Source organism: Pelophylax lessonae, assembly GCF_965119305.1.
Source record: "Pelophylax lessonae genome assembly, chromosome: 5".
NCBI classification, from domain to species: domain Eukaryota; kingdom Metazoa; phylum Chordata; class Amphibia; order Anura; family Ranidae; genus Pelophylax; species Pelophylax lessonae.
In genome coordinates, this window is record NC_138772.1 from 15,726,953 (window position 1) to 15,871,131 (window position 144,179).

Consider the following 144,179-nt stretch of genomic DNA (forward strand, 5'->3'; position numbering starts at 1 on the left):
TAGAAATAGAAAAGGGGGGAAAAAATGGGATTTACAAAACATACGGGGAGCTGAAGTGTAAAAGTAAGAAAGTGCACTGCGCTATGGATAAATTATATAAATATAAATAAAATAAAATAGTGTGCTGAAGACCAAAATGCCGCTGTTCAAGAAATTGGTAAAATTCTTAAATATGAGATTACTAGTACACAGCGCAGAAAGGTCGTGATAAAGTAATAAACATATAATGTGTAACACACAAGTGAAAGTGCAACAAAGTTGCAATGAAATAGTGTTTGTGAAAAATACAGTCATCAATCATATACAATAAACACTTACCCATCATAAATAATTCCATGTGAGAGTGCACAAATTATATATAAATAAATATAAAGTGCATTCAGCAAGTGGCCAGTGAAAACAGTCCGAGTGTTAAGGTGCCAAAAGGTATGTGCAAAACCATGCCAGCAATCCAGTGCAGTGTAGATGCAGATCCACCCCCTTTAGATGTTCCACTTACCGGACTAAATTGACCCCTATACCATATAGCATAGAAAGTCAGAAAAGCTTGTGTCCTAGTAAGGAACCAGATGAATATCCCTGGAGGTATAGAGGATATCCTGGGAGCAGTGTTGCCAACCGCCCGCAGATTTACGGGCAGCCCTTAAATTTTAGCCCATTTTCGGGCTGCCCGTAAATGCCCGTTACGGGCAGCGGCGCTCGTAAAAGAGATGGGAGAATGGCCGCCATGCAACTGCGCATGCGCCGTTCCGAAGCCTGTCGGGCTCGGAAAAGCTTGCCTATTTCCGGCTGGGCTGGCGCCATTTTTAAAAGACAGTGACACTGTCTTGCTGGCGCTGCAGCTAGAGAAGAAGAGGAGACTCGTGTGAGAACTGGGGACAGAGAAGGACAGTGCTCAGTGCTGTGGGGGCTAAAGGCAGGGGGCAGAGAAGGACAGTGCTGTGGGGGCAGAAAAGGACAGTACTGTGGGGGCAGAGAAGGACACTGTGCTGTGGGGGGCTAAAGGCAGGGGGCAGAGAAGGACAGTGCTAAGGGGGGCTAAAGGCAGGGGGCGGAGGACGACAGTGCTGTGGGGGGCTAAAGGCAGGGGGCAGAGAAGGACAGTGCTGTGGGGGGCTAAAGGCAGGGGGCGGAGGACGACAGTGCTGTGGGGGGCTAAAGGCAGGGGCAGAGAAGGACAGTGCTGTGGGGGGCTAAAGGCAGGGGGCGGAGGACGACAGTGCTGTGAGGGGCTAAAGGCAGGGGGCAGAGAAGGACAGTGCTGTGGGGGGCTAAAGGCAGGGGGCAGAGAAGGACAGTGCTGTGGGGGGCTAAAGGCAGGGGGCGGAGGATGACAGTGCTGTGGGGGGCTAAAGGCAGGGGGCAGAGAAGGACAGTGCTGTGGGGGGCTAAAGGCAGGGGGCAGAGGACGACAGTGCTGTGGGGGGCTAAAGGCAGGGGGCAGAGAAGGACAGTGCTGTGGGGGGCTAAAGGCAGGGGGCAGAGAAGGACAGTCCTGTGGGGGGCTAAAGGCAGGGGGGCGGAGGATGACAGTGCTGTGGGGGGCTAAAGGCAGGAGGCAGAGAAGGGCAGTGCTGTGGGGGCAGAAATGGACAGTGCTGTGGGGGCAGAGAAGGACACTGTGCTATGGGGGGCTAAAAGCAGGGGGCAGAGAAGGACAGAGCTGTGGGGGCTGAAGTGGGGCAGAGAAGGACACTGTGCTGTGGGGGCTAAAGGCAGGGGGCAGAGAAGGACAGTGCTGTGGGGGCTGAAGTGGGGGCAGAGAAGGACAGTGCTGTAGAGGGTATATGAAGGTGGGCAGAGGAGGACTCTGCTGTGGGAGGGTGATGTAAAGGGTGGCAGAGGTGGACACTGATGTGGAGGGTGAAGGGGGGCAGATTAGTACACTACTGTTGGGGGGGGGGGAATGGGATTGTGTCTGCAGCCTCTGAATACCTCCTGTACCATGTCCGCGCATCCTCTGACCACCTCCTGTACCATGTCCGCATCCTCTGACCACCTCTGGTATCATGTCCACAACCTCTAACCACCTCCTGTATGATGTCCGCAGCCTCTGACCACCCTCAGGTAAGTGACAGCGCCGCCAGGCTAGTCTAATGGGGGGTCACTGATGTAAGGGCTGGGTGAATATAATAATGTAAGGGGGAACTAATATAAAGGTTTCCCCCTTATAGCAGGGAATCCCTCCCCCCTTACCTTAGTGTAATTAATCTGCGGAAGGTGGTCTCTAGTCACCAGATTCCCCCTCCCCCCCACATCAGAGTTCCTGATATTCTTTTCTACAGTCTGCAGGATTCTCCCCTTACAGTGCAAGGGGGGACTCTGTGGACCCTGATGTAAAAGGGAGCTCTGATGTAAAGGGCAATGCTGCAGACTCTGATGTAAGTGGGAACTCTGATGTAAAGGAGAATGCAGTGGACTCTGATATAAGGTGGTTTCTGTTCACCAGAGCACCCGATTACATCAGAGTCCCTCTTAAATCAAGATCTGCAGCATTCCTCTTTACGTCAGAGTTACACTGAAAGGGGGAATCCTGCACACTCTGATATATGGGGGAACTCTGTGCTGGCTGGGTTATATTAATCTGACCTTCATGTAAATGGACAAATATGGTTTATGACTTTTGTTTAACTTAAACACATTGCTAATAGCACTGTCTGCATGTTTATAGTTTAATTATTCATATTTGCACGGTTTAGCACATTTTTGCAGTGCCAGTAAAAAATTGGTGCCGTCCGTAAATTTTAGCGTTCTGCCAGTAAATTTCACTCTGGGGGGTTGGCAACACTGCCTGGGAGCATTATCCACTATACCTCCAGGGATATTCATCTGGTTCCTTACTAGGACACAAGCTTTTCTGACTTTCTATGCTATATGGTATAGGGGTCAATTTAGTCCGGTAAGTGGAACATCTAAAGGGGGTGGATCTGCATCTACACTGCACTGGATTGCTGCCATGGTTTTGCACATACCTTTTGGCACCTTAACACTCTGACTGTTTTCACTGGCCACTTGCTGAATGCACTTTATATTTATTTATATATAATTTTTGGACTCTCACTGGAATTATTTATGATTAAGTGTTTATTGTATATGATTGATGATTGTATTTTTCACAAACACTATTTCATTGCAACTTTCTTGCATGTTGCAATGCCATGCGGTGTGAGCGTGTGCCGTCATGCAATGCCATGCGGTGTGAGCGTGTGCCGTCATGCAATGCCATGCGGTGTGAGCGTGTGCCGTCATGCAATGCCATGCGGTGTGAGCGTGTGCCGTCATGCAATGCCATGCGGTGTGAGCGTGTGCAGTGCCATCTTAAGAGCATTATAGGGCCCCGGGCAATTCAGTGCACTGGAGCCCTGCCTACACAATCACCCATGAGAATAAAAATGCAATTTATTGATAAGGAGATATTTATTGGTACAGCAGTGCCAGGCTAATGACAGCTTCCAAGTTTGACGGCTGGGTCCGGTGAACACACACACGGATGGGAGTCAGACTCGACTGTCCTGTGTGCGCCTGTTCCCGTGGAGGCAGACAGGCATTCTGGCAGTTGTGGGCTCCCCCTCCATGGCCCAAGTGGCCTGACAGCAGCGCAGGGTCGACAGGCAGCGGGATGCACACGGGAATCAGGAACAGTGCTTGGCTGGGTCGCTGGACAGGTGGGACCCCCTGGGCAAGTGGGGCCCCCGGGCAACTGCCCAGCATGCCCATTCGGTAAGATGGCCCTGAGCGTGTGCCGTCATGCAATGCCATGCGGTGTGAGCGTGTGCCGTCATGCAATGCCATGCGGTGGTTGGATTTTTCTTTCTCAAATTTTTTATTGGTGTAGAATGAGAAGCATGCATTCAAACATTAGCTTCTGTAACTGTACTAACATAACATGTACTAACAAAGCTTTATCAGTGTACAGCATAACACTTTGTTACAGGTCATCAACAGAACACAAAATCAATGAATAGAGAATATTATTATACATGGGTGTGTGTGGGGAAGAGAGGTCTGTGTTGTCCAAAATAATTAGAGAACACAACTGTGAGCAGAAAACTGCATCAACACATCTCATGGACTTTAACCACTTCTGGACCGTAAGGATTTACCCCCTTAATATCCAGGCCATTTTTTGCAATTCTGCACTGTGTTACTTTAATGGAAATTTGAGCGGTCGTGCTGTACCCTAATAAAATTGATGTCCTTTTTTCCCACAAATAGAGCTTTCTTTTGGTGGTATTTAATTGCCTATGCGATTTTTATTTTTTGCATTATAAACAAAAAAAGAGCGACAATTCGAAAAAAAAAAAAAAAAAAAAAATATATATATATTATACATTCTGCTATATAACATTCCCCCCCCCCCCCAAAAAAAAATTTAAAATCTAATTTTTTCATCATTTTAGGCCAATTTGTTTTTTGCTACATGTTTGGTAAAACAAAAATGCAATAAGCGTATTTTGATTGGTATGTGCCAAAGTTATCACATCTACAAACTAGGGGAAAGATTAATGTCATTTTTTTTTTTTACTAGTAATGGCGGCGATCTGCGATTTTTAGCGGGACTGCGACATTGTGGCGGACAGATCGGACCCCTAACTGACATTTTTGACACTTTTGGGGGGTACCAGTGACATTACTACAGTAGTCAGTGCTATAAATATGCAATGTTACTGTAATAATGACACTGGCAGGGAAGGGGATAACACCAGGGGGGGAACAAAGGGTTAAATGTGTCCCTAGGGGGGGCTTTCTAACTGCGTGTCAAAAATGTCAGTTAGGGGTCCGATCTGTCCGCCGCAATGTTGCAGTCCTGCTAAAAATCGCAGATCGCCGCCATTACTAGTAAAAAAATAAATAAAAATGACATAAATCTTTCCCCTAGATTGTAGATGCGATAACATTTGCGCAAACCAATCAGAATACGCTTTTTGGGATTTTTGTTTACCAAAAATATGTAGCAGAATACAAATTGGCCTAAAAAGGATAAAAAAAATTTGATTTATAAACATTTTTTATTGAGAATGTTATATAACAGAATGTAAAAAAATATTGTTACTTGTGGGGAAAAAAAGGAAACCAGCTTGGAGCGCGGACGCTCCTCCTATGACGCACCGGTGGCATGATGATGCGGGACGTTGCTCCGCCCCCCAGGGGCAGGCCCCGCATGCCGAGGGACCCTTGTTGGATGTGGCTTGTTGCCAGGAACGCAGGAACCTCCACCACACTAGCGGCCAGCTGTGCTGCATTACTGATTTGCTCAGGTAATGCCTTTCTCCTGTAGGTAAGGTCTATAATCCCCACTCCTGAGAGTCAGCCCCGACTACGTGGAGATAATGGCGGCTGTGGTTGTTTGAACAAACATTGATATTATACAAGAGACAGGTATGATCCTATTATGCCAATGCTCACTTCTTCCCTCCGTCAATACAGAGTTTGTGGAATCTGGATAAAGGGGGAATTTATTTTTATACTTGTAGCACCCTCCTAGGTAGGTGCTAGTGAGGACATGGCTCCATTTGGTGTGGGGGGGGGTGATTGTAGCACCCTCCTAGGTAGGTGCTAGTGAGGACATGGCTCCATTTGGTGGGGGGTGATTGTTACACAATGAGCAGATCTCACCAACAGGTCCTGCTCTCTGATAGGCAGAGAACAATATAGATTTACATGCAGCCCCTCTGATAGGCAGGCAGAGCTCAAAACTATACTCTCTCCCTAGCACCTACCTAGGAGGGTACACCTGGATAGGAGGGGCGGCGGGGGCAGCATGTAGAGAAATCACTGTCCTCCTTTTTCCTCCTGTAGCTGCAGGAGGAAATGGAGGAGATTGGTTCCTCTGTATGCTGCCCCTGCCCCTCCTCCCCGAATCCAGTTCACTTGTGTTCTGCTGTCTCTGGGCCCCTGTGTGCTCCCCTGGCCCCCCCCCCACTGTGCTTCCGGCTTCCTCCCTCCCCTCTCCTGCCGGCTGCTGCAGGGGGTGTGTCACAATAAAGAATCAGGAAGGTGTCGGTAAATATGTAATTTACCAGCTCCTTCCTTTTCTGAATGGACAGAGTCATAGTCAGTGACATTGTAAAAAAATAAAATACCGTAGTAAAAAACAATTCAATTAAAATACCAAAAAATAAAAACTACTGACAACAGTGGGTGAACTTCCAGGATCGCAAAGGTCACACTTGCAACCGGGCCCTGGCATTCCACCACTGTGGGGAGGTCTTAAGATTGCAGGAAGGGGGCCCACTGCAGAACTTGTGAAAGGATCCTGCTGCAGGACTGTAATAAAGGGTCCCACAATGAGAGTAAAGGGCCCCAGGATCAGTGGGAAGAGCCCCAGGCTTGAAGGGAAGGACCCCGGCCACGGGTCCGGAAGGCCTTTCATGGTTTCTTGCACCGGGGCCCTGGAGGTTATAATTACACCTCTGCCTGGGACTGCAGTATCGTGAGTACAGGGACTTGTGTCAAGGGGCCTGACCTGAGGGGGGCCACTCCTGCTTGTAGGATAGTCAGTGGACAAGTGTCAGCAGAGTAAGAGAGAGGATACTAGGGAGAGTGTCCTGAAGATAACTAATTGTTCACTGAGTCATCTTAAAGATAAGAGACTTAAAGCGGAGTTCCGGCCTCAAAATCGAGAAAATAGATTTTGGGCCATCCGCTTGCTGAGTGCAACCTGAAAAAGAAATGGATACTGCCGATTTTTTTTTTTGGTCACTTACCTTATTATAGAAGAAAATATACTCACCTTCCTTCCACTTCCTCCCTCTGCGGCCGCGGCCCGCGACGTTTCTTCCGGTTTGCGATGACTCCTGGGAGCTGAACGCCATCGCTCCCAGGAATCAATGTGCCTGCAGCGGCCCCGCTCGTCACTTCCGGTGCAGGCGTGGCATTCCCTGCTAAACAGCTTCCGGGCATGCCGCGCCCAGAAACTGTGCAGGGATGCCGCGCCTGCACCGGAAGTGACGAGCCGGGTCGGTGCAGTGCATTGTGGGTCTCCAACGTCACCGAAGAGGACACGGAGAGGGACGCTGCGATTTCAGCTGCCCACACCTGAGATGGCAGCGCTGGAGAAGAACTTTTCAAGGTAAGTATTTCTTCTTACAGGTGCGACCCGGGACAGTTCAGAGGCTATCCATTATGGAATGTACTAGCCCTGACTGTCCCGGGGGTATTTTTAGCTAAAATTGACCCCCGAGGCCGGAACTCCGCTTTAAGCATCATGGGAAATGCAGTTCCAAGCAAAAACAAGGAAGAAAGCCGCTCAGGTGCAAGTTCAGCACTCGGTGCAGGTCAGATCCGCCATCCAAGCATGTAGACATCCAAAAGAGAGAGACCGCACTCAAAGATGTTAAATAAAAATCCTTAGGACTCCTTTATTCTCCATAAATCCAACAGACAGCAGACAGACAGTGCAATACACGGACAGACGTGTCGGGTTGACGCGTTTCACGATAAAAATCGCTTATTCATAACCACATGAATTGAATGAACATTATGAATAAGCGATTTTTATCGTGAAACGCGTCAACCCGACACGTCTGTCCGTGTATTGCACTGTCTGTCTGCTGTCTGTTGGATTTATGGAGAATAAAGGAGTCCTAAGGATTTTTATTTAACATCTTTGAGTGCGGTCTCTCTCTTTTGGATGTCTAAATGCAGTTCCAAAACAGCCGGGGTGCCAAGGTTCACTATCACTGCCCTAGGCTCACATTTAACCCATCGATTGCCCCTGGGTTAACCCCTTCCCTGCCAGTGTCATTATTACAGTAACAGTGCATATGTATAGCACTGATTACTGTAGTAATGTCACTGGTCCCCCCAAAAGTGTCAAAAATGTAAGTTAGGGATCCGATCTGTCCGCCGCAATGTCCCAGTCCTGCTAAAAATCGCCGCCATTACTAGTAAAAAATAAATAAATAAATAAAAATGAAATGACTTTCCCCTAGTTTGTAGACACGCAAACCAATCAATATACGCTTATTGGGATTTTTTTTTTTTTTTTTTTTACCAAAAATATGTAGCAGAATACAAATTGGCCTAAAATTATGAAAAAAATTAGATTTAGAATTTTTTTTTTTGGTAATGTTATATAGCAGAATGTGAAAAATATTGTTTTTTTTTTTTTTCAGAATTTTTGTATTTTTTTTTGTTTATAGCGCAAAAAATAAAAATCGCACAGGTGATCAAATACCACCAAAAGAAAGCTCTGTTTGTGGGGAAAAAAGGACATCAATTGTATTTGGGTAGAGCGCCGCACAATCGCGCAATTGTCAGTTAACCTCCCTGGCGGTATGATTCTTTCGGATTTTAGGTGCTGAAAGCGGTACCATTATTTTGCATGTAATTCTTAAGAATGAGCAGCCCAAACCAACTATTTACATATGATTTTTTTTTTTACTGTGCTTTCTTCTTTATAACATCTCAGGTATGATAAATTATGAAACAAAAAATCATAAATTATAATATAATAAAAAACTATAAATAAGTTAAAGTATGTATGTATACATATATATATATATATATATATATATATATATATATATATATACTGTATATATATGTATAGTGTATATATATATATATATATATATATATATATATATACATATATATATATATATATATATATATATATGTGTGTGTGTGTGTGTGTGTGTGTGTGTGTGTATATATATATATATATATATATATATATATATATATATATATATATATATATATGTACGTATATATAAATACCGTATATATATATATATATATATATATATATATATACACACACACACACACATATATACATATATATATATATATATATATATATATATATATATATACATACACACATATATATATATATATATATAAAGTACAGTAAAACTGCAGGAAAGGGCACTGGGGGGCAATCTAATGTGACTATATTTTATTTTGTAATGTAATCAGTGTGTTTGGTGTGTTTTACATTTGAATTTGCCGCTGGTTCCACCCCCCTGCGAACGTCACGTCACAGGAGACGGAAGCCGGGGCACAGAGAGGATACATCACTGGATCCCGGGGACAAGGTAAGTAACCCCTCTACCAGGATCCAGCGATCTTCCTAGTGGTACCCCGAGTATGGCTCAGGGTTACCACTTTTGGCACTGAAATATAACCCCGAGCCACGCTCGGGAATACCGCTAGGAAGGTTAAAGTAACGCAGTGCTGAATCGCAAAAAAATGGCCTGGTCATTAAGGGGGCGAAACCTTCCAGTCCAGAAGTGGTTAACTTATATCTTTATTGCACATAAACACTTTATTGATTGATTTATGTTTGATTGGTATTGTTGCATCCTATATTAGACTGTGAGGGCAAGCGCTGTTAATATCACATTCCATTTACTTTTATCCGCGTCCTACATGGTGAACAGCAGCTGCACATTTCGTTATTTTTGGTATCATCTTATGTATTTTAGCGCGGGTTATTATTTAAATATTTGTATCTTATTTTAGTCCCAATGATGTCATCACTGGGTCTCTGTACCTCTCTACATAATGTAGGCAGATCATGGCTGGTGAGGGGCCTGTACATGGCTTCCTGAAAACATCACAGCACCCGGCCTCAGTACTCCTCTCAAGATCTCTCAGTCCTGATGTCAGCAGTGGGCTGGCTCTTGGGAGGAGTTTTGCAAATATCAAAATGCCGGAGTGGGCAGGCTGTATTTGCATGCAGACCATCTTTATTATTAATTGGACCCTGGGCAAATATTTTCTTGTGCCCTCCTGAATCCACTTATCAACTATTTGCAGGCAGTGCAGTCTCAAGGGGAAGCTGCCTTAGGCCCCACAACAATGACAGGGCCCGGGGCAGCTGCCCCTTTTGCCCTGTGTTAAAGACGGCCCTGATGCAGACCCAAATCCACAATTGAAATCCAATGACTAAAAAGGGGCAGGCCAGGGATAGTTAGACAGAGGAGGAAAGAGGCTTGATGATGCTGGATGTCCTTCAGCCAGGAAATGAGGCGGGGCTCTATCTGACTTGCTGCAGCTTCTAATGCACACAGAGAGAAGCTCGCAGTGTGCGGTGAAATCAGAGGAGGCCGTTTCAGTCCAGGAGAGGATCCGCTACAACTGTACAAGACTGAAGGGGAGGCCGGAGGTCATTCTTAGAAAAGCGTGTTTGTTGTTTTCATTCGTCTTTTCTCAGCATTTGTTGTGTTGTAGATCCCCGGGCTGATATTTCTGGAAGAACCGGTATTTTATTGGGGAAATATCACACCTTGTGATTAATCTGCTGCCCCCTCCCCAAATTCCTCTCCAGAGCCGTCTCCTTTTGTCTGTATGGATAGTATGTGTCATGGAAGGTTTCCTCTCCGCATCATCACCAGTCACAGCTCCTCATTTCAAGGGGCTGTCCCTCCTAGGAGTCCCGTCTGTCTGTCTGTCCTCATCAGTTGTCCCTCTTTTTGGTCTGATGTATTAACCACTTATATAGGCGGCGGCTGGTCGGCAGGATCCCGCGAATCGCTGTACCTGTACGGCGATTCGCGGGAGTGATTTTCCGGCAGCGCGCGAGCCCACTCTCCAGAGGGGAAGCCGATCCACGGGGCCGGCATCAGCATACCAAGACATTTTAGACAATTTCATGCTCCCAACTTTGTGGGAACAGTTTGCGGATGGCCCCTTCCTGTTCCAACATGACTGCACAAAGCAAGGTCCATAAAGACATGGATGGGGGAGTTTGGGGTGGAGGAACTTGACTGGCCTGCACAGAGTCCTGACCTCAACCCCATAGAACCCCTTTGGGATGAATTAGAGCGGAAACTGGGAGCTAGGAACCAAGTTCCTTCACCCCAAACTCCCTCATCCATGTCTTTATGGACCTTGCTTTGTGCACTGGTCCAAATCATTTGGCGGAGGGGGGATTATGGTGTGGGGTTGTTTTTCAGGGGTTGGACTTGGCCCCTTAGTTCCAGTGAAGGGAACTATTAAGGCGTCAGCATACCAAGACATTTTGGACAATTTCATGCTCCCAACTTTGTGGGAACAGTTTGGGGATGGCCCCTTCCTGTTCCAACATGACTGCGCACCAGTGCACAAAGCAAGGTCCATAAAGACATGGATGAGCAAGTTTGAGGTGGAGGAACTTGACAGGCCTGCACAGAGTCCTGACCTCAACCCGATAGAACCCCTTTGGGATGAATTAGAGCGGAGACTACGAGCCAGGCCTTCTCGTCCAACATCAGTGTCTGACCTCACAAATGCGTTTCTGGAAGAGTGGTCAAACATTCCCATAGACACACTCCTAAACCTTGTGGACAGCCTTCCCAGAAGAGTTGAAGCTGTTATAGGTGCAAAGGGTGGGCCAACTCAATATTGAACCCTACGGACTAAGACTGGGATGCCATTAAAGTTCATGTGCCTGTAAAGCATGGGTGTCCAACCTTTTGGCTTCTCTGGGCCACACTGAGTATAGAGAAATTCTCTCGGTCATCATATAATATATACTATAGTTAAGGTTAATAAGTAATAAAACATTACCGCGCCCCCAACTCCCTGCACTAATTTAACACAATTAGAGGATGATCAAATGAAATGCAATCAGTATACAGAGGTTTACTTCTCCTGAGAGATATTTAAAGAACACTCTAACCACCATGACCACTTCAGTGATTTGAGTCAGAAACACTGTACATGCTGGGATATTTACAGTTATGTGCTGGGGGTTAGTTGCACCCCTAGCACATATGACTTAGGCAGCCAGAAAATGTCATGTCCTTATTCATACATGTATGAACAAGGACATGACATATTATGACAAAACACGTTGCAACAATTTACACATGCTAATGCACATACCTTTTCTACTTATTTTGCAGACTGCTGGTGGTTACTGCTGGCGGTTACTACTGGCGGGTACTGCTGGTGCAGCTACTGCTGGTGGTTAATGCTGGCGGGTAATGCTGATGGTTCCTGCTGGCTAGTGCTGGCGGTTACTGCTGGCGGTTACTGCTGGCAGGTAATGCTGGTGGTTACTGCTGTCTGGTGCTGGTGGGTACTGCTGGCGGATACTGCTGGCTGGTACTGGTGGTTACTACTGGCAGGTACTGCTGGCTGGTACTGGCAGATACTGCTGGTGGGTACTGCTGGCTGGTACTGGAGGGTACTGCTGGCTGGTACTAGCAGATACTGCTGGCTGGTACTGGTGGGTACTGCTGGATGTTACTGGTGGGTACTGCTGGCTGGTACTGTTGGTGGGTATTCCTGACTGGTGCTGGCAGGTACTGTTAGTGGGTATTGCTGGCTGGTGCTTGCAGGTACTGTTGGCGAGTATTGCTGGCTGGTGCTGGTGGGTATTGCTGGCTGGTGCTGGCGGGTACTGTTGGCGGGTATTGCTGGCTGGTGCTGGCGGGTACTGCTGGCGGGTACTGCTGGTGCGGTTACTGCTGGTGCGTTTACTGCTGGCGGTTACTGCTTGTGGGTAATGCTGGTGGTTACTGCTGTCTGGTGCTGGTGGGTACTGCTGGCCATTACTGCTGGCGGGTACTGCTGGTGCGGTTACTGCTGGCGGTTACTGCTGTCTGGTGCTGGTGGGTACTGCTGGCGGGTAATGCTGGCGGATACTGCTGGCTGGTACTGGTGGATACTACTGGCAGGTACTGCTGGCTGGTACTGGCGGATACAGCTGGTGGGTACTGCTGGCTGGTACTGGCGAGTACTGCTGGCTGGTACTAGCGGGTACTGCTGGCTGGTACTGGTGGGTACTGCTGGCTGATACTGGTAGGTACTGCTGGCTGTTATTGTTGGTTGGTTATTTCTGGCTGGTGCCTGCGGGTTCTGTTAGTGGGTATTGCTGTCTGGTGCTGGCAGGTACTGTTGGTGGGTATTGCTGGCTGGTACTGGCGGGTACTGTTGGTGGGTATTGCTGGCTGGTGCTGGCAGGTACTGTTGGCGGGTATTGCTGGCTGGTGCTGGCAGGTACTGTTGGCGGGTATTGCTGGCGGGTACTGCTGGTGCGGTTACTGCTGGTGGGTAATGCTGGTGGTTACTGCTGTCTGGTGCTGGTGGGTACTGCTGGCTGGTACTGGTGGGTACTACTGGCAGGTACTGCTGGCTGGTACTGGTGGATACTGCTGGTGGGTACTGATGGCTGGTACTGGCAGGTACTGCTGGCTGGTACTAGCCGGTACTGCTGGCTGGTACTGGTGGGTACTGCTGGCTGGTACTGTTGGTGGGTATTCCAGGCTAGTGCTGGCTGGTACTGTTGGTGGGTATTGCTGGCTAGTGCTGGCAGGTACTGTTTGCAGGTATTGCTGGCTGGTGCTGGCGGGTAGTGTTGGCAAGTATTGCTGGCTGGTGCTGGCAGGTACTGTTAGCAGGTATTGCTGGCTGGTGCTGGCTGGTAATGCTGGTGGGTACTGTTGGCGGGTATTGCTGGCTGGTGCTGGCGGGTACTGTTGGTGGATATTGCTGGCTGGTGCTGGTGGGTACTTGTAATGGAACCGCCGACCCACACTGTGTTTGTGGTCTTCCGTCAGTATACAGCTTCCCTCCCCGGTGTCATGTGACTCGTTAGTGTTACAAGGTCTTAGGTGTGAATGGGGAGCAGGTGTGTTAAATTTGGTGTTATCGCTCTCACTCTCTCATACTGGTCACTGGTAGTTCCACATGGCACCTCATGACAAAGAACTCTCTGAGGATCTGAAAAAAAAGAATTGTTGCTCTACATAAAGATGGGCTATAAGAAGATTGCAAAGACCCTGAAACTGAGCTGCAGCACCGTGGCCAAGACCATACAGCTGTTTAACAGGACAGGTTCCACTCAGAACAGGCCTCATCATGGTTGACCAAAGAAGTTGAGTGCACGTGCTCAGCGTCATATCCAGAGGTTGTCTTTGGGAAATTATCACGTACCTGGTGAAGACTGGAATGTTGTGGAGGCCTCTCTTGCTCCTCCTGTCTGACACTCCTGAAGGTGGGAACAGAGAGTGTAAGGCAAGGAGTGGCACGAGTGCCGTAGCGGCTAGCTGGTGGTGTTCACTCCGTAGGTGGGTACAGCTGGTAGTTGCAGTCCTTGGAACAGGGCGCAGTGGCAGCTTGGCACCAAAGCGTGGGAGCAGTAGCCAGCAGAAACCTGGCAGTGAGGTACAGAATCAGCAAGCAAGCAAGTCCAGAAGATAAGCCAAGGTCGATAACAGCCGGGCAGCGCGGTACAAGGTAAGCAGGCAGATCAGATCCGTTTAAGCAAGCCAAGGTCAGGATAGTAAGCAACAGAGCAGGAGCACGGGCAGAGGCAAAGTCCAAAGGCAGGCCGGGTCATACACAGGTGAGAAGTAACAACAGATCAGGTCTCAGAACCACGGGAACAAGCTGAAGACCATTCAGCAACTGCTCACAGTATTAGAGCAGTTTAAAAAGGCCACTGGGAGCCAAATGCTAATTGGTGAGTGCAGGTGTGCAATGTGCACGGGTGTGAGCGAAAGTCCGTACTGGCCTTCTGGTGGAGGAAATCCGGTTTACCTTACATTGCCCCCCCCTAATGGGCAGCCTCCGGATGCCCATCTGAGACATCTTCGCAGGATGAGCTTGGAAAAAGTTTTTCACCAGTCTTGGGGCATGAACATTAGCTTCAGGCTCCCACAAGTTTTCCTCAGGACCATAACCTTTCCACTTGATTAAATATTGGGTACCTCCTCTCCCTCTCCTACAATCCACAATGGCCTCAATTTCATACTCCTCTTCATCGTCAATCATGATTGGTGCTGGAGGGTCCGGATTACGGGCAGGAAAGGGATCTGGTACAGCAGGCTTTAGCAGGGACACATGAAAAACTGGGTGAATCTTGTACTTCTCAGGTAGAAAAAGTTCATAAGCTGTCGGATTTATCATTCTTTTTACAGCAAATGGACCGATGTACTTGGGGGCCAATTTCTTGGAAGGACAGGCCATCTTCAAATTAGTGGTTGATAACCAAACCCTGTCCCCTGGCTTGAGATCCAGATCACCCCTTCTCTTTTTATCAAAGTATTTCTTGTTGTCTTGTTGAGCCTTGGCAATAGCTTCCTGCAGAAGTTTATTGTTGCTTTGTAGAAACCTCAGTCGCTCCTGAACCGCTGGAACAGGTGAATCAAAGACAGCATCAGGTAAAAAAGAAGGATTGAATCCGAAGTTCGCAAAGAATGGAGTTTGACCAGTAGCCGAGTGGACAGAATCATTGTAAGCGAACTCTGCTAGAGGAAGGAGCGAAGCCCAATCATCCTGTGAGAAAGAAGAAAAACACCGAAGGTATTGCTCTAGGGTCTGGTTGGTTCGTTCCGTCTGACCATTCGTCTGGGGATGATATGCTGAAGAAAACCATGTCTCAATCTTAAGTGCCTTACAAAGTTCTTTCCAGAATTTGGACGTAAACTGGACTCCTCGGTCAGACGTTATGCTCCGAGGAACCCCATGCAACCGCACTATTTCTTTGACAAATGCTTTTGCAGTCTCTGGAGCAGATGGTGTTCCAATCATTGGTACAAAGTGTGCCATCTTTGATAGCCTATCAATGATCACAAAAATAGAAGTAAAGTTTTCAGATACTGGGAGCTCGACAATAAAGTCCATATTAATCATTTCCAAGGGCTTGGTAGGAATGGGCAAAGGCCTTAATAGGCCCCAAGCTTTAGTCTTGTCTCCTTTGCTTCGGATACAGGTTTCACAAGTCTTCACATAATCCTGGCAATCTGCCCTCAGGCTAGGCCACCAAAAGGACCGTTGTAAAAGTTCCAGAGTCTTGCGCATCCCAAAATGCCCTGCCAAAGGGTGGTCATGGCACAAATTTAAGACTGACTGGCGAAGACTTGAAGGTACAAAAACTTGTTGCTCATGGATGAACAATCCATCCCGTTCTTGCAATTGTGAATCACATGGTGGACCTTCCTCCTCTGATGCTTGTTTGAGCTGTGACACAAAATCTCCTTGCAGTAACAGAAAATTTTGCGAGGATAGGATGGTGTCAGGTTGAGTAGCTTCCTTTTCTTCCAGAAACATACGTGACAGGGCGTCAGGTTTTCCATTCTTAGAACCAGGTCTGTAGGTTATGTGAAATGAGAATCTTGAAAAAAATAAGGCCCACCTGGCCTGACGGGGTCTTAGACGCTTAGCTGTACGGAGATACTCTAAATTTTTGTGATCCGTGAAAATCAGGATTGGATGACTTGCTCCCTCAAGCAGATAACGCCATTCCTCCAGAGCGGACTTGATGGCGAGTAACTCACGGTCTCCCACATCATAATTTCTCTCTGATGGACTGAGTTTTCTTGAGAAGAAAGCCACGGGATGTAGAAGAGACTTAGCGCCTTGTCGCTGAGATACGATAGCACCAACTGCATTTTCCGAGGCATCGACTTCCAGGACATAAGGTAATGCAGGATCAGGATGTTGCAGAATTGGTGCTGATGTAAATAGAGCTTTTAATTTATCAAAGGCAAGTTGCGCTGCTGGAGTCCACTGAAATCGGGTGTTTTGTTTAGTAAGCTGTGTGATGGGGCTGATGATAGCTGAGAAGTTCTTGATAAATTTACGATAAAAGTTAGCAAATCCAACAAATCTCTGGACTCCTTTTCGATCTGCTGGCACTGGCCACTCAAGAATGGCACTAACTTTTTTGGGTCCATTGCAATGCCTGATGTTGCGATAATAAGCCCCAGAAACTGGATTGTTTCTTTCTCAAATTCACACTTCTCAGCCTTTGCGTATAACCGATGTTCCCGGAGACGGTTGAGGACCTTTTTAACGTGCAGCCGGTGTTCTTCAATGGAAGGGGAGAATATGAGTATGTCATCAAGGTACACAATCATAAAAAGGTCAAGGAAGTCCCTAAAGATATCATTGACGAAATGCTGGAACGTTGCTGGGGCATTACACAGTCCAAAGGGCATGACTAAATACTCAAAATGCCCAAAGCGGGACCGGAAAGCTGTTTTCCATTCATCCCCCTTCCGGATCCTTACTAGGTTATATGCACCTCGAAGGTCAAGCTTTGTGAACACTTTCGCTGTTCTGAACCGCTGGAAAAGTTCTGGAACAAGAGGAAGAGGATATCTGTTTTTAATTGTTATTTTGTTTAGCTCTCTATAGTCCACACAGGGTCTCAGGGTGTGATCCTTCTTTTCAACAAAAAATATTCCAGCCCCTGCAGGGGATGTGGATGGACGGATGAATCCCCTTTCTAGGTTCTCATTAATGTATAGGCGCAATGTCTCAAGCTCAAGTTCTGATAGGGGAAAAATACGTCCAAATGGAATCTCGGCCCCGGGTAACAGTTCAATTGGGCAATCGTACGCCCGATGGGGCGGTAAGGTCTCAGCATTCTTCCTATCAAAAACATCTAAGAAATCATGGTAAGTTAATGGAACATATTGTGAAACTGAAGTCTCTGGTTGCAGTTCCATAAGGGGGGCCGAGGTGGTGACCGTATTAGGAAAACAGTGTTGCTGGCAGTAGGTGGTAGGGAATGAAACAGCTCCAGACTCCCAGTTTATTTGGGGATTGTGTGCCTGCAACCACGGAATGCCCAGGATGATGGGGAACAAAGGTGATGGGATAATGTCCAGGGTTAGGTATTCTGAATGATTAGAGGAGGTTACTGCCAGTAGCGGACACGTTTCTTGTGTGATAGGACCTGACTTGAGATTCGAGCCATCCGCCAAATTAATCTTCAGATGCTGCATTTTAGCTTGCAGTGGAACCTTGTATTGTTCAGCAAATGAATAGTCCATAAAACAACTGCAGGCCCCGGAGTCAATAATGGCTTGAGTTTGGATGCTCCCTCCAGGTAGCTGCAGGGAGAGAGTCAGCGAAAGGTGAGAGGAGATGCTCTTCAGAGGATATCTGGGAGTATCAGAAACAAGGACAGTCTTACGTGGTCTTATCAGGCAGTCACGCAGAAAGTGATTAATGCCCCCACAGTAAAGGCATAAATTGTTCTGCTTGCGTCTAAGTCTTTCCTTGGCTGACAGAGGTGGACGAGAAAGTCCCAACTGAACAGACTCAACCTTGAAAGAGGATGGTGGCGGAGCTGGGGATACAGGTGCTGCTGGTGTCCATGTAGGTGGAATGTTGCCAGATTTTTCTGCCCTCCTCTCTCGGATTCTGCGATCAAGCTGAATAGCAAGCTGGATCAAGTTTGAGAGCGTAGTTGGTGGATCTAGTCTGGCAAGTTCATCTTTAAGAGCCTCTGAAAGACCCAAACGAAACTGGTACTGCAAGGCTGCATCATTCCAGGCAGTGTCAGAACTCCATTTGCGGAACTTAACAACATAGTCCTCCACAGGCTGAAGCCCTTGCTGGAGTTTATGTAGAATAGCTTCTGCTGTGGAGGTCCGTTGGGGATCATCATAGATCTGGGCCATGGCTTCAAAGAAGGAAGAGACTGATGCAAGAACTGGGCTGGCCTTTTCCAGAAGCTGATGAGCCCATGACTGTGGTTCCTCACGCAAGAGAGAAATGACAAAGCCCACCTTAGTAAATTCAAGGGAGAAAGTTCGTGGTTGTAACTCGAAATACAACTGGCAGGCATGGCGGAAGGCCCGAAACTTATAGCGATTTCCTGAAAAGCGTTCTGGGGTAGGTACCCGAGGCTCTGGAGGAGGAACCATTACTGTAGATGCAGTAGCTGGAGCAGGAACAGTAGCTGAAGTGCCAGGTACAGAAGCTTGAGATACAACGGGCAGGGAGCGTAAATGACCTTCAATCCGGAAGTAATTCTCCTGGAGTCCGGTCACCACTTGGATTAAGGCCGTGATTTGTTGGCACACCGCTTCAAGCAGAGAGGAGCCTCCTCCAGTCTCAGTCATGGCTGAATGGTACTATCACGTACCTGGTGAAGACTGGAATGTTGTGGAGGCCTCTCTTGCTCCTCCTGTCTGACACTCCTGAAGGTGGGAACAGAGAGTGTAAGGCAAGGAGTGGCACGAGTGCCGTAGCGGCTAGCTGGTGGTGTTCACTCCGTAGGTGGGTACAGCTGGTAGTTGCAGTCCTTGGAACAGGGCGCAGTGGCAGCTTGGCACCAAAGCGTGGGAGCAGTAGCCAGCAGAAACCTGGCAGTGAGGTACAGAATCAGCAAGCAAGCAAGTCCAGAAGATAAGCCAAGGTCGATAACAGCCGGGCAGCGCGGTACAAGGTAAGCAGGCAGATCAGATCCGTTTAAGCAAGCCAAGGTCAGGATAGTAAGCAACAGAGCAGGAGCACGGGCAGAGGCAAAGTCCAAAGGCAGGCCGGGTCATACACAGGTGAGAAGTAACAACAGATCAGGTCTCAGAACCACGGGAACAAGCTGAAGACCATTCAGCAACTGCTCACAGTATTAGAGCAGTTTAAAAAGGCCACTGGGAGCCAAATGCTAATTGGTGAGTGCAGGTGTGCAATGTGCACGGGTGTGAGCGAAAGTCCGTACTGGCCTTCTGGTGGAGGAAATCCGGTTTACCTTACAGAAATAGACGTATGAGTGCTGCCAGCATTGCTGCAGAGGTTGAAGGGGTGGGGGGTCAGCCTGTCAGTGCTCAGACCATACGCCGCACACTGCATCAAATTGGTCTGCATGGCTGTCATCCCAGAAGGAAGACTCTTCTAAAGATGATGCACAAGAAAGCCCGCAAACAGTTTGCTGAAGACAAGCAGACTAAGGACATGGATTACTGGAACCATCTCCTGTGGTCTGATGAGACCAAGATAAACTTATTTGGTTCAGATGGTGTCAAGCGTGTGTGGCAGCAACCAGGTGAGGAGTACAAAGACAAGTGTGTCTTGCCTACAGTCAAGCATGGTGGTGAGAGTGTCATGGTCTGGGGCTGCATTAGGGGGAGCTACAGTTCATTGAGGGAACCATGAATGCCAACATGTACTGTGATATACTGAAGCAGAGCATGATCCCCTCCCTTCAGAGACTGGGCCGCAGGGCAGTATTCCAACATGATAATGACCCCAAACACACCTCCAAGACAACCACTGCCTTGCTAAAGAAGCTGAGGGTAAAGGTGATGGACTGGCAAAGCATGTCTCCAGACCTAAACCCTATTGAGCATCTGTGGGGAATCCTCAAATGGAAGGTGGAGGAGCGCAAGGTCTCTAACATCCACCAGCTCTGTGATGTCATCATGGAGGAGTGGAAGAGGACTCCAGTGGCAACCTGTGAAGCTCTGGTGAACTCCATGCCCAAGAGGGTTAAGGCAGTGCTGGAAAATAATGGTGGCCACACAAAATATTGACACTTTGGGCCCAATTTGGACATTTTCACTTAGGGGTGTACTCACTTTTGTTGCCAGTTGTTTAGACATTAATGGCTGTGTGTGTTGAATTATTTTGAGGGGACAGTAAATTTACACTGTTATACAAGCTGTACACTCACTACTTTACATTGTAGCAAAGTGTAATTTCTTCAGTGTTGTCACATGAAAAGATAGAATAAAATATTTACAAAATGTGACGGGTGTACTTACTTTTGTGAGATACTGTATATACAGTATATGCCCAGTGTAGAAAAACTAGACATATGCTGGACATTAGAGGAGACCCCTCTGTGGGGGGAGATGGAAGCAGAGAAGGTCCTGGGAAAGAATCTGTATTTCCTGATGCTTCTGTAGATAACAATCCGGATTTCGGTGTCCCCTCTCTTAGAGATGATTGGTGAGCTTTTCAGACCCCGAGGGGACACATCTGCTGCTTCTAACTGGATAGGACGAGAGAAGAACAAAGTGTAGTCACTACGTGTCCAACATTACCGACATCCAACTAACCGGGAGCACCAACCCTACCGAGAGTGAGAAACTAAGAGGAGGAGAGGAGAGGTCAGTGTGTCGGATATCTGTGTATTAGGAGGAGAGGTCGGTTATCTGGTATTGGCGTTATATCAGTACAGATGTTGGATCTGTACGTTTTATTTGGTTGGATCTGTACATTGTATTTGGTTGGATCTGTACGTTGTATTTGGTTGGATCTGTACGTTGTATTTGGTTGGATCTGTACGTTGTATTTGGTTGGATCTGTACGTTGTATTTGGTTGGATCTGTACGTTGTATTTGGTTGGATCTGTACGTTGTATTTGGTTGGATCTGTACGTTGTATTTAGTGGGAGGTATCTGAGCCCCTCCAGCTCTCCCCTCACATTTTTTCCCTTTCTTCTATAATTACATCCTGCTGTGTTCTGCTCTCCCGGGATGGTTGGGAGGGGGGGGGGGGGGGTGTCGAGTCTCAGAGGGGTCGGAAAAGGGAGAGGAAGTTGTACTGTACTTGGTTCTGTGGCCCTTCTGGAATTGGGCCCTCCACTGATGTGACCTCACCTTTCCAGGTCGGTGATATATCATTGGTTAGATCTATTTCTATCACTTTCTGCTCCCATCTTTCCTTCTTGATGCCCCTTGTGCTAACCCCGTCCCCACCCTCATCTCATCTATTTTATATTATAGAGCAGAGATGGGTTTCTATATGTGTAAGATTTTGTGACCCAGTCATTTTGTGACCAACAATTGTCCCTGCTCTCCAGTGATTGGCTGCAGCTTAGTTAAAGCCAGGGTTTTTGTTTCAGCGGGAATTCGGGGGAAGTAACGGCACCTCCAGCAATGACTGTTTGTAGTCGCAAGGGGTGCTGGGGTATGCTCCAGGGTCTACTGATTGGGGGATCCATTCTAGCTGGAGTAATCTTTTTTTGCAGGGGGGTCTATTGTAGCTGAGGAGGTCTATTATTGCTGGTGGGGGACCTACTGTTGCTGGGGGTAGGTCTAATATTGCAGATCAGGTGTTGCTTGGAGAGATCTACTTTTGAGAGAGGGGTCTAATGTTGCTAGCTAACAGAGAGCCTAATGATGCTAGGGGGAAAATATGACCCTATTGTTACTGGCTGAAAGGGGATCTATTTTACTGCTTTTCTTGTTATCATTTCCAAATTCTATACAAATTACTTAGCAAAACTAAATGATATGTATTCTCTAAAAGGACAGTACTGGGAGGTGAGTAGGGGGATTGGACCCAAGGAATGGTGGTCGGAGGTGGGTGGGGGCAGAGAAAAGGGGTGACTCGGAAAGGGGGAGTTCCTGCACCTATTCTCTGAGAAAAAAAAAGCCCTGGTTAAAGCGAGATATGTAATAGGTCCAGGCCGATGGGGAATCGTACAATTCTCGTACTTCCTATTCTCTTCTATTAGTTACATGGCCTGCAGTTGTCTGTTCAGCATCTGGATCAGGGTTTCTCAATCAGGGTTCCGTGGAACCCTAGGGTTCCTCCTGAGGTTTGCCAGGGGTTCCTCCTGAGGTTGCTTGGTGTTCCTTCTGAGGTTGCTAGGGGTTCCTCCTGAGGTTGCTTGGTGTTCCTCCTGAGGTTGCTAGGGGTTCCTCCTGAGGTTGCTTGGTGTTCCTCCTGAGGTTGCTAGGGGTTCCTCCTAAGGTTGCTAGGGGTTCCTTGAGCAATGGGCAATTTCTGCCTCTCAGAGAAGTTCCCAATGACACAATTGTTCCTTTTAGCTATCTGTAAGGGGGTAATTCTTCCCAATGATGACAAGAGTAAGGAGCATTCCCCCCACTGACTGTAACACTAATATATCATGAGTTATAGATTTTTCATTATTAGCAGGGGTTCCCCGAGACCAGAAATGTATTTCAAGGGTTCCTATGTGTTGAAAAGGTTGAGAAAGGCTGATCTAGAGTAATAATGGGGGCCCCTGTGGGGAGATGTAAACATGTGGAATTTGGAGAAAGACGATTAAGGATGGGGGGGGGTTCACATTTGCCGCCACCTAGGATTGGTGCGAACAGGTAAATTAAAAAGAGTGTTCATCCACCCACGAAAGCAAACTTCCAGTTGCAGCATCGAAGATAAAGGTCTGAAATAGATGACGGGAACCCCCATCAACTCTGTTTACAAACAAATTGAAGTAGCTGGGAAGTCTGGGAAATGTCATTTAGCAGCCGGCAATTTTGATGATTTATTTTTTCATTTACATGTCATTTCACAGGCAGGTTTAAAGTTGTTCTAAAAGGTAGAATGTTTTTTTTTTTTTTTGTTTTTTTTTACCTTAATGCATTCTCTGCATTAAGGTATAAAACCTTCTGTGCACAGCTTCCCCCCCCCCCTTCCCCAGCCCCACCCCCCCCTAAAATTCTGATCCTAATCCTGTGCTGTGCCTGAGAATGGAGGCTCCCTCCTCTCTTTCCTCTAATTTCCTCTTCATTGGCTCTTGCTGCTGTCAATCACAGCCAATGAGGAGAGAGTGTGTGTGTGTGGGGCAGAGCACAGCTTGGGAGCGAGCCTGCACCAGTAACCCCCAGAGCAGAAGGCTTGCTATGGGGGAACTCGGGTGGGGGAGCTAGAGGCGCTGGGACCCTAGAAGAGGAAGATCAGGGCTGCTCTGTGCAAAGCCATTGCAAAGAGCAGGTAAGTATAACATGTCAATTATTTAAAAAACAAAAATTCCTTCAAAAGGCATTATGCATTTTTCATATTTTGCTTTAAGCCATAATATTAGAGCTGCTCCCTGCCGAATTATATTTTTTAAAAGCTTTTTGGATTGATTTATGTCCCCCGTGGTAGTTTCCAGCTCCATTTATTCAAGCAACTGATGGGCAGATTGCATTGCTGAAGCCTACATCATACAGTGGCCAGCGCTCTCCCTGGAACATACACGTCTAAAGGGTTCCCACAGATGTTCTTTCATTTTTGCAATTAGCAGGAAGCTGATATATCCCCCCACCCTTTACCTGCTGGCTATTATGAAGGACCAGAAATTCTAAACAGCAGCAACTGCAGCTACAGCCTGAGGATATGCACACATTTTCAAAGTAAAATAAAATTTCAACAATAGCTTCTTGTTCTATAATAATGAGGATTGTCCATCTCTCCATAGGGATCACACGAGGAATCTGTCCTGATCTCCAGCTCCATCTTATGGATCTCTGTATTGAAGGATTTCTCCGATAATAACATGAGGAATCCCCAGAGACTTCAACAAGTTCTGTTGATTTTCCTGCTGGTGACGGTGGCCCAGAATGACCCCGCCCTAGAGGAGGACAACAACATCCAATCAGGAACCATAGCAGGGATGATCATCCCCAGAGGATCCGACCAATCCGCAGAACAGGAGAGGGATGTATTATCTGAGCAATCAACTGACAATCAAAACCAGCCCTTGACCCGGGATCCTGGAAATGAGCTGCAAACCAACCCTCTGACATCAGGGGCAGAGACTGGACATCGCAACCAGGGGCCACTGGAGAGGGGTCAGGATACCAGGGGCCCACTATATCCAACATCCAATCAAAAGGTAAGTCTTCAGGGGAACCAATAATAGACTGACATGAAACAGGTTCAGGTAGCTACACTCCTCATCAACCATACATACAGAATAAGGACAGATACTGAGAATTACACCCAGCATACAGGACAAGAGAAGTGGTACTGTGCAGAGTCCATACATACAGAATAAGGACAGATACTGAGAATTACACCCAGCATACAGGACAAGAGAAGTGGTACTGTGCAGAGTCCATACATACAGAATAAGGACAGATACTGAGAATTATACCCAGCATACAGGACAAGAGAAGTAGTACTGTGCAGAGTCCATACATACAGAATAGGAACAGATACTGAGAATTACACCCGGCATACAGGACAGGAGAAGTAGTACTGTGCAGAGTCCATACATACAGAATAGGAACAGATACTGAGAATTACATCCGGCATACAGGACAGGAGAAGTGGTACTGTGCAGAGTCCATACATACAGAATAAGGACAGATACTGAGAATTACACCCAGCATACAGGACAAGAGAAGTGGTACTGTGCAGAGTCCATACATACAGAATAAGGACAGATACTGAGAATTACACCCAGCATACAGGACAAGAGAAGTAGTACTGTGCAGAGTCCATACATACAGAATAGGAACAGATACTGAGAACTACACCCAGCATACAGGACAAGAGAAGTGGTACTGTGCAGAGTCCATACATACAGAATAGGAACAGATACTGAGAATTACACCCGGCATACAGGACAAGAGAAGTAGTACTGTGCAGAGTCCATACATACAGAATAGGAACAGATACTGAGAATTACATCCGGCATGCAGGACAGGAGAAGTGGTACTGTGCAGAGTCCATACATACAGAATAAGAACAGATACTGAGAATTACACCCAGCATACAGGACAGGGGAAGTAGTACTGTGCAGAGTCCATACATACAGAATAGGAACAGATACTGAGAATTACACCCGGCATACAGGACAAGAGAAGTGGTACTGTGCAGAGTCCATACATACAGAATAAGAACAGATACTGAGAATTACACCCAGCATACAGGACAAGAGAAGTGGTACTGTGCAGAGTCCATACATACAGAATAGGAACAGATACTGAGAATTACACCCGGCATACAGGACAGGAGAAGTAGTACTGTGCAGAGTCCATACATACAGAATAAGAACAGATACTGAGAATTACACCCAGCATACAGGACAAGAGAAGTGGTACTGTGCAGAGTCCATACATACAGAATAGGAACAGATACTGAGAATTACATCCGGCATACAGGACAGGAGAAGTGGTACTGTGCAGAGTCCATACATACAGAATAAGGACAGATACTGAGAATTACACCCAGCATACAGGACAAGAGAAGTGGTACTGTGCAGAGTCCATACATACAGAATAAGGACAGATACTGAGAATTATACCCAGCATACAGGACAAGAGAAGTAGTACTGTGCAGAGTCCATACATACAGAATAGGAACAGATACTGAGAATTACACCCGGCATACAGGACAGGAGAAGTAGTACTGTGCAGAGTCCATACATACAGAATAGGAACAGATACTGAGAATTACATCCGGCATACAGGACAGGAGAAGTGGTACTGTGCAGAGTCCATACATACAGAATAAGGACAGATACTGAGAATTACACCCAGCATACAGGACAAGAGAAGTGGTACTGTGCAGAGTCCATACATACAGAATAAGGACAGATACTGAGAATTACACCCAGCATACAGGACAAGAGAAGTAGTACTGTGCAGAGTCCATACATACAGAATAGGAACAGATACTGAGAATTACACCCAGCATACAGGACAAGAGAAGTAGTACTGTGCAGAGTCCATACATACAGAATAGGAACAGATACTGAGAATTACATCCGGCATACAGGACAGGAGAAGTGGTACTGTGCAGAGTCCATACATACAGAATAAGGACAGATACTGAGAATTACACCCAGCATACAGGACAAGAGAAGTGGTACTGTGCAGAGTCCATACATACAGAATAAGGACAGATACTGAGAATTACACCCAGCATACAGGACAAGAGAAGTAGTACTGTGCAGAGTCCATACATACAGAATAGGAACAGATACTGAGAATTACACCCGGCATACAGGACAGGAGAAGTAGTACTGTGCAGAGTCCATACATACAGAATAGGAACAGATACTGAGAATTACATCCGGCATACAGGACAGGAGAAGTGGTACTGTGCAGAGTCCATACATACAGAATAAGGACAGATACTGAGAATTACACCCAGCATACAGGACAAGAGAAGTAGTACTGTGCAGAGTCCATACATACAGAATAGGAACAGATACTGAGAATTACACCCGGCATACAGGACAAGAGAAGTAGTACTGTGCAGAGTCCATACATACAGAATAAGAACAGATACTGAGAATTACACCCAGCATACAGGACAAGAGAAGTGGTACTGTGCAGAGTCCATACATACAGAATAAGAACAGATACTGAGAATTACACCCGGCATACAGGACAAGAGAAGTAGTACTGTGCAGAGTCCATACATACAGAATAGGAACAGATACTAAGAATTACACCCGGCATACAGGACAAGAGAAGTAGTACTGTGCAGAGTCCATACATACAGAATAAGAACAGATACTGAGAATTACACCCAGCATACAGGACAAGAGAAGTGGTACTGTGCAGAGTCCATACATACAGAATAAGAACAGATACTGAGAATTACACCCAGCATACAGGACAAGAGAAGTGGTACTGTGCAGAGTCCATACATACAGAATAAGAACAGATACTGAGAATTACACCCAGCATACAGGACAAGAGAAGTGGTACTGTGCAGAGTCCATACATACAGAATAGGAACAGATACTGAGAATTACACCCGGCATACAGGACAAGAGAAGTGGTACTGTGCAGAGTCCATACATACAGAATAAGAACAGATACTGAGAATTACACCCGGCATACAGGACAAGAGAAGTGGTACTGTGCAGAGTCCATACATACAGAATAGGAACAGATACTGAGAATTACACCCAGCATACAGGACAAGAGAAGTAGTACTGTGCAGAGTCCATACATACAGAATAGGAACAGATACTGAGAATTACACCCGGCATACAGGACAAGAGAAGTGGTACTGTGCAGAGTCCATGCATACAGAATAAGGACAGATACTGAGAATTACACCCAGCATACAGGACAAGAGAAGTAGTACTGTGCAGAGTCCATACATACAGAATAGGAACAGATACTGAGAATTACACCCGGCATACAGGACAAGAGAAGTAGTACTGTGCAGAGTCCATACATACAGAATAAGAACAGATACTAAGAATTACAATTATAATTATTATGATGTTTTACATGTATGTCTAAAATGAGATTCCATTCCAGTAGTGACCCTCCTGTATTAATTGCAGGTCATCAGCATTCCCAGTATTGATCATCAGGAAGGTGAGTAGATTGCTCGAGTCATACAGTGAGTGGTATATGTCAGAGCTATATGAATACTGTATATAATATTAATAATAGTGTGTGACTGTGGTGGGAACATTAGAGTATACATTTTTGTTTATTAAAAATAAAACCTACAACATAATAAAAACATACATACAAATATACAGAATAAATAAATTATATATAAAAACAAAAAGTAGCGTACTTCAGCATAAAAAAACAAACTAGCTTTTTTGCCAGAAAACATAAACAGAACCAAATATACAAACCAAGATGTATGTTATTATTTTTATTATAATGCACTACAAAGCCCTAACCTCCACATAAATACCCCCTCAGGCTAAGAAAGGGTTACACATTTAACCCATGCATGCAGAATTTTTTCAAAAATCTGATCTTATAAAAATCTAGGGGATGTGAAAGGACAGAAAGAAAAGCCGCACACCCAGAGATTGAGGGACAACAGCTACGTGGATCTGTTTTTCTCCACGCCTTTGTTCAGGCTCCTAGCCACCACCTGTCCTTCTCAAGACACATAATCTTCCCAACCTCACCCAGAATGTTGTGCACCCCCACCTCGACGGGAAGGACTTTTCTCTGAGTGAAAACCTGACACGTGAAGTAAAATACTACTAAGCTAACTAGAAAAAGTGTCTCAAAATCAAAATCCCGATGCATCTCAAAAGAACCATACGACCACTCCGTATAGCTCAAGCGGGAAAGGAAAGGGATACCCAGAGCCCCACCCACCCGCTTATAGACTTCTATTTTGAAGGGACACTGAAACAAGAAATGGTCCATCGTCTCCTCCACACCGCTACAAGCCACTCTTGGACAACCGTGGTTCTCCTCAGAGCGATGCTTCAAGTTGCCTTTCACATAGAGTCTGCCATGGAACGAGAGCCAGGCCAAATCCGGAAACTTTAAAGGGATTCTTCCTAGATTAATCAAACACAGACCTTTCCTCATAACAGGGCCTGGGCAATCCCTCAAGGCCAGAGGCTTGCTAAAGGCAGATTCAACAACCCTTCTTTCCAGGGCCTTCCTAGGAAGAGACTTAATTTTCTCCGCCATCACTCGCCACTGCCAAAGCATTTTTAGGCAGGGGGCAACGTAAGCCGGGAGCTTACCATGTTGAACCCTCAGACTTTTCACTGGCCCACCATTCTCCCAGCTTCACAGAAAAGGCCTTAACCAGGACTGAAAAATACCAACCCAGCCAAGCGGTTCCTCTGCGAGCATTTTACCAAAATTATGTTGCACAAAATATTCAGAGAAAAGAATACCACTGGGTTGACCATACCTAGGCCACCCATCCGCCTGGGAAGGTAGGTTACTGACCTCTCAATGAGGTTCAGTTTGTTCCTCCATAACAGCTGAATTAAACAGCTGTAGATCTTTGCATAGAGAGACACTGGCAAAACACAGACAAAGCTTACATACAGAAATACTGTGATCAGGTAAGTTTTAATTAGGTAAATCCTTTCCCCGTAAGAGAGTTTCCATTCCTTCCAGCTGGCAATCTTGGCATTGGCATCTTGTAGCCTGCTTTCCCAATTTGCAAGGCCATAATCGCCAGGACCAAATTTGATGCCTAAAACTTTAATTTCCTGCCGGGGCTCTGGGAAGGTGTCCAGAAGCTCTAAGCCATCACCTTCCTCTCCCATCCTTCCTCTCCCATCAAAACGTCACTCTTATCCTGATTGATCTTTGAGCCAGATACCTCAGCATACTGCTCCATCACCAAGACCACCTCCTCTGCCTTCTCTGTCCCAGAAATGAAAACAGACACGTCATCAGCATAAGTCACAACCCTAAAAGGGGGCTCACCATGAATGTCCTGATGAAGCGATAGATTGCAAATGCGTATAGCAGAGGACTCAAAGGACACCCCTGACGCGCACCCAAGCCAACCTCAAAGAGCTGTCCGATCCAACTATTCACAAGCATAAAGCTTTCAGCCCCTCTGTACAAAGTCTTCAGCCAATCGATAAAGCCCCCCTCCAGGCCATACTTCCCAAGAAGCAGCCATATATACTCATGATTGACCCGATCAAAAGCTTTAGCCTGATCCAATGCCAACAAGTACTTTCTCGAGCCTGCAGCCCTGCACCACTCCAGGGCCACCCGGACAGCTAACACTGCTGAAAAAGTGCTTCTACCCTAAACCGAATAGTGCTGGTGGTGAGAAAATAGATTGCCCGCTACAGATCTATCTTCCTATCAACATTGAAAAGGCTAATGGGCCACCAATTCTCAATTCTCAAAAAATCTTTACCCTTTGACAGAAGAATCACTGCAGATTATCGCATGGAGGGAGAGGGCGAACCCTCTCTCAGACAGCCAAAAGCCAACATTTGACATGTCAGCCCGATCAAGGTCTCTTCTACCCAGGAGGTCAGCATAATATGACCTGGCGGTTTCCAGGATCCCTGACTTGGACTTTGTCAAGGAACCCGTACTGTCAACCAAGCCTACAACTGACTTATCTGCTCTACCTTGTTTGCAATTTTGGTAAGGAATTCTGGTTCTGGTAATTCTGGTAGAATTTGTTTTGTTTCCAGGCTTATATGTTAATATGTTTCATTTATAGTGTTTATTGTATTTGTACATGTAATATACAGTGCCTTGCGAAAGTATTCGGCCCCCTTGAACTTTTCGTCCTTTTGCCACATTTCAGGCTTCAAACATAAAGATATAAAACTGTAATTTTTTGTGAAGAATCAACAACAAGTGGGACACAATCATGAAGTGGAATGAAATTTATTGGATATTTCAAACTTTTTTAACAAATAAAAAACTGAAAAATTGGGCATGCAAAATTATTCAGCCCCCTTAAGTTAATACTTTGTAGTGCCACCTTTTGCTGCGATTACAGCTGTAAGTCGCTTGGGGTATGTCTCTATCAGTTTTGCACATCGAGAGACTGAAATTTTTGCCCATTCCTCCTTGCAAAACAGCTCGAGCTCAGTGAGGTTGGATGGAGAGCGTTTGTGAACAGCAGTTTTCAGTTCTTTCCACAGATTCTCGATTGGATTCAGGTCTGGACTTTGACTTGGCCATTCTAACACCTGGATATGTTTATTTGTGAACCATTCCATTTTGCTTTATGTTTTGGATCATTGTCTTGTTGGAAGACAAATCTCCGTCCCAGTCTCAGGTCTTTTGCAGACTCCATCAGGTTTTCTTCCAGAATGGTCCTGTATTTGGCTCCATCCATCTTCCCATCAATTTTAACCATCTTCCCTGTCCCTGCTGAAGAAAAGCAGGCCCAAACCATGATGCTGCCACCACCATGTTTGACAGTGGGGATGGTGTGTTCAGGGTGATGAGCTGCGTTGCTTTTACGCCAAACATAACGTTTTGCATTGTTGCCAAAAAGTTTGATTTTGGTTTCATCTGACCAGAGCACCTTCTTCCACATGTTTGGTGTCTCCCAGGTGGCTTGTGGCAAACTTTAAACCACACTTTTCATGGATATCTGTAAGAAATGGCTTTCTTCTTGCCACTCTTCCATAAAGGCCAGATTTGTGCAGTATACGACTGATTGTTGTCCTATGGACAGAGTCTCCCACCTCAGCTGTAGATCTCTGCAGTTCATCCAGAGTGATCATGGGCCTCTTGGCTGCATCTCTGATCAGTCTTCTCCTTGTATGAGCTGAAAGTTTAGAGGGACGGCCAGGTCTTCGTAGATTTGCAGTGGTCTGATACTCCTTCCATTTCAATATTATCGCTTGCACAGTGCTCCTTGGGATGTTTAAAGCATGAGAAATCTTTTTGTATCCAAATCTGGCTTTAAACTTCTCCACAACAGTATCTCGGACCTGCCCGGTGTGTTCCTTGTTCTTCATGATGCTCTCTGCGATTTAAACGAACCTCTGAGACTATCACAGTGCAGGTGCATTTATACGGAGACTTGATTACACACAGGTGGATTCTATTTATCATCATTAGTCATTTAGGTCCACATTGGATCATTCAGAGATCCTCACTGAACTTCTGGAGAGAGTTTGCCGCACTGAAAGTAAAGGGGCGGAATAATTTTGCACGCCCAATTTTTCAGTTTTTTATTTGTTAACAAAGTTTGAAATATCCAATAAATTTCATTCCACTTCATGATTGTGTCCCACTTGTTGTTGATTCTTCACAAAAAATTACAGTTTTATATCTTTATGTTTGAAGCCTGAAATGGGGCAAAAGGTCGAAAAGTTCAAGGGGGCCAAATACTTTCGCAAGGCACTGTACATTTTAATAATATACATAGTTGGGGTAAGGCTGAATAAAGACACCAGTCCATGAAGTTTAACCTGTGCTGTGTTAGTGCGCTTGTTTTTATTTAAATAGTACATTTCATTGTAAATCCCTGTATGTTGTGATCATTAAGGTGCCCAACTAATAGTTTTTTTTAACATATTGACGCTCCCTGCTGATACCACTGCTTGTGGAAAAGAATTCCACATCCTTCCTGCTCTGACAGTAAAGAACCCTCTACGTAGAGTAACCTAGGGTAGCTCTGGAATGACTGACAGCCAGTTTGGTGAAAGAAAAACAGTTCATTTATTTGAATCCCAGCAAACAAAAGGCAGCTTACTTCAGCCAAAGTAAATAAACAGTCCAAATCCTCGTATTGGTAATAAAGTAGCAGGCTCACCACTAGTCTTTGGTCCCATACAGGAGCAGTGTTGGTAGTAACTGCATTTAAGTAAACGGCGTTACTTAACGCAGTTACGTTTCAGGGTAACGAGTAATCTATCTGATTACTCGTCCTCTCCCTGTAACGCCGTTGCCGCTACTTTCGGCTGCGTTACTGCAATTACATCTACCGACACTAGATGGCAGTAGATGTAATTGTATTCCCCCTCTCCTCTATGACCGCTGTCCACGGTACTGGAGAGAGAAGAGGAGGAGACTCAGTCGAGTGAGTCACGATCGTCTCGTCGGACGGCGGGAGAGTCCGGCGGGCGGCGGATCGGCGACCCGACCCAGCCAAGCTATTTGCCACAGTAATTTACTCAGAATCAGTGACTTTTGCCAGCCTGTTAAATATAAAAACAAACAAATATATAATCCAGGAGTCAGGACTCCACCACCACCCACAGGGCAGCAAGAAGTCCACCACCACCTGTCCACCAACGCACACAGCCCAGAAGAGGAGAGAGGCACAGACAGGCAGGCCTGAGGCCTGGAGGAGGACGGAGCCAGAGGGACCCGGACAACAGTGTGCCAGTGCCTGCCAGGCCACACCACCACCACCAGTAAAGCCCAGCACAGCAGGTACCAAAAAAAAACAAAAACTCACAGTCAGTCACAGACAGTCAGGAGTCAGGACTCAGACCCCCACCAGCCACCACCCACCACACCACCACCAGTGTGCACCACCACCAGCAGCGTGCCACACCACCACCACCGGTGTGCCACACCACCACCACCACCAGTGTTCCACACCGCCACCCCACCACCAGTGTTCCACACCGCCGCCACCAGTGTGCCACACCGCCACCACCAGTGTTCCACACCACCAGTGTGCCACACCACCAGTGTGCCACACCTCCACCACCAGTGTGCCACACCGCCACCACCAGTGTGCCACAATGCCACACCACCACCAGTGTGCCACACCACCACCACCAGTGTTCCACACCGCCACCACCAGTGTGCCACACCGCCACCACCAGTGTTCCACACCGCCACCACCAGTGTGCCACACCGCCACCACCAGTGTGCCACACCGCCACCACCAGTGTTCCACACCGCCACCACCAGTGTGCCACACCGCCACCACCAGTGTGCCACACCGCCACCACCAGTGTGCCACACCGCCACCACCACCAGTGTGCCACACGGCCACCACCAGCGTGCCACACCGCCACCACCAGTGTGCCACACCGCCACCACCAGTGTGCCACACTGCCACACCACCACCAGTGTGCCACACCACCAGTGTTCCACACCGCCACCACCAGTGTTCCACACCGCCACCACCAGTGTGCCACACCGCCACCACCACCAGTGTGCCACACCGCCACCACCACCAGTGTGCCACACCGCCACCACCACCAGTGTGCCACACTGCCACCACTCGTGTGCCACACCACCAACAGCCAGCCACTCCAGGCAGCAGGTACCAAAAAACAAAACAAAATATAGTTACTCACAGTCAGGAGGACTCGGGACTCAGACCCCCACAGTGTGCCACACCGCCACCACTATTAAAGATCTCATAGAACGTAATTGCATTATAGAATAGTAAAAAAAGTTGCAGTTACTTTTCTGAGTAACTAATTACTTTTTCAATGTGGTAACTGAGTCAGTAACTCAATTACTTTTTGGGAGAAGTAATTTGTAACTGTAACTAATTACATTTTTAAAGTAAGATGACCAACACTGTACAGGAGTCAGGCTCCTCCACAGTCAGGGTGCCAGGCAGGCCACACATGGGGAATGTTAGCAGCCCATGTCTCAGCTTGTCTGGGAGCTTCCACTCACTACACAGCTTGTGAGTCTCCGTCTCTCCCATTCACTTCCTTGACACAGGTGCTGATTTCCCTCTGCTGCCTTTCAAGCCTCCCTCACCTGGGACTTAACCCCTGAATACCACAAAAGCTCTGCAACTGACCCTATTAAAGGGATCACAACTCAAATATTGGGGAAATATTCCCAGTGTCCTGTACAGTAGTTTAAGGTTAAACCGCTTCTCTTTCAATTTCAGTGAATGGCCGCATGTCTTTTTAAATTCCCTTTCACTGAATAGTTTGTTCCCTATGCTAGGGTCACCAGTACAGTATTTGTACATTGATATCATATCCCCTCTCAATCGTCTCTTCTCCAGAGAAAATAAGTTCAGTGCTTGTAGTCTTTCCTCATAGCTGGGATCCTCCAGCCCTTTTATTAGCTTTGTTGCCCTTCTCTGGACTCTCTCCAGTTCCAGCACATCCTTCAGATGTGGCCAGACCAGAGTCTTGTAGAGTGGGAGAATTATCGTTCTATCTCTGGTGTAAATCCCCTTTTTAATACATCCCAGTATTCTGTTGGCTTTGCTTGCAGCGGCTTGGCATTGCATGCCATTGCTGAGCCTGTCATCTACTAGGACCCCCAGGTCCTTTTCCATCCTGGATTCCCCTAGAGGTTCTCCCCCTATTGAGTAACTTGCGCTTGTATCCTTAGCACCCAAATGCATTACGTTACATTTTTCAACATTAAACCTCATTTGCCATGTAGATGCCCACCCCATTATTTTGGTCTTCTTGTAAGGTTTCCACATCCTGCGTAGAAGATATTGCCCTGCTTAGCTTAGTATCACCTGCAAATGCTGAGATTGAGCTGGATATCCCCTCCTCTAGATCGTTTATAAATTAATTAAACAGAATTGGTCCCAGGACAGATCCTTGGGGGATCCCACTTACCACACTGGACCATTCCCAAGTACTCGCCATTTATCACCACTCTTTGGACCCGCCCCTGTAGCCAGTTTTCAATCCAGGTACTCGTCCTCTGATCCATACGGACAGACCTCGAATTGTAAAGGAAACGTTTGTGGGGAACTGTATTAAATGCCTTTGCAAAATCCAGATACACCACATCCACAGGCCTTCCCCTATCTAGATGGCAGCTCACTTCTTCATAGAAGGTTACTAGATTGGTCTTGCAAGAACGATTCTTCATGAATTCATGCTGATTTCTACTAATGATACTGTTTTCGTCACTAAAATCTTGTATATAATCCCCTATCATCCCCTCCAATAGCTTGCGGACTATTGATGTTAGGCTAACTGGCCTGTAGTTCCCAGGTATATATCTCAGCCCTTTTTTAAATATTGGTGCCATGTAGGCTTTTCTCCAATTAGCTGGTACCATTTCAGTCAGTAAACTGTCCATAAAAATTAGAAACAATGGTCTAGCTATCACCTGGCTTAGTTCCTTAAGGACCCTCGGGTGTAAGCTATCTGGTCCCAGTGACCTATTTATGTTAAGTTTTTCAAGTCTATTTCTGATGCTGTCTTCTGTTAGCCATGAGGGTACATTCTGTGACATGTTATTAACATTACCGTTACAGTCTTGGAACTTACTATATCCCCCCCCCCCCCTGTTTCCTTTGTCTAAACTGAGTAAAAGAATGCATTTAAAACTTTTGCCTTCTCCTTGTCTTTTGTGACCAAATTCCCTTAATCATTCTTTATGGGGCCAATATGTTCTGACCTCACTTTCTTACTGTTTATATATTTAAAGAATTTCTTGGGTTTTTTTTTGTTTTACTCTCCTCCACTATGTGCCTTTCATGGTCAATTTTAGCTGCCCTGATTGCACTCTTACATTTCTTATTGTATTCTTTGTTTTGTTGAAATGCTGACAATGATCCCCTCAACCTTATATTTTTTAAAGGCCTTTTCTTTTGCTTTTTTATGCATTTTTATGTTAGACTTTTGCCACCCAGGATTTATTTTAGCTCTTTTAAACTTTTTTTCCTAATGGAATGCACTGGCCAATCCCTTTATTTAGTATGTCCTTAACCTTCTTAGCGGTATTCCCAAGCGTGGCTCGGGGTTAAATTTCAGAGCCAAAAGCGGTAACCCCAAGCCACACTCGGGGTACCGCCAGAAGTATCGCTGGATCCTGAAAGCAGGGTTACTTACCTTGTCACCGGGATCCAGCGATGTATCCCGGCGGTGTCTGGCGGCGGATCTTCCTCCCGATCCTCTCCGTGCCCCGGCTTCCGTCTCCTGCGACGTGATGTTCACAGGGGGGTGGAACAGGCGGCAAATTCAAATGTAAAACACTCCAAACACACTGATACAATGCAAAATAAAAAAAAATCACATTAGTTTGCCCCCCAGTGCCCTTTCCTGCAGTTTTACTGTACTTTTTATGTATATATATATATATATATATATATATATATATATATATATATGTATACATACATACATACTTTAACTTATCATACCCGAGATGTTATAAAGAAGAAAGCACAGTAAAAAAAAATCATATGTAAATAGTTGGTTTGGGCTGCTCATTCTTAAGAATTACATGCAAAATAATGGTACCGCTTTCAGCACCTAAAATCCAAAAGAATAATACCGCCAGGGAGGTTAAAGCACTCCCATTTTTCCACGGTGTTCTTTGTTCCTAGGATTTTATCCCATTGAATATCGTCTAGCAAGGAGCATAATTTAGAGAAGTTGTCTCTTTTGAAATTCAGTGTTCTTGTATTATCTTTGTGCTTCTTACTTCTGTGATTTATACTGAAACTAATTGACCTGTGGTTGCTGCTTCCTAAGTTGCCCGTATTTCCACATCTGCAATCAGGTCTGTATTGTTAGTAATCGGTAGGGCTAATAACGCATTGTTTCTTGTCGGTGCATTCACCATCTGACCCATGAAATCATCCTGCAAGACATATAGGAAATGGCGAACCTAGACGAATGCGCGGTTCCTTCTGCCCAGTCTATATCTGGATAATTAAAATCCCCGATTATTTCCCAGCCTTGCCGCCATTCCAAGCTGTGAGATTATATGTTGGTCCTTGGTGTGTGAACTATCAACTTGCATTTCTACAGATGTCAATGAATGTGCAGCTGTGGAGCCACCTTGTGGATTATATGCTAACTGCACCAACACTATTGGTTCCTACATTTGCCGCTGCCATCGGGGTTTTCTAAAAGGATCTCAGGGGTGTGAAGGTGAGAAGAACTTAACTATTAAATTCTATTGACTGTGAATTATGATGTGACACTTACTTATCCTGATTCTAAATCTTAGTTATTATGGAGCTATAGACAAAATTAAAAAAGGATAATAATGATTCAGTCTGTCAGTAGAATAAACACAGCTCTTTTTGTTTTTCTGAGTCCTTCTAATAACATATTTTAGAACCCGTTGATCTTGCAAGTAGATCCATTTTTGAAATTGCATAAAAAATATTTATTTCATTTGTGATTAATTCTACAGTGTAATGTGTGGGGTGCCTTTATAAAAAAAAAAAAAAAGTTTGCATAGCAATTCACACAGTGAAAGTGCATTTACAATTCTTCTGTGTTAATGGGGCAAAAAAAAAAAAAAAGTATATTAGACTATTTCCTAAGCTGGTTGAATGTTTGTAAATTGACTCAAAGCAAACATACCGCAGTTGGCCACTAGTTGGGGCTAAGTAGTATATGAATTTTATTGACTCAAAGCAAAAAATACCGCAGTTGGCCAATACATGGGGCTAAGTATTATATGGATTTTGTATGCATATTGTATTTTATGTATTTATGAATTTTAATTAGCGCCATCTAGTGGCTAAATGTGTTTTTTTTTTTTTAATTTCAAATGAATGAAAATTATATAACTATCCCAGGAAATAGCCTAACGTTCATTTTTATTTATTTATTTAGCCCTATTCGCACAGAATGAATTTACATGCTTATATATATATATATATATATATATATATATATATATATATATATATATATATATATATATATATATATATATATATATATATATATATATATTTTTTTTTTTTTAATAAATAGACCGCTTTATTGTTTTTTAATTTGGAACAGATCACAAAATAAAACTTTCACTTTTTTATTCAACAGTAACACTAGTTGTTTTAAAACCAACACTGGTCAAATTAGTTTATTACATAATTATGAAACTCAAGTCACATTTGGTTCACCAGGCTTAAATCTTTAATAAACAAAAAATAAATAAATCAGACCAAATCCAGTTAACTATAATTTGACTTTAAAATACACTAATAATGGATTTTTTTTTCAGTTTGGATGAAATACAATAAATATATATCTGGACACACGTATGTCAAGCAGGATATCTCTGCGCTTGCTGGAGGAGTCAGCTGGTTAACTGCTAAAAAACAAACAAACTGCTGCTACTTCACCAAATATCGTATAACTTGGAAAAACATGAATGAAGAATAATAGTAGCGCAAAAAGTCACTAATGATGTAACTCACAAATTGCATAAAATACAACCATAAAATAAGGGGTGTTTTAAAACACTTCAATATAGGATAAAAAGTCCTTTAAAGTCCATAGACCGTCCAGGATAGAGTGATGTTGTTAATGGATCACCTTTTTCAACCACCACCAAGTGTCACACAGTAGAAGTGGCAACTCACCAGATATAGTGGCTCAGGTGTTCTCACACAAGAGCACAAAAAGCAGGAATCAAAGGTATTAATGATGGGTGTCAGAAACAGCCTTGATCAATCCTTGCTGTGTACACTAGATCCGATGTCCCTTCCACAAACTCCACTCAGTATAATGGCCACATGCAAGGTAAAATGACTACAATAGTGAAGTACTGTAAACTCAACTTTATTATAAAAAGAGAATTGCACTCACATATGTAGGAAAAGATAAGGCTTCCATATAACAATCAACAGCGGTCAGGCAGGAATCCTCACACGAATAGCCTCCCGGGTTGACTCCACGCCAACCCCGATACTTCCGGGTGGGTCCTCTACCGTACCACGTGGTGTCGGATGCGTCGTCTGGTCACGCCCCGACGCGTTTCGTCATTTCCGACTTCAACTGGGGGCGTGACCAGACGTCGCCATCCTCCATCTATATACCTCCGCTGGAGCGCACCGCAACCAATCAGCATAGCGGTGAACCGGCCGGAAGAGAACCAGCGCTTCCGGAAGCGGAAGTAATCTGACACATCTGAAATTACGTATGTCCTCTGAAAATAAACAAAGACCATGACACTGCAGAGAACTTTTAGCAGCGCCGGAAGTGCCCGGCTTAATAAGCAATGGGCCCCCGGATGCTCAAATAAAAATGGAGCTAGCTGATGCCAATTGCCATATTTAAGACAATTAAGGGTCTCCCCTATGCTGATATAGAGTCTGCAGGGCGCCCTCAGCCATACATATAATTCAATGTCAACATATGTGCACATGACTCTAAAATCATAAAGGACATAGCTAAATTCCATGAAATATACTAAAAATAAAATAGACATAAATAAAAATTACTACAAAGTCACACCCATATACATTGTAGTATGTCAACCATAAAATACAAAAGAAAATGTAAAAAGATGGTAAATTATTAGTATTATTCATCCACAACCAGATAATCTCATGGGGTCCTAAAACATAAGGAATAACCCCACAAGTAGGCAGACTATAAGTATCACGAATTACTAATATAGCAATTCAAGTCCAACTCTATATTTAACCCCGTCGGGGCGAGGGCCTGGGTGAGAAAAATCCACTTAGTCTCACGTTTGGATAATTCTCTCACCCAATTGGCGCCCCGCCACGACGGGGTCACACGCTCTATGCCCCAAAAGTGAAGACTCCTAGGATCTCTCTGATGGAATTTACGAAAGTGTGCGGACACATTGTGTTCTCGCAAACCTTTCAAAATATTGGTGATATGTTCACCTATTCTCACCTTCAATGCCCTCTTGGTGCGACCTATATATATTAGGTTGCAGGGGCACATCAATCCATAGACCACATGTGTGGTATCACATGTGATCACATTTTTTATTTTGAAAGTTTTAGCAATAGCCGGAACTGTGAAGGATTCTCTTCTCCTGAAATTGGTCGGTGTAAAGGAACAGGCCCTACACCTACCACAGGTGAAGGAACCCCTCATGTCCGGAAAGAAGGAGACATTTGGGGGATCTAATACCTTCTTAACGACCTGATCTCCGAAATTCGGGGCTCGTCGATAAATGAACGATGGTTTGGCTGGAAGAACTGGACCTAGTGTTCTATCCATTTGTAAAATGGGCCAATGCTGTCTGAAGATCTCCTCTAGCTTTTTATAGTCATTGGAGAAATCCGACAGGAAGCTCCATTGTTTGGGATCATCGTTGGTATGCATAGTTTTTATTGAGGGTCTGAGAGGTCTGGGAGCATTCTTGATTTTAGTAATTTCCCTATCAAGACAAGATTCGTCATAACCCTTGGCGACGAATCTGTCCTTCAAAACCTCTGCCTGTTCCACATAGTCAGTCACAGAGGTACAGTTTCGCCTGACGCGGACAAATTGGCCTCTAGGAATATTCCTAAGCCAGTTAGGATGGTGTCCGCTCTGGATCGCCAAGTAACTGTTCCTGTCCGTGGTTTTGAAAAAAACTTTGGTTGTCAGTCTCTCACCTTCTCTTTTGATTACAACATCCAAAAAGTTGATTTCCTTCAAACTATGGTGGAAATCTAACTTTATGTTATTCCGATTGGAATTAAGATGTTCCATAAAGACAATCAGGCCATCCTCAGATCCCTGCCAGATAAAGACGATATCGTCTATAAAGCGCCTGTATAGTAGTAGCTCCTGCCGATCTTGGTTGAACACAAACTTGTCCTCCCACTCCGCCATGAACAAGTTTGCTAGGCTAGGAGCAAACTTTGCGCCCATGGCTACACCTGTTTTCTGGCTAAAGAAATCACCCTGATGCCAAAAATAATTATGGCTCAGGCAAAAGTCCAGAGCCCTGCCAATGAACACTTTCTGTTCCCTGGGTAGATCGTCCCTTTGACACAATGCCCAATTTAAGGATAATAAAGCATCCTCGTGCTGGATGATGGTGTACAGGGACGACACGTCGGCCGTAACAAGAAAGACCGGCGAGCCATCCCCCAGCACAACACCATCCAGCACGAGGAGGAGATCAGCAGTGTCTTTCAAAAAAGCCTTGGTTTTAACCACACTCTTTTGTAGAAACTGGTCCAAGTACTGGCCCAAACGTGCACTTACTGATCCAATCCCATTAACAATTGGGCGAGGAGGTGGGTTGGTGGCGTCCTTATGGACTTTTGGTAATGTGTACAGGATAGGGATGCGACACGCACTTGGTGTTAGATAATTACGTTCTTTTTTAGTTAAAACACCATCCCTAAAACCTGTATCCACCAAAGATTTTAGATCTGCCACAAAGTTATTCGTGGGATCTCGAGCTAATCTCGTATATGTAGAAGTGTCACTTAGCATGGTTTTAATCTGGTCATGGTAGAAGGTTTTGTCCATGACTACCACTCCGCCCCCCTTATCGGCAGGGCGGATAATGATCTCTTTGCGAGATTCCAACGAGTCGAGTCCCTCATGTATATGCTTATACTTTTTGTTGACCTCGTACCCGGGTTCCAGAGCTTGTAGATCACGCAAAACTAAGCTCTTAAACACTTCCACATAATGGTTGTTACTCACTGGTGGATTAAAAGTGGATTTATTACGCAATCCACTATTAACCATCCCTCCACTAGTTATATTGCTAATAGATGTAATGGGATTGTTTAAAAAATGTTTCTTAAGATTCACCTTTCTTATATATTTATGTATGTCAATATACGTATTGAACTTATTGACAGGTTTTTTAGGGGCGCATTTCAGCCCTTGGTCCAAAATGTGTAGTTCACTTTTAGTTAAACTTACACTACTGATGTTAAATATTCCCTCGTTTACCAGTCTCTCCTTCTTTTTTTGGAGCTGTATCCTCCTTCCGGCCCTTACTCCTCTTCGGGGCAAGTATTTTCTTGATACAGTTGCCTGTCGGGTTGTGGATGCTTGTATGGTCGACTCCGACCTCTCCCCCTGCCCCTGCCCCGCCCCAAAAAAGGCTGCCTGGGTGGGTTCAGGGGGGTCTTGGGGCCAGTGTCCTCTGTCCCTCCATTTGACCTATTGGCAAGGACCTGGTATTGGTTATGGGTTGGGATCCCTGTTCCCTGAAAATTACCTCTTGATACCCCCCTCTTGGTTTTATTCCCCCTATTAGTCCCCTTGATGGGGGGTCCTGTCCACTCAAGTACAGGTCTAATGGGAATGTGTGCTATACCCGTCCTAGGGCGCACCACTGGGGGTTGAATTGAGGAAGCAGGTACTTGGCCCCCAACCAGAGGCGTAACTAGAACCTTCAGGGCCCCGATGCAAGAAACCATGAAGGGCCCCCCAGACCCCTGGCCGGGGCCCTTCCCTTCAAGCCCGGGGCTCTTCCCACTAATCCTGGGGCTCTTTACTCTCATTGCATGGCCTTTTATTATGGTCCCGCATCAGGATCCTTTCACAAGTTCTGCAGTGGGCCTTCCTGCAATCTTGGGGCCTCCCCACAGTGGTGAAATGCCAGGGCCCGGTCGCAAGTGTGACCTTTGAGATCCTAGAAGTTCACCCACTGGTTTGCTACCGGGCCCCCTGGAGCATGGGGCCCGGTAGCGATTGCAACCCCTGCAACCCCTGTAGTTACGCCCCTGCCCCCAACCGCTCCATTACTCGCAGCCTCCATGGGTTCCTCTCCCGTCGGGGCTGTTGCAAGAATGGGTCCTGGTAATGTTGCTTGCCAGCAAAAGACCTGACCATTTTTGAAATCCTGCCGGTCCCTTGTAAATTTCTTAACCTTTTTAAGATGTGTTTCTTTATCTATTTTATCTAATTTGGATTTGGTGTTGACACTGAAGTCTCTCACCTCTGGGGAATCATTTTTAGTTTCTATTTTAGTTTGTAGGTCTTGGATCTTTTTATTCAAAAGGTCCATTTTCCTTTTCTTTCTTTTAAGAACCAGGGATTGTAGGTCAAGCCCCACTCGATGGAAGAAATCATACCACTCTGTTACAGAGAGGTCATCATCTAAACCATCCTGTGGTGCTATATCCCACCGAAGACCACGACTAATGATCCCCTCAGCTATATAAGCCTCCAGGGTGGTGATGTCCCACCATGCTCTTACTTGTTTCTCAAGAATGAGGGATAATGATTTAAGTGTTACATTAATGTCCTCATCCACTGAGGGTGGGGCATTAGTCACAGAAAAAATACTTTTAATATCCAAAGTTCTAGTGCTTAGAAATTTGATTGCCTCCATAGCTGCAAAGTTAAATGAAACAAACCAATAAATATATATCTGGACACACGTATGTCAAGCAGGATATCTCTGCGCTTGCTGGAGGAGTCAGCTGGTTAACTGCTAAAAAACAAACAAACTGCTGCTACTTCACCAAATATCGTATAACTTGGAAAAACATGAATGAAGAATAATAGTAGCGCAAAAAGTCACTAATGATGTAACTCACAAATTGCATAAAATACAACCATAAAATAAGGGGTGTTTTAAAACACTTCAATATAGGATAAAAAGTCCTTTAAAGTCCATAGACCGTCCAGGATAGAGTGATGTTGTTAATGGATCACCTTTTTCAACCACCACCAAGTGTCACACAGTAGAAGTGGCAACTCACCAGATATAGTGGCTCAGGTGTTCTCACACAAGAGCACAAAAAGCAGGAATCAAAGGTATTAATGATGGGTGTCAGAAACAGCCTTGATCAATCCTTGCTGTGTAGACTAGATCCGATGTCCCTTCCACAAACTCCACTCAGTATAATGGCCACATGCAAGGTAAAATGACTACAATAGTGAAGTACTGTAAACTCAACTTTATTATAAAAAGAGAATTGCACTCACATATGTAGGAAAAGATAAGGCTTCCATATAACAATCAACAGCGGTCAGGCAGGAATCCTCACACGCATCCGACACCACGTGGTACGGTAGAGGACCCACCCGGAAGTATCGGGGTTGGCGTGGAGTCAACCCGGGAGGCTATTCGTGTGAGGATTCCTGCCTGACCGCTGTTGATTGTTATATGGAAGCCTTATCTTTTCCTACATATGTGAGTGCAATTCTCTTTTTATAATAAAGTTGAGTTTACAGTACTTCACTATTGTAGTCATTTTACCTTGCATGTGGCCATTATACTGAGTGGAGTTTGTGGAAGGGACATCGGATCTAGTGTACACAGCAAGGATTGATCAAGGCTGTTTCTGACACCCATCATTAATACCTTTGATTCCTGCTTTTTGTGCTCTTGTGTGAGAACACCTGAGCCACTATATCTGGTGAGTTGCCACTTCTACTGTGTGACACTTGGTGGTGGTTGAAAAAGGTGATCCATTAACAACATCACTCTATCCTGGACGGTCTATGGACTTTAAAGGACTTTTTATCCTATATTGAAGTGTTTTAAAACACCCCTTATTTTATGGTTGTATTTTATGCAATTTGTGAGTTACATCATTAGTGACTTTTTGCGCTACTATTATTCTTCATTCTTGGATGAAATACAGTTGGGAAAATACGGAACTTTTCTGTTGATAAGCACAAGATGTTTTAGAAAAAAAGTTAAAGTTCACATAACACTTAGGAGTCAGTTTATTAAAAAAAATGATAAAGAATGTATCAGCATTCACATATTCATCACAAATAACCCCTGTAATGTGTCTAATATGTTTATTTCCTATGGCCACCAGCCCCATCTAGTGGCCATAATGTAGTATTTTACTTATTGCGGTATTTCAGGACAATACCGCATTATTGCCACTAGATGAAGCTGGCGATCATAGAAAATAAACACGGGCATTGTTCACAACGGCTGCGTGAATACTGAGACATTCACAGATCATTTTTTTTATATAAATATACCACTAAGGGGTGTATGTGTAAGAGCTTATTATAGCCATTTGTCCAATGATTTTGCACATTGTGTGAGAATTGTACAAAGATGAATGTTCTGTTGGCATTTTTCTCCTCTGGCTAAATGTTCCTTTATCATGGGCAGTCATAAAATACCATATTATGGCCACTAGATGGAGCTGAAAAGTATAGGAAATACATACAGTGTATTTTTTGCTCAATGTAACATTTATGAGAATGCTACAGGGAATTGGCAATTAAAGGTAACCAACAGTGTTGGGAGCCCCTGTATCTCTTTATATAAAGGTCTCCAGGAAGGTTTCTGAAAGAAAATATTATTTATGTTATTTTATGAGTGCTGGGAGAGAGATCTGTTACAGTATAAAGAGGTCGCACAATGACAGCAACCTGGGTGATATTACAGCTCTGTGTTGGCATGTAATGGGTAGACGTTCCTCACTGTCCCCTTCTTCCATCAGATGTGGATGAGTGCCAGCTGGCAGAGGTGACAGGTCTGCAGGCCTGTCCCCCCCACTCCACCTGCCACAACACCCTTGGCTCCTTCACCTGCGCCTGCGATGGCGGCTTTGTTTTCTCTCTGGGTGGTAAAAGATGTGTCGGTAAGTACCAAGAGGATTGGGTGACTGTATGACAGAAGATTCTATATATCAGATTCATAGATGCTACACAAAAGTCATTGCTAAAGTAGACTTGGCAATAAATTTACAGATCTGGATGAATAAAGTTTTCACATTTCACAATATACAGCAACATTAAAAAAAAATGCGCCTTTTATGTTTGAGCTCAATTCATGACTTTTCCTAGGCTGGGATGATGTCATCAGTCTGCTGCAGGTAGGAGGAAGCATTTCCTCAGTCTCCTCCCCCACCAGAGATCAGACTGCAACATTGTAACCTTGTAGAAGGCAGGAGGAAGCATTTCCTCAGTCTCCCCCCCCCCCCCACCAGTGATCAGACTGCAACATTGTAACCTTGTAGAAGGCAGGAGGAAGCATTTCCTCAGTCTCCCCCCCCCCCCACCAGTGATCAGACTGCAACATTGTAACCTTGTAGAAGGCAGGAGGAAGCATTTCCTCAGTCTCCCCCCCCCCCCCCCCCCCCCAGTGATCAGACTGCAACATTGTAACCTTGTAGAAGGCAGGAGGAAGCATTTCCTCAGTCGACCCCCCCCCCACCAGTGATCAGACTGCAACATTGTAACCTTGTAGAAGGCAGGAGGAAGCATCAGTAAAAAATGAAAATTGAAAGGATTAAGAGAGGTGCATGGAAGCCAGCCAGCCCCCAGTCTGATGTACTCACCCTCCAGTCTGCCACCAACCAAGTAGTCCTGTCTCATGGTGTAAATAAAGAACTGGGGTTTAGTTGACACGCATTTGCAAATGGATGCGTAAGCTGCAGGGCCACTACACGACACCCTGTGTTACCTGCAGTCCTAACACTTTCTATTTTAAGTGTCTCCACAATGGAAGAACATGGCTGCTAATGGATAGATGGCAGACAGATGGGAGGGAGGCAGCCCAAACCTCCCCCAACCTGCTCCTATCTATGACTGGTCTAGATCTAGTCATAGATGGGGGCGGGTTGGGTTAGTGCACCTGTTGTTAATTGTATTAACACCAAAGCAGCTGAAATTGATTAACAACCCCCTCTGCTACTTAACTGACCAGACCAATATCCTAGGAGTTTAATTGACTTGATGTTATACTCTGATTAAAAAGTATTCCTTTAATTTTTTTTGAGCAGTGTATTTGGTTTGAGGTTTGGGAATCAGACTGACTCATTGTAATACGTGTTGTGATATGGACAGATGTTGACGAGTGTGCGTTTGAGGAGAAATGCCGCCGGGAGTTGGGCAACCTGTGTGTGAACACTGAGGGGAGTTACCGCTGCAGCTGCCATGCTGGATTTCGAGAACTGGGACTCTCTTGTGTTGGTGAGTGACCCCCCCCCCCCCAACAGAGTTGGAAATTGTACTATGTATTTGTTCCAGGGACCTCCTGGCAGTAGTTGGCATCCTTCCACAGAAGCTGAACCTGTTATCTTCTTCTATAGATGGAGGAAGGATGGTGAGCAGGTCCAGGACAAGGGGGGTGGGCAGAGGGGTAACGTACCTTGGGTGCAGTGTTGATATGTGGATAGGGGTACGCTGGAAACGCTGGGGGGCCAGTTTGCCATCTTCACCCTGAGTACTTGATGACCTTGTCCTGGCATTGATGCTGAGGTCCATCAAATACCAAATTGTTTGTAGAGAATGGAGGAGCAGTATTGAACACAATGTTGCCCCTCATCCTTGAGTGCAATTATAATTGCATCATCTGGAGCAGTAAAAATTGTGGAAGAAAATTATAAATTTGTAGCATAATATATAACACTGTGTGCCTGCTGTTCCCTTACAGATGTAGACGAGTGTGCTGACAATCCATCCATATGTTCGGGGATTGGGGTCTGTGATAACACGGTTGGGAGTTATCGCTGTGGTTGTCCTGCCGGGTTTCGTGGTAATGGGACTTTCTGTGAAGGTGAGAGTGTCAGAGTCGTGGTGTGCTAGCTGTGTGTTTGTATGGATAATATTATACTATAATTCTAATGCCTTTATTATAAAACAGACGAGAACGAGTGTTCTTCTGGTAAAAATACCTGCGACACCAACGCTCGATGTGGAAATGTAATCGGATCTTATTTCTGCCAATGTTATCAGGGGTTCAATGGAGACGGTCACACCTGCTTCGGTAACAATAAAATACCTGTCCAGTCTGTACTGATCTATCCTCATTTCTACATCTTGTACCTCACCTGTCCTCACTCATCATCCTCTGCTTACCTTAGACATCACCTGTCCTCACTCATCATCCTCTACTTACCTTAGACATCACCTGTCCTCACTCATCATCCTCTACTTACCTTCGACATCACCTGTCCTCACATATCATCCTCTACTTACCTTAGACATCACCTGTCCTCACTTATCATCCTCTACTTACCTTAGACATCACCTGTCCTCACTCATCATCCTCTACTTACCTTAGACATCACCTGTCCTCACTTATCATCCTCTACTTACCTTAGACATCACCTGTCCTCTCTCATCATCCTCTACTTACCTTAGACATCACCTGTCCTCACTCATCATCCTCTACTTACCTTAGACATCACCTGTCCTCTCTCATCATCCTCTACTTACCTTAGACATCACCTGTCCTCACTTATCATCCTCTACTTACCTTAGACATCACCTGTCCTCTCTCATCATCCTCTTCTTACCTGAGACATCACCTGTCCTCACTCATCATCCTCTACTTACCTTAGACATCACCTGTTCTCACTTATCATCCTCTACTTACCTTAGACATCACCTGTCCTCACTCATCATCCTCTACTTACCTTAGACATCACCTGTTCTCACTTATCATCCTCTACTTACCTTAGACATCACCTGTCCTCACTTATCATCCTCTTCTTACCTTAGACATCACCTGTCCTCACTCATCATCCTCTACTTACCTTAGACATCACCTGTCCTCACTCATCATACTCTACTTACCTTAGCCATCACCTGTCCTCACTCATCATCCTCTACTTATCGTAGACATCACCTGTCCTCACTCATCATCCTCTACTTACCTTAGACATCACCTGTCCTCACTCATCCTCTACTTACCTTAGACATCACCTGTCCTCACTCATCATCCTCTACTTACCTTAGACATCACCTGTCCTCACTCATCCTCTACTTAACTTAGACATCACCTGTCCTCACTCATCATCCTCTACTTACCTTAGACATCACCTGTCCTCACTTATCATCCTCTACTTACCTTAGACATCACCTGTCCTCACTTATCATCCTCTACTTACCTTAGACATCACCCGTCCTCACTTATCGTCCTCTACTTATCATAGACATCACCTGTCCTCACTCATCATCCTCTACTTACCTTAGACATCACCTGTCCTCACTCATCATCCTCTACTTATCATAGACATCACCTGTCCTCACTCATCATCCTCTACTTACCTTAGACATCACCTGTCCTCACTTATCGTCCTCTACTTATCATAGACATCACCTGTCCTCACTCATCATCCTCTACTTACCTTAGACATCACCTGTCCTCACTCATCATCCTCTACTTATCATAGACATCACCTGTCCTCACTTATCATCCTCTACTTACCTTAGACATCACCTGTCCTCACTTATCATCCTTTACTTATCATAGACATCACCTGTCCTCACTTATCATCCTCTACTTACCTTACACATCACCTGTCCTCACTCATCATCCTCTACTTACCTTAGACATCACCTGTCCTCACTTATCATCCTCTACTTACCTTATACTTCACCTGTCCTCACTTATCATCCTCTACTTACCTTAGACATCACCTGTCCTCACTTATCATCCTCTACTTACCTTAGACGTTACCTGTCCTCACTTATCATCCTCTACTTACCTTAGATATCACCTGTCCTCACTTATCATCCTCTACTTACCTTAGACATCACCTGTCCTCACTTATCATCCTCTACTTACCTTAGACATCACCTGTCCTCACTTATCATCCTCTACTTACCTTAGACATCACCTGTCCTCACTCATCATTCTCTACTTACCTTAGACATCACCTGTCCTCACTCATCCTCTACTTACCTTAGACATCACCTGTCCTCACTCATCATCCTCTACTTATCATAGACATCACCTGTCCTCACTTATCATCCTCTACTTACCTTAGATATCACCTGTCCTCACTTATCATCCTCTACTTACCTTAGACATCACCTGTCCTCACTCATCATCCTCTACTTACCTTAGACATCACCTGTCCTCCCTCATCATCCTCTACTTATCATAGACATCACCTGTCCTCACTTATCATTCTCTACTTACCTTAGACATCACCTGTCCTCTCTCATCATCCTCTACTTACCTTAGACATCACCTGTCCTCACTCATCATCCTCTACTTACCTTAGACATCACCTGTCCTCACTCATCATCCTCTTCTTACCTTAGACATCACCCGTCCTCCCTCATCATCCTCTACTTTCCTTAGCCACCACCTGTCCTCACTTATCATCCTCTTCTTACCTTAGACATCACCTGTCCTCACTCATCATCCTCTACTTACCTTAGACGTTACCTGTCCTCCCTCATCATCCTCTACTTACCTTAGACGTTACCTGTCCTCACTTATCATCCTCTACTTACCTTAGACATCACCTGTCCTCACTTATCATCCACTACTTACCTTAGACATCACCTGTCCTCACTTATCATTCTCTACTTACCTTAGACATCACCTGTCCTCACTTATCATCCTCTACTTACCTTAGACATCACCTGTCCTCACTCATCATCCTCTACTTATCATAGACATCACCTGTCCTCACTCATCATCCTCTACTTACCTTAGACATCACCTGTCCTCACTTATCATCCTCTACTTACCTTAGACATCACCTGTCCTCACTTATCGTCCTCTACTTATCATAGACATCACCTGTCCTCACTCATCATCCTCTACTTACCTTAGACATCACCTGTCCTCACTCATCATCCTCTACTTATCATAGACATCACCTGTCCTCACTTATCATCCTCTACTTACCTTAGACATCACCTGTCCTCATTCATCATCCTCTACTTACCTTAGACATCACCTGTCCTCACTTATCATCCTCTACTTACCTTATACTTCACCTGTCCTCACTTATCATCCTCTACTTACCTTAGACATCACCTGTCCTCACTTATCATCCTCTACTTACCTTAGACGTTACCTGTCCTCACTTATCATCCTCTACTTACCTTAGATATCACCTGTCCTCACTTATCATCCTCTACTTACCTTAGACATCACCTGTCCTCACTTATCATCCTTTACTTACCTTAGACATCACCTGTCCTCACTCATCATTCTCTACTTACCTTAGACATCACCTGTCCTCACTCATCATCCTCTACTTACCTTAGACATCACCTGTCCTCACTTATCAACCTCTACTTACCTTAGACATCACCTGTCCTCACTCATCATCCTCTACTTACCTTAGACATCACCTGTCCTCACTCATCATCCTCTACTTATCATAGACATCACCTGTCCTCACTCATCATCCTCTACTTACCTTAGATATCACCTGTCCTCACTCATCATTCTCTACTTACCTTTGACATCACCTGTCCTCTCTCATCATCCTCTACTTACCTTTAGACATCACCTGTCCTCCCTCATCATCCTCTACTTATCATAGACATCACCTGTCCTCGCTTATCATCCTCTACTTATCATAGACATCACCTGTCCTCGCTTATCATTCTCTACTTACCTTAGACATCACCTGTCCTCTCTTATCATTCTCTACTTACCTTAGACATCACCTGTCCTCTCTCATCATCCTCTACTTACCTTAGACATCACCTGTCCTCACTCATCATCCTCTTCTTACCTTAGACATCACCCGTCCTCCCTCATCATCCTCTACTTTCCTTAGCCACCACCTGTCCTTACTTATCATCCTCTTCTTACCTTAGACATCACCTGTCCTCACTCATCATCCTCTACTTACCTTAGACGTTACCTGTCCTCCCTCATCATCCTCTACTTACCTTAGACGTTACCTGTCCTCACTTATCATCCTCTACTTACCTTAGACGTTACCTGTCCTCACTTATCATCCTCTACTTACCTTAGACATCACCTGTCCTCACTTATCATCCTCTACTTACCTTAGACATCACCTGTCCTCACTTATCATCCTCTACTTACCTTAGACATCACCTGTCCTAACTTATCATCCTCTACTTACCTTAGACATCACCTGTCCTCACTCATCATCCTCTACTTATCATAGACATCACCTGTCCTCATTCATCATCCTCTACTTACCTTAGACATCACCTGTCCTCACTCATCCTCTACTTACCTTAGACATCACCTGTCCTCACTTATCTTCTATCTGTCTACACCTCACCTGTCTGCATATTATCCTTTATCTTTCCTACACTTCACCGGTCTTCATGCATCGTTCTCTAGTTACCATACACCTCACCTGTTTTCAGTTGTTATCCTCTATCTATTCTACTCTTCATATGTCCTCACTCATCATCCTTTATTCATCTCACCGCCCACCTATTCTCATTTATCTTTCTCTATCCATCCCAACCTCATCTGTCTTCACTTATCATCTTCTATCAACCCCAAACCCCACCAGCCCTCATTAACCTCTATCCTCTCTATCTACCCACACCTCACCTAACCTCATTTCCTCTATCTACAGTATCTCACAAAAGTGAGTACCCCCCTCACATTTTTGTAAATATTTTATTCTATCTTTTCATGTGACAACACTGAAGAAATGATACTTTGCTACAATGTAAAGTAGTGAGTGTACAGCTTGTATAACAGTGTAAATTTTCTGTCCCCTCAAAATAACTCAACACACAGCCATTAATGTCTAAACCACTGGCAACAAAAGTGAGTACACCCCTAAGTCAAAATGTCCAAACTTGGGCCAAAGCGTCAATATGTTGTGTGGCTGCCATTATTTTTCAGCACTGCCTTAACCCTTTTGGGCATGGAGTTCACCAGAGCTTCACAGGTTGCCTCTGGAGTCCTCCTCCACTCCTCCATAATGACATCACGGAGCTGGTGAATGTTAGAGACCTTACGCTGCTCCACCTTCTGTTTGAGGATGCCCCACAGATGCTCAATAGGGTTTAGGTCTGGATATATGCTTGGCCAGCCCATTACCTTTATCCTCAGCTTCTTTAGCAAGGCAGTGGTCATCTTGGAGGTGTGTTTGGGGTCGTTATCATCTTGGAATACTGCCCTGCGGCCCAGTCTCTGAAGGGAGGGGATCATGCTCTGCTTCAGTATGTCACAGTACATGTTGGCATTCATGGTTCCCTCAATGAACTGTAGCTCCCCAGTGCCGGCAGCACTCATGCATCCCCAGACCATGACTCTCCCACCACCATGCTTGACTGTAGGCAAGACACACTTATCTTTGTACTTCTCACCTGGTTGCAGCCACACTTGACACCATCTGAACCAAATAAGTTTATCTTGGTCTCATCAGACCACAGGACATGGTTCCAGTAATCCATGTCCCTAGTCTTCTTTTCGTCAGCAAGTGGAACCTGTCCTGTTAAACCACTTTATGGTCTTGGCCACCGTGCTGCAGATCAGTTTCAGGGTCTTGGCAATCTTTATGTAAAGCAACAATTCTTTTTTTCAGATCCTCAGAGAGTTCTTTGCCATGACATTTTCATTAATGGTGTTGCCTGCGGTTTAGACATTAATGGCTGTGCGTTGAGTTATTTTGAGGGGACAGCAAATTTACACTGTTATACAAGCTGTACACTCACTACTTTACATTGTGGCAAAGTGTCATTTCTTCAGTGTTGTCACATGAAAAGATAGAATAAAATATTTACAAAAATGTGAGGGGTGTACTCAATTTTGTGATATACTGTAACCTAAAACTCACCTGTCCTCACTCATCAACCTCTATCTATCCCACACCACACCTGTTCTCACTTGTAATCATCTATCTATCCCACATCTTGCCTGTATTCACTCATAATCCTTTATTTATCCTACACTTCACCTGTATCCACTCATCATCCTCTATCTATCCAACACCTCACCTGTCTTTACTCATCATCCTCTATCTATCCAACACCTCACCTGTCTTTACTCATCATCCTCTATCTATCCAACACCTCACCTGTCCCCACTTATCTTTCTATTCAACTTCTTACCAGTCCTCACTTATCTTTATTTAATCACCCACATCACCTGTCCTCAACTATTACTCCACTGTCCACTCCCCATCTCACCTGTCCTTACTCATCCAACTCTTTCTACCCTATACCTCATACTCGTCATATTTCATCCATCCCACACCTCACACGTCCTCGCTCATGGTCTTCTATTCACCCACCGCTGCATATGTCCTACACCCTATCTGTCCTCACCCATTAACCTCTATCCACACCTCACCTGTCCTCACTCATCATCCTCTATCCAAATCTCACCTGTCCTCACTCATCATCCTCTATCCAAATCTCACCTGTCCTCACTCATCATCCTCTATCATTCCTACACTGCATCCATCCTCACCCATTAACCTATATCCACACCTCACCTGTCCTCACTCATCATCCTATATCGACATCTCACGTGTCCTCATTTATCATCCTCTGTCCATCCTCTATCCACACCTCACCCGTCCTCACTCATCATCCTCTATCCATCCTATACCCCATCTGTCCTCACCCATTAACCTCTATCCGCACCTCACCTGTCCTCACTCATCATCTTCTATTCATACCTCACCTGTCCTCACTCATCATCTTCTATGCACACCTCACCTCTTCTCACTCATTATCTTCAATCCACACCTCACCTGTCCTCACTCATCATCCTCTATCCATCCTACATCTCACCAGTCCTCATTCATCATCCTCTATCCACACCTCACCTGTCCTCACTCATCACCTTCTATCCAAACCTCACCTGTCCTCACTCATCATCCTCTATCCACACCTCACCTGTCCTCACTCATCACCTTCTATCCACACCTCACCTGTCCTCACTCATCATCCTCTATCCACACCTCACCTGTCCTCACTCATCACCTTCTATCCACACCTCACCTGTCCTCACTCATCATCTTCTATGCACACCTCACCTGTCCTCACTCATCATCTTCTATGCACACCTCACCTGTCCTCACTCATCATCTTCTATGCACACCTCACCTGTCCTCACTCATCATCCTATATCGACATCTCACCTGTCCTCACTCATCATCTTCTATGCACACCTCACCTGTCCTCACTCATCATCCTATATCGACATCTCACGTGTCCTCATTTATCATCCTCTGTCCATCCTCTATCCACACCTCACCCGTCCTCACTCATCATCCTCTATCCATCCTATACCCCATCTGTCCTCACCCATTAACCTCTATCCGCACCTCACCTGTCCTCACTCATCATCTTCTATTCATACCTCACCTGTCCTCACTCATCATCTTCTATGCACACCTCACCTCTTCTCACTCATTATCTTCAATCCACACCTCACCTGTCCTCACTCATCATCCTCTATCCATCCTACATCTCACCAGTCCTCATTCATCATCCTCTATCCACACCTCACCTGTCCTCACTCATCGCCTTCTATCCAAACCTCACCTGTCCTCACTCATCATCCTCTATCCACACCTCACCTGTCCTCACTCATCACCTTCTATCCACACCTCACCTGTCCTCACTCATCATCCTCTATCCACACCTCACCTGTCCTCACTCATCACCTTCTATCCACACCTCACCTGTCCTCACTCATCATCCTCTATCCACACCTCACCTGTCCTCACTCATCACCTTCTATCCACACCTCACCTGTCCTCACTCATCACCTTCTATCCACACCTCACCTGTCCTCACTCATCATCTTCTATGCACACCTCACCTGTCCTCACTCATCATCTTCTATGCACACCTCACCTGTCCTCACTCATCATCCTCTATCCACACCTCACCTGTCCTCACTCATCATCCTCTATCCACACCTCACCTGTCCTCACTCATCATCTTCTATGCACACCTCACCTGTCCTCACTCATCATCTTCTATGCACACCTCACCTGTCCTCACTCATCATCCTCTATCCACACCTCACCTGTCCTCACTCATCATCTTCTATGCACACCTCACCTGTCCTCACTCATCATCTTCTATGCACACCTCACCTGTCCTCACTCATCATCTTCTATGCACACCTCACCTGTCCTCACTCATCACGTTCTATCCACACCTCACCTGTCCTCACTCATCATCCTCTATCCACACCTCACCTGTCCTCACTCATCATCCTCTATCAATCTCACAACTATCATTCCTTCTCGCTCAGCTTCTACTCTTAATCTTTTCCAACTACTCATTCCTTCTATTTCTAATATTTCAGATATTGACGAGTGCTCTGTAAGTAACGGTGACTGTGAGCATCTGTGTGTGAACCAGGCTGGCAGCTTCCAGTGCCAGTGTCCCCCGGGGTATCAGCTGGAGGAAAATGGCAGGAATTGTACAGGTATGAGAAGATCTGGGTGGAAACCAATGAATGGCACTTTGTGGGGTTTTATGTTGAAACGGTGGGGAGGAAAACCCACGGAAACCTTCCTACCCCCTCTATTTTACAAGTCAATGCAATAAAATTATGGCCATCTAGTGGCCATAATGTGGGATATTCACTACATACACAAATCAGTAAAATACCGCACTATGGCCACTAGATAAAGATGATAATTATAGGCAGGGCTTTTTTTCTCAGAGAATAGGTGCAGGAACTCCCCCTTCTAAGTTACTTTGTGTCTCCACCCCTACCCACCTCTGAGCATTAACCCTTGGTTCCACCCATACCCACCTCCGAGCACTGACCCTTGGTTCCACCCCCTACCCAGCTTCTAGTACAGCCCCTTTTAGAAAATTTAGAGCCAAGTATAATTTTGTAGTAGAATGTATAGAATTTGGTTATGACAACATGAAAAGCAATAAAATAGAACCCCCCACAGCCAGTAGCAATAGACCCCCCCCCCAGCAGCAATAGACCCCCAGCAGCAGCAAACGATCTCCCAGCAGCCAGCATCAATAGACTCTCTAGCAGCCAGAAACTTTAGACCCCTCACTAAACAGTCGATTCCTTCCAGCAACAATTAACCCCCAGTATCAAAAGATACCAGCAACAATAGATTGCCATGCAAAAATATATGCCCTCCAGCAACAATAGATCCCCCAGCAGCCAGGGAATATTTTGGAACTAGAACATTTAATGATATAACCAGTTTTTAAAACACAGTTTGTATGTGGCTGTGCTAGTGTGTGATTGATTCTTGTTTTTTCTTGTCAGATATTAATGAATGTCAGAGTGAAAATGGCGGCTGTCAACAGATCTGCAGGAACACAGATGGATCATATGAATGTGCGTGTCGGATAGGCTTTCAGCTCCATGTGGACCTCCGTCAGTGTGCAGGTAGGGAATTGGGCTCTGTATTTACCAGTTATTGATCGAATGGCCAATCAGTGTTTGATATTGACGGTGTGACTTTCTTTTTCACAGACATTGATGAGTGTAAGATTGATAACGGGGGCTGTTCACACAACTGCAACAACACAGAAGGAGCATTCCAGTGTCTCTGCCCTCTTCATCAGGCCTTGGCCAAAGACCTGAAGACCTGCATCAGTGAGTATTTCAATCTAGTGTAGCACCCCTCTGGCACCTCAAAGGCAGGATAGCACATGCAGAGGCAGGGGTGGGCCAGCATTTTACCCAAGGGCTGAGTCCAATGGGGGGACTGAGATAAGATATTGGGCAACAGTCACTTTTGAAATTTTAAATTTTATTCCAGAACAGTTAGGGGACAAGGGTTAGGGGTCCCAGATACCGTAGCAGATTACTTACAGACCAGATCCAGATCAATGTCCAGCTTCAGTGCCAAAACCTTTAAGCCAACCCGGGAACACTGTAAGCACATTCCCGAATTTTAGTGCATCCTCAAAATTAGTCACCAGCTCCTTCTAGGAGATCAGTCTTTTTCCTGGCTCTCTCCATCATGGAGCCTCCCCTGGGTCTCCTCCTTGGCACAGCTTCCTCCACACCAGGCAGGACAGCTTCAGGACCACTTTAAGATACAAAGAGAGAAAAACAGACACCTCTGAGTAAAGACTGTAGCATTTAATGAGCAAGGTACATTAAAAACTTACATCAAAGTAAGTGAATGTAGTTGAGATGGGTCCTTCCGGCATCCATGTACAGTATGGGGCCACCGCTGATGGTCAGTAATCCTCTCTGTCCTTCCGGTTCCTGTCCCACAGGAAGTGGAGTGGTGTCACTGACTTCAGCTGACTTGAAAAAAGGAGCGCGCGCTGGTATTCCACCGCAGTGCGCATGCTCGAAAACGCGTCGTCATCACGCTGGAAGATCTTTGGACGGCAAGTGCGGCTCACCCTGCGTTCCACCCTGCGGTCTCAGCCTCAGTCACGACCTAGTGACACCACTCCACTTCCTGCGGGGCAGGAACCGGAATGACAGAGAGGATTACTGACCATCAGCGGTGGCCCCATACCGTACATGGATGCCGGAAGGACCCATCTCACCTACATTCACTTACTTTGATGTTACTCAGAGGCGCCTGTTTTTCTCTCTTTGTATCTTGCATGTTTGGAGATTGCTTCTGCTCCCCACTAGGCTGGCCCTGAGTGTATGGACTGTTCCTTGTCCCACAACAAAAGACTTTTAGGATAGCCTATATGGCTACCCCATGGACTAACTTTTAGTATAATGCTACTTGCTTGCGCCACCGTGTATCCACGTTTATCAGGACCACTTTAGCATGTTAGGCCTCATAACGGGCTATTGAGCTCCGTCCAGCAGCACCTCCCTAGGCCCTCAGCCCAGGGGAAGACAGCGCGCCCATGGCCTATCCCACATATGTATACCCTCCCCCAGCATGCACCAGTGGCATAAACATCCCTCTGGATTGGCTGAAGAAAATATAAATATTCATAACTTAGTTTTGTTTGTGAAGTCTCATACTATGACTGGTGCCATCTACTGGCGACAATGAAAAATCACAAGCCAACTTAAGCTTAGGGAAAAACCAGGTGAAAAACTATTCAATTAGTCTGAGCTAACTACAGCCCCAGCCAAAAAACTAAATTGACATAGTAGCCCCTGTTTAGGACAAGCGGGCCACACTGGGAAGGACAGAAACCTCAGAACCTTTGTCCATAGGGCTAGAACAGGGCTAGTAGGTCCTAGGCCTCAAAACGGGCTATTGAGCTCCATCCAGCAGCACCTCCCTAGGCCCTCAGCCCAGGGGAAGAGAGCACTCCCATGGCCTATCCCACGTATTTATACCCTCCCCCAGCATGCACCAGTGGCATAAACCTTCCTCTGGATTGGCTGAAGAAAATATAAATATTCATAATTTCGTTTTGTTTGTGAAGTCTCATACTATGACCGGTGCCATCTACTGGCGAAAATGAAAAATCACAAGCTAGAACAGGGCAAAGAACCCCAGGAGCTTGTGTGAGTACCTGTGCAAAACAAAATTAGAAAAATAAAAGGTAAAAAGTATTTGAAAGGTGTGTGCAATAAATGGGAATCCTGGTAAGGGTTGGAGCAGGAGCAAAGACTTCATAGTCTACATCAAACAAACAGAGAGGACCTCCAGATCTATATCAGTAAGTCCTAAAAAACAGAACAGGACCTCAGGATCAATATCAGTGAGACCCAGAGCAGAGACAGGAACCTCAGGAGCTATTTTAGTAGGTCCTAGTGCAGAGATAAGGATTCAAAATCTATATCAGTAAGTCCCAGACCAGAAACAAGAACCTCGGTATCTATATCAGTAAGTCCTGGAACTGGAGACAAAGACAGCAGGGTCTATATAAAGAAGTTCTAAAGAAGAGACAAGGACCTCAGGATCCATATCAGTAAGTCCTAGACTAAAGACAGAAGGATCACAAAATCTATCTCAGTAAGTCCTATAAAGTCCTATAAAAAAGGCAAGGACCTCATGCTCTATATCTGTAAGTCCTGTAATAGGGGCAAGGACTGTGGGATCTATATAAGCAAGTCCTAGAGCAGAGTCAAGAACCTCGTTACCTATATTAGTAAGTCACAACCCCAGAAAAAAGGACCCCAGGATCTAAATCAGTAAGTCCTATATCAGAGACAAGGACCTCAGTATCTATATCAGTAAGTGTAGGACAGAGACAAGAACCGCATTATCTGTTTCAGTAAATCCTAGACCTGAGACAAGGTCCTCGGGATTTATGTCAATAAGTCCCATAATGGAGACAAGAACCTTGGGATTTATATGAATACTTGCTAGGGCACAGACAAGGACCTCAGAATCTATATTAGTAAGTCCTATAACAAAGACAAGGACCTCACGATCTACAGTATGTTAGTAAGTACGATAATGGTGACAAGAACCTTAAAATCAGTAAGTCCTTGAGCAGACACATAGACCTCGGGTCTCTATATTAGTAAGTGCTAAAGCAGAGAAAAGAACCTCAGGATCTATATCAGTAAGTCCTAGAACAGAGACAAGGACCTAAGGACAAACATTAATATGTCCTATAACAGAAACAAGGACCTTGTGATCTTCATCAGTAAGTGCTAGGGCAAAGAGAAAGACCCTCAAACCTATTTTAGTAAATCTTAGACCTGGGACAAGGACCTCAGGATCTATATAACTAAGTCCTATAACAGAGGCAAGGACCTCAGGATCTATATCAGTAAGAGACAAAAAATGTGGAATCTATATTGGAAAGTCCTAGATCCAGCAAAAGAGCTTTGCAATAGACCTTGGGAACTGTATCCATAAGTGCTGGAGCTGAGACAAGGACCTCAGGATCTACAGTATATCAGTCATTAGTCCTTGAGCCAACCCAATTACCTTGAGATGGACCATGGGATCTATATCAATAAGTCCTGTAACAGAGGCAAGGACGTCGGAATCTATACTAGTAAGTGTTAGAGCAGAGACAATGACCTCAGGATCTATTTTCGTAAATCCTAGACCTGGCACAAAAACCATAGGTTCTATATAATTAAGTCCTATAACAGAGGCAAGGACCTCAGGATCTATATATATCAATAAGACCTATAACAGAGACAAAAAACATGGGATCTATATTGGAAAGTCCTAGATCAAGCATAAGAACCTTACAATTGACATTGGGAACTGTATCTGTAAGTGCTAGAGCAGAGCCAGGGACCTCAGGATCTACTGTACAGTATATAAGTAATTATTCCTAGAGCCAATTCAAGAACCGTGAGCTGAACCTTGGAATCTGTATGAATAAGTCCTGTAACAGAGACAAAAAACATGGGATCTATATTGGAAAGTCCTAGATCCAGCATAAGAACCTTGCAATTGGCATTGGAAACTGTATCTGTAAGTGCTAGAGCAGAGTCAGGGACCTCAGGATCTACTGTACTGTATATAAGTAATTATTCCTAGAGCCAATTCAAGAACCGTGAGATGGACCTTGGAATCTATATCAATAAGTCCTGTAACAGAGACAAGGACCGCAGGATCTATTTTAGTAAATTCTAGACCGGGGACAAGGACTTCAGGATCTATATCATTAAGTCCAATAACAGAGGCAAGGACCTAAGGATCTATATTAGTAAGACCTCTATCAGACACAAAAAGACTTGGAATCTACAGTATATTGAAAAGTCCTAGATCCAGCACAAGAACCTTGCAATTAGCCTTGGGAACTGTATCTGCAAGTGCTAGAGCAGAGCCAGGGACCTCAGGATCTACAGTACAGTATATAAGCAATTTATCCTAGAGCCAACCCAAGAACTGTGACATGAACCTTGGAATCTATATGAATAAGTCCTGTGACAGAGACAAGGACCCCAGGATCTATATCGGTAAGTGTTAGAGCAGAGGCAATAACCTCAGGATCTATTTTAGTAAATTCTAGACCTGGGACAAGGACTTCAGGATCTATATCAGTACAGTAAGACCTCTAACAGACACAAAAAGACTTGGAATCTACAGTATATCTACAAAAGTCCTAGAGCCAGCATAAGAACCTTGCAGTTGATCTTGGGAACTGGATCCATAAGTGCTAGAGCAGAGCCAGGGACCTCAGGATCTACTGTACAGTATATAAGCAATTTATCCTAGAGCCAACCCAAGAACCGTGAGATGAACCTTGGAATCTATATGAATAAGTCCTATTATAGAAACAAAGACCTCCGGATCTATACCAGTAAGTGTTAGGACAGAGACAATGACCTCAGGATTTATTTTAGTATACCCTAGACCTGGGACAAGGACCTCAGAATCTATATTATTAAGTCCTATAACAGAGACAAAAAACCTCAGGAGTCCTAGAGCCAACACAAGGACCTTGCAATGGACCTTGGTAACTGTATTTGCAAGTTCTAGAGCAGAGACAAGGATCTTGGGATCTATATCAGCAATTAGTTCTGGAGTCTTGATATGGACCTTGGGATCTGTACCAGTAAGTGCCAGAGTAGAGACAAGGACCTCAGGAATGTTAGGGCAGAGAAGATGACCTCAGGATCCATATCATTAAGTCCAATACCAGTGGCAAGGACCCCAGGATCCATATCAGTAAGACCTACAGTGCCTTCAAAAAGTATTCATACCCCTTGAAATTGTCCACATTTTGTCATATTACAACCAAAAAATGTAACTGGGCGCAGAACACTCAGTTCCACATTCATTTCACTATGCGGCAGAGCCAGGGTGAGTTTGCATCTATTCTATTTAGAACTAGCAGCTACCTTTTTGTTTCGTATTCTCCACCATAACCTTACAAATAACGGTTCTTTCCTCTGTCCTGTCTGGCAGACATCACATCATGTGACCAGAAAAATGGTGGATGCGAGCACACGTGCGTCGAGCGCCAGGAGGACGGCATTGAGTGCAGCTGCCGGGCTGGCTGGGTTCTAAGTAGTAACAGGAGGACCTGTGATGGTAAGAGGTGACATCCTTCACATCAGGGGTGACATGTACCAGAAATAATGTATATAAAGAACTGTCTGCATTATTAAGACACAACTTTTTTAGTTTTAGTTGGCATTCTGTCCCTCTTATATGTATTTTTTATGTGTTGTATTAAACTGCATCAGGTTATTGTTATTTTATATTATGTTTACTATGTGATTTGGCTTCTTCATCTGTCCCCCCCCTCCTGTTTACTGCTAGTTTGTTCAGTCCTTGATAGACCCTCCCTGTTTCTTCCATGTCCAGTTCTTCAGAGATGGAGCTGAGGAAAGCCATTGCGGTTGATTTACTAAAGACAACCTTTATTGGCACATGAAGATTTAACACTTGATGGTCGTGTATAGTGGGCACGACATCGCGCGGGGTCCGTTTCTTTTCCTGTCGCTCCATCTCCCTCGGCCGTCCAGCAGCAGGGGGGGGGGGTGGAAATGAAGAGCCCAAGCAGGGAAAGTGCTTCTGTCCAAAGCCGTGGTGGAACGCACGCCTCACTCGTGGAGCATAGTGATGTCGGGGGGCAGTAACGCGTTTTGGAGCAGTAAAGCTCCTTCGTCAGACTGATGACAAGGGAAAAAAGGACTCTGGGTGTCCTTCCTTTTTTCCCTTGTCATCAGTCTGACGAAGGAGCTTTACTGTGCATGCTCTGAAACTCGTTACGGCCCCCTGCCGTCACTGCGCTTCGTGAAGCATAGTGATGTGGGGGGGCGGTAACGCGTTTCGGAGCATGCCCAGTAAAGCTCCTTCGTCAGAGGAATGACAAGGGAAAAAAGGACTCTGGGTGTCCCTCCTTCCTTCCTTCCTTCCTTCCTTTTTCCCTTGTCATCGGTCTGACGAAGGAGCTTTACTGCGCATGCCCAAAAACTCGTTACCGCCCCCTGATGTCACTACGCTCCATGGAGCATAGTGATGTCGGGGGGGGTTTAGGTAACCCATTTCAGAGCATGTGCAGTAAAGCGCCTTGGTCAGACCCATGACAAGGGAAAAAAAACTCTGGGTGTCCTTCCTTCCTTTTTTCCCTTGTCATGGGTCTGACGAAGGAGCTTTACAGCGCATGCTCCGAAACACGTTGCGGCCCCCTGACATCACTACGCTCCATGGAGCATAGTGATGTCGGGGGGGGGGGGGCGGTAATGAGTTTTGGAGTATGCGCAGTAAAGCTCCTTCGCCAGACTGATGACAAGAGAAAAAAGGACTCTGGGTGTCCTTCCTCCCTTTTTTCCCCTTGTCATCGGTCTGACGAAGGAGCTTTACAGAGCATCCTCCGAAACACGTTTCGGCCCCCTGACGTCACTGCGCTCTGTGAAGCCCACGAGTGAGGAGTGCGTTCCTCTGCAGCCTCGGATGGAAGCACTTTCCCTGCTCAGGTTTTTCATTTCCACCACACCCCCCTCCCTTCTGCTGGATGACCGAGAGAGAAGCTACAGGGACAGGAACGGACCCCGCGTGATGTCGTTATGTGCCCGCGATACATGACCATTCTTCTTATCCTATTAGTTGGAGTTGCTTCTACTCTTCAGAAGAGCTGCCTGCCCCCATGTCAGCGTAGTACCCGATATATGACCACGGAAGGCCATCACCCTTCCTCCATTGAGGATTGGTCTCCCCAACAATTGTTTCTAAAAAGCAGGAGGGGGTCAGAGATCCCAAGGAGGGGACAAGGGAAACCACCCCCAACTCTGAGAAAAAAGGGGGGGACTTTACCGGATGCAGAGCGCGCAGTAAGTGGGCATATCAAGACAAAAAAAAATTATTATCTTAAAAAACATAGATTTATTAGATATATTGAAGTTAAAAGTCATAGACAAAAATCACACATATAATTACAGACACAGCCATAGGAAATTCAAAACCATCCATGAGTGGTGATGGTCTTCCAAATGGTCGGTCAAGAAGGTATGAGACTGACGCATTTCACAGAACTGTTGTGTTTTCCGAAGTGCTTCCTCAGAGACCCTTGACTTTTTAGCCAACACAGAAAATATGAGGAACTAAACCTCCAATGGCTTAGATAGGCAGTACCGTGTACACATGCAGTGCCATCTTAACCACTTAAGCCCAGGAGGATTTGGACCAGGCCCTATTTTGCGATTCGGCACTGCTTGACTGTAAACGGACAATTGTGCGGTCGTGCGACGCTGTACCCAAATGAAATTGACGTCCTTTTTTTCCACACAAACAGAGCTTTCTTTTGGTGGTATTTGATCACCTGTGCGATTTTAAATTTTTGTCATCATCATCATCATAATAATAATAATAATTATCATCATCATCATCACCAATCATAATATAAATAATAATAACAATCATCATCAACATAATAGAAATAATATTATTAATAATATTAATCATCATTATCATCTTCATCATAATAGAAATAATAATCATCATGATCATAATAGAAATAATAATCATCATGATCATAATAGAAATATTAATAATAATCATTATAATAGAAATTATAATAACAATATTAATAATCATCATCATCATAGAAATAATATTAATATAAATAAAAATATTAATAATATTAATCATCATCATAATAGAAATACTAATCATCATCATCTTAGAAATACTAATCATCATCATCATAATAGAAATAATAATAATCATCATTATAATAGAAATATTAATAATCATCATCAAAGAACTAATAATAATAATCGTCATCATCATCATGGAAATAATAATAATCATCATAGAAATAATAACAATCATTATCATCATAATAGAAATAATAATAATAATCATCATCAACATAATATAAATAATATTATTAATAATATTAATCATCATCATCATAATAGAAATAATAATATTTATCATCATAGAAATAATAATCATCATTATCATAATAGAAATATTACTAATAATCATTATAATGGAAATATTATTATTAATAATCATCATCATAATCATCATAGAAATAATCATCATCATTATCATAATAGAAATATTACTAATAATCATTATAATGGAAATATTATTATTAATAAAAATAATCATCATCATCATCATCATCATCATCATCATCATCATCATAGAAATAATAATAATAGAAATAATAATATTAATAATATTAATCATCATCATAATAGAAATACTAATCATCATCATCATAGAAATAATCATCATCATCATCATCATCATTATAGAAATAATAATAATCATCATCATAATAGAAATATTAATATTCATCATCAAAGAAATAATAATCATCATCATCATCATAGAAATAATAATAAGAACAATCATCATCAACATAATAGAAATAATAATCATCATCATCAGAATCCTAATAGAAATAGTAATAATAATAATAATAATAATTTGTCATTATCATGGAAATAATAATAATCATCATCATCATAGAAATAATAATAATAATAACAATCATCATCATAATCCTAATATAAATATTATTAATAATAATAATAATAATAATAACAATAATAATAGTCATCATCATCATAATAGAAATAAAAATAATAATCTAAGGACTATTAAGCTGCCATATTTTACATTTTATTTTTTTAGGTGTACATACACTTTATGTCTCTCTCTCTCCCCAGATGTTGATGAATGTGCGGACTTCACCCGCGGCGGATGTGAACAGACGTGCGATAACTTTGCTGGCTCCTACAACTGCAGCTGTTATAAAGGATTCGCAGTCCGCTCCGATGACCCCACCAAGTGCCGGCGTGAGGGCGATATTACACTTTGTGTCTTGTGTTCGCTGTAGAAGGAAAACTCAGCCCAATGTATTACATTTCAACCTACAAAGTAGCACTGATCAGTCTGAATTCACAAAGCTTTAACACATGAATAAGGATCTTTGTTTTAGTCATGTGACTGTAATACTCCAATCTCATTGGTCTCAGCTGAAAACAACTGTCACTTTTTTGATCATGAGTATCCTCATGCTGGTGTTACCTTTGTGAATTGAGCCTAAAGTATTACAAATTGTTATATTTTTAATTTTACATAAGCAGCCTTAGGTAAAATCTAGAATATTTGTCATGGTGGTAGGAGAGAACCAAACCAATCTTCTTACATGGCATCCTGCCAATAAATCTTACCAAAGCCACAGCACTGCCGTAGTATAGGTGCAAAGATGGCGCCATGTTTCTGGGGTGATATCATGTGACCACGCTTCTACCATCATGTTCAGCGGTGTGCAAAAGTTTTGGCACCCCTTCAGTCTATACTTAGCCCCCCCAGATGTTTCTTGCTAATAAGTCTTCCTATTTACTTTGGTAATATTTTCACGCTCTTTCTCTTCTCTATTTTATTATTATTATTATTGTTGCTAATATTATTATTATTATTCTTAGGCTGCATTCACATGTCAGTGTATTGATCGCGGGCAGAATCGCCGTCATTTACCTGCTGAATCGCGGTAACATCGCGCAAAAAAACCCTATTTTTCCATCCGTTCAGGGATCGGATCGGATGAGAGCGGACAGGCGGTCCGCTCTCATCCGATCCCCCGTAGAGAGCAGCGGGAGCTGTGACCCCTCCCTCTCCGCACTGCAAGCGGAGATGGAGCTGTTATCCACCGGCTCAGCGGGGATCGGCGGATCGATCCCCGCTGAGCAGCACGGATCCGCCTACGGAGGCGGACCGTGTGAAAGAGCCCTAACACTGCATATTTTTAGCACTGATTACTGTAGTAATGTCACTGGTCCCCCCAAAAGTGTCAAAAATATCAGTTAGGGGTCCGATCTGTCCGCCACAATGTCACAGTCCCACTAAAAATCGCAGATCGCCACCATTACTAGTAAAAAAATAAATAAATAAAAATGACATAAATCTTTCTCCTAATTTGTAGACGCGATAACTTTTACGCAAACCAATCAGAATACACTTATTGGGATTTTTTTTAACCAAAAATATGTAGTAAAATAGAAATTGGCCTAAAACTATGAAAATTTTTGATTTTTACGTTTTTTGGGGGGGAATGTTATATAGCAGAAAGTGAAAAATATATATATATTTTTTTTCAGAATTGACGCTCTTTTTTTTTTATAGCGCAATATATAAAAATCGCACAGGTGATCAAATACCACCAAAAGAAAGCTCTGTTTGTGGGAAAAAAAGACATCAATTTTATATGGGTACAGCGTCGCACGACCGTGCAATTGTCCGTTAAAGTAACGCAGTGCCGAATCGCAAAAAATGGCCTGTCATTAAGGGGGTAAAACCTTCCGGTCGTCCAGAAGTGATTATTGATGAGTTGGAGGTTTTAATTGACGGTCATGAACACCCCATCCCCCGACACCCGATCACTGCAACAGAACATGGCCAACACAAGTTCACATTCCTAGATCTTCTACCAAAGTATCAGTGCGCAGTGCAACAGATACAACTATGTGTGTCAAAATATATTTATATCACAAAGTATCAGAACTAGATCATTATATTCCTGGTGTCACTAATATTCCCATTCTAATATCTGTATTATTATTGGCTTTCTCCTAGCTGTGTGCAACCCCCCCTGCCAAAACTACGGAGTCTGTGTGGCTCCAGATACCTGTGACTGTCCTGCAGGGTACCCGGGGCCCGGCTGTTCTGGTAAGAGGTGATATTTCATTTTATTAATGTATATAACACCAACATATACCATAGTACAGAAATCACTGAGCCAATCACATCAGTCTCTGTACCAGAGGAGCTTACACTCTAATGTCCCCCCACAGTCACACACTATTATTATACATTTATATAGCTCTGACATATACCGCAGTGCTGTACAGAGATCACTGAGCCAGTCATATCATTCTCTGTACCAGAGGAGCTTACACTCTAATGTCCTCCCAGAGTCACGCTCTATTATTATACATCTTTATAGCTCTGACATATACTGCAGTGCTGTACAGAGAGAACACTGAGCCAGTCACATCTCTCTCTGTACGAGAGGAGCTTACACTCTAATGTCCCCCCACAGTCACACACTATTAGTATTATACATTTATATAGCTCTAACATATACTGCAGCGCTGTACAGAGAACACTGAGCCAGTCACATCAGTCTCTGTACCAGAGGAGCTTACACTCTAATGTCCCCTCACAGTCACACACTTTTATTATTATACTTCACTGAGCCAGTCACATCAGTGTCTGCACTGAGGAGCTTACACTCTAATGTCCCCCCACAGTCACACACTATTATTAATATACATTTATATAGCTCTGACATATACCGCAGTGCTGTACAGAGAACACTGAGCCAGTCACATCAGTCTCTGTACCAGAGGAGCTTACACTCTAATGTCCCCTCACAGTCACACACTTTTATTATTATACTTCACTGAGCCAGTCACATCAGTGTCTGCACTGAGGAGCTTACACTCTAATGTCCCCCCACAGTCACACACTATTATTAATATACATTTATATAGCTCTGACATATACCGCAGTGCTGTACAGAGAACACTGAGCCAGTCATATCATTCTCTGTACCAGAGGAGCTTACACTCTAATGTCCCCCCAGAGTCACACACTATTATTATTATACTTCACTGAGACAGTCACATCAGTCTCTGTACTGAGGAGCTTACACTCTAATGTTCCCCCACAATCACTTATTATTATAATACATATATATATAGCTCTGACATATACCACAGTGCTGTACAGAGAACACTGAGCCAGTCACATCAGTCCCTGCACCAGAGGAGCTTACACTCTAATGTCCCCCCACAGTCACACACTATTATTATTATACATTTATATAGCTCTGACATATACCGCAGTGCTGTACAGAGAACACTGAGCCAGTCACATCAGTCTCTGCACCAGAGGAGCTTACACTCTAATGTCCCCCCACAATCACACACTATATTATACATTCATATAACACCAACATATACTGTAGTACAGAAATCACTGAGCCAGTCCCATCAGTCTCTGTACCAGAAGAGCTTACACTCTAATGTAGGGTTGCCACCTCATCCCTACTCCCAGAGGAGCTTACACTCTAATGTAGGGTTGCCACCTCATCCCTACTCCCAGAGGAGCTTACACTCTAATATAGGGTTGCCACCTCTTCCCTTTAATCCAGGACACATATTAATTGCACGGGATCTGAGGCTGATATAATGCAGATAAGGCACCAAGTGAGTGTAATTACCACCTTACTCAGCCTCAGAACTGTGTAATTACTGTGTGTCCTGCATTACAGGGATGAGGTGGTAACCCTACATTAGAGTGTAAGCTCCTCTGGGAGTAGGGATGAGATGGCAACCCTACATTAGAGTGTAAGCTCCTCTGGGAGACGGAGTAGGGATGAGGTGGTAACCCTACTTTAGAGTGTAAGATCCTCTGGGAGTAGGGATGAGGTGGCAACCCTACATTAGAGTGTAAGCTCCTCTGGGAGACGGAGTAGGGATGAGGTGGTAACCCTACTTTAGAGTGTAAGATCCCCTGGGAGTAGGGATGAGGTGGCAACCCTACTCTAATGCCCCCCCCCCCCCCCACAGTCACACACTATTATTGTTATACATTTATATAGCTCTGACATATACCACAGTGCTGTAAGAGAACACTGAGCCAGTCACACTCTGCACCATAGGAGCTTACGATCTTTACTTTACATTACTGTGTGTCCTGCATTACAGGGATGAGGTGGCAACTCTACATTAGAGTGTAAGCTCCTCTGGGAGTAGGGATGAGATGGCAACCCCACATTAGAGTGTAAGCTCCTCTGGGAGTAGGGATGAGGTGGCAACCCCACATTAGAGTGTAAGCTCCTCCGGGAGTAGGGATGAGGTGACAACCCTACATTAGAGTGTAAGCTCCTCTGGGAGTAGGGATGAGGTGACAACCCTACATTAGAGTGTAAGCTCCTCTGGGAGTAGAGATGAGGTGGCAACCCTACATTAGAGTGTAAGCTCCTCTAGGAGTAGGGATGAGGTGGCAACCCTACATTAGAGTGTAAGCTCCTCTAGGAGTAGGGATGAGGTGGCACCCCTACATTAGAGTGTAAGCTCCTCTGGGAGTAGGGATGAGGTGGCAACCTTACATTAGAGTGTAAGCTCCTCTGGGAGTAGAGATGAGGTGGTAACCCTACATTAGAGTGTAAGCTCCTCTAGGAGTAGGGATGAGGTGGCAACCCTACATTAGAGTGTAAGCTCCTCTGGGAGTTGGGATGGGGTTTAAACCCTACTCTAATGCCCCCCCCCCCCCCAGTCACACACTATTATTGTTATACATTTATATAGCTCTGACATATACCACAGTGCTGTAAGAGAACACTTAGCCAGTCACACTCTGCACCATAGGAGCTTACGCTCTAATACCCCCCCCTACAGTCACACACTACCCTATACAGGACCATATATAATTGTGTGTAAAGGGCCGGTATATCTAGGGTGAGGATTGCCCATCTTCATTTGCTAACATTAGTATCTCCATAGCTGTCCTCTTCTGCTGTGCTGACCTCATGTTTCTCTTGCCAGCCATGTGCTCCCCGCCTTGTGCCCATGGAGGAACCTGCATGAGACACAACATGTGCGCCTGTCCCTCGGGATGGACTGGTCCTGGGTGCCAGACAGGTAGGCTGTCTCTATCATGGAAGGTATGTGTGGCTGTGTCAGTGGTCCTTAGCAGAGACAGTCAGGGTTCAGCTATTCAACCAGTCAGCAGCCATACCAATATTCACCATTGCAGTCATTTTTTCTATTAACATAGCACTGAATTACCAGCGTTTCACTATTCCCTTTATTTTGCCATGGAAACTTGGATGCAAGGTCTGAGCTGTGCTTCAATTTTAAGGCATGGCAAGCAGCCTGAAGGCCTACCGATACTTGGTTGCCCCCAGGTCTTATACCATAATATTATAGTTCCTGGCTAGATGGCACCAGGACTGAGCGAATAAGACAAAGAAAGGTACGCGTAGTTTTGAGGCTGGTCAGGCAGTGAACAGGTTCTGGGACAATCCAAGGGTCGGGGTTAGGAGCAGGTCTGGTAGGGAAGGTAGCAGGTAAGTAGAGTCCGAAAACAGTTCCAGGGTCAGGGTGTATAGCAAACAAGCCTAATCCAATACAAATTCCTAGGTGAGAGCAGGTGGCGAGAAAGCTCAGTCCAGTAAACAATCCAAGGTCAAGTTCAGGAGGCAATCCAAAGAGTAATCCGGGTATAAGGCAGAGATCAGCAACAAGGGAATCCGAGACAGGTATGAAAGAGCTGGGTCAGGCAAAGAAACAGGGATCCAGGGAGCAGCCACTATCACAAACCCAGAGTTCTGGGCTTTTGATATTTAAATAAAGCGCCACAGCAAAAGAGCCCATAATAGGGTAAGAGGAAGGTCGGCTCAGACTGGCCATTGTCTGGGCGTCAGGACTCTGCTGGAGGGGTCCAATGGCAATCTGGGTCCTGCCAAGAGGAGAGACCAGCCGCTAGCTGTGTTAATAGGGCATATGCTTCAAGAGGCTGCTGCAGGCGGAGACGAAGAGCGAGTGCCTCCAGTTCTCCTACCAAGGGTGAATGGTGTATAGTATAGAGCAGCTATTCTCAGCCAGGGTTATGTGGAAGTTCCTCCAGAGGTTGCTAGGGGTTCCTTCAACTGTAGCTGGTTGACATCCCAATTGCTGGTGCCTGCATAGTTCCAGGGTCAATGCCACTTGACAGAGCCAACTGCATGAACCCAGAGCTGTCTATAAGGGTGGCATTCTGACCACCACTGCAATGGGGGACATTCTGCAATGGGGGACATTTTGATGACACAAAATTGGGCAGGGCAATAACTGCACAGCATGAAGCAGATATCCTACAGAATGACCTGGACAAAATAACAGAGTGGGCAAGGACATGGCAAGTGGGGTTTAATGTGGAGAAGTGTAAGGTTTTGCACTTGGGGACCAAAAACTTAAAAGAACAATACACGTTAGGAGGGGAACCCTTGGGGGAATCAAAAATGGAGAAGGATCTGGGAGTCTTGGTTGATGATAGACTAGGCAATAGCATGCAATGTCAAGCGGCAGCTGCCAAAGCCAGCAGAACATTAGCATGCATAAAGAAAGGGATGTATTCCAGAGATAAGACTATAAATCTTCCACTTTATAAAACTCTGGTCCGACCGCATCTGGAGTATTCTGTCCAGTTCTGGTCGCCAGTCCTCAGGAGGGATGTGTTGGAGCTGGAGAGGGTCCAGAGAAGGGCAACTAAACTAATTAGGGGATTGAAGGATCTTAATTATGAAGAGCGTCTGCAATCGCTTGATTTATTCTCCCTGGAGAAGAGACGCCTGGGAGGGGACATGATAGCAATTTATAAATATCTCAATGGGGATCTAAGATTAGAAAAAAAGCTATTCAGTCGAAGGGAATGAATGAGGACAAGAGGGCATACAATGCGATTAGAGGAGAAACGTTTTAACCTCAGGCAACGTGGGGGGTTCTTTACTGTTAGAGCTACAAGATTGTGGAATTCTCTACCACAAGAGGTGGTTTCTGCGGGACGTATGGTGGCTTTCAAAAGACTCTTAGATGTACATCTCAAGGATCAGAACATTCAGGGCTATGTGAGATGATTACGGCCACACACACCTACACAGGTTGAACTGGATGGACTATTGTCTTTATTCAACCTCACCTACTATGTAAAAAATTCTTCCCACTTACCATCAATAAAAAGAAGCATTTTTTCCTACTTGTTGGAAGGTGCAGTCTACTTTCTCCACTGATGGTGGCACTCTTCCAGAGTGGCACTGCAGTTGGAGAGGAAATTGAGAGGAAAAGGGTTCCTCTATGGTTTCCTAGATCATTGGGGAAGCTATCCCATTGGATGTTTCCACTTCATGTAACTCTAGCTGACATCTTGGGTCAGGCAGAGCCTATTTAAGGCCCTGGCTCCCAGGTTTCAGGGTTTGGCACACATTTTGTGAGTTGGTAGAATAGAGACAGGTACCCAACCCGATAGGGACAGAGCTAACTTTAGGGAAAGGTTCCTGACAAGAAAGGAAAGAGTAGGGTTTGGAACTTCTCTGTACATCTGCCTGCTTGAGCACAAGATCACCAGGCTGCAATCTACCCCTTTCTACAGGCCAGTGGTATAACTAGAACCTTCAGGGCCCTGGTGCAAGAAACCATGAAGGGGTTAGGGGTTAGGGTTGCCCTTTTGCCGGTACAGACACAGGAGAGGGTTTGGAATCAGGAAAAGGGTCATGGACCCCACCCCAAAGGTCAGGAGGTGTGGTCTCAGAGGTCAAAGGTCACAGCTCAACCTACTATTGGACACAGTTGGTGGCGCGAAGTACCCGCTTGCTCCACCTAGTGTTGGACCCAGGAAGTAGACTTTGACACAGGAGGTGGCGCTTGCCCCTCTGACCCCCAGCTGGTGACCCTTCTTTACAAGCCCAGTGGCGGAATGGCAGGGCCCGGTCGCAAGTGTGACCTTTGTAGAATTTTATTTTTGTTATATTTTTTTTACCATTTTTTTTACAATATTATTTCTTTTTATTTTTACCCGTTGGGGGACTTTGGTGAGATATCAATCCGTCTGATTCCCCCCCCTCCCTCCGGCCCGTGGAGCATCAGCCGCCACTGATACTCACCAATAATTTTCCCTTTACAAAAGTTCCCCCGAGACCTGAAAATTATTTCAAGGCTTTCTCTGGGGTAAAAAAGTTGAGATGGCTGGTATAGAATGAATTGGGAAAATACTGCATTATTGCCACTAGATGGAGCTGCTGATCATAGGAAATAAACATATTAGATGCATTACTGGGATTATTCGTAGCTTCCGTGCGAATGCACTGATATTCGCACAGCGGATTAATTATAAATACACCCCTTTTTTTATTTTAATTAATGTATGATACTCTTGAAATGTGGCCGCTACATCAAAACACATATCTGTGCTGGAAATTTTTGCCTAATAATCTAATTTTCTCTTCTAGCGGTGTGCGAGTTGCCATGTGGTAATGGCGGACGCTGTGTGGCCCCTAACACCTGCCAGTGCCCCTCAGGATACAGCGGAGAGCAATGTCTGACACGTATGTTACTTTCCAGGTTGGGTACTTCATTTCTGGGTGCCAATTAATATAAACACATTACTTCTAATGTTGGAAGGTGATTTTGCTTCCATTCTAAAAATTCTGAAACAATACTGATACCGAGGCAGTGCCATTCAAACATCTCAATCCCATGGCCTACATGAGGTTAAGGAGCAGGGCTGCTGATAGGGAAGGGACCATCAGTCCTCCTGTAGGGGGCCCAGGCACACAGGGGGGCCCCAACAACACAGGGAATTGGTGCAGAGGGGCAAATGAAGAAGAAGCCAATTTCTCCCCCTCCTGCCAGCTTTCAGGTGCTGCGGGGAGATACACAGACACGGGGCATCGTTCCTGTAATTGCTTCTCCAACGCCGATCCCCCTCCCTGTGCTGCCTGCTTCTGACCCCTCCCATGTGCCCCCCTCCCGCAGCACTGCAGGCTTCCCTGTCCTGTAAAAAAAATAACATATTTTTAAAAAATAATAATAATGAAACATTGTAATAAATAATAAAAAAAAAAATTGTAAAATAAAAGAATTGTTAACATTTTTTACATGTAACCGATTGCCAACCACACGCCGCCTTTTTACTACGGCAGGCTGGCTCTCCAACTCCTACATTGGTAGAGTGCCTGCTGCTAGGGGGCGTGTGCGCGCTGCCGGCGGCGTGCTCCCGCCCCCACTCAGCAGCTGGGACTCTCCGATGCACGGGGCAAGTGGCTCCGATTGCCGCCTGACAACCGCGATCGCTCCCCGCTGACAGAGGACGGTCGGCTGTTGTAAACCCAGCTGACCGTTCTTCTCCCTGGAATGATCACAGAGCGCCTGTGACCCTTCTATATAGGATCACAGGTCTCTATGATAATTTCACAAGCCCCTCCCACATACAGTTAGAAAACACCCCCTAGGCTCACATTTAACCCCTTGGTCACCCACTGTGTTAACCCCTTCCCTGACAGTGTCATTATTACAGTAACAGTGCATATTTTTAGCACTGATTACTGTAGTAATGTCACTGGTACCCCCAAAAGTGTCAAAAATGTCAGTGAGGGGTCCGATCTGTCCGCCTCAATGTCGCAGTCCCGCTAAAAATCGCAGATCGCCGCCATTACTAGTAAAAAAAAAAAAAAAAAACAATAAAAATGACATCAATCTCTCCCGTAGTTTGTAGACGCGATAACTTTTGCGCAAACCAATCAAAATACGCTTATTGCGATTTTTTTTTTTTACCAAAAGTATGTAGCAGAAAACAATTTGGCCTAAAATGTTAAAAAAATTAGATTTTAAATATTTTTTTTTTTTTTTTTGGGAATGTTATATAGCAGAAAGTGAAAAATATTTTTTTTTTTTTCAGAATTGTCACTTTTTATTTTTGTTTATAGCGCAAAAAATAAAAATCGCACAGGTGATCAAACACCACCAAAAGAAAGCTCTATTTGTGGGGGAAAAAAAGGACATCAATTTTATTTGGGTACAGCGTCGCACGACCGCGCAATTGTCCGTTAAAGTAACGCAGTGCCGAATCGCAAAATAGGACCTGGTCATTAAAGGGGGGAAAATCCTTCCGTTTCAGAAGTGGTTAAAAAAAAAAAAAAATATTTAAACATTGTAATAAATAATTAAAAAAAAAAATTGTAAAATAAAAGAATTGTTAACATTCTTTACATTAAAAAAAAAAAAAATAAAATAAAAATGTAAGAGACAATTTACACAGGTTCTCTGTTATGTTTGTGTCCGCTAATAATGATTTTAGTGAAAATGTCATCTTGATAAATTTTGGGGGGGCTGCCAGGTAGGCTGCATGGGGCCCCCTGATTTCTAACAGCAGCCCTGTTAAGGAGGCAACCCTGACGCTTATCAAATCACTGTTTTTTTTTTTTTTTTTTTTAATTTCTGCTTTTTTTGGAGACTAATGATGTGCCTCAATCACGAGCCAAGCATTTGGCTTGCAGCTGCCGTATGGCCTCATTGACTTGAATGGGTGAGTTTGACAGGCAGTGCCGTCTGTCAACCCAACAAGCCATGTTTAATTTGCCAAAGCATGTGTACAGCCCCCCTCGTATGTTCGGTTTTAGGTGGGCAGTAAAATTAGGGCCCAGCCATTTGTTTTTACTGCCCTCCTTAGCCGCCCACTTTAAAGTGGCCTAAATGAGTACTTAAGTGTTAGTTAGGAGAAGCGTAGGTTGGAAGGCTAGTTTAACCACTTCAGCCCTGGAAGGTTTCACCCCCTTAATGACCAGGCCATTTTTTTGCCATACGTCACTGCGTTACTTTAACTGACAAATGCGCCGCCATGCGACGCAGTACCCAAATAAAATTGATGTTACACAAACAGAGCTTTCTTTTGGTGGCATTTGATCACCTCTGCGGTTTTTATTTTTTTGTGCTATAAACAAAAAAAGAGCGACAATTCTGAAATAAACAATATTTTTTACTTCCTGCTATAAAATATTCCCAATAAAATTTTTTTTTAGGCTAATTTGTATTCTGCCACATATTTTTGGTAAAATAAATCTCAATAAGTGTATATTGGTTCGCGCAAAGGTTATCACATCTACAAACTAGGGGAAAGATTTATGGCATTTTTATTTTATTTTATTTTTTTTTTTTTTAGCGGGCTTTCTTTTGGTGGTATTTGATCACCTCTGTGGCTTTTATTTTATTGTGCTTTACAAACAAAAAAAGAAAATTCTGAAAAAAAAACCCAATATTTTTTACTTCCTGCTATAAAACATTCCCAATAAAAAAAATGTAAAAAAAATCAAATTTTTTTTCATCATTTTAGGGCCAATTTGTATTCTGCCACATATTTTTGGTTAAAAAAAAAAAAAAAAAAAAAAAACCTCAATAAATGTATATTAAATTGGTTTGCACAAAAGTTATCACGTCTACAAACAAGGGTAAAGATTTATGGCATTTTTATTTTATTTTATTTATTAATTTTTTTTTTTAAGCGGGCTTTCTTTTGGTGGTATTTGATCACCTCTGCAGCTTTTATATTTTTGTGCTTTAAAAAAAACAAAGAAAGAAAATTCTGAAAAAAAAAAAAAAAAAGATTTTTTACTTCCTGCTATAAAACATTCCCAATAAAAAAAATGTAAAAAAATTTAATTTTTTTTCATCATTTTAGGGCCAATTTGTATTCTGCCACATATTTTTGGATAAAAAAAAACCTCAATAAGTGTATATTAATTGGTTTGGCGCAAAAGTTATGTCTACAAACTAGGGGAAAGATTTATGGCATTTTTATTTTATGTTTTTATTTTTTTTAGCGGGCTTTCTTTTGGTGGTATTTGATCACCTCTGTGGTTTTTATTTTTTTGTGCTTTAAAAAAAAAAAAAAAAGAAAATTCTGAGAAAAAAAAATGTTTTTTACTTCCTGTTATAAATCATTCCCAATAAAAAAATGTAAAAATCAAATTTTTTTCATCATTTTAGGGCCAATTTGTATTCTGCCACATATTTTTGGATAAAAAAACCTCAATAAGTGTATATTAATTGGTTTGGCGCAAAAGTTATCATGTCTACAAACTAGGGGAAAGATTTATGAAATTTTTATTTTTTTATTTTTTTTTTTTTTTAGCGGGCTTTCTTTTGGTGCTATTTGATCACCTCTGCAGCTTTTATTTTTTGTGCTTTACAAAAAAAAACAAAGAAAGAAAATTCTGAAAAAAAATTTTTTACTTCCTGCTATAAAACATTCCCAATAAAAAAAATTTTTTGAAAAAAAAATCTAATTTTTTTTTTCATCATAATAGGGCCAAATTGTATTCTGCCACATATTTGTGGTTAAAAAAAAAAAAAAAAAAAAACTTCAATAAGTGTATATTAAATTGGTTTGCACAAAAGTTATCGCGTCTACAAACTAGGGTAAAGATTTATGGAATTTTTATTTTATTTTATTTATTTATTTATTTTTAAGCGGGCTTTCTTTTGGTGGTATTTGATCACCTCTGCGACTTTTATTTTTTTTGTGCTTAAAAAAATAAATAAATAAAAGAGACAATTCTAAAAAAAAAAAAAAAAAACAATATTTTTTATTTCCTGCTATTAAACCTTCCCAATAAAAAAAAAAAAACTTAAAAAAATCAGATTTTTTTTGCATAATTTTAGGCCAATTTGTATTCTGCTACATATTTTTGGTAAAAACAAATCCCAATAAGTGTATATTGATTGGTTTGTGCAAAAGTTATCGCATCTACAAACTAGGAGAAAGATTTATATCATTTTTTTTTTTTTTTTGTGTCGGACTGCGACATTGCATATGTGAGGACTGCTGATTCCCCCCAGAATGAAGGAATTTGGTATCATCGCCATGTCCAATGTTGGTGGCTGTTGTAACATACACTCACCGGCCACTTCATTAGGTACATCTGTTCAATTGCTTGGTAACACAAATTGCTAATCAGCTAATCACATGGCAGCAACTCAATGCATTCAGGCATCTAGATTTGGTGAAGACGACTTGCTGCAGCTCAAACTGTGCATCAGAATAGGGAAGAAAGTGGATTGAAGTGACTTTGAACGAGGCATGGTTGTTGGTGGCAGACGGGCTGGTCTGATGATTTCTGGGATTTTCACACACAGCCATCAGAGATTGGTGGGGAAAAGAGAAAATATCCAGTGAGCGGCAGTTGTGTGGAGGAAAATGCCTTGTTGGTGTCAGAGGTCAGAGGAGAATGGGCAGACTGATTCCAGATGATAGAAAGGCAACAGTAACTCAAATAACCACTCGTTACATCCAAGATATGCAGAATGCCGTCTCTGAACGCACAACACATTGAGGCTTGAAGCAGATTGGCTACAGCAGCAGAAGACCACACCGAGTGCCACTCCTGTCAGCTAAGAACAGGAAACTGAGGCTATAATTCACACAAGATCAGCAAAATTGGACAATAGAAGATTGGAAAAACGTTGCCTGGTCTGAGTCTCGATTTCAGCTGCGACATTCAGATGGTAGAGTCAGAATTTGGCGCATGGATCCATCCTGCCTTCTATCACCGGTTCAGGCTGGTGGTGTAATGGTGGGGGGGATATTTTCTTGGCACACTTTGGGCCCCTTAGTACCAATTGAGCATCGTTTAAACACCACGGCCTACCTGAGTATTGTTGCTGACCATGTCCATCCCTTTATGACTACAGTGTCCCCATCTTCTGATGGCTCCTTCCTGCAGGATAATGCACCATGTCACAAAGCTCCAATCATCTCACCACTGGTTTCTTCACCATGACAATGAGGTCACTGTACTCCAATGGCCTCCACACTCACCAGATCAGGTCACTGTACTCCAATGGCCTCCACACTCACCAGATTAAGTCACTGTACTCCAATGGCCTCCACACTCACCAGATCAGGTCACTGTACTCCAATGGCCTCCACACTCACCAGATCAGGTCACTGTACTCCAATGGCCTCCACACTCACCAGATCAGGTCACTGTACTCCAATGGCCTCCACACTCACCAGATCAGGTCACTGTACTCCAATGGCCTCCACACTCACCAGATCAGGTCACTGTACTTCAATGGCCTCCACACTCACTAGATCAGGTCACTGTACTCCAATGGCCTCCACACTCACCAGATCAAGTCACTGTACTCCAATGGCCTCCACACTCACCAGATCAGGTCACTGTACTCCAATGGCCTCCACACTCACCAGATCAGGTCACTGTACTGCAATGGCCTCCACGCTCACCAGATCATGTCACTGTACTCCAATGGCCTCCACACTCACCAGATCAGGTCACTGTACTGCAATGGCCTCCACACTCACCAGATCTGGTCACTGTACTCCAGTGGCCTCCACACTCACTAGATCAGGTCACTGTACTGCAATGGCCTCCACACTCACCAGATCAGGTCACTGTACTCCAATGGCCTCCACACTCACCAGATCAGGTCACTGTACTCCAATGGCCTCCACACTCACCAGATCAAGTCACTGTACTCCAATGGCCTCCACACTCACCAGATCTCCATCCAATAGAGCACCTTTGGTGGAAGGGGAGATTGGCATCATGGATGTGCAGTTGACAAATCCGCAGCAACTAAGTGATGCCATCATGTCACTATGGAGCAAAATCTATGAGGAATGTTTCCAACACCTTGTTGAATCTATGCCAGGAAGAATGAAGGCAAAAGGGGGTCCAACCCGCTACTAGCAAAGTGGCCAGTGAGTGCATATTCCATATTATGCAACATATTTTCCTAGAGATTAATTTACTCCAGAAACACTTGACTGCCAATATAAATAATGCCCCTTACCAATTCCTTCTTTATTATTTCCATTAAATTGGTCACAAATTAAACATGTGATGAAAGGACTTATAAGCAGAGGACATCATCAAGGAAAACAGAATACAAAACCGCAGGATCCACCCTAAAGGCGCTCCAATAAAATGGAACCTACCACTGCGTCTCAGCACTCAATAGTGAATAATAAAGATTTAAAAATGATTTAAAAATGAACAGCTGCCACGTTAAGAAAAACAAAACATAAAGAACAATGTGAATAGAAAGAGCCCCCCTAAAGGGTTGTGGGACTTTGAGGCAAGGAGAACATGACTTTTGTTAAAAATATTGTATTTAACCACTTAAGCCCCGGAAGATTTTACCCCCTTCCTGACCAGGGGTTTTTTTGCGATTTTTTTACTGCGTGACTTTAGCGGACAATTGCGCGACGCTGTACCTAAACGAATTTCACGTCCTTTTTTTCCCACAAACAGAGATTTCTTTTGGTGGTATTTGATCACCTGTGCGATTTTTTGATCACGCGCTATAAACAAAAAAGGAGCGTAATTTTTGCAAAAATAACAATATTTTTCACTTTTTTTTATATGAAATTCCCCCATAAAATAATGTAAAAATCAAAATTTTTTAACATTTTCGGCCAAATTGTTTTAAGCTACCTATGTTTGGTAAAAAAAAATTGCAAAAAGCGTATTTTGATTGATTTGCGCAAAAGTTATCGCGTTTACTAACCAAGGGAAATTTTTTTGTCATTTTTGGTGGTTTTTTTTTTTAACGAGTAATGGCGGCGATCTGCGATTTTTTTTTTTGCGGTACTGCGACATTGCAGCGGACAGATTGGACCCTTGACTGACATTTTTGACACTTTTGGAGGTACCAGTGACATTACTGCAGTAATCAGTGCTATATATATGCACTGTTACTGCAAAAATGACACTGGCAGGGAAGGGGTTAACTGTATTGGACAGGGAGGGGTTAAGTGTGTCCTAGGGGCGTGATTCTAACTGTATAGGGACAATGCTATTGGTGTAAAAACAAAGATCAACAGTTCTACATAGTAGAACCGTCTGATCTTCATTTTTACACAGGGAGAATGACAGGCGGCTTGTTTACATAAGCCGCTCTGCCTTTCTCCCGCTGTACCGACGATCGTAGTGTGACTGGCGGACATCGGGTCCGCCGGTCACACGCCCGCACTCCTCCCTGAACGAGCCGAGGCGGGCGCGCACCTCAGCGGGCACGCGCTCGCCCGCTATTGGCTCTAATAGCAGTGACAGGCGAGTGACGTAGATCTACGTCACTCTGCCTGGCCGGGGCTGACTGCCGCAGTAAATATACCGGTTAATAATTCATTTAAAAACATATAACATAATAAACATATATTTAGGCCCCGTTCACATAGGGGCGACGCTACTTCAAGGGGCGACCTCCGAGATCGCGGTGCGAGCAGCGCGCCGCGACCTCGGAGCAGCCGCCACGGACTTCATAACATTGAAGTCTATGGCGGTCGCCTCCTGGTCGCCCCAAAGAAGCTCCGGACCCTTTTTCTGAGTCGGAGCGACTTGTGTCGCTCCTATTAGAACGGGTCCGCAGCTTCCCTATGGGAGGCGACCTGCGGCGACCTGTGAGGCGACCAGGTTGCCTCACAGGTCGCCCTAGTGTGAACCGGGACTAAAAAGCACAGAAAGAAGTAATCAAAATGATCTTCACATAGAAATGTATAACAACATGGATTTACTATCATATGACAAAAATTGCATTTGTTTCCAATGCACCCAACGCGTTTCGGGAAAACCCTTTGTCAGGGTGTAGATATAGGAAAAAACTTGTACATATCATAGTTTTATGTCATGAAGAATTTTTTTTTTTTTAACAATACAAGTAAAATGCAATGCAAAAAATATATATATGCCGATAGTTTGTATTTTCGGTGAGGCGTCTTCGATTTAAAAATCGCGCCGCCAATACGTCACCGCAAATGCGCCACCAATGCTCGGGAAAGGCCGAACACGTTCGGCTATTCCCGGGCATGCGGCGCATGCGCAGTGACACGTCTGCGCCGAGCGGCGCCATTTTTAAAAAGACACTCTAGCCAGTGACTCGAGTATAAGCCAAGGGGTGCATATACTCGAGTATATACGGCACACCTAGAACTGTGCACCCCCTCGTGGCTGGGTCCTCACCTTAATTTATGCGACCTTGAGCTTAAGCTTGATCAGAAAACGCTTAGTGCCATTCCTAGGCTGGGAACAATCTTCCAATTCCCCCCCCCCCCCCCCAAGTGGGGATCCTCCCTCAGGGATCGCTCTTTGTAGCAAACAAAGGGGAAAAGAAAGTCAATATGATTAGAATACAGAATTATTAGATAAAAGCAATAAATGTACTCAAATACTGTTGGTGCTGTGAGTGCACCAATCTATCTATAGCAAACCAGTCTCAGAAACTTTATCGTTGTGGTGTAGTAGAATCACTGGTCAGCTTTTAGCCACCTGCATCCACCTGCTGCCTGTACATTGCTCTGTCCGTGCCCCTCCCCTACGCGTGACGACACAGGGACCTCGTGTCTTCCTCAGGGGGATATGTATGAGACACTTCTGAAGTTGACTTTCCACCACACCACATGAATTTGTGTCACCGCTTTCTCATGGTTGTTCACTCACCAGATGAATGCCAAATATTTGCATATCCAAAAACAGAGATTGTCTTTTTCCACCCGCCGCAACCACAATCTGCCAGCGGCATCTGTTGGTTCACCTGCCAGTTTTTTATTCATTAAATGTGAGTGCAATTTATGAGGTGTTTACTTTGTACTCGAATAAAAGACTTTCAACTTTTTTATGGTGTCACGCTATGGATATCTTCCGTTTTTCCCTCTATTTGTTACACCTTTATGGAGCGCCATTAGTGTGCGGATATCACTTGGGATCACCATTAACCCTTAAGAGGCTTCCCTGTTTTTTTCTTTTGCTGGATATGCGAATATTTGGCTTTCATCTGGAGCGCCATTATTGTGCGGATATCGCTTGGGATCACCATTAACCCTTAAGAGGTTACCCTGGTTTGTTTGCTGGATATGCGAATATTTGGCTTTCATCTGGAGCGCCATTAGTGTGCGGATATCGCTTGGGATCACCATTAACCCTTAAGAGGTTTCCTATTTTCCTTATTTTTTTTGCTGGATATGCGAATATTTGGGATTAATCTGGAGCGCCATTAGTGTGCGGATATCACTTGGGATCACCATTAACCCTTAAGAGGCTTCCCTGTTTTTTTCTTTTGCTGGATAAGCGAATATTTGGCTTTCATCTGGGGCGCCATTAGTGTGCGGATATCGCTTGGGATCACCATTAACCCTTAAGAGGTTTCACATTTTTTTGCTGGATATGCGAATATTTGGCTTTCATCTGGAGCGCCATTAGTGTGCGGATATCGCTTGGGATCACCATTAACCCTTAAGAGGTTTCCTATTTTCCTTATTTTTTTTGCTGGATATGCGAATATTTGGGATTCATCTGGAGCGCCATTAGTGTGCGGATATCACTTGGGATCACCATTAACCCTTAAGAGGCTTCCCTGTTTTTTTTCTTTTGCTGGATATGCGAATATTTGGCTTTCATCTTGAGCACCATTAGTGTGCGGATATCGCTTGGGTTCACCATTAACCCTTAAGAGGTTTCCCGTTTTTTTTTTTTGCTGGATATGCAAATATTTGGCTTTCATCTGGAGTGACATTATTGTGCGGATATCGCTTGGGTTCACCATTAACCCTTAAGAGGTTACCCTGGTTTGTTTGCTGGATATGCGAATATTTGGCATTCATCTGGAGCGCCATTAGTGTGCGGATATTGCTTGGGTTCACCATTAACCCTTAAGAGGTTTCCCTGTTTTTTGTTTTTTTTTTGCTGTATATGCGAATATTTGGGATTCATCAGGTGAGTGAACAACCAAGAGGGAGCGGTGACACAAATTCACGTGGTGTGGTGGAAAGTTAACTTCAGAAGCATCTCGTATATGAACTTTTAGACATTCATCTCCTATTAGGGACTTTATTTCTATTAAGTCATTAATCAATTAATCACTTTTCTCACGGGTGATTATGCTTTGCGCAACTGTTTACTACTATTGATTATGTTTCATTGAAGTAGACATGTTCTTAATAAAAACAGAACGCAATCAGGAGAGACAAAGTGCCTGAAGTTAAGTGCTGATCTCCATTTTTCCTGTAAACATTTAGTTAGGCCATGCCTGACAGGCATCCCTGTTAAAAGGCTTTAAAAAAACATCCAGGCTTTGGACATTCGAGTATTTAAATATTTCTAACAAGCAGTGAATAAATTCTAAAACAAGCCCTCCGTAGCCACCGGTACTCTGGTGAAATTCATCCTCAAAGTAGTTCATAGCAGAAGCAGTGAAGTCCTCAAGTCAGATCTCGGCACTCTGCTCTCTTCCGTCTTACTGAGCTTCTACATTAGAGGTTAGAAGGATGGAAAGTTCCAAACTCCCTGCTGGAAGAGGGGGAGCAGAATTTGAGAATGAATTGCTCCACAGTGCCTGCAGCTACAGGGGTCAGCGTGGGCTTGTTTAAAAGATTGTTCACTGCCTGATAAATCTGTACAAGCAGCCACATGCACAGAAGTAATACCAATAGGTAAAATGTTTTATCTGCAGAAGCAGTATACTGATGAGCTCATCTCTGTCACTCTGCTCATTCCTCCTGTCAGCATGCTCCTTGCACAGCAGGTCAACTGATTGATGGCAGTTTTTCTTTAAGATTAGATTTCAGCTGCCCACATTTTTTGATCTAATGACTGTTGGGGTAACCAGTTTTCACCGTTAGGTCACTTCTGCTTATATCATATGATCTGTGTGAACTGCTGAGGTGTGTGATGTATATTACATCCAATAGGATTCTTCTATATGTAAATGAATACCTGTTTGTTTCTGTTCCCAGCGCTTTGTAGCCCGCCCTGCCTGAACGGAGGAAAATGCATTGACGTCAACAAGTGTGTGTGTCCCAGCGGGTGGCTCGGGGCACGTTGCCAGATAGGTGAGAGATTTTCTAGGTGTTGGGTGTGTGAATAGCTGAGATGAGCAATGGCCTCTGAATGAGCTGCTGAATTTTATGGGCCCTCCTAGCCCTTCTACTGTTGATCTGCCTTGTAGCTGCCCCCAAGCACTGACTGACCCACAGACAGACAGACATTCACTCCATCAATCTCCTTTTTGCAGATTTGATTGGCTTTATTTCCAAGGGAGAGAAGGTTGGGGGTGCAGGATATCCAAAAACAGCAGCAAAAATTCCCACCGCTCAGTAGTATCTTCAACCTCTGCCACAGGCTAATGCATATTTAGTAGGCCAGATGGACTGCTACCCTTAAGTTTCTGCAGTCACTTTCAATGGGCTGATAGGAGGGGCTTTTGATCAGGTAGCACTGTTCTAAAGTCAATGAGAGCTCGTCCTACTGGCATCCAATCATCAGTAGTTGTACTTTCCATCACAGCTCAGTCACAGTTCTTGGGGCAACCTATGGAGTGCACTCATGGGCGTAGGAACCGGGGGGGATGGGGGGGGGACACATTCCCCCAGGAAATAATGCGGGGGGGACAGGTATGGTGAAATCCCCCCCAGTTTAGTGGGGTTTACGACCCAGAAAGGCGCCGATTGGCTGCCTTCTGGGGGCGTAACCTGGGCGCAGGAAAGAGCGCTTGGCCACCCCCACCTTCGTGATATCCTGGCTGTGATTGGTCCAGTCTCCAGCCTGGACCAATCATCATCCAGGACATCCGATCGCTGACGTCGCAATGGGGGCGGTGCCGGTGCGTGCGTCAGTCACTCACCGTCACCGCCGCTCACCTTCCCGCCGGTTCCCGCCGCAGAGAAGAGGAGAGGCCACCCGCCGGTTCCCGCCGCAGAAGAGGACGAGGGAGAAGCCGCTCACCTTCCTGCCGCCGCCGATAGCCGAGCCGCCGCCGCCAGGTAAGTCCATTGGGTTGAAGGGAGCACGCACGCTGGTCTCTGCATTGATTGGGGGACAATGCTGTGGCACTCTGCAATCATTGGGGTACAATGCTGACTGTGACACTCTGCAATCATTGGGGTACAATGCTGTGGCACTCTGCAATCATTGGGGTACAATGCTGTGGGCACTCTGCAATCATTGGGGTACAATGCTGTGTGCGCTCTGCAATCATTGGGGTACAATGCTGTGGCACTCTGCAATCATTGGGGTACAATGCTGTGGGCACTCTGCAATCATTGGGGTACAATGCTGTGGCACTCTGCAATCATTGGGGTACAATGCTGTGGGCACTCTGCAATCATTGGGGTACAATGCTGTGGGCACTCTGCAGTGATTGGGGACAATGCTGTGGCGCTATGCAGTGATTGGGGACAATGCTGTGGTGCTCTGCAGTGATTGGGGACAATGCTGTGACACTCTGCATTGAAAGGGGCTCGCGCGCTGAACTCTGCATTGATGGGGGCACGGAAAAGCATATACCTGGCGAGTAAAAATGCTGTCCCCCCCAGATTTGTGTGGGTTCCTACACCCTTGAGTGCACTCCAGAACAAGGCAGCAATGCATATATGCAATGGCTGGACGTTAAAGTGAAACTAACATCTCTCAATCGACATTGACTATTTTTAATCCTTATGCTGCTAGCATTAGTAAATAGATAGGAGGGTATATTGTACTTTAATTTTATTTTATTCTACATTTCTTCAGTTGCTTTCTGGTTTCTGGCCTAGGCTAAAATGATGTCATACATCCCAGGAGTCTTCATGGGAGAAATGTAGGAAGGGCTTTCTCAGCTAAGCACACCCTACTGCCTGTATGCCTGACCTAAGTGCAGATGGATTCCAGGAAGTAAATGCTACATGTATCATTTGCCCTTACCCAAGATGGCCAAGGCTAGGCGGGTGTTTTTCAAAGTGAATTCTCACCAAAATAAAGCATAGATACCTGGAAGGATGGGAAAGTTTGGTTTGAATATTAAAAATTTATTAAACAGGGCTTTCAGTTTGTTGTTCTCAGATACCGTTGATTTCCGATTAAAGAGCCGCCTGCCCTGCCACCTCATACTTGCAAAAAGTTGTCATAAGGGGGTACAGAAACATAAATCCATCAGATATACTGTGAGCACATGTATTACCTTAACATTATAACATTGTTTGAACACCTATCTTCACCATAAGCTTCAGACCGGTGTCCAGTAAACCATGACACTCATAGGACTTACAGCAAGGTAATAAAAAGGCCAACAAAGGTGTGACAAATATGAAAATGGGAGGTTGGGAACTTGCTTGATGGCAGGTCGTCTACAGAAGTGGTCACTAACCCCAATCTTTGCCCTTTTTAATGTCTCGCCCTCCAAGGCTTTGTGTGGAGAGGATGTAACTGTAAGAGGTCCTTCCCTCACAGCCATGGTTTGGGGAGAATGTGTGTGTGAAGGGTCCAGTCTTGGCCTCCCAGGACTACTGCTTGGGGAGGATGGGTATCCTTTGTTAAGGATGTTTCAAGCAGCCAGGCCTCCCTCTCCTTAAAATCAAGGGGCTGTCAAGACTTCTTCAGCTTCCTTCCCCTGGCAGCAGCCCTGTGTAATGTTCCGGTACCTTTGGTACCCTAAATTACTCTTTTCACAAGTGTATGCGCCCCACCATTCTCTTTTGGAAAGGTGCGCATACACCTTTAAGACTGAAGCTGTCATCACTCAGCGCCGGACTAGATGGCTATTTAAAGCGCCGGTTCTCACTCACATGTGTTCGTTCAAACACCCTTACCTGGATGCTAACTTGGCTTGAAGCTTTCGTGCTTGCAAGCATACCTCGCTGACGGAACCTCGCTGCGCTGATCCCTGTATCCCGCTTCCGGATCATCCGCTCCTCCTGAACCAACCTTCGGCTGTATTGCTATTAGTGCTAAGTACCCCGCAGGGGAACCCTCTATAAACTTATTCTAAGCTTACACTATCTAGCTCTGCATAGTAAAGACTATTTATCACATCTGCATATCTAGATTGCTAGTTCTTAAGACTACTGCTACTTATTCCTGCACTGGGTTGATCTCTCTTGTATGTCCACCTGCTACTCTGTCATCTGCTACCATACATGATTGCTAAACCTACCTGCATCCATCTGCTACTGTCTTACCTTCAAGTGTCTGTCACCTACCACCTCCACTCAACCTGTCTCTTAAATCTTCATCACTGTGTTACTACATACATAAAGTCACTCTAGGAACCAGCTTGTTGAGTGTGTGTATTTACTAGCTGAATTAAGACCTTCCACACATGATGAGTCATTGAGGTTGGGAATGGTATCTCAGCATCTCTCTTACATGACTACTGAAGTGGAATATTTCTGCAGCTGAAAATCCACACCATACATGAAACGCAGGAGCGTTACACCCTGAGAGGCAAGGGACCTCTAGACTCCCACCCTCCTTAAGCCTGAGAGGCCAGGATTGGGCCCTTCACACACACACACACACACACACACACACACAATCTCCGCAGAGAATGCAAGGAGAGGCAAGGGACCTCTGGACTCCCACCCTACTCAAGCAGCAAGCCTGAGAGGCAAGGGACCTCTGGACTCCCACCATCCTCAAGCAGCAGGCCTGGGAGGCAAGGGACCTCTGGACACCCACCCTCCTCAAGCAGCAGGCTTGAGAGGCAAGGTACTTCTCACACCCTTCTCAAGCAGCAGACCTGAGAGGCAAGGGACTTCTGGACTCCCACCTTCTCAAGCAGCAGGCCTGAGAGGCAAGGACCTCTGGACTCCCACCCTCAAACAGCAAGCCTGCGAGGCAAGGGACCTCTGGACTCCCACCCTCCTCAAGCAGCAAGCCTGAGAGGCAAGGGACCTCTGGATTCCCACCCTCCTCAAACAGCAAGCCTGGGAGGCAAGGGACTTCTGGACTCCCACCCTCCCTAGGCAGAAGGCCTGAGAGGCAAGGGGCTTCTGGAGGCCCACCCTCCTCAAGCAGCAGGCTTGAGAGGCAAGGAACCTCAGGACACCCACCATCCTCAAACAGCAGGCCTGAGAGGCAAGGTACTTCTCACACCCTTCTCAAGCAGCAGACCTGAGAGGCAAGGGACTTCTGGACTCCCACCCTCAAACAGCGAGCCTGCGAGGCAAGGGACCTCTGGACTCCCACCCTCCTCAAGCAGCAAGCCTGAGAGGAAAGGGACCTCTGGACTCCCACCCTCGTCAAACAGCAATCCTGGGAGGTAAGGGACCTCTGGACTCCCACCCTCTCTAGGCAGCAGGCCTGAGAGGCAAGGGACTTCTGGACGCCCATCCTCCTCAAGCAGCAGGCCTGCAAGGCAAGGGACCTCTGGACTCCCACCCTCCTTAAGCCTAAGAGGCCAGGATTGGACCCTTCACATCCACATTCTCCGCAGCGCATGCAAGGAGAGGCAAAGGTCCTCTGGAATCTCACCCTCCTCAAGCAGCAGGCCTGAGAGGCAAGGGGTCTCTGGGCTCCCACCCTCCTCAAGCCTGAGAGACCAAGACTGGACCCTTAACACACATTCTCCCCAGAGAATACAAGGAAAGGGAATGGACTTCTGGAGTCCTACCCTCCTCAAGCAGCAGGCCTGAGAGGCAAGAGACCTCTGGACTCCCACCCTCCTCAAGCAACTTCCAATCAGCGGTTATAGATGGTGCAAGACCTGGTGGTTTTAAGACCAGATTCATCTACTAAAGGCAGCAATGATGTAACAAAATCAAACATGAGTGTGAATGTATTTTCTTTCACTTCCAGAGCCTGTGCGCTGTGAGAAGCCATGCCAGAATGGGGGCCGGTGTGTGGGATACAACGTCTGCCGATGTCCTACTGGATTTCAAGGGCCTCAGTGTGAAACAGGTGAGACATGTCCTAAGGCAGCTTCATAAAGATATGATATCATATAGCACCTATTGAAAGTGGCATAATGGGGTTGAATATTGGGGGAAAATAGGTTGTTCACTTTGCAAATTTGCCCTAATTAGCTCAATTAGGGAATATTTGCAAGAGCAGAATTGCTAATTTTACACCAGAAATCAAGACTAAATTACTCCCCTTCACCATAATGACCACCTTGATTTACATCCAAAGAAAAGAGGAAGCCAACACCACATAGCACCTAAGAGACCTCACATTACATCTGCTTATTATTCATAATCCTCCAATACTCTCTTATTGTCTTCCATCTCTCTGGATCTCTTCCAGCTATTGCTGAGCCCTGTGTACCACCCTGCCAACACAGGGCGAACTGTAAACCCTTCAACAAGTGTGAGTGCGTGCCTGGCACTGCGGGACATCGCTGTGAGAAGCTGTAAGTAACCCTGGGGTAAGGGTCAGTAAGTGTGAGCATACTGGTATTAGACAGTTCTGGGTAAAATGGGAAGACTAAAGTAGTGTTAGCCAGAGATGTGCAAAATGTAAAATATTAGCTTTGGATCGGATTCCATTGTTAAATTAATAATTCTGTTTCGTCATATTTATTATGTTAGAATGATTCATTTTTGAAATTAGTTACATACAGTATGTTTAAATTAATTTAGTATACTTGGATTCGGTTAATATATTAGTTATTTTCCAGTCGATTTGAATTTTGGAAGATGGCTGTATTTGTTCTATTTTATTCTATTTTATTTATATTCTCTTTTTTCTATTCTATTCTATTTTGTTTTTGTTTTTTCTATTCTATTTCTTTCTTTTCTATTTTTTTCTTTCTATTCTATTTTTTTTTTTTCCTATTATATTCTAAAAGACAGCCTAAGTAGTGTAGCACTGCCCCCTTGAGGGCTGCTGGTTTTTTACACTTTTGGATTCCCCTGGGTTACCCGTAGCAACTGCATGCAGAATCTTAACACTTTACTTTCTTGGCTCAGTCAATAAACAGTCTAGGGGTTGTTGTTTTTGTTGTTTTATTTGATATTGGGTTTGGAGAAGGGATGAGTGGGATACTCCAACACTTGAACTATTCACAATGCTGAGGACTTCTATCTGAGAATGCGGCCAGGCCACAGCTTCATCCTGCCACTAGATGATTTTGAAGGAATGTTCCTTAAGTACTTATCTTCAGGGCACTCGCCTAGTACCCCCTTTCTATCCACCAGCTGACACCCGTCCAATGACTACTCTACTCCGGAGTGGCCCTCTTCCTGGTCAGGTCCTTAGGCACGATCCCCTGTACTCACGATACTGCTTTCCAGGTTCTCCAGTGCCTCAACTCCTCCTAGTCAGCTCTCCTGGACCTCTGGGTTCAGCTCCACACTTCTGGCTCACCAGGCTGACTGCCTGTGACTATACACCAACCACTGCAGAAGAGAAGGCAGCCACCACCCTCCTTCCCGGGACTCACCAGCCAATGACACCGAGCACATGTGCCCCTGGCTTTTATACCACACCCCACAATGCACGAGACAGCAGTCTGTGCCAATCCCTGGGGCTGTATCAAAGCCTGTGTACCCATTGGCCAGGTTTCCTCCACTATCCAACGTGCCTCCCCATGGGATCAGTGGGGACACTACCTCAGACCACATGAATGACATACTGAGCACATTGAGCAGACCTAACCCACAGATCCTGCTCTCTGGTAGGCAGAGAGAATATAGAATTTACCTGTTGCCCCTCTGATAGGCAGACAGAGCCAAAAACTATACTCACTCTCTAGCACCTACCTAGGAGGGTGCTACAGTAGGAATCATTATCTTATTTCACTTTTATACCTTACTGTATTTATTACAATATGTTTCCAGTTCGAATTCATTTTCAAATTCAGATATTTGGTTATTTCATTGTGTTAATTCGTTTGGTTATAATTTATTTCGGACTAATAAAAACTCATTACCATTGTGATTTGGAAATTCGGATACATCCAAATAAGGAAAATGACGTCAGAATTTTGATTCGTAATGGAATGAATCACACATGTCTAGTTTTAGTATAACTCAACCCAAGAAAAAAAATGTCATATATTGAAGATTACCAATCCTCAGATGTGATGGCTCAGTAGCTTTTTTTTTTTCTTTTTTTTTTTCTTTTTTTTTAACCTGGTGATCCTGCCAGTAACACACTTCATGTCCTACAGTGACAACGCTCTTCAATGTACAGATTCTATGGAGGAGAAGGGTTGTCACCCTTGGACATGAATTGTGTTAACTGCAACTCATAACATAGAGTGGAGGTTTTCTCTGGTTCAACAAATGTCAACTCTGAGGGAGGTTTGGGATAAGATTGCATAGTGAACAGAACAAAACCAGATTTCAGGCAGGATCAATGGGTAGTAGAGTTCTGCCTAAAGCAAAAGCATGAAGCTCTCCCAGGCACACACCTCCTAAAGAGTAGTGTTCCCTTAAAGAGGAAGTAAACCCTCCTCAGGAAGTTGTACCTATAGGTAAGCCTATGATAAGACTTACCTATAGGTACTGTAAATATCTCCTAAACATGTACGGTTTAGGAGATATTTACCTTTAATGCAGCCAGTGACGTCACTGGCGCATGCGCTCTGAAGGAACGGCTGATCGTGCCGTTCCTTCAGAGCCCCGTGCCGTGACCGTCGGCTCCCGCGCGCGTGCGCGGGAGTGACGTCACCGCGGCTCCGGCCAATCAGATGGCCGGATGCCGCGATCCCGGAAGACGGGCGACTGAACATGTCGCCCATCATACAGGTAAGAGAGCGGCACGGCGGGGGCTCGTTCTAAGGTAAGTATTTCATAATGAGCTAGTATGCGATGCATACTAGCTCATTATGTCTTTCTCTTGCAGGTTGTAAAAAAAAATAAAAATTTTCTGAACGAGTTTACAACCTCTTTAAAAGCCAGGGCCAAAAGTCAGTAGGCAAGAGGCCACCCTGCAGTCCCCTCCAAAAGCCCCTGTCCTGGTTGGGTCAGTCATACTGATAATAAGTATTCCCTTGTCAGCTCCATCTGGTGGTCATAATGCAGTATTTTCCTAATTCACACTATTCTTACAAATTAACCACTTTAGCCCCAGAAGATTTTGCTGCTCAATGACCAGGCCCCTTTTTTCAACTTGGCACTGCGCAAATTTAACTGACAATTGCGCGGTCGTGCAATGCTGTACCCAAACAAAATTTACATCCTTTTTTTCCCACAAACAGAGCTTTCTTTTCGTGGTATTTGATCACCTCTGCGCTTTTTATTTTTTGCGATATTAATAAAAAAAGAGCAAACATTTTGAGAAACATTAAGAATGTGTTCCGGCTGTGTTTCTCAATGAGAGTGCCACATCCCAGGTAAATATGAACCAAATTGTGTGATCCCCTAGGGGTGGGACTTTTTAGGCAACTCGAAAAATGGAAAAATCTTTTACTGTTATTCATAAATTTTATTTATATATGCAAAAGGAGAACATACAAAAGTAATAATAATAATACAATAGATATGTAATAAAAATAGGCAAAACTGATGGATTAAAATATGCAAATGCACTCAACCATCTACTCCAGGTTTTATCCAACGTTTCGAGGTAAAAAACCTCTTCCTCAGGGATTGTGCTGGAGGTAGTTATTTCTGTAGATATTGAGAGAAGCATATATGTCACATTAGACAGCAGAAAGATACAACTTTTTTTTTTAGAACATGTTTAAAAAAACATTGTTTACACGTTTTTTTTTTTTTTTTTTACTAGTAATGGCGGCGATCTGCGTTTTTTTTGCAGGACTGCGACATTGCGGTGGACAGATCGGACCTCTAACTGACATTTTTGACACTTTTGGGGGGACCAGTGACATTACTACAATAATCAGTGCTATAAATATGCACTGTCACTGTACTAATGACACTGGCAGGGAAGGGGTTAACACTGTTGGTGATCAAGGGGTTAAATGTGTGCCTCATGCTTACCGACGTGTGTGGGGGAGGGGGTTGTGTGACACAGACAGAGATCGCAGGTTCAGCTATGCTGAATCCTGTGATCTGTCCCTGCCTGTCACAGAGAAGATCCGCCCGCTTTGTTTACACAAACAGGTGGATTTCCTCACTCGATCCCCGACGATCGGGGAAGAGAGGCGGTGATCCTCTCTCTTTCCCCGACTCCCACTGTGTCTAAACACAGTGGGAACGCGCACGCTGCCGCGACACCTAGGAGTCCAGCGACGTAGGTCTACATCAGTGGACCCAGGGCTGCCACTGTGCCGCATTAGCAGCACAGTGAGCGGTCCTAAAGTGATTAAGAACATTTGACCCGGTGGGAAAATAGCCCAATAACTTTTGATTTTGCCAGCATTCACAAAGAATGAATGTAAATGCAGTTTCAGAGGATGAATAGCTCTGAATAACGTTTTATAAATATACCCCTTAAACTTTCAATTGGCTCCTGGACAACTAAGGTTCTAGTGATATCTCAGACTTAGTATTCAAAGCAGAACAGCTTGAAAAGTTTCCTATGTTACTTTCCTAATCAGTCACTCTCTTACCGCCTCCAGTCCTCTAGGACACAGGTGTCAAACACAAGGCCTGCGGGCCGAAAGCGGCCCCCCATGCCATTTCATATGGCCCTCGCACCTTTCCTGATGCTGCGGCACGCCCCACTCTTGTCTCTCCCTCCACCTAGTCTCTGTAGTCGGCAGTAGAGAGGATGGAGCTCCTTTGCCAGATCCTGCACTCCTCTGTGCAGCAGTAGAAAGGCTCGTCTTTGCCCCCCCCCCCCCCTTCTCAGCAGTCTGCAGCAGAGAGGCGGGCAGAACTCCTCCTAGCCTTTGCCTCCCCTGGTCTCAGCATTCAGCAAACTCTGGAAACAGACTGCAGCCCTCCTCTGGTTCTCCTCCAGACCCTGCACTTCTTCCCAGATCCACCGGCATCTTCTTCCTGGCAGCAGCACAGGGTAAGGGGGTGCATTGTGATGTAAGGAAAGGTGGGTGATTCATGACTTCTGATGGTCGGGGGGGTTTTGACATCTCGTGTAAGGGGGCGTGGGGTGCTCTGGACATCTAATCCTACAGATATAACCGGCCCTTTGAGGGCAACCATAATGCTGATGCGGCCCCACAATGAAATTTAGTTTGACACCCCTGCTCTAGGACTAAATAGAACTCCATGTCAGCCAGTATCTTCAAGGATTCCTCCCAAGAGCAAAGATCCTTCCATCACTGCAAATCTCTAGATCCAAAGTCCTAGGAACAAAACAGGTGTTACACTGGGCAAAAACACAAAATATCCCCAAATATAATGTAGAAAAATACTACATCCCTATAATTAATTGTTGCCCTTACTCTCATGCAGGACATGTCCCATCGTTACCACCAAGCTGAGCACGTCAAGAGCCGTCCGCCAGGGGGTGCGAGAGAGTTATGTGGAACGCTGTGGTCCGCTGGGGGTCCAATTGTGTACCAAATATCGGTGAGTACCGCCCAGGTTTTCAGACAGACCTATAAAATACAGTGCTTTCTGCTGGTCAATAAATTCATAGAAAGTGGCAATTCCCAGAATTGCTTGTATAGTGCCCCCACCTCCAACCAAGAATGATATCACATCTTTCTTCAATGCAGAATTGTAAGAAAAGTGACAGATAAAAACGCTGGTCCATTTCTAAGGATTGAGAAAAAAAAAATCTGTCCTGATTTGTGATACCAAATACTTCATCCAAAATAAAACTGATGAGATAGCACTAAATTGAACTCAGTAAACATACACTCTAAAGTGTTAAATCAAATTCATACAAAGAAGGTTAAAAAATAAAGCCATCCATATACAGTGAATAAGGTTCAATAATAAAGTAAAAAAAATATTAAAGTAAAAAAAGTGCAACTTATAAAATGCAAACAAAGTCCACAATAAAGCACCATGTGAACTAGGACAAGTGATTCCAGGGAAAGTCCAATTTCCACTGCTATTATTCTTAGGTATATTATTAACCACTTGCCAACTAGTCACTGGGACTGTACTGCGGCAAAGTGGCTCGATTCCGTCCAGCGACGTAGACCTACGTCGGCCTGACTCCTCCCCCTGTAGGCGGCGCTCCCGCTGTATTCAGTCACAGCGGGAGTCGGGCCAGGGGAGGAGCGTCGATCGCCGCTGCTCTTCCCCGATCGTCGGGGAATCGAGTTTGGAGATCCGCCCGCTTGTGTAAACAGAGCGGGCGGATCTCCTAAGTGAGAGGAGGGTGGTAACCAGCGCTATGGATATGAACTACCAGGCTCGTGGGGTATTTAGGTTGCAGCCACCAATCTCCTAAGTGACAGACAGGGTCAGATTGCAGGGTTCAGCATAGCTGAACATGCGATCTGTCCCTGTGTCACTCAGTCACCTCCCCCCACACACGTCAGTAAGCACCAGGCATACATTAACCCCTCCCTCTCCAATAAAGTTAACCCCTTCCCTGCCAGTGTCATTTTTATAGTAACAGTGCATATTTATAGCACTGATTACTGTAGAAATGTCACTGGTAACCCCAAAAGTGTCAAAAATGTCAGTCGAGGGTCCGATCTGTCCGCCGCAATGTCGCAGTCCCGCAAAAAAAAATCGCAGATCGCCGCCATTACGCGTTAAAAAAAAAAACACCAAAAATGACAAAAATCTTTCCCTTAGTTAGTAAACGCAATAACTTTTGCGCAAACCAATCAAAATAGGCTTATTGTGATTTTTTTTACCAAACATATGTAGCAGAAAACAAATTGGCCAAAAATTTTAAAAAAATTTTGATTTTTACATTTTTTTTGGGGGGGAATTTCATATAAAAAATGTTAAAAATATTGTTATTTTTTCAAAATTGTCGCTCTTTTTTTGTTTATAGCGCAAAAAGTAAAAATCCCACAGGTGATCAAATAATACCAAAAGAAAGCTCTGTTTGTGGGAAAAAAAGGACGTAAATTTAGTTTGGGTACAGCGTCGCACGACCGCGCAATTGTCAGTTAAATTTGCACAGCGCCGAATCGCAAAAAGTGGCCTGGATGTAAGACAGCAAAATCCTGCGGTGGTAAAGTGGTTAACGTGCCGACTTCATGTGAATTCCACTTATGAGTCAAGCCAAGGTGTTCTCTAGCACCTATACTGGCATGGAAGAGAGGCAAAAAGCATCTTACCAAATTCTGTGGACCATTAAATTATAAATGGTCCGTGGTATCCAGAGCTGTTATCTTCATTACATACACAGCAGTTAACAATACCAACAAAGAGATGAAAGGTGCAAGACATAAACAGGTATGTAATACTGCTCCTTTATTTAAAATATAATATGCACTTACATTACAGTACACAACACCATAAGCACGTTTTCTTAAAATCCCTTGGTTCAACGAGACAGGCAGATCCTCTAACGCAGGACTATCGCTGCCCTGGGCATTATGACGTCACATTGTTGCCATACCCTACGCGTTTCATCAGGAAATGTGGTTGTGAATTTGAATTTGCAATTTAGAGGGAATGTTTACTGAGTTTTTTAAATTTTTTTTAATTTTTCATTTCTAAGGATTACTGCATTCCTACTACACTTTTAGATGGGGCTGGCTGGAGTATTCAGGGCCCACTAGAGGGCCACTTTAAAACCTTTCTTTTGTTTAAGTTGGGTATGCATGTTTTGGAAAGTGCCAGATCCCTGTCTGTGCATATCTCGGCTACCACACACTTGTTTGCACTACCTGTCAGCCTCAAAGTTGTAATATGAGACAACCCTGAGGCTGAGCCAGGAAGCAGTTGCAAGGGCAAGAGCTGGCCAATACATGCAAATTCTGCTGGAAATGAATGTTAGCAATTGTTTGCTTATCAGCACTCTATATGGAGGGGCTCACTGAGCACTGACAACCCACACTGCTACTGCTAGCTTCTCCATGTTGTGACTCTTGCAATCGGTCATGTGATGTAAAAAGTCTCACCAATAAACAGGGGCAGACTGCCAACTTTTGGCTCAGGGGGCAAATACAAACCAGGGGCCCATGGTGCAGTGACCCGGCCCCCCTCCCTCTTCCCTCTTCCCATCCTCCTCCTGACCCCCATTCCAAGCTGAACCCCTGCTCCAGGTACTCTCTTCTTACTGGCTGAATCCGGGTTCCCGACCTGGTCAGCAGGGTGTGTTGGGGGGGATCTGGGACAGCTCAGTCGGGGCTGGCCAGGGGAGAAGAGTCTCCACTGGGGCATGGAACCAGCCTCTGCTCAGACACAGTTTACACCATTCATGCTGGAGGGGGGAGGGCTGCGCTCTGTTCTTGTCTTCAACCCGCACTCAGTAGGTCAGTGAGAGGGACTTTTTACTTCTCTTCACCAGGAATCCTATAAGGCATGCCTGTGGCAGAAGCAGTGCAGCCTTTTTACGGGGCATCAGAGCAGCCCAGGGGGCAATTGCCCCCCTGCCCCCTGGCCCAGTCTTCCCCTGCCAGTAAAGTAGTTGGAAGTTTTATAGACTGGTGGAGGTTGCAGTTTATTTTCAAATCTGAATGTGGCAGTCTGCTATTTGTCTGCTGGCAGAAGCCCATTGAGGACTAATTGTCCCCTGCCATGGGCTCCAGGCAGTCATCTTGGGGAGGATACAATTTTTATTGGAAACTACATTCTGTGAGATTTGGGGTGGCCATCTTGACTCGGATTTTAATGCATAGGAGATTCTGCTTTATTTGGTGGGCCTAGAGTGTCGGATTAAGATAGGGAAATAGTCCAGCTATAAAGGGAGAGAGTAGACATAGTATTAGAGGGAGGTACCTATTGAGGAGGGGGAGAGTAGGTGTTTCCTTTCCTAAAGCTTCCACTGTCAGCCTCCTAGAGCAGTCTGCCATAGCATTCCTATATCTGCTGGTTTATTTGTGGATCGCAAAGAGACCAAGCTGTATCGTAACTCCCTCCAAGGGAAGTGCTCCTCTGGCATTCTATGTTCTGGAAGTGTATGACCTGCAGCAAACGAGAGTAGTCTAAAAAGTTCATGGCCCGACACAGAAGAAGTGAGCACACAGACATAAAATGTTCAGAGGTTGTTTATTTCGCACCTTCTTACTACGGCAGACTCGTTTCAGATGGCCTGCCTTACCACAATTATGACAGAGCTGATCCTTAAACCAGCAGACTTTGTGCTCATGGTCTGTATTCCCACAACGGTAGCAAGCTGTCTCCCGGCTTGGTGAGGGTCTATATTTCCGATTTGTTGCTGTTGGCTTGACTGCTGTTCTGAAAACTTCCTCTTTAACCTCTTCCCTTCTGCTCTGGGGGTTCAATGCCTCTGTATTTTTCACAGCCATTTCCATCACTGAAGCTATCTCAATTGCCTTTGTAAGGGTAAGGTCTTTCTCTGTTAACAGTCTCTTTTGGCTAGACTCACTATTTAGTCCCATGACAAACTTATCCCTCAGTGCAGTCGGTAAATACTCCCCATAGAACAGGTTGAGGCTAGTCTGCGAAGGGCGAGCACATAAGCCTTAATATCTTCACTCGGCTGTTGCTGCCGCTGATAGAACCTGAATCTCTCTGCAATCTCTAGTGGTTTAGGCTGGAAGTGATTTCCTAACAGTGTCAGGAGCTCTGCCAAAGTCTTTGTTGCTGGTTTTTCAGGGAAAAGGAGATCCCTAAGAATGTCATATGTCCTAGCACCAACCACTGTCAGAAATACTGCTACTTGCCTGTCTCCTGGGATGGCATTTGTACAAAAATACTGTTCCAGTCTCTCAATACAGGAACTCCAGGTTGTCTGTTCTCCATCAAATTCACTTAATGTCCCGATCAATGACATTTTCCTGCTGGGCTTTGTGGGTGTTTGTATCCAGATGACAATCCAGTTTTCCCACCCTCGTCGCCACTGTTATATTCTCAGTGTTGTGAGAGACACACAGGACTCTGATCTGGAACAACGGATGTTTATTCAGGACTCACTGTACACTCCAACATGCATTACAGGACAGTTCTGTATATCAATGCATCCCTTACATGTCTCTAAGATGGCCACTCTGCCCTTTGACCCTTGTCATTACTCCTGGGTGGAAGTAACAGTACATGTGAAACCCTTCAGGCTTAACAGTATCACTGCACCAATCCACTCTTCCAGCTGTTCAGCACTGAAAATGGCGAGTGCACGCTATACAGTTTTCATGCGCTCCTTGCAAACAGTTGGCACCCCTCATACTCAAGATTAAAATGGAGAAAGGTTAAGAAAGAGAAAGTGTTCCATTAGTGGGGGGAGGGTGCTAAATGTTTGCAAGGAGCGCATGAAAACTGTATATTATGCATGCAACATTTTTAGCATTGAACATCTGGAAGAGTGGATTGGTGCAGTGATAAAATTTCGTGTCTGTGTGCTCACTTCTTCTGTGTCGGGCCATGAACTTTAAAGACTGCTATATTTGTTGCAGGTCATGCACTTTCAGACCACAGAATTCCAGAGGAGCACTTCCTTTTGGGGGAACTATGATACAACTTGGTCACATTGCGATCCCCAAATGTCATCAGACCGCCAGTGGCTTGGTGCAGTGATAAAGTTTCATCTCTGTGTGGTCGCTCCTTTCTTGTTGGGCCATGAACCTTTCAGACAACACTTGTATGTGCCTGTGTTTCATGTACCTAGTGATGGAGTCTGACGTGTAGAGGAAGGCGATCTCTTACACCTCCAGCTTGGTTCCCCTGATAAGGTAACAGGAGGTAAAAGAGCCTGGAGTGGCACGAGTGCCCGGTAGTTCTGGTGAAGGTGGTTGAAGATGAGAGGTCTGTGTGCACTTGGAGGCAGGCTGGATCGTGACGCAGGGCAGCAGGTGCAATAGGCTGGAAGACAGTCAGTAGGCACTTGGCAGCTTGCAGATCACAGGCAAAAAGCACTCAGCAGGCCAGCAGGTGGCAGACAGCAGGTACTTGGCAGGCTGCAGGGATGGCCTCCACAGGCTGGACAGAGAGCAGAGTCAGGCAAGGGGGTCAGTAACTACAGACACATCAGATACAGAGTAGCAGGCAGAAGAATAGTCAGGTTCAGGCTGGAGTTGGCAACGGTAGGCAGAAGGATCAGGCAGGGACGTGGTCAAAGGGAAATCCAGGGGTAGGTTCAGGCAGAGTTCAAGCATGGTCAGATGATATAGCAGAACGGCAACAGGACTTCAAGCAACGGAAACAGGTAACAGGTAGCAGAATGTTGTAGACCACAAGGCAAGGTCCTAGTGCAGCAGAGGTGTTCAAATAGCCCTCTTAGCATCAATCAAGTGGCAGGCATGCACGCCGATGGGCTCAGGCATTCGTGCATGCGCAGTTGCACAAGTACGGTTTTAACTAACAGGAATTTGCCGTTCGTGCATATTTATGCGCCTATGCACATTGGTTCTTTGGTGACAATAGGTTTGGCTAATAGGAATTCTCCATCTGTGCATAACTATGCACCTGGAAATATTTTGTCTTTTCCTGACACTGTAGAACCATTGCTGTAAATTGCCTTATTTCTGTGAACAATACAGACTAGTGTTTCTCAACCTTTTTTCAGTCAAGGCGCCCTTTAAAAATTATGGACAATCTCGAGGCACCCTTTAAAAATTGTGAACAGTCTCGGGGCACCCCATTCTAAAAAGTAAATACTATTCTAATAGTTTTACACTGTGCAGCAACATCCACACATAAGACACCTAATGTTAGAGGTTATATATTCTTGCAAAGCAAATACACTTTTGCAAACTGATACCGACTAGTATTCCAATGTTTCTCTTCTTCCTCAGTTTTTCTCCATTACTCAGCTAATATGACCTCAACACTGATGGAGAGGGGCAGGAGAGGGGGATACAAGGATGCTGTGCAGGCAACTGACATCCTTTATATCAACTGATTTAGCCATTGGTCGTTAGGATGCCAGCAGCTAGAAGGTTGTAATGGTGCACAATAAAAACCTGTGGCAGCCTTCATCCACACGCCGGCTTGTATACAATTTTTGGGAAATTTGTAGGTATTTTGCCAAGGCACCCCTGAAGAAACCTCAGTGAAACCCAGGGTGCCTGGGCACCCTAGTTGAAAAAGTGATTTGGACAAAGCCTTAATATCAAATGTCTTAATTCGTATCTTTTCATTAGGAATTCACCTAATTCTCAGGTAAATTGGTTGGGCTCCTCTATAAGGGAGGAACCAAAAGATGACTTTTTACTCCAAAATGAAAGAAAGCTCAAAAATTCTGGTAGAGTTGTACTTGGGTTTTGGTCTTGCTAGCCCTTCTGAATCTTGGTGTCTCCTGGCAGGATCAACCAGGTCCGGGTGTATGTCCAGGCATACGTAGTCGGCTACAAAATCCAATGTCCTACGAAGACTTGAGCATGAAGATGACTCAGAGCACCCTGCCAGTCCTGACATTTGTCTCCAGGATACACCGACATCTCTGTGGAGGACAATACACTGAAGACCTTTCTGACTCACTTTATTGTAACTTGTATCAAGATGAGACTGTAACACAGACTAATGGTCGCCAATGCTGAGCACAAAAAACATTTGTATTCTTTAATATGGTACTTCATGCTGAGATTAAAATATTGTGACTTTATTCAGAAAATAGTATGAAAGCTGTGCTGACTTTTTTATATTGTATGTAGAGTAAAAAAAGTTAATAAAAGTTTTAATAGTTTTATTTGCCCCTTCAATTCGCCAAAGATTTGCACAATGACTGGATATTCCAGGCCTAGGGGTTATAAAATATCTGTGGTAGGTATGAGCAAAATTAAAAGTTCTCATGTCCCTAAAATTTTCTTGTAAAGTTAAGGATTTTGGTGAAATATCTCCATTGTGGTGAAGGGCAATGGAGTCAATGAGGAAGGTGATGGGCTTTAAAGCTTAACTCCAGCACAAAACCTTTTTATTTAAATATATTCCTCAGTAGCCACAAAGTTCCGCATTTGGCAAGTACAGGTCTAGCTTATATTTTATGAGAAGACCCTCCCCACAGGGGCGGCCTTTTTATCCAACATCCCTAGCTAACGATTTTGTTAGGCGTTAACTTGTAGCCTTGACACCTTCCTCCTGGGCAGGTTTCTCTCTATCCTGTCACTAACTATCTAGTAAGTCCATTGCGCAAAGTGGGTGTCTACAATATCCTCTTTATCACAGTCTCCAACACCCAGTCTTTCTTCCCTACAGAAACTTGTTTGTTGGAGCCTTAACAACCATTCACCCTGTAGGGGCTTGAAGCAACCTCTTCAGGGGCCCCTGCCACCAGGGCACCCCCCACCAAAAACTCCCAAGACACTGCCAACTTTCTCCTGGCTGTCCTGGAAAAGTTCCACTGTTGGCCCCATTGGCCCAAGAATAGTCCATTTGGTACTTTAAATAATTTGTAATCCCAGATCCCGGCCCGATGGCCCAAAGGATCTCCAGAATAGCAGCTGGTAGTCTTTTAAGTTTTCCTGAGAGGGTCGGCCCTCTGTTATAAGTCCACTAGCCAGTGGTATCTCAAATTGTCCTCAACCCCTTTCTGTAAGGATAGAAGGGGGGTGGGATAATGGACATAGGGCAGAGGCCCCAACAATAACTGGACTTGAATGTTCCTTAGCTGTAGTATATTTTTTTCTTCTCCAGACAGAAAGCTTAGGCTAGCCAGCCTTAATTGAATTTTGCATATTTCCTTCAGCAATAGAAGTCTGGTTGGGGAATCCGCACAGTCTTCTCATCCTCTTCCCGAATTCGGATCAACCAGGCCTGGCCCGATCCATTTGGTTGGCGAACCTCCACTCGGTCCAAATAGATCGCCCGCCCATGGTTCCATTGAGCTTTTACAGATTGGAAAGTCTTCCACAAGTCCAGCCTGAACTGATTGCGGTATGACTTGGGTACAAAGAGTAAGTCCCATATAGCTCCATCACACCAGGACTCTCTTTTGGCCTCTATTTCTAGCATGACCTCCCGTGGAGCATAGGGATAGTCATACCCATACTCTAAGGCCACCTTCCTCTGTATCCACCTCTGCATCCTGGAAAATCTGGGGAGGGTCTTTCTATTACCTCTCCCAGCTTGGGAGTATGGGGTCTCTTTTGATGAGGGAAGTGTAGGCCTCATTTTGATCCTGAGCCCGGGCTCAGTTCTTAGGTGGGGTTATGTCAGAGCCCCAGATTCCTGGCGCACTCTCTTTGCACCACGGAATCCCTAGTCTACTCATCAGGTGTATCAAAACTGTCTGGACTGCTCCGACCTCCAGACCCCCAGTCCCATTCAGTCTCTTCCTCAGACTTCCAAACATCCAGTCCCTCCTCCAAGGACCCAAACCGATTCTGGAAGCTGGGAGACCCCACATCAATGACACCGGCCTCTTCCTCGCTGCTCACACTCACACTAGCAGCCCCGGTCATAGCTGGCCATTTTCTCCCCTCTGCCTGTATGGGAGCAGACTTCTTCTCTGCTGCTGCAGTTTTCAATGCATCAGGTGGCCACTCCCCGGCCCGTACTACCTGCATGCATTCTGGCCCGGACATTCGGGTCTCCTTCCATGTGCATGCTGGACCACTGACAGACTGCATGGACTCCAACTGCATCATGAACCGCAGCACTCCTCTTCCACGGGCCAGGAGAGGTTCCGACTCCACAGCCAACTGGGCATGAGTGACCCTGGTCTCCCATGTCACACTTAATTTTCTGGGCCGACCTTCACTCCTCTCTGCCCGCTGCAGCAGATTGCCACAGTGCCCTCATTGGCCCCAAGCTTGCCTCCGCATGGTAACACTAAGACACTGTCTGCATACCAGGCCCAAGTGCTCCATGCCTCCTCCAGTGCACAACACCAGTCTTCCGTCAGGCACCATCCGCACCCTTGTTTCCCACAGGGTGGATGTCTTCGGCTCTCCGGTCTGCTCTGCAGGTTCTCTGCCAACTCGTGGGATAGCCTCTGTGCTCCGGCTCACTCCGGTACTCGCTATCTTACTCCTCCGCACATGTGTCTCCCTCTCAGCCCCACCCAGAGGCGGAAGTAATTTATAGACTCTCCTACCCGCACCAGATTGGCTGTGCGTGAGCGGCGTCTCTGCCCACATCTAAAGATTGGCGGTGGCTCCTCCTGCTAGGCAGAACTTTCCAGCGTGCGCTTTCCCACACGGTACAGTAACCACTCCGATGCTGCCTCCTCTCAGCTCAGCCTGCATGGAAGTTACTGTAAAGCGGACCGTGACTCTCAGCTTGCATGCATCCGCCATCCTTGCTTGTACCAGGGCTCCAGCTGCACCTCCTTCACTCTGAGCCAGCTGACCCTCTTTGCTAGTCCGTAGAATTGTCCTGGTGTCAGATGCACGGCCAACATTTCTCTTCTTAGCACTTGTACAAGCAAGACTTGACATACTGTAGTTGAAAAATGTCCCACTGTCATGAAATGCATGGTCAACAGATTTCTGTACAGCATCCACTTTGCCACTATTTTGGAAGAATGTCCAGCCGTCATTGGATGCACGGAAAACATTTTCCTGCATAGCTCTCGCACACACATGGCCCCCGACACACCGATCCACATGCCCTTGGCCGCCATTTTCTCCGTCCACACTTGCACCATTTACTGTTAAACAGGCACAGTCCATTTTGTGCATTTTTCCCGCTCTCCAGCACATCACTTGAACAAACAATTTGCGATTCTGACAGAAATTATTTTGTTGCCACGGGCAACCATTATTGATCATTTGATTTTTCATCCCACTCTCCCTATCTTCTGTAGAGCATGCCTCACACTTCTCTTGAGCATTAAAACACAGTCCTTGAGAGAAAAATTACATTTTTCAAACCTTTCTTCGGCCATTGCCATTAGCAACCATTCCGGTAACTCAGGGCGAAATCCCGGATGAGCCCCCAAATGTAGCACTGCCCCCTAGGGAGCTACTGAGTGTGGATTCCCCTGGGTTATCCATAGCAACAGTCTGTAAAACTTATCACTTTAAGACTTGGCTCAGACAATGAACAGTCCAGGGGATTTGTTTTTTTGTATTTTATTTTAGAACTTGGATGGGAGAAGGGATGAGTGGGACACTCCAACTTGAACTATGCACAATTTCTGAGGACAACTGACTGTAGTGTGTGCAGCAAGGCCGCTGCTTCATATGCCACTGAAGTGAAGTAGAAGATATGTTCCTGAAATAGAAGATATGTTCCTGAATGAATTCCTCTTCAGGGTCCTAACCTGGCATCCCCATTCTCACTTCCCGTGCATGCTAGCCCCTTGTCCACTGACTCTCCACTGGAGTGGTCCCTTTCCTGGTCAGACCCCTGGCAAGCATCCCGGTACTCATGGACACTGTTTTCCCCTGGGTTGCTCTGCCTTCAGCTCCACTCGTCACTATCCTGGACCTCCTGGCTCAGCATCACACACTTGGTCCACTAGGCTGACTCCCTGTGACCACCTTCCTTGCTGACAGGAGGAGAGACAGCCGTCACCCTCCTCCTGGGATCTGGCTTCCCACCCAAAGACGCCCTGTCACATGTGCCCCTGGCTTTTATAGCCAATCCCAGAATGCACCACTCTCTGTGCCAACCCACTGGGACAGCTACAAAAGCCTGTGTGTCAATGGCTGGGTTTCCTCCACTGTCCAACAGACTCCCCTATTGGATACAGTGGGGACACTCCCTCAGCCCAGATAAATCACACATGGACACATGCAACAGGCAAAACTAACAATCAGGCTCCCCTGATAAGAAGGCAGAGCAAACAATGCTTTTACCAACCTAGCACCTACCTAGGAGGGTGCTACACTTATTTCACTCACTGAACTGCAACTCAGGTTATAGCATTTGTATTGTGGTTTTTTTTTTTTTTTTGAGGGGGGGGGGGGATTTTTGGTTGATTTTCTGCCTCTATCATTTAAAATACCCCTATGATAAAAAAAAAATCATAGACCCTTAATTTCTTTGGAAGTGGGCAAACTTATAAAATCTGCAGGGAACAAATAATTATTTTCCTCACTGTATATACAGTATATAAATATGAAGGAGACCAGGAGCACTGAGATGTAACAGAGAATGAAATAAGAATAAAAGAGGCATTGAGTAAATATGACTATAGTTTATGATACCCGAGGCAAAGAGCCAACTAAATCCACTTCCCACTTAGGGCTTACACCCATCATATGCTTTGCGTAGTGCAGTTAATATTTAAAAGGTTTTACAATTTATCCTTCACTCTTCCTTCTGTGGGAGATGAAATTATCCAAAGGGACTTTGCAATTTCAGTTTATCTGCTGGAAACCTCGGGGGGAAAGGCATGGCCCTGAGCAGGAGCAGGACCCGTGCCCTGTCTCTGTGGACCCTCATTATATTCATTATGACCGGGGTAAGTGTGTCTGTGTGTGTTTGTAATGACTGAATCACTGCATGTCACATCTCCTCCGAATATATAGAAGGAGAAATATGAAAGATGTGTAATAAATGTAACACAACTAAGAATGAATTCAAAAATCATTTCCATGGAATAGGAACACTGACCATTACTAGACATTAATCTATATCCATCCTTCACTCTGCACTCCTCTCCTGCACATGCCATCATATACTCTGCACTCCTCTCCTTCACATACCGTCATATACTCTGCACTCCTCTCCTGCACATACCGTCATATACTCTGCACTCCTCTCCTGCACATATCATCATATACTCTGTACTCCTCTCCTGCACATGCCATCATATACTCTGTACTCCTCTCCTTCACATACCGTCATATACTCTGCACTCCTCTCCTGCACATATCATCATATACTCTGCACTCCTCTCCTGCACATACCGTCATATACTCTGTACTCCTCTCCTGCACATACCGTCATATACTCTGTACTCCTCTCCTGCACATACCGTCATATACTCTGTACTCCTCTCCTGCACATACCATCATATACTCTGCACTCCTCTCCTGCACATACCATCATATACTCTGCACTCCTCTCCTGCACATACCATCATATACTCTGCACTCCTCTCCTGCACATACCGTCATATACTCTGCACTCCTCTCCTGCACATACCATCATATACTCTGCACTCCTCTCCTGCACATACCATCATATACTCTGCATTCCTCTCCTGCACATATCATCATATACTCTGCACTCCTCTCCTGCACATAACATCATATACTCTGCACTCCTCTCCTGCACATACCATCATATACTCTGCACTCCTCTCCTGCACATAATATCATATACTCTGCATTCCTCTCCTGCACATACCATCATATACTCTGCACTCCTCTCCTGCACATACCATCATATACTCTGCACTTCTTTCCTGCACATATCATCATATACTCTGCACTCCTCTCCTGCACATACCGTCATATACTCTGTACTCTTCTCCTGCACATACCATCATATACTCTGCACTTCTTTCCTGCACATACCATCATATACTCTGCACTCCTCTCCTGCACATACCATCATATACTCTGCACTCCTCTCCTGCACATGCCATCATATACTCTGCACTTCTTTCCTGCACATACCATCATATACTCTGCACTCCTCTCCTGCACATACCATCATATACTCTGCACTCCTCTCCTGCACATACCATCATATACTCTGCACTCCTCTCCTGCACATATCATCATATACTCTGCACTTCTTTCCTGCACATGCCATCATATACTCTGCACTCCTCTCCTGCACATACCGTCATATACTCTGTACTCTTCTCCTGCACATACCGTCATATACTCTGCACTTCTTTCCTGCACATACCATCATATACTCTGCACTCCTCTCCTGCACATACCATCATATACTCTGCACTTCTTTCCTGCACATGCCATCATATACTCTGCACTCCTCTCCTGCACATGCCATCATATACTCTGCACTCCTCTCCTGCACATACCATCATATACTCTGCACTTCTTTCCTGCACATGCCATCATATACTCTGCACTCCTCTCCTGCACATGCCATCATATACTCTGCACTCCTCTCCTGCACATACCATCATATACTCTGCACTCCTCTCCTGCACATGCCATCATATACTCTGCACTTCTTTCCTGCACATATCGTCATATACTTTGCACTCCTCTCCTGCACATACCGTCATATACTCTGCACTCCTCTCCTTCACATGCTGTCATACCTCTGCACTCCTCTTCTGCACATACTTTTGGGTTCCAGAAGGAAGCCACTTCTAAGGATGATGCACAAGAACGCCCACAAACAGTTTGCTGAAGACAAGCAGACTAAGGACATGGATTACTGGAACCATCTCCTGTGCTCTGATAAAGCCAAGATAAATTTATTTGGTTCAGATGGTGTCAGGCGTGTGTGGTGGCAACCAGGTGAGGAGTACAAAGACAAGTGTGTGTCTTCCTACAGTCAAGCATGGTGGTGGGAGTGCCATGGTCTGCGGCTACATGAGTGCTGCCGGCACTGGGGAGCTACAGATCATTGAGGGAACCATGAATGCCAACATGTACTGTGACATACTGAAGCAGAGCATGATCCCCTCCCTTCAGAGACTGGGCCGCAGGGCATTATTCCAACATGATAACGACCCCAAACACACCTCCAAGATGACCACTGCCTTGCTAAAAAAGCGATGGACTGGCCAAGCATGTCTCCAGACCTAAACCCTATTGAGCATCTGTTGGGCATTTTCAAACAGAAGGTGGAGGAGCGCAAGGTCTCTAACATCCACCAACTCCGTGATGTCATCATGGAGGAGTGGAAGAGGACTCCGGTGACAATCGGTGAAGCTCTGGTGAACTCCATGCCCAAGAGGGTTAAGGCAGTGCTAGAAAATAATGGTGACCATACAAAATATTGACACTTTGGGTCCAATATGGACATTCTTTGGGATGTACTCAATTTTGTTGCCAGTGGTTTAGACATTAATGGCTGTGTGTTGAGTTATTTTGAGGGGACAGCAAATTTACTCTGTTATACAAGCTGTACACTCACTACTTTACATTGTAGCAAAGTGTCATTTCTTCAGTGTTGTCACATGAAAAGATAGAATAAAATATTTACAAAAATGTGAGGGGTGTACTCACTTTTGTGAGATACTGTATATGTATTGCTCCATTTCACACATACACTATAGTTCTAAAAGTATTGGGACGCCTGCCTTTACACGTACATCAACTTTAATGGCATCCCAGTCTTAGTCCATAGGGTTCAATATTGAGTTGGCCCACCCTTTGCAGCTTCAACTCTTCGGGGAAGGCTGTCCACAAGGTTTAGGAGTGTATCTATGGGAATGTTTGACCATCCTTCCAGAAGCGCATTTGTGAGGCCAGGCACTAATGTTGGACGAGAAGGCCTGGCTCACAGTCTCCGCTCTAATTTCATCCCAAAGGGGTTCTATCAGATTGAGGTCAGGACTCTGCAAGCCAGTCAAGTTCCTCCACCCCAAACTCGCTCATCCATGTCTTTATGGACCTTGCTTTGCTGTGAACACTTCTAGCGCACGGAGTCACACCAAATGTCCCCACAACTGTGCGGGCTCCTCAAGCTGCAGCCAGAGAACCTGTAGAGTAGAGCTGCATGATTAATCGTTAAAAAAAAAAAAAATCACAATCTCGATTCAACCCCCCTCACAATCTTAATCCAGCATTTCCACGATTCATACAGTGCAGAGCCATTCTCTGCTCACTCACAGCTGTCAAAAAAACAAAAAACAACAACATTGCTCAGCGCTGAAAGATAACTATAAACATTGTATCATTTGGCTCTTTTAGATCAAAGGGATGAACTTCAGTCTGTGCCTCAGGGAGACATATGGTGAGCCGAGAGACCGTTTGGTAGGATGGCCGGCGGCTTCAGAAGGGTGCCCTGCTCCTCAGTACGTCATCCGGAGCCTGCTTTTTGTACATCCAGCGCCCTTCTGAAGACACCGGCCATCCTACCATACAGTCTCTCGGCTCACCAGGTGTCTCCCTGAGGAACAGAACACCTTCTTGAAGCCGCTGGCCATCCTACTATCTGGTCTCTTGGCCCTCCAGGCATCTCCCTCCTTACCATCCCCTGCACCACCTCTTGGAGCCACAACATCCAGCCGTGGACCCCTGTGTTCCTGCAGACCACCTAACAGATGAGCTATTTTATACTGTTTTAAATGTGAGCAAGTTTTTCTGTACCTGTATCACCCTTTTAATTAAACTGATAACACTTAGAGGCACTCTGCTTTTTGTTTTTATTTCCACTTTCAGAGCTGACTTCTCTCTGCAGCTGAGCTCATCTATTTCAGCCATCAACTACACCAGACTAATGACTATACATGAACTGCATACCCCTTGATGCTATATAGCAGTGATGGCGAACCTTGGCACCCCAGATGTTTTGGAACTACATTTCCCGTGATGCTCAACTACACTGCAGAGCACATGAGCATCATGGGAAATGTAGTTCCAAAACATCTGGGATGCCAAGGTTCGCCATCACTGCTATATAGGTATGAGGTGTGAGGCGCCAACTCCTATGCTGCTTGTTCACTGGATCAGTAAGGGCCCCCTCATCTCCTTCCCTGGTGTGGGGTGCAGGTACGCCCTGGGGTGATTGGTCCCTCCTGGTTTCCCCCCCCCTTCCTCCTCCCTGGAAGGCATTGATCTTGCGGCTTACCTGCCCATGCTCATGGGGGGGGGGGGGCTGGGGCCCAGGCTCTGGGTGTCCCTGGCCTTGGTACCTGCAGGTGCCATCGCGCTCTGTGGGTTTGCTATGGGGTGGGTGACCTTCTTTGGATCCCGTTGGGTAAGCAGGTGGCTGGCGGTTGCTGGCTTTGACGGCCTGGCTGTTGGGAGTCAGGTGCTGAAGGACAGGGGCTTGTCTGGCTCGGTGATTCCAACCATGTTGAAGGCAACGAAATCTACATTTTGAAAGCTTTATCATCAGACTTGGTACACATCCTGGTTCCTTTTCGGTGGCTCAGGTTTTGGCTTTCCATCAACAGGGTATTGATCAGAAACTGGCTTGAGCTCCGTGAAAGGCCAAGTGTCTGTCTTGGCAGTCTTTTTTCAAAGACCTTTGCTTCCCATTCATTGGTGCGTACATATCTTCAAGTGGTTTGTCATTTTACTATGCTTGTATGTTTTCCTCTGCCACCGTGGGATTTGAACCTGGTTCTGTCGTTGGTTCTTCAAAAACCTCCCATGAGGGAGATCCCTTTGCTTTAGCAGTCAGAAAGGTGAGTTTTTTGGTGGCTATCACCTCTGCTTGCAGGATGTCGGAGTTGGCAGCTTGTCTTGTTCTCCTTATCTGGTGGTTCATAAGGTGGTCCTGTGACCACGGACGCCGTTCCTCCCAAAAGGTGGTCTTTGATTTGCATCTGAATGAGGACATTGTGCTGCCATCCTTGTGTCCCAGACCGGTTCATCTGAGGGTATTTGCCTTGCATACTCTGTGTGTTAATCGAGCTATTCAGGTCTATTTGGCAGCCACCGAGTCCTTTCAGAGGTCAAACTCGCTCTTTGTGATTACGGATGGGCCGTGGAAGGGACATCCAGCTTCCTCTGCTACCAATCAGAGGCAGCTCTCTGAATAGGCAAATTAGGCGGCCGCCCAAGGCCTCACACTCACAGGGGCCTCGCAGCCGCCTAATTTGCCGAGTTACAAAGCCGCCTCTGAGGCTGGCAGTAGGGATCTCCCTGCCATCAGCACAGTCCCGACTCCGAGTCACGGCCAGTCTGTAAGCAGGAGAATCTGCTACGATTCGGGGCTATGATCAGGAGCAGCTCACCGAGGAATAGGAGCTCACTGACATCTCCGGATCACAGCCAAATACTGGAGCCGCGGCCCTGACACTTCTCCCTCACAGACCACAGACGGGGAAGGAGAGAGAGCTGTTTCTGCTCCTCCTCCTGCCCTCTCCACCTGGGCTTGCCCCTCCCACACTTCCCAACAGTTTTCATCTCAGAAGATGAGGTATGGGCGGCAAGAATTTGCAGACCAGGAACAAGAAGAGGAAAGATGGCGCCTGATCCCTTCATCCATCCCTTCCAGTGAGTACTCTGATCTAAGGGGCACCCTTCCTCCATCTCTTACCATTCCTTTCTTTCTCCCTCCCCTCCTTCCTTTCTTTTCTGTCTGTCCCCCTGTCTGTCTGTCCCCCTGCCTGTCCATCTGCCCCCCTGTCCGTCTGTCCCCCTGTCTGTCCGTCCGCCTGTCCCCCGTCTGTCCGTCCCCCCATCCGTCCGTCTGTCCCCCCATCTGTCTGTCCGTCCCCCTGTCTATCCATCCGTCCCCCTGTCTGTCTGTCCATCCCCCTGTCCGTCTGCCCCACTGTCTGTCCCCCTGTCTGTCTGTCCGTCCATCTGTCCCCTTGTCTTTCCGTCCATCTGTCCCCCTGTCTGTCCGTCCATCTGTCCCCCTGTCTGTCTGTCCGTCTGTCCCCGTCTGTCTGTCTCCCTGCCTGTCCGTCCCCCTGTCCCTCTGTCTGTCGGTCCGTCTGTCCGTCCCCCTGTCGGTCCGTCTGTCTGTCCCCCTGTCTGCCCGTCTGTCCCCCTGTCTGTCCGTCCATCTGTCCCCCTGTCTGTCTGTCCCCCTGTCTGTCTGTCCGTCCCTCTGTCCCACCGTCTGTCCGTCCATCTGTCCCACCATCTGTCCCCCTGTCCGTCTGTCCATCCGTCCCCCTGTCTGTCTGTCCATCCCTCTGTCCCACCGTCTGTCCCACCGTCTGTCCGTCCGTCCCCCTCATGCGAGCACAAATCCTTTTTTTTAGTGCTATACAGACCATGATCCCTCAGTTTCACTCCAGTTCTCCTCTACCCATCCCTCATCATCTACCTACTCCCCCCTTTTTACCCCCTCCTCTTTCTCCCTTATCCCATCCCTCTCCTATTCATCCCATGTGATTTCCACAGTACACATCCCACCCACACAAGCAGCAGTAATTTGATGCTCGGCCTCTGGGTTCCTCCTTAACCTCTGCAAAGGGGGTGAGTGGGGCCTCATGTCTAAATTCTGCCTAAGACCTCACAAAGCCTAGAGCCGCCTCTGTTACCAATCATAGATGATCAGACAGAAGGTGACCCAGGCTTATTTGCTTAAGGGTCGTGTTCCCCCCTTTTTGTGATGGCACATTCTACTCAGGTACTTAGTGCTTCTTGTGCCTTCCTTCATAAGGCGTCAGTGGCACAGGTATGCACGAGCACGGCGGCAACTCGGTCATCAGTGCGTACTTTCAATCTTTTACAGAGTGGATGTTTTGGCCTCTGTGGATGCCTCCTTTGGCCGCAAAGTTTTGCAGGCTGCAATTTAGAGGGTCTGTTTTTCTGTCTTGAGGGTGTATTTCAGGCTGGGTTCCTGTTCTAGTTGAGCTACTACCTGGATTGGCTTATGTTTAGTCTTGCGTTTGTTATTCCCACCCCTCGTGTGTGGCACTTCTTTGGGACATCCCTATGGTAAAGAATATAGAGCTGTATGTCAATGAACGGAAGAGGAAAATAGGATTTTTGTACTTACCGTAAAATCCTTTTCTCCGAGTTCATTGACAATCACAGTACCCACAGTTTTTATGCTTCTGTTACTGCTGGTTACAAAACTGAGTATCTCTAAGCAGAGAGGGGGGTTATGCCAGCCGAGGACAGCCCACGGGGCGTAGCCAAGCTTTTGTGTGGTCTGCCTAGTCCTACTCCTGTAGAGGTAGCATAACCCTTTGGTAAAGAAAATAGAGCTGTGTCTGTTAATGAACTCAGAGAAAAGGATTTTACAAGGAGTACAAAAATCCTATTTTTTACTAAAGGAATGCTCGTTGATTACTACTCACTGTTAAGTGCATTTACCCAATAAATTATTTTATACTTGCGGACCTTCACTATGGAGAGTCTTTTTCGTTGCATGATGCTGACGCTTGGGGCAACTTCAAATGTGTTTGCAAGCCGGCACGTAGTGAGATGACTGCCCAGGTGTGGAGTACTTTAGGCACAGTTTGACCACTCTGGGGGTCATTCTATTCTGGTAAGCCCCCGCCTGCTGCAATAGGGAGGTATGTGGTGTTGCTGTGCTGACCTGACGGCTTTTGGGATTCACACCTGGTTTCTGCTGTATTCTATGAAAAACACGTCTTTCCCTTGGGTCTTCACATGCTCACTTTATTTTATTTTGATGTTTTTATATTATTCATATACTATTTGCATGATGTAATAGGTTATATTCATTTAATAATTATACATGTATGGGGGGCGTGGCCAGGATGTAGACGGCGCCGGACGTGCTTTCACAGAGCTCCGCACCATCCTGAAACATCTGCCTCCATCCGCGTCCCCTGGACCCTGTAACACTGCGGTTTTGCCCTCATCCACCTCGAGCAACTGCTGAGGACTGATGCCAGGTAAAAAATCCGGGATTTCTGCACCCACCCCGCGGTCGCAGCGGACGGCCCAGCCGCAAGGCACGTGCGCGGCCACGGCCATCTTGCCTTTACAGGCTGCTTCTCCTCTCCTTTCATCTCCGGCTGCTCGGGCCCCATTACGGGCGGGGAAGATGTCCATCTCGGTTGGGACCCCTCCTAAAGAACAGATGGGGGAGCCAGGCGCTTCGGGATCGCTGCTGGGGACTGCTGGATCGGCCGGAGGGCCCCCTGGAGGTGAGGACATCCAAAAGAGAGAGACCGCACTCAAAGATGTTAAATAAAAATCCTTAGGACTCCTTTATTCTCCATAAATCCAACAGACAGCAGACAGACAGTGCAATACACAGACAGACGTGTCGGGTTGACGCGTTTCACGATAAAAATCGCTTATTCATAACCACACACCTTGAGACTGTGGATGCCAGCAACCTTTTGTAGATAAACCAAGTAAAAGGTGGATAGGAATGTAATTGCTTACACCCTGAGTTAATTGATACGAGAAGGCACACAGCTGTTCATTTAGCAATCCACAGTCTCAAGCTGAAGACATTTAGTTACAAAACATGTCTCCCTCCCAGCAGGGGGAGGGAGAAGGGTACATACAAACAATATAAAAACACATGTTTTAATAGAAAAAATACATATAAATACATGTATATATATATATAACGGGCTGAAAGAATCAAAGAAATATAACAAGTAACACATGACATGTATACTTATAGGGCTTGTCCTCTGGTAGTCAATAAAAGCTACATAAAAGTTGTCTTTATCCAAAAGTAATTCTTAAAAAAGAAGAATTTCTCCGAGTAATCCATCGGCAGCGGTGTAGAGTCGGTACAATAAAATATAAATGAAAAGACACAGATATCCATATGAAAATAAAAGATCTCCTGTCCATAAATGTTACCTGTAAAAAACTGAAAAATAGGAAAACACATTGCCGAAGCGGTGAAAAAGGAAATTGTATTATACGTAAGTATAAATAAGTGAGCGTATCAATGAATGAAGAAAAATAAATAAAATAAGTATAAAAGTATGAGCGTGAAAACTCCCAATGATACACATATGTACATAAAATTGTGAACACTATATGATCAAATGAACAAAAATAACGTGAAGATATGGTGACATAATAAAGAACATGATATGTTAATAAAATATGAAAATGTGGGCAAAAATATGTCAACCAAAAATGTGAGCCTGGTTTCACTTGTGAAATATTAATTAAAAATAATAATAATAATAATAAATGAAACCTGGCATATGGAGTGAATATGAGGATAGAAGATAAATGGAAGTATGAGAATGTATAAAATTTGTGTGAAAAAAGTACGTGTATGTGAATGATACGAAAGAGGAAGAATAAGTGATAGAAAAATTAAAACAAATAATAATTAGATGAAAATATAATATAGAAGTTATTATGTAGGAAAAAATGACACCAGAGGACAGACACCTACGAAAACAGCCCGTATATAAATTGTATAATATCTACATTGACACCGATCTCTAATATATAGAGTGATATAAAGTAATATAATGTGGTTTGATTAGCATCCACATAAATAATGCAAAGAGAAGGCGCGATCATGGGGACCAGAAAACATATATAAAAATGTTGTTCATTGTAATTAGAGCGTCCCATGGTCGCACTGTGCTCATAGAATACAGGAGCTGATGCATATATCAAAAACAACGGATGAATAATCAAATATGAAAATGAATATAAAAATGAACAAGATTAAACATGATATAGGTGCATCCATAGTAAAGTCCTGTAGAGCAGAAAAATATATAAATAGATAGAACATAAGAGATCGGTGTCAAGAAAGTGGGAAACAACCCCAACCATGGAATATTAAAACCTGAAAATTCAATAGTGTGACACTCAGACACTCAATGAAAAACGACAACAATATGCAGCCAAGGTATAAAAATATGCATATATATGGCCCATTGAGAGCTAGTTGCCTAGGAGACACGACGACCACAACAATGTCGGCTGGAACACAGCAAATGGTCAAATGTGTATCAGTATAAGATGGAGCTATGACCAGAGGAGGACAAAAAGCAAAAGGCAAAAAACAAAAGGTAAAAAAGGGAAAGTTCAAAACTCAATGAACTTACGAGGACACTCCAAGGCGGAGATATATATAAAAAACAGCAGCAAATTTGGAGGCAAACAAGACGGTCTATTGGAGGATCAAAGCCACCCAAAGACTGTGTTGTATTGCAAATAATGCAAGCATATGATCCGAATTTTGAAGTGAAGTTCATAGATATAATTACATGTGCAAATAGAGACAATCAACCATATATATGCATATTAACTGGAATAAGGTAGTATTTCACAAGCAGGGGAAAGAAGGGGAAACTCACTCATAGAAATGAGTGACGTCCCATTCGAAGTTAAGTCCCTGCGGTATACGAGTTTGTAGTCTAAAAATCCAAGAGACTTCTTTCTTACACAACAGGTGAAATATATCTCCGCCCCTAGTTGGTTTAGTGATGCGCTCTATAACTTGGACCTGTACCAAGGTAGAATCCCCTCCATGATGATTATTAAAGTGACGTGCCACATTCGTGGACTTTAATAGTCGAATGTCACTTAAATGCTCTCTGAACCTATCTTTCAATCTGCGGGTAGTCCTACCCACATATTGTATTAAACAGGCTTTACAGGTTATGAGATATACAACATACTGTGTATTACAGTTAAAAAACTTATCCATATGGAAGATTTTTTTATTAGCAGAAGAGGTAAAAACACTCTTTTGAATAATGTGGGGACAGGTGACACAGTCGGTCATGCCGCATTTGTAATTACCCCTGCAGTGTAGCCAAGTTAAGGACTGGTTGTTATTTTTTTTGTTGGATTGATATAGGCTAGGGGATAACGAGTTACCTAGAGTTGTTGCCCTTTTTGCCACTATATTAACCCCTTCGTTTAGAATATTGGCACAGATATCATCAGTGCTCAGAAGTGGTAAATGTTTATAAATAATAGCTTTGACTTTCTGAAACTCCAAACTATAGGGAAGGGATAGTGTGATGGAAGGAACTGGTCTGGTAAATTTGATACATGTATTGGATTTTTTGTTTGCTTTATAGTTGGCATGTTTGTGGGACATGAGATTACGGGTTTTAACCCGATAGTCCCTGGGATTAGAGGATCTATTATTGTCCAAGAGGTCATTGCGGTCACTGTTAAGGGCTATGATGTAAGCTCTATCAATCATCCATCTCGGGTATCCCCGGGCAAGAAACCTAGCTTGTAGGGAAACAGCCTCCAGTTTGAAATCTGAGATGTTACTGCATATCCTGCGTAATCGTAGGAACTGTCCCACAGGTATTCCTTTGACTGTGTGTATAGGGTGACTGGATTTAGCATGTAAAAGACTGTTCCCTGAAAGTGGTTTTCTATACAAATTGGTAATGACTTTGTCATTGGAGTGGCTCAGGGCAACATCCAGGAACTCAATTCTATCTGGACTACTATGTCCCGTAAATTTAAGGTTCAGAGAGTTGTTGTTAAGGTATTCCAGGAATGCCTCTATACTGACGTCCCGATGGCAGACAAAGATCAGATCGTCAATGTATCTAAGAAACAGAGCGATCTGATCTCTGAAGGGATTTCCACCTCCAAAGATGTGGGGTCTCTCCCACCAGCCCATGTAAAGGTTGGCGAGAGAGGGGGAGAACTTGGCTCCCATCGCTGCCCCACATCTTTGGAGGTAGAAATCCCCATCAAATGAAAAGTAATTATGTGTCAGAAGAAAATTTAGCACTTCAAGGATATAAGCTTGAACATCAGTGGTGAGATTGGGGATTTCTACCTCCATAGAGGCATTCCTGGAATACCTTAACAACAACTCTCTGAACCTTAAATTTACGGGACATAGTAGTCCAGATAGAATTGAGTTCCTGGATGTTGCCCTGAGCCACTCCAATGACAAAGTCATTACCAATTTGTATAGAAAACCACTTTCAGGGAACAGTCTTTTACATGCTAAATCCAGTCACCCTATACACACAGTCAAAGGAATACCTGTGGGACAGTTCCTACGATTACGCAGGATATGCAGTAACATCTCAGATTTCAAACTGGAGGCTGTTTCCCTACAAGCTAGGTTTCTTGCCCGGGGATACCCGAGATGGATGATTGATAGAGCTTACATCATAGCCCTTAACAGTGACCGCAATGACCTCTTGGACAATAATAGATCCTCTAATCCCAGGGACTATCGGGTTAAAACCCGTAATCTCATGTCCCACAAACATGCCAACTATAAAGCAAACAAAAAATCCAATACATGTATCAAATTTACCAGACCAGTTCCTTCCATCACACTATCCCTTCCCTATAGTTTGGAGTTTCAGAAAGTCAAAGCTATTATTCATAAACATTTACCACTTCTGAGCACTGATGATATCTGTGCCAATATTCTAAACGAAGGGGTTAATATAGTGGCAAAAAGGGCAACAACTCTAGGTAACTCGTTATCCCCTAGCCTATATCAATCCAACAAAAAAAATAACAACCAGTCCTTAACTTGGCTACACTGCAGGGGTAATTACAAATGCGGCATGACCGACTGTGTCACCTGTCCCCACATTATTCAAAAGAGTGTTTTTACCTCTTCTGCTAATAAAAAAATCTTCCATATGGATAAGTTTTTTAACTGTAATACACAGTATGTTGTATATCTCATAACCTGTAAAGCCTGTTTAATACAATATGTGGGTAGGACTACCCGCAGATTGAAAGATAGGTTCAGAGAGCATTTAAGTGACATTCGACTATTAAAGTCCACGAATGTGGCACGTCACTTTAATAATCATCATGGAGGGGATTCTACCTTGGTACAGGTCCAAGTTATAGAGCGCATCACTAAACCAACTAGGGGCGGAGATATATTTCACCTGTTGTGTAAGAAAGAAGTCTCTTGGATTTTTAGACTACAAACTCGTATACCGCAGGGACTTAACTTCGAATGGGACGTCACTCATTTCTATGAGTGAGTTTCCCCTTCTTTCCCCTGCTTGTGAAATACTACCTAATTCCAGTTAATATGCATATATATGGTTGATTGTCTCTATTTGCACATGTAATTATATCTATGAACTTCACTTCAAAATTCGGATCATATGCTTGCATTATTTGCAATACAACACAGTCTTTGGGTGGCTTTGATCCTCCAATAGACCGTCTTGTTTGCCTCCAAATTTGCTGCTGTTTTTTATATATATCTCCGCCTTGGAGTGTCCTCGTAAGTTCATTGAGTTTTGAACTTTCCCTTTTTTACCTTTTGTTTTTTGCCTTTTGCTTTTTGTCCTCCTCTGGTCATAGCTCCATCTTATACTGATACACATTTGACCATTTGCTGTGTTCCAGCCGACATTGTTGTGGTCGTCGTGTCTCCTAGGCAACTAGCTCTCAATGGGCCATATATATGCATATTTTTATACCTTGGCTGCATATTGTTGTCGTTTTTCATTGAGTGTCTGAGTGTCACACTATTGAATTTTCAGGTTTTAATATTCCATGGTTGGGGTTGTTTCCCACTTTCTTGACACCGATCTCTTATGTTCTATCTATTTATATATTTTTCTGCTCTACAGGACTTTACTATGGATGCACCTATATCATGTTTAATCTTGTTGATTTTTATATTCATTTTCATATTTGATTATTCATCCGTTGTTTTTGATATATGCATCAGCTCCTGTATTCTATGAGCACAGTGCGACCATGGGACGCTCTAATTACAATGAACAACATTTTTATACATGTTTTCTGGTCCCCATGATCGCGCCTTCTCTTTGCATTATTTATGTGGATGCTAATCAAACCACATTATATTACTTTATATCACTTTATACATCAGAGATCGGTGTCAATGTAGATATTATACAATTTATATACGGGCTGTTTTCGTAGGTGTCTGTCCTCTGGTGTCATTTTTTCCTACATAATAACTTCTATATTATATTTTCATCTAATTATTATTTGTTTTAATTTTTCTATCACTTATTCTTCCTCTTTCGTATCATTCACATACACGTACTTTTTTCACACAAATTTTATACATTCTCATACTTCCATTTATCTTTTATCCTCATATTCACTCCATATGCCAGGTTTCATTTATTATTATTATTATTATTTTTAATTAATATTTCACAAGTGAAACCAGGCTCACATTTTTGGTTGACATATTTTTGCCCACATTTTCATATTTTATTAACATATCATGTTCTTTATTATGTCACCATATCTTCACGTTATTTTTGTTCATTTGATCATATAGTGTTCACAATTTTATGTACATATGTGTATCATTGGGAGTTTTCACGCTCATACTTTTATACTTATTTTATTTATTTTTCTTCATTCATTGATACGCTCACTTATTTATACTTACGTATAATACAATTTCCTTTTTCACCGCTTCGGCAATGTGTTTTCCTATTTTTCAGTTTTTTACAGGTAACATTTATGGACAGGAGATCTTTTATTTTCATATGGATATCTGTGTCTTTTCATTTATATTTTATTGTACCGACTCTACACCGCTGCCGATGGATTACTCGGAGAAATTCTTCTTTTTTAAGAATTACTTTTGGATAAAGACAACTTTTATGTAGCTTTTATTGACTACCAGAGGACAAGCCCTATAAGTATACATGTCATGTGTTACTTGTTATATTTCTTTGATTCTTTCAGCCCGTTATATATATATACATGTATTTATATGTATTTTTTCTATTAAAACATGTGTTTTTATATTGTTTGTATGTACCCTTCTCCCTCCCCCTGCTGGGAGGGAGACATGTTTTGTAACTAAATGTCTTCAGCTTGAGACTGTGGATTGCTAAATGAACAGCTGTGTGCCTTCTCGTATCAATTAACTCAGGGTGTAAGCAATTACATTCCTATCCACCTTTTACTTGGTTTATCTACAAAAGGTTGCTGGCATCCACAGTCTCAAGGTGTGTGGTTATGAATAAGCGATTTTTATCGTGAAACGCGTCAACCCGACACGTCTGTCTGTGTATTGCACTGTCTGTCTGCTGTCTGTTGGATTTATGGAGAATAAAGGAGTCCTAAGAATTTTTATTTAACATCTTTGAGTGCGGTCTCTCTCTTTTGGATGTCTACATGCTTGGATGGCGGATCTGACCTGCACCGAGTGCTGAACTTGCACCTGAGCGGCTTTCTTCCTTGTTTTTGCCCCTGGAGGTGAGGACATACCAGCTCCTATCTTAGCTGCCATTGATGGGTGCAAGACTGCTTTAATGCTCAGAATTGATAACTTGGCTTCTGAGTGCACCCTTATTCGTCATGATCTGGACATAATAAGGGGGCGCCTGACTGAAACGGAGGGTCGCATCTCTGAGGTGGAGGATGTTACAGCTTCTCATTCGGCTCAAATTATTGCTATGCAGGCCCAAGTGAATGCCATGGCGGATAAGATTGAAGATGCTGAAAATAGACAGCGTCGCAATAATGTCAGAGTGGTGGGCCTACCAGAGAAAGCTGAAGGATCTAATCCCACTCAGTTTGCTGAGAAATTCTTTTGTGATCTGCTTCACCTGCCTGCCCCCCCCCCCGCCTACTTATGTGATGGAGAGGGCCCACAGGGTGCCCACTGGAGCTCGCCCGCCTGGGGCACCCCCCGTCCGTTTCTGGTCCGGTTTCTGAATTTCCGTGATAGGGACCGTATTCTCTCTGAGGCCCGCAGGCGGGAGGAGCTGCAGTTTGATAACAGCAAGATGATGTTGTTTCCTGACTTTTCGGTGGAGACACAGAAGAAGCGCAGGTCATATACCGAGGTGCGTAAAGGTTTGCGGGCTAAAGGACTGAAATATGGCATGATGTATCCGAGTCGGCTGCGGGTGGATTACAAGGGCTCTGCACTTTTCTTCAATTCAGCGGGGGAGGCTGCGGACTGGCTGGAATCCATCTAATTTGCTCTCCTGTACCTGTTTTCTTGATGCCTACAGTTTCCATCCTGTTGTGGGGTGACCTGTTCTGCCCCCTGGCTTCTACTCCTGCCTGCTGCTTTGTCTTACAGATTTTGTTCCTGGGGGGGGGGTTTCCTGTTTTGACTTTCATTATGTTCCTGTTACTCACCTGGTTGCCCTTGGCTCTACATTGTGCTCATCTGGCATCTTCACGTGGGGTCGTGGGATGGACTTCTACACATGGGAGCTCTGTTCCACCTTTTTTTTTGCACGTCCCTGAACTTCTTTTTCTTTTTTTCTTTTCAAATTTTGTCTGCTTTCCCTTGTATTCCCTACTTTCATGGGGTGTTGCTGCATTTTCCTCCCTTTTTTTGGAGGTGAACATGGACGGACAGCCTGCTTGTTGGGCAGTCTTTTGTGGATGCGGGTTTTGCCGGCTGTTGTTCTATGACACAGCCATGCCTTTAACCACTTGCGGACTGCTCACTGGAGCACTACGGCGCTAAAGTGGCTCGATAAGGTCTGACGACGTAGTACTACGTCGGCAGACATTCCCTCTTCTTGGTGGCACGCGCGCACCGCCGCTGCTCTTCCCCCGATCGTCGGGGAATCTAGTGTGGAGATCCGCCTGCTTGTGTAAACAAAGCGGGCGGATCTCCTAAGTGACAGGCAGGGACAGATTGCAGGGTTCAGCATAGCTCAACCTGCGATCTGTCCCTGTGTCACTCAGTCACCTCCCCCCACACACGTTAGTAAGCACCAGGCATACATTAACCCCTCCCTCTCCAATAAAATGAACCCCTTCCCTGCCAGTGTCATTTTTACAGTAACAGTGCATATATATAGCACTGATTACTGTAGTAATGTCACTGGTACCCCCAAAAGTGTCAAAAATGTCAGTCAAGGGTCCGATCTGTCCGCCGCAATGTCGCAGTCCCGCAAAAAAAAAAAAAAAAAAACGCAGATTGCCGCCATTACTCAAAAAAAAAAAAAAATTACAGAAATCTTTCCCTTAGTTAGTAAACGCAATAACTTTTGCACAAACCAATCAAAATACGCTTATTGTGATTTTTTTTACCAAACATAGGTAGCAGAAAACAAATTGGCCAAAAATTTTAAAAAAATTAGATTTTTACATTTTTTTGGGGGGGAATTTCATATAAAAAAATGTGAAAAATATTGTTATTTTTTCAAAATGTACGCTCTATTTTTGTTTATAGCGCAAAAATTAAAAATCGCACAGGTGATCAAATACCACCAAAAGAAAGCTCTGTTTGTGGGAAAAAAAGGACGTAAATTTAGTTTGGGTACGGCGTCGCACGACCGCGCAATTGTCAGTTAAAGTCGCACAGTGCCGAATCGCAAAAAGTGGCCTGGACGTAAGACACCAAAATCCTCCGGTGGTAAAGTGGTTAAATACAGTTTTGGGTTCTGGGATTAGGCTGAATACCCATTTTTGTTTTTTTTTTTGTTCTCAGGTTTTGGGTATTACAGCAGGGATGTTTTTTTCTAGGCTCTGGGCTCCATCTAGTGGTCATTTCTTTTATTACATGACTGTTTTTTGCTCTCTACATTCATTTTCTATATTGCATACATGTATTTTTTGCAGGTTGTGTGGGTGGGGCTGGGAGCCAGGGATGGTCCTTTGGGCTGTTCCTGGTCTTCCGGCTCACTCGCTCTGTTTGCCTCATTACCGCACCATGGCTGGGTTTATTAAGATTATGTCCTGGAATGTACAGGGTCTTAATGATAAGGTGAAGCGAGCGGTGGTGTTTAACTATATCAAAACTGTTCAGCCTCATATTATCCTCCTCCAGGAGACACATTTGGATGGGGGCAGGGTGCTCTCTCTAAAGCAGCCTTGGATCCAACGGATCTTCAACGCCACGTACTCCACGTGGGGTTTCTATTTTGCTTGGTTCAGAAAGTGATTACGGATCCTGGAGGACGATATGTTGTTGTTCTTTTGGATTTGCATCAGCAAACAATGGTACTAGTCAGTGTTTACCTGCTTCCGCCATTTCACTCTCAGCTCCCCGTGGACCTCCTGGTGACCTTGGCTCCTTACATGCACCTTCCCCTTCTGCTGGCGGGAGATTTTAATGCTATCCTGGATGGCAGACTGGCCACCTCTAACCCAAGGAGGGCGTCAGCCTCTGACTTGCTGTCCTGGGCTTCCGTGGCTCAGCTTACTGAGCTGTGGCGCTGGAAAAATCCTGGGGTGCAGGGTTATTCCTGCTGGTCCGTGGTTCACAGAACGGCATCCAGGATTGATTTGGCCTTTGCCAATGTACATTGTCTCTCGTTTGTACATGATGCCCCCTATTTGGCGGACGGGTTATCTGATCATAACCCACTACTGCTAAAGTTGCGGATGGCAGCTGGGGGTGGGAGGGGTGCATGTCGCCTGTCGCCCGGATGGCTGCAGGTGGAGTGGGTGGTGCAACTGGTGGAACCCCATATGCCTGCATACTGGGAGAAGAATGCCTCTTCCACCGCTGAGATAGTGTTATGGGATGCTTTTAAGGCTGTCATGCGGGGTCACTATATTTCTGTGATTAAGGCATCTCGTAAGGACGCTAATGCTGATAGAGAGGCTGTCCTGTTAAAGGTCCGTAGGCTGGAGGCTAAGTACTCAGCTAAGCCGGGGGCTTGCTACTTATGCAGCCCTGGAGGAAGCCAGGAGACACTTGGCTCTGCTGGATACGGACTTTGCCCATGCCACTTTGAGACATAGAGCGGAGTCACTTTTTGAGAAGGGGGACAAGAATGGCAGGTTGCTGGCTTATCTGGTGGCGGTTCAAAGGACTTCAGTGAGTATACCCTGCATCAGGTCCAGCACTGGGGAACTGGTTAGGGACCCTGGGGAGATTACTGGGGTCTTCGTGGACTACTATACTGACACGTACTCACCCTTGCCTGCTTATGACCTGGGGGACCTCCTGTCTGCTCTGCCGATACCGGTTCTAGAGGACGATGATAGTGCCTGGTTGGATAATGATATCACCTTGCAGGAGATAGAGAGCCATTCTTTCCTTCCCTCCTAATAAATCACCGGGCCCGGATGATGGGTCTTGCCCTCTTTAGTGGACATAGATCAAATGGGCTTTTTGCCAGGCAAGTCCACGGACACCAACCTGTGCCGCCTGTTTACCCATCTGCAGGTGTCGCATGCCTCTATGGGCACTAGAGTGGTGGTGTCGCTGGATATAGGCAAAGCCTTTGATACAGTGGACTGGGTGTATATGGGGCGGGTGTTGCGGCACATCGGGTTTGGTCCTAAGTTTTGTAAGTGGATTTCTCTCTTGAAATTCTAACCCTCGCATGGCATTGAAAATTGGGTCGTCTGTCCCCCTTTTTTGCAGTGGGTCGGGGGACCAGGCAGGGTTGTCTTCTTTCGCCCTTCCTGTTCTCCCTGATGATAGAACCCTTGGCCATAGCGCTGCGTGTGTCCCCGGAGGTTGGTGTGTTGGAGGTTGGCTCGATTAAGGAATGTCTTGCGCTCTATGCGGACGACATGCTGCTATTTTTGAGGGACCCTAATAGCTCCCTGCGTGCGGTTTTCAATATTTTAGACACCTTTGCCAAGTTCTCAGGCCTCAGGTTACTTGGGATAAATCTACCATGCTGCCAATAGATCCGGGTGCTCTTACTGCGGCCGATGGTACGTTGCCCAGTGCTGTATTTTGGCCTAGGCCAACAAGGCCCAGGCCTAGGGCGGCACTTTGCAGGGGGGCAGCAAAAAATCCACCCCCTCTTCACCGGAGACTCTATTGGCCACTAGTTGCTAGAGCCACCTCTCTCACCCCCCTCTCTCTCACTCACCCCCTCTCTCTCTCTCTCTCTCACCCCTCCTCTCTCTCTCACCGCTCCTCTCTCTCTCACCCCCTCTCTTTCTCTATCATCCCCCTCTCTCTCGCTCTCCCTCTCATCCCCCTTCTCTCTCATCCCACATCTCATCCCCCCTCTCTCTCTCTCTCTGATGCCCCCTCTCTCTCTATCATACCCCCTCTCTCTCTCTCACCCCCCCTCGCCCCCTCTCTCTCTCATCCTCCCTCTCTCTCTTTCTCTCATCCCCCCTCTATCTCTCTCATCACCCCCTCTCTCTCTTTGCTCCAAACTCTCTCTCTTATTCCCCCTCCCTCCCTCCCTCACCCCCCCCTCTCTCTCTCTCTCCCTCCCTCACCCACCCCCCTCTCTCTTATTCCCCCTCTCTCTCCCCCTCCCTAACCCACCCCCCCCTCTCTCTCTCCCTCATCCACCCCCTCTCTTTCTTCCACCCCTCTCACCCCCCCTCTCGTGAGATCTCAGGGGTTCATGCTGGGACTTGTAGTCCTTATATTTTGGAGGGAGTCACATCCGTTAAAAAAGGAGTGGGGCAAATTTACATGGGGGGGGGGGTGCCCAATTTTAGTCTTGCCTAGGGCAGCACAAATCCCAAATACACCACTGACGTTGCCACTGAAATGGGTTACTGAATTCACCTATTTGGGGGTCAGGGTGTCGGCTAGGCTGGCGGATTATCTTCCTCTTAATTTGCTACCTCTGTTAGATGTCTTTAAACGCAGGGCAGAGGTGTGGAGGGACTTGTCGTTATCGGTTTTGGGACGCATCAATTTGGTAAAGATGAAACTCCTCCCTGTCTTTCTGTACTTTCTTAGGAACTCCCCGGTATGGGTCCCCCGCTCGTTTTTTTGTCGAGTCCATGGCCTGATTGTGTCCTTTGTCTGGGGTAACTCCCCTCCTCGGATTGGCCTGCAGGTGCTCCAGGAGCCCTGGGGTCAGGGGGGGACTTGCATTACCTGATCTTTTTAAATATTTACTGGCTGGGCAGGGAGTGTTTGAGAGGAGGTGGCTTCGTGGGGATGATGGGGATTCTGCCACGGTGCTGGAGGCGGCTGTTTTGGGTTCCTATGAGAGCCTACGCCTTCTTCTGCATCACGGTTCGGGGGCTGACTTTCCTCTGACGGGTACGATGCGCTCCACCATCAAGGCATAGGATCACATGCGGGCACTGACGGAGCCCGGAGCATCTCCAGCCTCCCCACTGTGGCAGAATCCTACGTTTCCTCATTTTACCTCGATTCCAAATCCTGCTCTCTGGGCATCTAGGGCAGTGGTCCTCAACCCTGGCCTACAGGGCCCACTAACAGGCCAGATTTTAGGTATTACCTTGGGGAGATGCAGACTAGAATACTGCAATCAATCACTGAGCAGCAAATTATATCACCTGGGATGTATTTCAGTTATCTTGCAAATCTGGCCTGTTAGTGGGTCCTGTAGGCCAGGGTTGAGGACCACTGGTCTAGGGGGATCAAGACGCTGGAGAATGTTATCTCCGGTGGAGAACTTTGTCCATTTGATGCCCTGAAGGCACGATTTGATCTGCCGAATCAATAACTATTCCGCTATCTTCAGCTCCATCATGCTTTTCTGGCGCAATTTGGTATTTCCCGGGTGGAGGTTAAAACCTCCACGTTGGAGACTGTTGTGCAAGTTGAGGAATTGCGGAAGCCCCTCTCTGCATTATATAAAGAACTGTTTGTCACTACTCCTTTGGCGGTGCGTAGGTGTAGGGCCCGATGGGTGGAGGAGGTACCGGATTTGGATGGTGACGATATGTGGTGTGCTCCCTTCACTTACCTGGTCTCTGCTAGGGACCGCCTGATACATTTTAATTTCCTGCATAGGATATATTATACGCCAGCAAGGCTGGCCCATATCTATCCAACATCCTCTGCGGAGTGCTGGCGTTGTTCCCACTCTCCGGCGGATTTTGACCATATTTTCTGGCGTTGCCCGGTGATCCAGGATTACAGGACTGCTGTGCTGGCCTGCATTACAGAGGTGGTTAAAATCCCGGTTCCTAATTCTGTTGAGGTATGCCTTTTGGGATTGGTTGATTCGTACGCTAGTCAGCTTGCTCCTCTTTTATGCCCGTAAGGCCTTGCTCCTACACTGGAAGAGCCCTTTGGCCCCCACCGTCCTCTTCTGGAAAAGTCTGGTGAATAAGGTGACTCCGCTCTGAAGGGCCACATATCTCAGCAGGGGGTGCCCTCGCAAGTTTGATAAGGTATGGAAGCTGTGGATTGACTACCTGGCCTCGACCTCTGCTGGACAATCTTAGGGGGCTTATTGTACTTATAACATGAGAGGGCTGGGGGATGAATCATTGAATGCCTGTGTCACCTGTTTGATGCACTGATGTTGTCCATTCCTCCTTGTCCACCTTTTTAATTGCTTCTCCTTTTATAATTGAGGACTGCTGCTGCTCATTGCTGCTTGCTTGTTATGTGATGTTTCTATGCTCTGGGGCCTTTTGAGGCTGTGTTGAACTGACCTCAAGGGGTTGTCCTTCCTCCTTAGGGGGCTTTGTTTCTGCATAAGGAGACCACTGAGTGGAGCCTGGGGTGGGGGTTGGGTGGTTGACTGGTCACTTGTTTTTTTTTTTTTTTTTATGTGTTTGCCCTGTGTGGCACTGTGGTGTGTTATATGTTGTCTTTTATTGAAAACCTTTAATAAACAGAAATTTAAAAAAAAAAAATCAGTTAGATCTTACCGGTAACTCTGTTTCCAGGAGTCTTCCAGGACAGCCCTTGAGAGATGGAGCTCCTCCTACTGGACCGGAAACACATTGCCATCAGCTCTTTAAAAGGCGGTCCCCTCAGGCACCTGGTCAGTTTTATCCAAGAACCGAAGGACAGAGGTGAAAAATAGTTAAAAAAAAAAAAACATAGTACGGAACAGTACATCAATTTATTTTATTTAATGTAGGAAAAAAAAGGGTGGGAACCTGCTGTCCTGGAAGACTCCTGGAAACAGAGTTACCGGTAAGATCTAACACTGATTTTTCCCCAGTCGTCTTCCAGGACAGCCCTTGAGAAGATTAACAAGTACTCACCCAGTTCCTTTTAGGGGGGGGACCACTGCTTGGAGGGCCTTCCTTGCAAACACCTGATCCTGGCTACCCAAAATATCCAGACGGTAATGTCGGATGAATGTTGAGATGCTTGACCACATTGCAGCCTTGCAAATCTGTTCAGGGGTAGCACCGGCTCTTTCTGCCCAAGATGTGGCTCATGCCCTTGTGGAGTGCACTTTGAGGCCCTCTGGTGGATCCAAGTGCAATATTTTGTATCCCTCTGAAATAGCCATCTTAATCCATCTGGCTGTGGTCCCTTTCAAAGCCTGCTTCCCTTTGCGCTTTCCTGAGAACAGGATAAACAGGGTCTCTGATGTTCTGAAGCATCTTGTTGCTTCTAGGTAGGCTATAAGGCACCTTCTGACATCCAAATGGTGTAGTTGTTCTTCCTTTTCATTGGATGGTCTATTGCAGGAGGGTAGTAGGTCCTGGCTTCTGTGAAAAGTAGAGGCGACCTTGGGTATAACCGTCTGGTCGGTCCTGAGAATGACCCTATCCTCAAGAATCGGTAGGAAGAGTTCTCTAACGGAAAGGGCTTGCAGTTCGCTAACTCTGCGAGCAGAAGTTATAGCGACAAGAAAAACGGTCTTTAGGGTAATCAATCTTAAGGAGGCCTCTGATAATGGCTCAAAGGGTTCCTTAATAAGCACCTTTAATACGGTAGACAAGTTCCAAGTCGGAAACTTACGACAAGGTACTGGTCTAAGTCTAGAGACTGCCTTGCAGAATCTGCTAATGAGGGGATCCTGTTGTAAGGAAAACTGTAAATAAACTGATAGTGCAGCAATCTGTACCTTAATAGTACTTAAGGACAGGCCCTTGCCAATACCCTCCTTAGAAATTCTAAAATTGTAGGTGAATCTGACTCTTCTTATTTAGATTGTGCTAGCCACAAGTTGAACCTCCTCCAGACCTTCTGGTAGATAGCTTTTGTGACCGGCTTTCTGCTCTGTAGCAAGGTCTTGATTACCTGGTCAGAGAGTCCTTTAGATCTTAAGATTTCTGATTCAGATACCAAGCTGCCAAATTTAGCATGGCTGGCTTGGGATGAAGTACTGGTCCCTGCGATAGCAGGGTCCGGTTGTTGATCCGTCAGGGATAGTAGCAATGAGAACCAAGCCCTCTTCAGCCAAAATGGTGCAATCAGGATTAAGGCAGTGTGCTCGGTCCTGAACTTTGCTAAGATTTTTGGGATTAGAAAAAGAGGGGGGGGGGGGGGAGGCGTAGCATAGCCTGAAAGTCCATGCTGTTCGAAATGCATCTACTACCATCGGCTGATCTCGAGGATTGAGCGAGCAAAAATCTGGTAGTTTGGTGTTCGCTCTGTTGGCAAATAAATCGATCTCTGGATAACCCCATCTGGATGTTATCTGTGAGAAGACTTCGGGGTCTAAGGACCACTCCTCCTGTGAGATCAGTTGTCTGCTCAAAAAGTCCGCAAGATCATTCTGAGTACCCTTGATGTGTACAGCTGAGAGGGACTCCAAATTCTGTTCTGCCCAGTGAAAGATTTACTGTGCTACCTTCATCAAGGTGGGACTCCTGGTCCCTCCCCGTTTGTTTAGGTATGCTACGGAAGTTATGTTGTCTGACCTTACTTGTACGTGCTGGCCTTTGAGTTGTTCCTGGAAGGCTTCGATTCCCCTCGCTATGGCCTTAAATTCCTTGAAATTGGACGAATTGTGTCTCTCTGAACAAGACCAGACTCCCTGTGTCCACTGGCTCCCCATCCCCAGTTGCTGGCATCCGTTGTTAAGATGCATGAAATTTGAACTGTCTATGACAGTCCCTTGTTTAGGTTGTTCTGGTTTCTCCACCACCCTAGTTCTTGTTTTACTCCTGCTGGAAGAAGGACCTTGTCTTCTAGGTCTCTGTTCCCGAGGTTCTGTAGGAGAAAAGATTGAAGTGGTCTCTGATGGAATCTGGCCCACCTGACTGCTGGAATGGAAGCTGTCATGAGTCCAAGTACCGACATAATCTCTCTTATTGATTTTGGAAGATTGGTCTGCATTTCTGCTGTCCTTTGGTTATACGCCTGATCTTCTCCTCTGGGAGTATCATCACTTGTTCTCTGGAGCGGATGATATATCCCAGGAACACCATCCCCCTGTGAGGGTATGAGGTTTGATTTTTCGATATTGATTATCCAACCTAGATGGGTAAGCCATTCTTGAGCCACTGCTAGATCCTTGATCAGTTTCTTCTTGGTGGGAGCCATGAACAATAGTTATGGCCCTGAGTCTTAGGGGAGCCAAAGCCTCTGCTAGGATCTTTGAAAAAATCCTTGGGGATGAAGAGAGTCCGAACGGAAGAGCTCTGCTTTGGAAATGGTGGATTTTTTCCCCCGATTTCTATTGCTATGCGTAGATGTTTCTGGGATCCCTCCCTTATGGGGATGTGGAGATAGGCATCTTTTAGATCCATAGTTGCCATAAAACAATCCTTTTGGAGCAAATTCCTTACAGAGTAAATTGACTCCATGCGGAATATTTTGTACCTTATGGCGGTGTTTAGAGGCTTTAGGTTCAATATCAACCGGAATCTTCCTGAGGGTTTCTGCACTAGGAACACATGCGAATAGAAACCCTTTCCCTCCTCTTGCTTTGGTACAGGAATTAGGACCCTCTGGTCTACCATTTCCCTTATAAGTAGTGGCAGGACATGTGCTTTCGCCGGGTCTCTGGGTAGCTTGGTATTCGTCATTCTTGAGGGGGGTTTCTTGCTGAATTCCAAGGTGTAACCCTTCTCGATGACTCCCCTGACGAATTTGTTGGAGGTCATTTTTGCCATTGGGGGAGGAATCTCTCCAACCTCCCTCCCCCCTGGCATCCAGCGTCACTGGGTCTTGGGATTTTGGCCAGGGGGGTTAAAGAGCACATTTGCCCTGCCAAGTGCTTTTTGGTCTTCCCTTATCCGGTTGACCTCGGTCCTCCCTGGCTTGTCCCCTAGATGGACGAAAAGTCTTTCTTTGAAAGGACCTTTTCATGAACGGGAAGGTTTTCTTTCTATCTGCCGTCCGTTCCAGGGCTTCGTCCAATTGTGGACCAAAAAGGAATTTCCCAGAAAAAGGGACGCTGCATAATCGTAGCTTTGAGGCTGTGTCTCCAGACCAGGTCTTGAGCCATAGTGCTCTTCTGGCTGAGACAGAAAGTGCCGCTGATCTGGCTGACAGTTTTACTGCTTCTGCTGAAGCATCCAAAATAAAGCCTACTGCTTTAAAGAGCATAGGGAAGGATTTTAGCAGCTCTTCCCTAGGGGTACCTGCCGTCAGGTGTTCCTGTAGCTTTTAGCTAGAATTCAAAATTTCTTGCTACGCAAAAGTTGTGGCTAACGCTGGTCTTAAATTGGCTATAGCAGTGTCCCATGAGCGTTTCAAGATGACATCGCTTCTTTTAGCCATGGGATCCCCTAGGTGTCCCATATCCTCAAAGGCTAAGTCCGAATGCTTGGAAACTTTAGCCAGAGGGGCATCTAACTTTGGTGACTGGTTCCACACTGATTCCTCGTCAAAGGGGAATCTTCTCTTTAAAGAACCTGAGAAGAATGGTCTCCTTTCAGGTTCGGACCATTCTTTCAGTACTAAATCTGACATGATTTTATGTACTGGGAATACCCTAGCTCTCTTTTTGTTCAGCCCTTGGTACATCTTATCGTGTCTAGACAAGGGGGCCTCCTCTTCCTTTATTTCCAGAGTATCATAAAATGGCCCCAAGTAGGTCATCCACTTCCTCTATGGAGAGCCTGTATCTGGTGGGTCTAACGGCCTCTCCCTGTCCTTCTTGACCAGAACCTGACTGGGAGGAGTCTGGGTCCGTAACCCTACAGGGGTCTTCCCTGCTTATCATTTGTTCCCCTGACCCTGAAGCTACAGGAATAGGTGGAGAGGAAGGGCCTGGTGGAGTAGAGGTGGGTATCTGCACCTCCGCAATTAGCTTCCTGAAGGATGAAAAAGTAGACTGTACTTCATCCTTAAATGAGAGAAATTTTGAAAAAGGTGAATCCTCTTCGGCTTTTAATACAGCCGAGATGCATGCTGGGCATAGGGTTTTTGAATAATTGGAGGAAAGCCTGGTGGCGCAGGAGGGGCACTTTTTCTTTTCAGTTTTGAAGTTACTTTAGAGGGTTCCTTCTAAGAAAGGGGTACATAGGCAAAAAAAAATAAAAAAACTTTTCTGTGCCTCCCTTCACTGAAAAGTCCTTTAAGGACTCTTCAGTGCTTCACCCCTCTCCAACCAACCCACTATGCTTCTTATAGTCCACAGGAAAAGGATACTGGCAAGTGCCAGCCTACCTGTGATGAGCCAGTGTTTGTCTCCCCTGCGGTGTGTGGAGCCTCCATCTTTGTCAGGCACTGGTCCGTGGGGTCACATACTGCTGTCGGCATCTTGTCAGGCTCTGCTGTGTCCTTTTACACCGGCTCCGGCCCTCCCCCTTCTCTCTGCGCCAGGAGGCCGGAACCGTGATCTCCGGCGCACAGCGATGACGTCACCGCCGCCGGAAGTGACCACCGAGTGGCTCCGCTGCATTTACCGCTTGGTGTGCGGTCATCGCTGCCCTCTCCCTTGCCGGGCTCTGGAGAGAGGGGGGGACGGGGAACTCCAACGCCTGTGGAGGGAACCCGAGGCCATGCTGCTCCTGTTGAAAACCTCCTGGAAGGTGAGGGACCCAAGGCTGCTGTGGTTGTCTTCCTTGCCAGCCTTGAGAAATGGAGCTCATCCAGCCCTCTGGAGGTGGTTCCTCCTGGCAACATGTCTCCTCCGGAGTGAGGAAACACAAAAAACTGACCAGGTGCCTGAGGGACCGCCTTTTAAAGAGCTGATGGCAATGCGTTTCCGGTCCAGTAGGAGGAGCTCCATCTCTCAAGGGCTGTCCTGGAAGACGACTGGGGAAAAATTATACATGTATAAAATGTCAACTTTTTCAGCACTGCACTTTAGTATAGGGAATGGTGCCTTGGCGGCGTCAGCGGGAGGGAATGGTGCCTTGGCGTCAGCGGGAGGGAATGGTGCCTTGTCGGCGTCAGCGGGAGGGAATGGTGCCCCAAGGGCCGGATAAAAGAAAGCAAAGAGCCACAGTTTGGAGATCACTGTTCTAAATGAACCACAGCTGTGCAGAGAGAGCTTCTACAGGTAAATTAATTCTCACAGAGACACCAGTGGGAGAGACTGAGACGTCCGATTTATTGTCAACAAAAACAGAAATACACAGAAGAGGAATGTAACAAAACAAATCCAATAGCCCTACAGAGCAGACGTCTGTAATTGTTTTTCTGTTTCACCGAATTCCGAGGGTTCCACAAGGTTAAAGGGAGGGGCACATTGTGCCTAGTGAGGTGGCATCGGCTTTGGGAGAAACTTTTGAGACCTTTTTTTTTTTTTTTTTTTCCTTCCATATCATAAGAAAATAAAAAGGGCAAATTTAAACTAAAATCATCTCTCGATGGGTTATTTTCAGATGCGGCAGCCCAAGGGATAGAGAAATAAAACCCCATAACAGCCCCAAAAACGTTAAACTGCCCCAATTCAGGTGTTTAATTTATAAAATAAGAAAAATAAATAGACTCTAAACACGCTCATTTACAGAAGTGGATTTAAGTGTCCTTTTTTAAAAAGAAAAGCAAAAAAAAAAAATATGTTAAATTCCTAAGCTGCTGGATTTGTCTGCAATGTATTGCGGGGTCATCCTTGCAGAAAATGTGTCGTATGCAACTAAATACAATGCCACCCCAATGTGAGGTCCATTATCAACACTCTGTGCCGAGGGGATTGCTTGGTGCTCGCTGTCTACTCCTTGGGCTTGGCCAGATACTCCTTGTACATGGAGTACAGAACACCTGCAGAGACAAAAGCAGTGGGACAATGATCACAAAAGATTCTGCTAAAGTTCATACTATAAAACAATGTTACAGCAACTTAGGAGTACAAAACATTCACATCATTCCTTGTCTCAGAGGAGCCAACAATCTAATTGCTCTTCCACAGGGATCTCCAAACTACGGCCCTCCAGCTGTTGCGAAACTACACATCACATGAGGCATTTTAAAACTCTGACATTCACAGACATGACTAGGCATGATGGGAACTGTAGTTTCTGAACAAGTGGAGGGCCATAGATTGGAGACCCCTGCTCTACCATGACCACTTTACACACACACATACACTATATTGCCAAAGAATTGTGGACAGTCGACTATCACCACCTTTGTGAATTTGTTTGGACGTCCCATTCCAAAACCATGGCCATTACCACATGCCTACCAAACACTTTCACCCCCCCTTCCTGCCAAGGCCAATTTCCAGCGCAGAAAATCACACTTTGAATGACTGTTGCGCGGTCATGCAACGCTGTACCCATATGAAATTTGTATCATTTTTTGAGACCCAGCCTTCTTTTGCTGGTATTTAAAAAAACACCGGTTTTATGTATTGCTTAACAAAAAGGCCAAAAATGTTGGAAAAAAAAAAAAAAAAAAAAAAAAAAAAAAAAAGGTTTTCATTTCGGTTTTAAAATTTTGAAAATAAAGGTCATTTTTCTTTACGGATGTGCGCTGGTGAGGCTGCACTGATTGCCGATTGACCGATAACGGTTTTTCGTTGCCGATACCGATATTTGGCCAATGCATATCGATATCGGCCGATATATTTGTAAAAATTGTTTTTTTTTTTTTGACAGGTACTCTTGTGGAGTGATCTGGGGGTCTAAAAGACCCCAAACCCCTCCTCTGCACTTAAAAGCTTTCAAAACGCCAAGTTTGGCTGCTTTGAATGCTCTCTTTTTTAATCTGGCGCCAGACAGTACCCGGAAGGGATGTCACTCGTGACATCACTTCCGGGTTTTTGTATGGAGACCCGATCAGAGCCGAATGCAGCTTTGAGCGGGTCTTCGGCGGCCGTGCAGGATGGTTGCCCGGGTCTCCCGGTGGGACGGGAGACCCGGGCGAGCCGCGGAAGGCGGCAGCGGGTTTGGGTGGTGGGTGTCCCCTCCCCCCCCCCTTGTAATGACAGCCGAGCGGCTTCTCAGCTGCATCGGTTGTCCTTACAAGCCAGCCAACCGTCGGCTATGGATGCCGGTACTGGGGTGATGCCTCTAGCTGCAGCCATCACTCCGGTACAAGCACTTTCCCGAAACATCGGTAACCTCCAGGGCCGATTTCGATATATCAGGGAAAGTGCATATCGTCCCTCGATATATTGGCTTTGCCGATAATTGGTCGATCCCTAGCACTGATTATGAAAATGTGTGTAGTCACAGGATTGCCGGTTATTGGCTTTCCTTTCCTCACACAGCGACAGCTGAGCAAAGAAAATGTCAATAACCAGCATTTGTTTACATGTGATCAGCTGTGATTAGTACAGTTTTGCGTGACCCAGTAAGTGTCATTCAAAGTGTGACAGCGCTGAAAGCTGAAAATTGGTCTGGGCAGGAAGAGGGTGAAATTGTCCAGTATTGAAGTGGTTAAGGCATGAATTAAGTAATTTAGTTTTAAACTACCACTAGGGGTGTATAGCAAGCACAGCCAAGTTTCGCATGTATTCTTTTACTCTGCAGAACCCCAAGAGCCACAAAACTTAGAGGAGCTAAACTTAAAGGGGTTGTAAAGCCAGGTTTTTTTTAATCTTGATGCATTCTAGGCATTAAGATAAAAAGCCTTCTGTGTGCAGCAGCCCCCCTAATACTTACCTGAGCCCCCCTATCTATCCAGCAATGTCCACGTGTGCCTCAGACGTCCAGGACCCGCTCTTCTGATTGCCTGAGACACAGCAGCGGTACCATTGGCTCCCACTGCTGTCAAAATGTAGTTAGCCAATCAGGTGAGAGTGGGCGAGGGTCGAACGGCAGCTCAGTGTCTGAATAGACACAAGGAGCTGCAGCTCAGCTCAGGTGCCACCATAGCAAGCTGCTTGATGTGGGGACAAACAGGAGGGAAGGGCCAGGAGCACCGAAGAGGGACCCGAGAAGAGGAGGATCTGGGCTGCCTCGTGCAAAACCAACTGCACTAACGAGAGAAGTATAATAAGTTTTTTTTTCTATTAAAATAAGAAAAAAAAGACTTTACAATCACCTTAAAGAGGAGCTAAAACTTAGGGCTCTTTCACACAGCCCGTCCATTGGACGGACCTTGTTAATCTCAGCGGGGGATTGATCCGCTGATCCCCCGCTGAGCAGGAGAATGACAGCTGTCAGTTCCCCATCCATCTCTATAGGGGATTCGGATGGGAACGGACCGTCGGACCGTTCTCATCCGATCCCATCCGCTGGACAGATGGAAAATAGGGTTTCCATCCGTCCAGATTTGAGGGATCGGATGTCAGCGGACATGTCTCCGCTGACATCCGCTGCCCCTTAGGGATGCATGGGGGGACCGTCCAGATCCACCTGTCCATTTTTTTTTGGCGGATCTGAACGGTCCGCCTGTGTGAAAGGGGTCTTAGTGTTTGTTACCAAAAAAAAAAAATGGATCCTGTTACCTTAAAGCATGAATAAAATTACAGTGCTTGTGCTGTGTAATTTGGCCCACTGTGTAACCTAAAATATCTGTCTGATCCTGCCTCCCCCCCTGTAAACTGACCACAGTTTATCATGGCTGCTGAGCACCGACACCGTGGTCAGGTTATGTGCCTCCGCCATTTGCAACTCTCCTCTGTCCTCTCTCCCCTCCCTGCCGGTCAGCTTGTGACACTGCTGTTCTGCTCCCCTCCTGCTGCAATATTACCTATAGTAAATTCAGGCCATCCTCTCTGTTAAAGAACGAGAAGTGTTCCAGTGTCCGTACTATATAAAAGAGTTGCCAATTTCTAGCTTATATCAGAGCGTCTCCCGGCGCTCATGTGACCATTCGTCTCTCTCCCCTCCTCCCTGGCTGTCAGCAGGAGTTCTCAACCCCTGCCAGACGGGGGGAGGAGAGGGGAGAGAGAAGAAAGGAGAGAAAAAGGGAAATGGGAGGGCAGTCACATGAGCGCCAGTAAATGCTCTGATATAAGGTAGAAACCGGCAACTTTTTTAAACAGCACAAACACTGGAACACATCGTTATTTAACAGAGGGGAGGGCGTGAATATACTATAGTGGCTTAACCACCTTAAGGAGGAGCAGCAAAACTTGAGGAGGAGCAGCAAAACTTTTAAGGAGGAGGAGCAGCAAAACTTGGTGATACTTCTCTTCAAAAGGTCCAAAGTCCCTCGTCAGCATCTCTGACCGAACTTCTTCCAGCTGCCAGGCTGTGGTCATGCTCATTGGCCGGTACAGGATGATGTCACTCTTGCGCATGCACAGGAGTGCAATCATCCCAGCACACAGGCTTAGGTTCATTCCTATGAAGACTGAGAAGGCAGGTTTCTTTTATTTTAGAAGAGACACTATGGGGGTTATGAACTAAAACTGCAGAGTGCAAAATTTGGTGCAGCTCTGCATTGTAGCCAATCAGTTTCCAGGTTTTATTGCCAAAGCCTAATAGAACAAACTGAAGTTAGAAGCCGATTGGCTACCTTGCACAGCTGCACCAGATTCTGAGTGCTCCAGTTTTTGTAAATCTCCTGTTATGTCGCTTTCAAAATAAAAGGGCCCTTTTTTTTTTTTCTAAAAAAGTATGGCTTTTATTCCGCTTCAAGCTGGCCATAGAACGATAGAAATTTGGCTCTTTCAGCAGGGATCAATGTGTGGCCCTCACCGACAGAAGCCGGTCATTAGAATGTTCTAAAAGTCCGTTACTCACCACAAGTCATTGCACCGACAACGAACCCCTGAGCTCCTACACGCATGTGTATAAGGTGGACGGACATTTTGGTGTCCCCTCTGTTTCTCAGCTTATACAGTCCAAAGGCTACGACTGCAGCAAATCCAGCAATACCTAACAAAAAACAAAACATGCATCCGTTATAGTATAACTGTTCATGTAACCAAAGCAACGCACACAGCCTGCCAATGTCAGCACAGAATAAATCAGAGCAGCACAAGCAAAAAGTGCCCTCTGCGTTCCGATCCAACCCTATGGGATATTTCCAGACGCTTCCTGTGCCAGCGGCAGTGGAAAGTAAGCAAGTGTGCCAATAAAATCCTGACAAATGCTAACATTTCCCTACGCAGCCAGCAGAAGAGGTTTTATAGAGTCTGCTTCTACATTTATTAGATTTCATCAAGTTTTTCCCTTGAGATTCAATTACAGAGGAAATGGGCCAACAAAAAATACTAACTGAGAGGTCCTTGTTAAACTATTCCATATTCCCATAAAATAAAAATAAAAAAAAGCTGCCATTACTGACCGCTTCTTAAATGCTATCTGCCCGTCTGACCTTCTGCATACGCTTGCTGAGTCAGTGAATGAAAAATGAAGGGTCCTTTCACACGGGCGATCCGATCCGGTCCCTGTCAGTTTTTCAGGCGGACCGGATTGGATGCTCCATGCACCCCTATGGGGCAGCGGACGTCAGCGAAGACATCTCCACTGACACCCGCTGCTCTCCGATCCGTGAAATCCCGACGGATGGAAACCCTATTTTCCATACGTCTGGCGATCCGTTCTCATCCAATCTCCCCATAGAGGAGAGCGGGGGTCTGAAAGCTCTGTCTGCACACACAGAGCGGAGATGGAGCTGTTATCCGCCTGCTCAGCGGGGATCGGCGGATTGATCCCACGCTGAGCAGAACGGACCTCGTCGGACGGCGCACCGTATGAAAGGACCCTAAGGCAGATAAGGATTTCTGTTCCCGTTCCACAGCATACTTGGCTCAGGTCAGCGACTTGGAAATGATTGCAGCCAAAGATCAGGAAAACAGCCAGGCAGATGGGATTTTTAGAATGCAGTCAGCAATGACAGTCCTGTTATTTCCCTCATTAACAAGTTTTACTTTAGGGCTCATTCACACCATATCGCAGGGGTGTCCAAACTATGGCCCTCCAGCTGTTCAGGAACAACAATTCCCATCATGCCTAGTCATGTCTGTGAATGTCAGAGATTTACAATGCGTCATGGGAATTGTAGTTCCTGAACAGCTGGAGGACCATAGTTTGGACACCCCCGATATATGCGGTGCATGTGGGCCGGCCTATGGCCTATTTCAGTTCATAACAATGTGTGCCATGTTGGTGTGCATTTAAAAAAGAAGGGGGGGTTGTTAGCCCATTTACTGTTGGCACCAGGCGCAGGGATGCACAATTCCCATCACGCTGGGCAGGTAGTATTTTTTAACATTCAGGCAAGCAGCAGGGTCTACTTGCTGGGTGGAAGCATTCGAGCTGCTGCACTGCTGCCTAAATACCTTTGCGTATCCCCCCCCCCCCCGCTATGTAGTCCGGGCTCCGCTTGCCCATCTGTAGGCCAGGGATAGGCATAGCGGGTGCTTGGGCATAAATCTTTTTTTTTTACAATTAAAATTCTTCCCCCCCCCCCATCACATAGGGGAGAAAGTCCCCTATGTGTTGACTTTTTTTGTGTGACAGATTCTCTTTAATGAGATATCCAGAGTCTAAAAGACCCTGCATGTCTCTCCTGTGCTCCACTGAATGTATTGCAATGCATTCTGGCTATGCTGGCCAGGGAAACTGTCAACGAGGACCCGGAAGGGACATGTAGGATGTCCCTTCCGGGTCCCCGTTGACAGGTTTCCCTGGCCAGCATAGCTAGGATGCATTGCAATACATTCAGTGGAGCACAGGGGAGACATGCAGGGTCCCAACTGGTCATTTTTTAGTTTGCACCCCATGGCTATTACACAGCCATTAGTTTTTTTCAATACCAGTCATGGATGGGAGCAGGTTGGGGGAGGGGAGGGGGGAGGATTGGGCCATCTCCAAGCCCACCCGCTTCCCATCCATCCATTAGCCTTCATGTGCTTCCATTGTGGAGACACTCAGGTTGAGTAGTGTTAGGAAGTGTTAGGACTGCAAGATACACAAGGTGCCGTGGAGAGGCCTTGCAGCTTATACATGCGTTTGCAAATGTGTGTTAACTAAACCCCTGTTTTTAACCTAAATTGTTAGACAGGTTTATTGGTTTGTTAGCAAACTGGTGGGTGAGTATATCAAGCTTAGGACCGGCTGTTTGCCACACACCTTTTTTAGTCCCCCTTTGTCTTCAGTTTTGTCATATACAGGAATGGAGACGCGGAGCAATACCTGCTGGCGTCTCATTTATAGTCCCAAAACTGCCCATATTTTATATGCAGGGTCACATGTATGTGGGACATGTATGATGTCCCTTCTGGGTCCCCGTTGACAGTTTCCATGGCCAGCATAGCCAGGATGCATTGCATACATTCAGTGGAGCACAGGGGAGACATGCAGGGTCCTGGACCCTGGATGTCTCATTAAAGAGAATCTGTCACAAAAAAAAAAAAAATAAAAAAAAAAAAAGTTATCACATAGGGGACTTTGTCCCCTCTGCGATTGGAAAAAGAAAAAATAATTTTAATCATAAAAAATGTGAGTTACACCCAAGCACATGAACACCCCCACATAGAAACATGTACAAACATAAAATGCACACGTCTGGGTGCCTACACCTTCAAAGTTCAACTGTGATACACATTACATGTCACCATGCATGCCCCAATGAGAGCAATTCTAGCACCAGACCTCATTCATAACGCTAAATAAAGCTTTGTTAGTTAAAAAAAAATAAAAAAATGTCTCCGAACTGTAGCCAAAGCTGTAGATTCAAAACAAATTTGTCTCGCCCTGCACCAAGTAGTTGTGATGATATGAACAGCTTCACTAACGCGTCATAGCTGCTCTGAGGAAGAGGCATGGCCTCGAAACACGTCAGCCCTCCGCTTTTATGAGATATTGGACTCCTGTAAAGATGCTGCTTTATGGAATTGAAATGCTTGACTTTCACGCATGTTTGTGAGTAGCTGATTTTTACCCCTTTATGATCAATAAACTTGCTGAGGATAATGTGCTAGGCTGGTGCACCAGATGGGTACCGCTCCAGAGAACTCCTCACCATCGAAATGGGGGGGGCATCAGCCAGGAGGAATGCTGCGACTTCGGCCGAGACCTAGTCGTATGCGACCTCACGAGGCATTTAACTCGCAGGCCAGCCCCTGTCCGGTGGGGCTATGTCGCGGCCGACCTAGCACAGGACTGAGACTGGCCAGACTGGGGTGACCACTGGATCTAGATTATCCAGCCTGTCGCCCAGTCCGG

The 144,179-nt window shown here is 45.1% G+C and overlaps 2 protein-coding genes across 2 annotated transcripts in view; one reads left to right on the forward strand and one right to left on the reverse strand.

The window, feature by feature from the left end:
* Positions 1 to 21,271: 21,271 nt before the first annotated feature.
* Positions 21,272 to 103,435, forward strand: LOC309555671 (uncharacterized protein). The gene is made up of 21 exons (XM_082257702.1): positions 21,272 to 21,292; positions 23,840 to 24,256; positions 27,677 to 27,710; positions 37,268 to 37,390; positions 45,616 to 45,756; positions 46,964 to 47,089; positions 47,553 to 47,675; positions 47,763 to 47,885; positions 56,145 to 56,267; positions 57,084 to 57,206; positions 57,294 to 57,416; positions 62,584 to 62,709; positions 66,309 to 66,437; positions 68,218 to 68,310; positions 71,196 to 71,291; positions 74,636 to 74,731; positions 85,933 to 86,028; positions 90,749 to 90,850; positions 91,196 to 91,301; positions 96,217 to 96,333; positions 103,107 to 103,435. Exons 2-21 carry the CDS (start codon positions 23,918 to 23,920, stop codon positions 103,177 to 103,179), a joined length of 2,412 nt encoding a protein of 803 aa, XP_082113828.1. The 5' UTR covers positions 21,272 to 21,292; positions 23,840 to 23,917; the 3' UTR covers positions 103,180 to 103,435.
* Positions 103,436 to 136,192: 32,757 nt separating this feature from the next.
* Positions 136,193 to 144,179, reverse strand: part of HIGD1A (HIG1 hypoxia inducible domain family member 1A) — an 8,411-nt gene continuing 424 nt past the window's right edge. Inside the window, exons 2-3 of the mRNA XM_082258497.1 lie at positions 140,748 to 140,882; positions 136,193 to 136,869 (exon numbers count right to left, since the gene is read on the reverse strand). Coding sequence (XP_082114623.1) covers positions 136,820 to 136,869; positions 140,748 to 140,882 — 185 coding nt within the window. The 3' untranslated portion in view covers positions 136,193 to 136,819. The remainder of the gene's footprint in view (positions 136,870 to 140,747; positions 140,883 to 144,179) is intronic.

Excerpts from the sequence above, each read along its gene's own strand:
- LOC309555671 (XM_082257702.1), top strand. The coding sequence starts at position 23,918 with ATGAGGAATCCCCAGAGACTTCAACAAGTTCTGTTGATTTTCCTGCTG. Across the intron at positions 57,417-62,583 it reads AGACCTGAAGACCTGCATCA|ACATCACATCATGTGACCAG; the intron begins GTGAGTATTTCA and ends CCTGTCTGGCAG. Across the intron at positions 96,334-103,106 it reads CAATTGTGTACCAAATATCG|GATCAACCAGGTCCGGGTGT; the intron begins GTGAGTACCGCC and ends GTCTCCTGGCAG.